The sequence below is a fragment of the Staurois parvus genome, unplaced genomic scaffold, assembly GCF_062004578.1.
Source record: "Staurois parvus isolate SC_StPar_1 unplaced genomic scaffold, SC_StPar_1.0 ptg000578l, whole genome shotgun sequence".
In the NCBI taxonomy this organism is placed as follows: domain Eukaryota; kingdom Metazoa; phylum Chordata; class Amphibia; order Anura; family Ranidae; genus Staurois; species Staurois parvus.
The window spans coordinates 3,130,001-3,236,659 of record NW_028318374.1 but is presented as its reverse complement, the minus strand read 5'-3'; the positions used below and the strand labels follow the sequence as shown (position 1 = coordinate 3,236,659).

Here is a 106,659-nt window from a genome sequence, read left to right as displayed (position 1 = left end):
TGGTTATATATCCCATTGTTATCTAAGCATTTGCCTTGCTATCAAAACAGATGGTGACATTGTTAAAAAAAAAAAAAGATTTTACAATTTGATAATCTGTGGAGTGTGAACATTCTCATTAACCATTTGCATACTGGTAGAGCAGGGTGAGCCGGGGTGGGGTGTGCGCCGCCGACAGCCTGGTTGTGTCACTTTAAGGATGGCGGTTTCCATAGCAGCGGAGTGTAACACACATCATGGATCTGCACAGCCCAGGGAGAGACTAGCAGGCTGTACAGGAGCCGGGAGCCACAGGTAATTGTAGCCAGCACTCCCCGGGAGAGAAGATATATCCGCTCAGCTTTCCTGTGAAATAATGGGGGCTCAGCGCAGGGAGATCTCTACTTCTTACTGGGAAATTCTAAAATAATTTCTGCAAAGCAACTCCCTGATCTCCCCCCTCCTGTCTGCTTCCCCTGCCTCTCCCTGTTTGTTGTCCCTCACCCTCCCCTCTGCACCCCCTCCTATTTATCCCTCTCTCCTTGTCAATTTATTCTCTATTCTCTTCCTCTTTTCTCCCATGATTAATTTTTTCTCTTTCTTTCTTTCTTTCTTTCTTTCTTTCTTTCTCTTTCTTTCTTTCTTTCTTTCTTTCTTTCTTTCTTTCTTTCTCTCTCTCTCTCTCTCTCTCTTTCTTTCTTCCTTTCCTTTCCTTCTTTTTCTTTCTTTCTTTTCTTTCTCAACCATTCTCTTCCCTGATTTCATCCTTCCTTCTTCCCCTCATAATCCATTCCTCTTTCCTTGTCTATCTTTATTATCTTATCTTTCATCTCTTTCAATGTACAGTCATGGCCGAAATTGTTGGCACCCTTGATATTTTTCCTGAAAATCAAGTATTTCACACAAAAAAGGTATTGCATTAACACATGTTTTGCTATACACATGTTTATTCCCTTTGTATGTATTGGAACAAATATAAAACAGAGGCAGAAAAGCAAATATGACATAATGTCACACAAAACCCCAAAAATGGGCTGGACAAAAGTATTGGCACCCTTAACTTAATATTTGGTTGCACACCCTTTGGAAAACATAACTGAAATCAGTCGCTTCCTATAACCATCAATAAGCTTCTGACACCTCTCACCCGGAATTTTGGACCACTCTTCCTTTGCAAACAGCTCCAGGTCTCTCTTATTGGAAGGACACCTTTTCCCAACAGCAATTTTAAGATCTCTCCACAGGTGTTCAATGGGATTTAGATCTGGGCTCATTGCTGGCCACTTCAGAACTCTCCAGCGCTTCTTTGCCATCCATTTCTGAGTGCTTTTTGACGTATGTTTGGGGTCATTGTCCTGCTGGAAGACCCAGGATCTTGGACGCAAACCCAGCTTTCTGACACTGGGCCCTACAGTGCGACCCAAAATCCTTTGGTAATCCTCAGATTTCATGATGCCTTGCACACAGTCAAGGCACCCAGTGCCAGAGGCAGCAAAACAACCCCAAAACATCATTGAACCTCCACCATATTTTACCGTAGGTACTGTGTTTTGTTCTTTGTAGGCCTCATTCCGTTTTCGGTAAACAGTAGAATGATGTGCTTTACCGAAAAGCTCTATCTTGGTCTCATCTGTCCACAAGACGTTTTCCCAGAAGGCTTTTGGCTTACTCAAGTACATTTTGGCAAACTGTAGTCTTGCTTTTTTATGTCTCTGTGTCAGCAGTGGGGTCCTCCTGGGTCTCCTGCCATAGCGTTTCATTTCATTTAAATGTCGACGGATAGTTCGCGCTGACACTGATGCTCCCTGAGCCTGCAGGACAGCTTGAATGTCTTTGGAACATGTTTGGGGCTGCTTATCCACCATCCAGACTATTCTGCGTTGCAATCTTTCATCAATTTTCCTCATCCGTCCACGACCAGGGAGATTAGCTACAGTGCCATGGGTTGCAAACTTCTTGATAATGTTGCGCACTGTGGACAAAGGCAAATCTAGTTCTCTGGAGATGGACTTGTAACCTTGAGATTGTTGATATTTTGCCACAATTTTGGTTCTCAGGTCCTCAGACAGTTCTCGTCTCCTCTTTCTGTTGTCCATGCTTAGTGTGGCACAGACAGACACACAATGCAAAGGTTAAGTGAACGTCTCTCCTTTTTATCTGCTTTCAGGTGTGATTTCTATATTGCCCACACCTGTTACTTGCCCCAGGTGAGTTTACAGGAGCATCACATGCTTGTAACATTCTTATTTATCCGCAGTTGTGAAAGGGTGCCAATACTTTTGTCCAGCCCATTTTTGGAGGTTTGTGTGACATTATGTCGAATTTGCTTTCTTTCCTCCCTTTTTTTGTTTTGTCCCAATACACACAAAGGGAATAAACATGTGTATAGCAAAACATGTGTTAATGCAATACGTTTCGTGAGAAATACATGATTTCCTGGAGAAATATCAAGGGTGCCAACAATTTCGGCCATGACTGTATTCTTTTCATCCTCCTTATCTATGTTTATTGTCTTTCCTGGTCTTCTATTCTTTATCTCCCTTATTTTTTCCATCCTTCTTTTTCTCCCTGTCTAGTTCCCAATTTTGGGATATTTATGATCAACATCAGAATTACCCCTGTAGACGAGGCCAATCGCACTATCTTTTCTGATTTTATCTTGAAATTTCTCTTTCCCTTCCTTCTTCCTCCTAATCTATCTTTATTTCCTGGTCTTCTATTCTTTCACTCCCTTCTTTTTTCCTTCCTTCGTTTATTCCTTCCTCACTTTCTTTTCATTCTGTCTATCTCTGATTTTTGCCTTTTTTTCTCTTTCCTTCCCTATCTCTCTCCTTTTCCCTAATTTCTTTATTCTGTTTTCCTCCTCTTGCAGTATATTCCTCTCTTCCTCTTTCATTGGCCATCTTTACTACCTTCCTCATCTTATCTTGTTCTTTCTCTTCCTTCCTTCCTTCCTTATCTCTTTCCTGTCTTTTACAATGTATTCCATTGTGTTCTATCTCTCACCTATGTCTTTGTTTCTCTTTCCTTCCCCATCTCTGTTCTTCTTCCTGATGGCTTCCTTCCTCCTTCTTCTTCTTCCTCTCTCCCTTCCTTCCTTCCTTCCTTCCTTCCTTCCTTCCTTCCTTCCTTCCTTCCTTCCTTCCTTCCCTCTTTCCTATTTATTTGCAATGTATTCCATCCTTATTGTTTTTCCTGATCTTCTCCTTTTCTTTTTCTCCCTTCATTTTTTCCTTCCTTCTGTTCTTCCTCCCTTCTTTTCTCCCTATCTCTCTTTACCTCTCATTTAAACCTTTCTTTCTCTTTCCTTCCCCATTTATATTCTTACCTCGCAAAATGCATTCATTCATTTTTCTTTCCTCATCCATCTTTATTGTCTTTCCTGATCTTCTTCCATTGCTCCTTTCACCCATCCTTTTTCCTTCCTTTCCTGCTTCCATCTGTCTTTTCTCCTAGTCTATCTCTCACCTATCTCTCTCTTTCCTTCCCCTGCTCTGTTCTCCTTCCTGATGGCTTCCTTCTTTTTTCTTCCTCCCTTCCTTCCTTCCTTCCTTCCTTCCTTCCTTCCTTCCTTTCTTCCCTCTCTTTTGCAATGTATTCCATCTTTATTGTTTTTCCTGATCTTCTATTCTTTTTCTCCCTTTATGTTTTCCTTCCTTCTTTTCTTCCTTCCTTGCTTCCTCCCTTCTTTTCTCCCTATCTCTCTTTATCTCTCATTTAAACCTGTCTATCTGTTTCCTTCCCCATCTATATTCTTATCTCTCCAAATGCATTAATTGATTCCTCTTTCCTCATCTATCTTTATTGTCTTTCCTAATCATCTCCAATTCTTCCTCTCTCCCTTCCTTTTTCCTTCCTTCCCTGCTTCCTTCTGTCTTTTCTCCCAGTCTATCTCTCACCCATGTCTCACTTTCTCTTTCCTTCCCCATCTCTGTTCTTCTTCCTGATAGCTTCCTTCCTTCTTCTTCCTTCCTTCCTTCCTTCTCTTACAATGTATTCCTTACTTTCTCTTTCTTTTCCAATGTTATTATCTTTCATTATTTTCTCTCATTCGACTCTCCTTTCCTTTTTTCATGTCTTCTTGTCTCTTTTTTTTTATCTATTTCTTGCTCTTTTCTTCTCCATTCCTATTCTTTTTGCTGGTTTCCTCTTTCCTCTCTTTTTTTTTTTGATATTTACAACCAGTGACAGAATTACCTTTTTAGAGGAGTCCGGTCTTTAACAAAAAACATGCGTACAATGCAGAAGTGGTCAGGGTCAGGATTTACATCGTCACATTTCTACTTTAGAGCGGCAGAGGGAGGAATTGATGAACCAAGCTGCAATCCTGGAGTCATTCTGTCTCTCGGCTTCTGTACAGCTTTGACTTGTCATGTGACCACATTGATAAATGCCTCCCATTGTTATTTATAGGACATGACATAGAAATATACAGCACAGGATTTTTTTCCAAAGCAGGTGGCATTAAAGTGGATGAAAAGCCAAAGCGTTTGTGTTTGTTTTAGAGAGAGAAGAGAAGGCCTAGGACACATATTGTGCGGTCCTACTAACGGTTAGCTGACAGCTAGCTAACAAAACTGACAGAATCAGCGTTGTGTTTCATTCCAAAACTGAATTTACTTCTGTGAAGTGTTCTGTAATCCTTTTTTATTCAGTTAAAAAAAGTGGAAGAAAAATGCATCCCTTTAAACTACACCAAAACGCATCAAAAACACAATGAACCTCTGGGAAGTGCTTTTTCCGGGGGGGGGGGGGGGGGGGGGGGTTGAATGCAGCGCAAACACATAAAAAAAGCATAAAAAATACAATTCACTACAGCAAAAGCACACATGCATTTTTCATAAAGAGCATTGTAAAAGTAGCCTAAAACGGCAATACAATCACATAAACTGAAGTTACCATATGCTTGTAGACATGTCTCTCACAATGCATGCAAGGAAAACATTTCTTGCAAAACGCTACCCACAAATCACATTAAATACATTTAAATGCAATCTGGATATATACTTGACGTTAACAAACACAACAAATGAGTTTACATGCATATGTGTATTAAAGGGAGAATGGAGGACACCTTCACTGGTGTTCTTCAGGAAGCTAAAATGGCTGCAGTGGTAGATGGGAATCTTTATTAACAAGACACTCCCTATTCTTGTTGAAAGTAATAATAAAAACAGGTGCAGTTGCAGTGAACATGGGCGGACTGACCATTTGGAAACCCAAGCACTGCCAGAGGGCCCGGGGTCCGTAGGGGGCCCCATGAGATGTCCCTGATACCTTTTTCATTTTTTGAGTTTGGGCAAGTTTTGAGTTTGGGCAAGGACACAGGGAGTTGTCAGTCTGCCCCTGGCAGTGAACATCCAATAGATGGCTTCCTACTCAACACAATGATGACATACAAAACATCTATCAAGTATTTTTTGCTGTCTTTGCCCCACTGGGGAGATTTCCCTTCACTTCCTGTCCTGGGGATCAGGGGCGGACTGACCATTTGGAAACTCGGGCACTGCCCGAGGGCCTGGGGTTAGTAGGGGGCCCCATGGGATGCCCCTGGTACCTTTTTCATAGGCTTGAGTTTGGGTAAGGACACAGGGGCCTCATGATCCCCTATTGCCCGGGGGCCCCATGAGTTGTCAGTCCGCCCCTGCTGGGGACACAACATAAAATGAAAGGAAATCTCTGCAGTGATCACAGTTCCAATCTTAGTGAGTTGTCAATGTCATAGGAACAGCTGTTGCCATTGGAGGATTCTCCTTCACCTCTTTCTTGAAGAAAACTTAATATTTTTGAATTGCCCCTCACCTCATCTCTGTGATGAATCTCTCCAGCACAGATGGGGGGGAACTTTAAAGACGGCAATAAGAACTTGACAAAAGGTCTAACTCTTCCTCACTTTATTCAAAACTTTAAAAAACATTTAGCTACATTTTTAGGGGAAACCTCAGAAATGATATTTTTTTCCAAACTTGCTTTGGTCCAGCTTGGCTCCATGTAAATATCCATTGTTCTGCTCCACTTTCATGTAATTTTTCTTTTTTATTGAACTGCATCCGGTTATGACTGTTCTGTAGTACTCTGACATCTACTGGATGTTTTGAGTCACTACAGTTTGTTTGCTATTGGTTTCTTCCTCTGTTCTCTCCTCTTGTTTAATGCTTGTTAGTTTAGCTCTAGCTAGATTCTCCTTGTTTTTTTCATTAAGTCATTGCTAGTTATTCGCAGAGACAGTTTTAGGAAAGTTTTTGGGGTTGATTTAATAAAACTGGTGCAATATCTAGTGCATCTCTGCATAGAAATCAACCAGCTTCCAGTTTTTTTTAATCAAAACTTAATTGAACAAGCAGTTAGAAGATGATTGGCTACCATGCAGAGCTACACCAGATTTTGCGCTCTCTAGTTTTAATAAATCAACCCAATTTACCTATATTTCTAAAGACTGAAGAAACATCCCTTGTATTGCAATTAGCTGAAGTAAAATTGCATTGGATTTAGCTGCTTTGTCTTATTGAAGAGTTAAGCTGCCTGTGGATGGTGCCAAATCAGCAGGTGACCATACTGTCCAAACAGACATGGTCTAAGGAGGTATGCCAATGCATAAAGTGGCATTTGAAAGAGAACATCCATATCTGATACCTGGAGGGCCATTGGGGATACTGTAAATCATTCTTAGATTGTAAGCTCCAAGGAGCAGGGCCCTCCTAACCCTCTTGTATTGAACTGTATTGCCTCCCGTTATATTGTAAAGTGCTGAGCAAACTGTTGGCGCAGTATAAATCCTGTATAATAATAATAATTGTAGTAGTCGTCACTGCATACAGTGATAATTGTGATCTTCAAGGTGCAGTTCCAGTGGCTTCCCTTCTGCACACTGACCACTGGAAGGCACCTGCGCAGCACTGCCACCATTTGGAGAACACCTTGTATTTTTTTCCCCCCAGTGAATACAAGACAGTTCCTGATTGGATGAGGTGGAGATTGTGACATCATTCATCCCTGCTCTCCACCTCATCCAATCAGAGAATGCCTTGTATTCGTTGAAAAAAATACAATGCGTTGTATGACTGAAGGAGGTGCTGAGTGAGTGACCCCCCCCCCCCCCCCGAGAAGATGCCCCCTTGAATGTTCTTTCTATGTTGTTCTGACTTCTACAATGTTTTTCAGTATCCCCAGCAGCTCTCTGAATATTAGATATGGATACTTACATCACGCCAAGCTGAATCAATGTGAATATGCAAAAAAAATAAAAATGCTAAATAAATAATTCTTGGAGTTCCGCTTTAAGCTGTGGAATAGTTCTTTTCTAAATCCCTTTTTAAGCTGGTATTAATCATATACTGTATAAAGGATAAATTAACATTTACATTTTCATACATTATCTGAAATTCATTTTAATTTAGAGTTCTGTTAATCTGTAACGCTAGGATCGCATATTGCAATACCGCTGAGTTCATTTACAATACAAATTTCCTTAACTCCTGTTATTGTAATTCATAAAAGTATTCCAAGTAAAATGCATAAAAACGTTGAAGAGTGACGTCTGCATTCTATAGCCCTGATTCACATCTATGCGTGCGGGGGTGGGGAAGCCCATTCATTTCAATGGGCTGCATTACCTGCGAGAAATGTGGGGTAAGAAGTCCCCCTTTTGTAAAATCCTACTGCACCAAATTAAAGTGTTATAAAATCCAAACCAAAAATATAATATATTGCAGCTTACCAGGCATTAGATGTGGCGGATGCATTAGTTTTCTTTTTTTAAACTTGTTTTCCCCTCTGTGTTTACCTGGTGATGTTTCCAGTAACACACTTTCTGTAATAGAGTGCCCCCACTCTGGATGAAAGAGCACAGGGGGCAACTTTGGACAGCAGCATTGTCAGTGTGGCGGGACAAGCAGATTTCAATACACTAACAAATTGAAGCTAAACTCCATCTAACACTTTCTAAGCAGATACAGCAACAGTTTTTTTCATTTTGGGATAAAGGTTTTACATGAATAAATAAAAGCTGATCATTGTAAGCATCCCTGTCAGTGGTAAATGGTTTGTCTCATCCCTGTAACTGATACATCATCAAGAGAGCTTGTTCTTTTGAAAAATAACAGGCTTCCTGGCTGGATCCCCAGGTGAAAATAAAGGAAAGAAAGCCTAAAAAAGAAAACTAATGCAGCCATCACATCTGAGAATTGGTAAGCTGCAATGTAATAAATGTTTGCTTTTGGGTTTAATACCACTTTAATACCACTGGTGATCTGGTCAGTAAGGCACCTCCTGTATTAGAGTGCCCCCAGTCAGGATGAAGGAGCACAGGGGGCACCTTTTGGACAGCAGCATTGTCAGTGTGGCGGGAAGGGAGTGTTAGATGGACTAGCAGATTTCAATACACTAACAAATTGAAGCTGAACTCCATCTAACACTCTCTAAGCAGATACAGCAACAGTTTTTGTCATTTTGGGATAAAGGTTTTACATGAATAAATAAAAGCTGATCATTGTAAGCATCCTTGTCAGTGGTAAATGGTTTGTCTCATCCCTGTAACTGATACATCTTCAAGAGAGCTTGTTCTTTTGAAAAATAACAGGCTTCCTGGCTGGATCCCCAGGTGAAAATAAAGGAAAGAAAGCTGAAAAAAGAAAACTAATGCAGCCATCACATCTGAGAATTGGTAAGCTGCAATGTAATAAATGTTTGCTTTTGGGTTTAATACCGCTTTAGAGCAATAGTAAAGCCAAAACTAAAATGTAATATACTGTAGCTTATCAATCATTAGCTATGGTGGCTACATTTCTTTTTTAAACTTTTTCCCCCTGGTGATCTGGTCAGTAAGGCATCTCCTGTATTAGAGTGCCCCCACTCTGGATGAAGGCGCACAGGCGGCACCTTTGGACAGCAGCATTGTCAGTTTGGCGGGAGGGGAGTGTTAGATGGACTAGCAGATTTAAATACACTAACAAATTGAACCCACACTCCATCTAACATTTTCTAAGCAGTTACGGAAACAGTTTTTTTCAGTTTGGGATAAAGGTTTTACACAAATAAATAAAAGCTGATCATTGTAAGCACCCCTGTCAGTGGTAATGGTTTGCCTCATCCCTGTAACTGATACATTTGTAAGAGAGCTTGTTCTTTTGAAAAACAACATACTTCTTGGCTGGATCACCAAATAAAGGAAAGAAAGCCTAAAAAAGAAAACGAATGCAGCCCTCACATTTAAGAATTGGTGAGCCACAATATAATAAATGTTTGCTTTTGGGTTTAGCACTGCTTTAAGGATTAATGGCACAAAGTGGTTCTGTACGAGTCGGGAATGCACAAGATTTTGCATGTGTAGCACTGCACCCTTAGAAGTTGCTGAAGTTTTGGGTCGTCCTATAGTTCTGCACAGCCAGGAAACATACATTTTTCACAGACTTGCATTCTGGAGACAATAAGCAGCCATTGAGCTGGTTTTTAAGTTGTATTAGGGGTATTGAACTTGGATGGGGATAGGGGTGTATGGGATGCCCAAGGGACTGTAATTGAGAACAACTCCTTAGGCAGGTATTTACCACAAGGCAAACAAGGCATTTGCCTAGGGCGGCATTTTTTAGGGGGGGCAGCACAGCCCCTTGGAAGAAGAGATGGAAGAAGGGACACACGCGGCATGGGGACCTGGTGGGTTCCGAGAGATGCTGTGGGTTTCATGACGGTGTATACACAGCCCGACTCTTGTTCTTGGGGATGTCCGGAGCTGTGAAGGTGAGTGTCTTTCTCTCTCTCGCCATGGGGGATGGTGGCTGGTGTACAGGGGGCAGTGGTAGTGGAAGGTTCAGGTGGTGGACAGGAGTGTTCTTGGTCAATGTCAGGCTCTTTCTGCGGGGGGGGTGGGGGGGCAATTTTTGTGTTGCCTAGGGCAGCACAAAACCTAAATACACCACTGTCCTTAGGAACTATGGACAAGTAGTATACAGCAAAAAGGCTTTTTTCTTGGCGCTCTCTCCTGCCTCTCCTGATGTACCACCCCAGACCCAAGATGAATCCTCTCATCATCTAACTGTACTAGGTGAATCCCTGGGCAAGGGGACCCAGAATCTGTCTTTATATACCAAATAGTCCCAGGTGGGGGCTAGTCAGGTTTCCCAACCGAATGTCCTTTCCCACAATCTGGCCTGGGGGAGAAGGGCACTCACTCTTCCTCTTCTGTTGGGTTGGTTGGGTTGGTGGCTTCCTTCAAGCCTTCTGTAGGGCTGGCTCATTCCCTGCTGCACAGGTGGTCCTTTTTCAGGGGACTGCTGAGGTTGAAGGATCCTCCTTTCCTAGTCCAGCCTGGAGGTATCCCGCTTCCCACTGGGCCCCCTCCAAGGCTCTTACACTCCAGCCTCTCGCTCCATCTTTCACCCGAACTCTCCTGCTGCTGAGCAGGCTCAGTCATACTTAAGGGCTGTCCTGACCCCATGCCAAGCCTCCTGCTTGGGAATTGGTCAGGATCCCTTAAGCATGCAGATCAGCCCCTCCTAACCCCTGCCCACTGCCTTCTAAAAACTTCAAGTCTCTAGAGCAAGGAGAGGTCTCAGGAAACCGATCTGCAGAGTCCTCAGCCCTAACCTAAATTGACCTGGCTGACTTACACACAGGCTGAATTATGCCCAGGTCTTCCTCTCTAAAAAAAAAAATAGCTTCCCCTGGCTATCTAGACGGGTGCTATAAGTGCATTCCCAAACACCCATAGATATGAAACAAGCCTTATACCCAACTGAAAATTTGGGTGACAATAAAAGCTTGTTAATAAAAGCCTGCTTTTGGCATGCGTTTTATATGTCTGCTTTTTAAATTAATAATATATTGGATATATTTGTTTTTAGGGCACCAATCAAAGATGGAAAAGGATTATCTAATACCTGCCTCTGAAAGCATTCTACTGGAACATGGACTGTCTGTCGACAACCATCAGGGTGAAAAGCTGGAGGAACTTGTGGTTGTTCACTTAGTGAAGCTGCTCTTGAAGGAGGTGAACCTTCTGCAGTATTGTACATCTCTGAAGTTCTGCACCTTGGCTGATAACTACATCACAGACATCAGAGCTCTTCAGCCATGTGTACACCTTGTTAAGTTGGACTTACATGGAAATCAGGTACTTAAATATACATATCCAAAGCTGAATTCTGGCCATTCACAAAATGATTTAAATGTTCCCCTACCCCAGCTGATAAACAACAACTTTATCTATAACAGTTTGATAATAATTAATGTTCTTTAACGAAAGAATGTACATTCCACATTCCGCAGTCACTTCCATGAGGGAAACTCTCCCCCTCTCCTTGGTCTAAAAAATTATCGGGTTGATTTACTAAAACTGGAGAGTGCAAAATCTGGTGCAGTTCTGCACGGAAACCAATCAGCTTCCAGTTTTTTTTTTAATGAAAGCTTAATTGAACAGCCTGAAGTTAGAAGCTGATTGGCTACCATGCACAGCTGCACCAGATTTTGCAAACTCCAGTTTTAGTAAATCAACCCCTATAGGTCACTTTCTGTAATTAAAATGTGTGCATTTCCAGCCTTGATTGTATTACTTGGCTCAGCTATACAGGATGGCTGACAGAAGCTTTATAGAGCCGAAGTTCACAAGCCACTGCCAAGCAGGAAAGGAGAAAATATCATGGAGAAAAGATAAGACTCTATCCTTGTAGATGTAACTATTCCTTGTTTCCCTGGCAGCAGAGTTTGTCTTGTCACCTCTCCTGCTTTTCTTGAAATTTCTCTCTAATCTGTCATTCGTCAGCACAGTCTGTATCATTGCTGTTGTTTCCTCCCCCCTCAGTAGCAGTAAATCTTTAGGCTGGCAGCAGATCGGGCTCACTGGTTATTGACACAGTGCTGAGAATATAGGTCAACTGAGGCTGTGCAGAGCAAGGTGAGACAGTGGGGGAGATTTCAACAGTAACCAGAAACTGGCGCTGAAATCTCTTGCTGCAATCAAAATGGAATAGTGCACTGGCTGAGGTGCCACCCTTGATAGATTGGGGAATCTTGATACTAGCAGAATAAAACAAAACAAGGCGCACTCTCCTCGTGCATTAACACAAAAACCGTAAATGTATTAAAAAGATGCAAAAACATACTCACAAGCCATAAAGGTCATAAAAACAGAGACAAAAAGTGAAAGATGCCAATCGTGGACAACATGCGTCCTCGGATAAAGTGCTAACGCGTTTCGGGAGTCGAACTTCCTTCCTCAGAGCAATGGATGAAGGTTAATGCACGAGGAGAGTGCACCCTGTTTTGTTTGTTTCTGCTAGTGGGGGAGATTTACTAAAACTGGAGGGTGCAAAATCTGGTGCAGCTCTGCATAGAAACCAGAAATCAGCATCCAGGTTTTATTGTCAATGCTTAACTGAACAAGCTGAAGTTAGAAGCTGATTGGCTCCCATGCACAGCTGCACCGGATTGTGAGTGCTCCAGTTTTAGTAAATCCCCCCAGTGTATTACTGGATTTTAAAAAGTATAGGCACTTTTAATTTTTTACAAGGCCGAAGGGAAGAGCAAGCTCAGCTGTAGGGCCCCCTGTGGGTCCCAGAAAATATGACACAGAAGATGGTGGCGCCAACAGAGGGAGCAGCAAAGGGCAGCTTTCTGATGAGTGGAAGATGTGGCAGAAAGGACGTCAGTACCAATGGATGATGCAATTAGGAACAGTTTTATACTGTGCGTGGTAGTTACATTGCATTCCCGGCATCTGTGAGCCAGGGTGTCGTGCGGTGTACTCACCATTAAAAATTGCTAAGAGAAGGGAAAATGGGTTTCTTAGCAGAAGAGACATGCAAAGTCCCTCTAGAGAACTTTATCTTCTACCAATTTTTTTTTTTTTAAAATGAGGTAAAGATCCACTTTAATTTCTAACGGATTAGATAACAGAGTAATATTTACCTTAATCCAGGGTCCCACAACAGCCAGCCATCCCCTACCAGGGGCGGACTGACAACTCATGGGGCCCCCGGGCAGTAGGGGATCATGGGGCCCCTGTGTCCTTGCCCAAACTCAAAAAAGCCTATGAAAAAGGTACTAGGGGCATCTCATGGGGCCCCCTACTGACCCTGGGCCCTCGGGCAGTGCCAGAGTTTCCAAATGGTCAGTCTTCCCCTGTCCTCTACTCTTCAGTATGAAAATGTGGGTGAGCACTTCTATGTCATAAAGTACAATGCAGGACCAGGGGTGCTTTTGCATTCCAAAATTATATTTTTGGTGAGAGGAGTGTCGGCAAGCCCATTCAGAGATTTAGAGTAATTAGAGAAAATAGTAAATAATGCTGTTTTATATCATCCCTGTGTTATCTGCACAGGGGGGAATGCATTTTAATAATCTTGTGAATACCTAGACTTTAAAGTGATACTAAACACACACTGTTTATTGACATTACCCCCCTTCTCTTTCTGTATGTGGACAATGGCTCTGAAATTATATTAATAAAAAAAAATCTAAGTACCTTTTTTCCTAATCAATATACAACTGTCACATGACCAAGCTCTTTCCCAGCCTGTCTGCAGGGAAACAGTGGGAGGAGGAGCTTCTAGTCCTCTGTTGTTAGTCACATGTTCAACATACAAAAAAACAGCCTTTGGGATACAGAGTAAAAATAAATAATTAATATCAATAAACTGTTTTAAATCGTCATACAAATATATATTTGAAATCAAATCATTATTATTTTTTGGCAACAATGGGTTGCCCCTCCAGCCTGTGTCTTAGAATAGGGGTCTCCAACTTTTTAACAAGTGGCCAATTTACTGTCCTTCAGAGTTTAGGGGTCTGGACTGTGGCCATTGGGAGTAGAAAAGGTCACGATGTCAGTGGGAGGAATAGTGCCCCATCGTTCATGTCATTGGAAGAAATTGTGCCCCTTCATTGGTGTCTATGGGGAGAATTATGCCCCAATGGTTGATATCACTGGGTGAAATAGTGTCCCTGGGCTACAGTTTGGAAACCACTGTCTTAGAAAAACAGGAATGTGACGCCTCCATCAATCAAGATATAATATTCAGCCCCTATTGTATCTAGCTGGTTAGTAGGCATGAAGGAGGAAGGAGGGAGCGTGCTGTCACTTACCACTGTGTATACACCTACATGTGTAACTCTATAGTCCCATGGGCTGCTCAGATGTGCTAGGGAGGAAATCCTCAGCATAGAAACTCACTGAAAACTGAGCATGTGCACTAACTGCCAACACAGCTTTGAAAAATCCCATTGGAATGGGGACATGGACAGGAGGGGGAGATAGAGAATAGCAGGATCAACCAGATTTTTTGCAGAAGACAGAAAACAAATCCCATAGTGAGGTGGGCACTGTGAGGTGGGGGAGCTCTAAGGAGATTGGGGGGGGGGGATTTGTGTTGGGGGGGGTGGAAGGGAGTAAGAATTGTTCTAGGAGGCATCATTTGGGGGGTGTGATTTAAAGGGATTTCTGTTGGAAGGAAGGATTGGGGAAGAGGATTTGTTCTAGGAAGGGGGATTTGGGGCGGGGGGTCGTGCTAGAAGAGGTGAATGGGTAGGAAGGGGAATGTGGGGCAACAATTTGTGCTGGGAGGGGGATTTCAATGGGGGGGGGGGGGCATTTGTAGTGGGAGGCAGGATATTTTTTCTTAGGGGGATAAGAATGCAGATTAGCGCTTAATTTTTTGGGGCGGAGGGGGGATTTTTGCTGACACATAATGCTCATACTTCTTGGGGGGGGGAGTTTGGCATGTTCTTCCTGGGCTCTAGATGACCTTTTCCCGTCACTGTTGAACAACATGTAATACAGCATTTATTGATAGATTTTTATCATGTAGGTTTAATGACACTTCTTGCCCAAGAGGAAGAATATAATCCATATTTGCGAACTGTTTTAGACGCCAAAATGATTGTTTTTGTTGAGCCACTTTTGTGATTTATAGACCTCTGTAACACTGTATAGCCAGGGCGTTGCTAGACCCTGACACCCAGGCCATGTGCCCCGTGTCTTCTACTGAGTGTCCCAGGCTTTCTTTCGAGATTTGGAGATGATATATTCTATGCTTTATACAGTTTTGGAACATTGTATATTTATCTACCTTTTGATCCAACTAATATTTATTTTGTCATCATAATCTAACATTACAGTTTTGTCATCAATTCATTTTTTTCAGTTAAAAATTGATATTAGTCTTGGAGTTGATCCAAAGTGGTCATTATGGTACCATACAAGCCCAGAGGTGCTCCTGGTTTTTAGGACCTTAAAAATGCCCCTTGGCTGGTAGGATACCATTACCAATGGTACCCCACCAGCCCCCTCACCCCACCTCGTTTTCCTACCATTTGGCTGTGTTAAGGGAATACAGTAGTGTCACCTCCCTGTCCTCAGTATGCTAATGTGACAGTGAAGGAAAAGCAGAACCATGATGAGGTCATCTCTCTGCTCTCCATCTCTGCAAGCATGTTAGCAACTGACAGCACTGTGCAACGCAATTGCCCCTGATTGGCTGATCGTTTTTCTTTTTTTTTTTGCCAGAGTTACTTTTTTTATTCCAAATAATGATGTGGTTTGGTTGGACTGACATGAGGAGCATAAGGAGTAGCTGTCATCCTAACACAAGATTTGTATTAGGACTACAGAACACTTGTTTTCAAACCATACAGAGGAGGGGTTCTGTAGTCCAGAGATAGCTGGGAACAATGCTAAATGACAGCAGTCTGCACAGGAAGTTATCTGCCCACTGGATTTCTGGCAGAATCATTTTTATTGCACTCATCAAACAGATGTAACTAAACCATCCCAATTGTTAAGCAAAGGATGGATCCCATAAAGCTGCACATCTATGCAGACCCACTGGTATACAGTTAGGTCCATATATATTTGGACACAGGCACAATTTTAGTTTTTTTTTCTCATGTATTTACCAAAACATATTCAAGCAATAGTTATATAATGGATGTGGGCTGAAAGTGCACACTCTCAGGTTTAATTTAAGGGTATGTACATCCAAATTGAAGGAAGGGTTTAGGAATTACAGCTCTTAACAATAGTCATCCCCCTTTTTCAAGGGACCAAAAGTAATTGGACAATTGAATCAAAAGCTGTTTCATGGCCAGGTGTGGGCTACTATGTCCACGGAAGACAACAGTGGTGGATGATCGCAGGATCCTCTCTATGGTAAAGCAAAACCCATTCACAACATCCAGACAAGTGAAGGACACTCTCCAGGAGGTGGGTGTATCATTGTCAAAGTCTTCAATCAAGAGAAGACTTCATGAGAGCAAATACAGAGGGTTCACCTCAAGGTACAAACCATTCATAAGCCTGAAGAATGGAAAAGCCAGATTAGACTTTGCCAAAAAACATCTAAAAAAGCCAGACAAGTTCTGGAAAAGCATTCTTTGTATGGAGGAAACTAAGATTAATCTGTGCCAGAATGACGGGAAGAAAAATGTTTGGAGAAGGCTTGGAACAGCTCATGATCCAAAGCACACAACGTCATCTGTAAAACATGGTGGAGGCAGTGTGATGGCATGGGCATGCATGGCTTCCAGTGGCACTTGGTCATTGGTGTTTATTGATGATGTGACAGAAGACAGAAGCAGCCGGATGAATTCTGCAGTGTTTAGAGGTATACTGTCAGTCCAGATTAAGGCAAATGCAGCAAAGTTGATTGGACGACGCTTCACAGTACAGATGGACAATGATCCAAAACACACTGCAAAACCAACCCAGGAGCTTTTGAAAGAAAAGAAGTGGAATATTCTGCAATGGCCAAGTCAATTACCTGATCTCAGCCCAACTGAGCATGCATTTCACTTGCTGAAGGCAAAACTAAAGGCAGAAAGACCCACAAACAAAGAACAACTGAAGATAGCTGCAGTTAGAGCCTGGCAAAGCATCAGAAGGGAGGAAACACAGTCTTGGTAATGTCCATGGGTTCCAGACTGCAGGCAGTCATTGTCAGTAAAGGATTCTCAACAGAATATTAAAAATGAACATTGTATTTATGATTATATTCATTTGTCCAATTACATTTGCGCCCCTGAAATTGAAGGGACTGTGTATAAAAATGGTTGCAGTTCCTAAAATTTGTACTTGATATTTATGTTCAACCCCTTGAATTAAAGCTGAAAGTCTGCACTTCCAATTCATTTGGATTGTTTCATTTTAATTTATTCTGGTGGCATACAGAGCCAAAAGTATGAAAATTGTGCCTGTGTCCAAATATTTATGGACCTAACTGTATTTTATGAACCAAAAGAAAGCAAGGAAAGGGAAAATCCCCATATGGAACAGCAAAAAAAGAAAACCTAATTGAGGTTATAGCAATCCTTTACTCTATCAAAAATGAAAAAAAAAAAAAAAGTTTTGCCTTCAATTGTACTTTAACTTCTTCCTGCCCAGCCCTGGCGTCCCTTTCACTGGTCTTATATGCCTGGGAGGCAAGAAGGACTGCCTGATGACGTAACCACTGTGATTGGCTGTCACAGTGGTCTCATGATCAGGAGCTGGTCCCGCCGGCTCCCAATTATTACTAGAGACCAGGAGCTCTCCTTGACAGCTTGGTCACTGTGCTGGGAGTGCTCCGTCAGCACACACAGAAATCTTGGCCACCCAAGGAGGCGGTAAAGTCCACCCTCTTTGCCGCCACACATATGCGTTACGTGGGCGGCAAAAGGTTATTTGTTAAGATTACATATACTTCAATGAATGTTCTATCCTACACTGTTTTATTATAAAAGTATGTCTCATATGGCTTTACACAGCCAAAGAGCAAAGCACTGTAGAGATAATGCACAGTGCACAAGCACTGTGTAGGCGTTACAGAAAAAAAGAAAATCTCTGCAGTCAGACAGCGGGGTGTGAGGTTGTGTAGTCTCAAAAGAAGATGAAATTTAGTGCTTTTCCAATAAAATGGAATTTTCTTTCATGGGGTCAAGCAACTGGCTTATGTATAAACTTTTATTATTTTAATATTGGCGTCCTTTAATTAGAACCTTTTTCGCAGGAAGCGGGAGAACTCATAAGGCGACTCTCTAACTTTTTTGGGCATTAGACACACTAAAAGGGAGGATGATGAAAAGAGTTCCCAGCGTCTCATTTATTTTTAGTGAGCCAAGCAGAGAAGCTTCCCGTGGAAGTACAATAGGAACAATTTAATTGCAACGGCATAATTTATCTCCTCTCAACTTTCTCCCAGCTGACAGTACTTTTAATCAGGTCCATGAGCGCGAACAGGTGACCGCGTTGTCCATTGTTGCATGAATGAAGAATGCTTAACATAAAGTCATTTAAATGTACTTTTCTTTCTCTGGAGAAAGACCGGATTTTTTTTTCTGCTTCCTTTTCCAGTGAACCTGTCAGGTCCTAAGTACGACTGAGATAGCAGTACCTGTGAAGCGTAGCGCATTGCAACATCTGTGATTACCGGCGGAAAACTTCAGCACAAAGTTGTGCCAACTTAGAGCCCCAGGATTCCAGGGGCAGCCTGAACACAGGGATGATGCCTCTAAGTTGGCAGTAGGACCCCCTCCACCACTCAACGCCATGCTCTGCCCTTGCCAATGAACAGTCCAGTGCTTAAGCTGCAGTTGGCAAATGAGGTGCAAAAATTGGAATGGTGGCTTTGTGCCAACTTGGGCAGAGATCAATATCTAGCACATGAGCCGAACTTGTAACTGGGGTTCACCCGCAAGCATTTCCAGAGAACCTGTCAGGTCCTAAATATGGTGAAGCTGGCAATACCAGTGATGCATATTGCATTACAAAGTCTGAAAGTATCCATGGTAATCTTCAGAACAAAGTCATGCTAACTTAGAGCCCCAGGATTCCAGAAGCAGCCTGAATACAGGGCTGCAGCCTCTGAGTTGGCAGTTAGACCCCCTTCACCTGCCGGCACTAAGTTTTGCCCTTGCCAATCAACAGTCTAATGCATAAGCTGCAGTTGGCAAATGAGGTGCCAGTTTTGGAATGATGGCTTGGTGCCAACCAAGGCAGAGATCAAACTCTAGCGCATTTGCTGAACCTGTAACCAGGGTTCACCTGCAAGCATTTCCAGAGAACCTGTCAGGTCCTAAATATGGTGGAGTTGGAAATACCAGTGATACATATTGCATTACAAGGTCCGCAAGTATCCATAGTAATCTTCAGAACAAAGTCGTGCCAACTTAGAGTCCCAGGATTCCAGAGGCAGCCTGAACACAGGGTGGCAGCCTCTGAGTTGACAGCTAGACCCCCTTCCCCTGCCGGCACTAAGCTCTGCCCTTGCCAATCAACAGTCCAATGTATAAGCTGTAGTTGGCAAATGAGATGCCAGTATTGGAATGGTGGCTTGGTGCCATCTTGGGCAGAGATCAAAATCTAGCATTTGAGCTGGAGCTGGAACCAGGGTTCAACCGCAAGCATTACCAATGAACCTATCTGGTCCTAAATACAGTTGGGCTGGTAATACTAGTGATGCATAGTGCATTATGAAGTCCACAAGTATCCATGGTAAAATTAACAGGTGACATTTAGGGAGTTGGAGTGTGGAGCAGAACAGTGGGGAGTAGTTGATTAGAATTGCTGTGGGGATTGTATCCCCTGTGGGAGCCCTGGGGCCCAGTTCTTCTAGAAATTTACATCACCTGCAATGGGCTTGCCTTCCGGGTAATGCATGTTCTGCATAGTGGAGAGCCCCTAGAGTGGGCATAGCACTGCACAGAAACAACCATGTTTGATGGAACCACAAAGTACTGAACTGTTAGATTGCATTAAACTATGAAATGCCACAACATTGGGACTGTTATATTGCCAGTTACACAAGTAAAAGTAAAGTTCCAGCAAGAGGCAGACCGAACCTTGTCATTCTGGTAACATTTACCTGGGGAACAAAAAGTAAGTGGACAGTGGCTTAAGCAGGAGTGGCCAGGAGACGGAGATCCAGCCAGTGGTGGCAGTTAACCTGTCTGGACCTTGCACCAGAAAACCTTGTGACCCTCTTGCATTTAGGCCTGGTGGATGGCTAGGCCTCTGATGGAACTGGTCTAGAACCAAAGGATTGCGACTCCAATAACTCTGTTTTAAAGTATTTGTTTTGTCCACTTGCCAAAGGCTTTCTGACCATGGAAAGAGAGCCAGAGCTCAGGGAAAAGGTTTCTAACCCCTCTGGCTGCAAGATACTCCTGTAGACCCCTAGCACAGGAACTGGGTTATCACCCACCACTAAGGAGCGCTATATGGTAGTGAAGGAAATACATTATATATTTTAGGGAGTATGTGATTCATTTCTCTATCTCCCATGATGGAGACAGGTCTTGTGCTTGGCTATCATGCTCAATGCTGATTGCTCAGGTCTAGCTTTCACTCCTTGGGGGGTGGTGGTCAGACCACTGCCAAGAAATAGCTGCTTTCATACACAGAGCAGTGGTCCTCTGAAGCCTACAGCCTCAGGGAGGAATGTTTCAACTGGTTGTTTTTATGAAGCCTCCATTGAAATCCTTTTTTTTGCTGATAATTAAAATGGGCTTTAGAAGCAATGAAACATGAAAATGTTCATGTAAAAGTCTTAGCAGAGGGGTGTTGTTTGGGTGCCAAAGATTGAATGCCTACATGCCCCAGGGGATAGGAGTCCAGCCATGCATGCAGGTCATACTTCCATTGGAAATACAGCTATATAGGCATCTCCAAGACAGAATACACTGCAATATATTATCTAATCTATCTATCTATCTATCTATCTATCTATCTATCTATCTATGACATTTTTGCACATTTTAGATACAGAATCTTCCTGGGATGGAATTCTGGAGACATCTGAAGGACCTGAAACTGCTTTACCTGCACAACAATCGCATTGGAAATGTGAGAAATGTAGAATTCTTATCCACTTGTCCTGCACTCTTAGGTCTCACCCTCTATGACACACCACTGAGCTTGCAGAAAAACTACCGCCATATCGTGGTCAACAGTATATGGTCACTAAAAGCCTTAGATCACTTTGTAATCTCCGATGAAGAAATTATCGAGGACTGGACTCTGCATGGCGGATTCAAAGCACTAAGCCCGGATCTGCAACTGAATATGTTACTTGCTCCCAGCAAGGTAATGCCATGCCTCTTCCATTTCACCTTATAAATTAATTTGTGTATGAGTAACTTTTCTTACATATCACAACTTTGCTACAATCAGTAGATCTTTCTTACCTTGTATAACCTTTATCATGCAATAATGGTAATAAAAATGAATATTGGGTTAAACTATTAGCGGAAACATAGGTGTCTGGATTCAAATGAATGCAAATCTGTCAGCAATTGAGTGTTGACACAGTCCTGTTGATAGAAGAATTCCATCTAATGTTCATTCAAGTGTTTCTAGAAGAAAGCAGAACAAATATATGGCTAACATCCATGGCCTTGCAGCTTTCTGCAGACTGGGAAATCCTTGTAGAAGAAAAAAAGCACCAGCAAATTTTCAATAAAACCCCAATAAAACTTTATTTAAAAAATGAGATCTTATACTCAGAAAAGTCATTGGTTAAAATAAAAATGATGATAATAATAATGTCGATATCTCAAAAGTGCATCAGGGCTTACGCTCCCATTGACGGACCTGGGACTGGCATGGTAGATGCTGCTGGCTGGAGTGGAAGGAGACCAGAGAATGACCATCTGCTGACCCCCTCTACCTATTAAGAACCTGGAAGTGCAAAATGTCTCTGGGTCTGACTCTTTGTCACTTATGTGATTAAAAAATAAAAATTTGTGAAAAAAAGTATAAAAAAAATAAAGTTTCATTTAAGCTCTTAAAGTCCCCATCAAAAATTTTGAGCCCACCCTCACCCCCACATACACCCACATACACCCACATACGAATGTTAACTCACACGTTGGGGGCGCCTACGTATGAAAACTTTGATTCTGCTACCAATTTTACATATTGCCACAAATGTCGCAGTGAGAGCAATAATTCTAGGCTGATTATTCATAGTTAACTCTGAACTGACGGCCTATAGGGGCTTTTAAATTGTCACCAATGGAAAATGTAGGGTACTCAAATTTGTTGCCCTTTCACAGGTGCACACAATTTTAGAGTGGTTGTAATCCCTTATGTATACCCAGTGATGTGACTGGCCTGATACACAGAGATGAAACAAATCCCCCTACATAAATTGTACCTGTTAATCTGCAGTTGTCAAATCCAGAATTTATAAAGCATGTCTGAGCTGTCAGAAAAAAATGGTGCAGAGAGCGGTCCCGGTTTCAGGCACGATTAATCGATGATAGCAGTAGTTCTATCATCGATTGATCGTGCCTGAAACTGGGACATGCGCAGTTGCTTCAGGGGGGACATCTACATGGGAGACACATCTTGCCACTACACCGGTGTCACTCCGTATAGGTTGCATGCTGACGATCCCCGCAGGATCATAAGCATGCAACCTATACAGGGTGACACTGGACCCGCTCCAAGAAAAGGTAAGCTGTAAAGAAAGCTGACGATCCCCGCAGGATGGATCGGATCCATTGCTGGCTTTCTTTACAACTTACCTTTTTGTGGAGCGGGTTCGGGGTCACCCCGTGTGGTCGGTGTCACCCGGTGCGTACCACACCCCCCCGCACCTGCTTTGGGACGCCACTGTTTAGTGTCACTGGGGATGTCAGTGACTGTTATTTAGTTTCCCCCACCCCCAGTGTCAGAATGCCTGCCGCAGTCCCGCTATAAGTCGCTGATTGCCGCCATTACTAGTATAAAGAAAAAAAATCCAGTATCTATACCGCCTTTTGTAGATGCTAAATCTTTCACATAAACCAATTAATTTACACGTATTGGGATTTTTTTTTAGCAAAGACATGGAGCAGAATACATTTTGGCCTAAATTTATGACGATCCTTAACCCCCTAACCCCTAAAAAAGAAACAAAATATTAATATTATTATTATTATTAACCATATTCCTGCTATACTGCTACAGGGCGGCAGGGGTGCACAAAATCACACACACACATATATATATATATATATATATATATGTGATTTTGCATTTTCAGGTAGGGGGCGCTGTTGTCAATCACCGGGTTCCAGGCGGTGATTACCCACTGGCGCCCGGTGATTACCGTGCATCTCCAACGGGAAGGAGGACTGTTTTGTTTACTAACAGTCCTCCTCCCTGTCAGCTTGGGCACGCTGCTTTGGATGGCTGTGCACAGCACAGCCATCCAAAGCAGTGTACTTACAGTGAAGCACAAAGACACAGCCCCTAGTAAAACACTCTCTGCACACAGTTAACCCTTTGATCGCCCCTCATGTTAACCCCTTCCTGCCCAGTGCCATTAGTACAGTGTCAGTGCTTTTTTTTTTAGCACTGATCACTGTATTGGTGTCACTGGGGATGTCAGTCACACCAAGTCAGTTCCCCGCCCCCAGTGCCAGAATGTCCTCCGCAGTCCCGCTATAAGTCGCTGATTGCCGCCATTACTAGAATAAAAAAAAAAATTCCAGTATATATACCGCCATTTGTAGACACTAAAACTTTCATATAAACCAATTAATTTACATGTATTGGGATTTTTTTTTAGCAAGACATGGAGCAGAATACATTTTGGCCTAATTATAGCAAAACGTCAAAAATATTTTTTTTTTTTCAAAATTGTCAGTCTTTTTTTTTTATAACACAAAAAATTAAAAACGCACAGGCGATCAAATACCACCAAAACAAACTCTATTTGTGGAAAAAAAATTTCATTTGGGTGCAGCATTGCATGACCGCGCAATTGTTAGTTAAAATAACGCAGCGCCGTATCGCAAAAAAAATGACCTGGTCAGGAAGGGGGGTAAATCCTCTGGAGGGCAAGTGGTTATATAAGGTCACAGTTCTAAACAATATTGGATCACAGCTGGCTTTAAGTGTGGTAAAAAAAAAAAAATCTGTCAGGTTATTTTCCCGTGCTGTCTGGCTCCCAGGCGGCCCTCTTAAGAATCAGACGTTAAGTGATACATTAGTAAGATGGTTATATACCAGTAAAGGTTAGGGTATCCCTTGGGGACCCAGACAGTCAAATAGATTGTCCTTTCAATGATCCTGGCTGGCCTTCATTTAATGCATGCATTCTATAGGCTGTCAGCTCTGTGGATTACTTTGTTTCTTAGAAATGAAAAAAAAAAATTTTCGGGGCTGAGAGAATTTTTGTACAATTTTCAGCACGTCATGCACAATATAACTCCGTCTGTACGTTTTCAGTGATAAATGCAGTAAACGTACACTAGAGTTTTATCACAATGGTTGTTTATCTTACATTGGCCTTGTGCAATCTGTGAGAACATTCTGCCTTCCCTTCTTGTTCTTCTCTAGTACAGATAAACTTGTATTTAAACCATTGGGTGATTGCAGTACAATAGAACTCCAGGCTAGCAGCTAGATACGCTGCTGTCATGCATATTCATGGGCTGTTTCACCTGGCAAGTATTTGTATTTCTGTCCATCCAGTCCTGAGATTTACACAGCTCTGTCACACAGTGCAGCCCTGTCTGGCAGAGCAGGAGACCTGATTTTCTCTGCCGAAGTTAAAGCCAAACTCCAGAACAAGTGAATATTGTCCAAATACATTTGACGTGTGTATTTTTGAATTGTGGTGTGCTTTGTGTATTTCTTCCAGTGCGGGAGCTTCCTGTAATAAAGGCCGTTCACTGCTGCTCTCTCTCCTTTTGTAGAATGAATGGTCTTGTCTCCGCCCACTCCTGTAGATATCTACAAGTAGCTTGCAGTGGGTTGTTTTGCTTTGCATCTTGTAAGGACCTTGTGATGGAGTCTTTTTCCTTTTATCCAGGATTTCTGAATGCTCCTTGCTTCTCAGAGTCCTGCAAGACAACTCCTATTTCTTTTGTGTCCTCGACACATGGCTGTGTTCAAGTCCTTTTCCCTTCCACTACTCCTTTAGCATAGCTTCTGTCCTAATATCATAAACCAGTCCAACACATTAATTAGCATATGAATAAGGAAGGCCTAGCTTCTAAAAACAACACACTTAAGTAAAATGTTATTCCAGATATACTGAATATCTGTGCTGTAAAAATCACTAAAATAGCCACAGTAACACTCGGGTAGAACCTGATGAGTGATCACAGCTCTGGTCTCTGCACAGGTTATATACAGCACAGTGATGATATCACTGCTACTTTTACTAGGTAATATCCCAAATGGAAAAACATGTATTTGAAACATATTGTTAAAAATAGTCTTCCCAAATATATTGACATATATTTGAAATGCTACTATTTTGGCCATATTCAATATATTTCAAAATATATTTAAATAGAAAATAATTATATACATACATATATATATATATATATATATATATATATATATATATATATATATATATATATATATACACTGCATGTTGAAATGCATTTTTATTACAAAATATCTGAAAAAATATTTTTAAAAATACATTTCCAATATACTGTGTCTTTAAAAATACAAATCTACATTTTTGGAATGCATTTACAAATATATGTAAAATATATATTAAAATGACTTTTTTATTTGTTAAAAAAAATCTGAAGAATATATTTAAAAAAAATATATTTCTAAAAATATTTTTCATATATTTTGTAATATATAAAAAACACATCAACATGCAGTATATATATATATATATATATATATATATACTATATATATATATATATATATATTCATTGAAATATATTTTGAAATATATTGAATATGGCCAAAATTGTAGCATTTCAAATATTATTATTATTAATATACGGGATTTATATAGCGCCAACAGTTTGCGCAGTGCTTTACAATATAAGGGAGACAATACAATTACAATGTATAGTATGCCTCCTGCGCTATTAAATCCCCTATCACTAAGCAGCTAGCACTTAAAATGCCACAACCCAGGCACACAATACAATGTAATATAAATATCTATTAATAGTGCAGCGCTATAACTTGTAAAATACTTATACACATATATGTAAAACATGCAATATTTGTGATGCCCCTATCATGGGGTTTTTCTGTGTCCACTCTCGGTGCTGTGAGAAATGCTATACAGTGAAGTCCACACACTATATCGGACACATGAATGACTCTTTGTGCATGTGCTCCACACTAAGTGCAAACAAACGGGGTGTCAATCCACAGTGACAGGGGTGCCCCCTCACCTTCCTGCCCAGGCCCCTCAGGACCAATGAGCCAAATGATGCCTTATTATTCCTCCACAGACCGTCAGATCCTCCTCAGCAGTAGTGTTGAGACCCTCTCATTAGTAATGAAATTGGAACCTCTCCAAATACGTTCCCAGCAAGGCAAAGAAATCCAGCATAGTGTAAAACCATTTATTTGCATAAAAACGCTATAAACACTTAAAAATTCCTACTCACACTTTTGTAAGTGTAAAACAGCTTTTTCACCACGCTATGGGTGTACTGCATGTATGGATTCTGATAAGGTGTACAAAAATGGCGCCTACGTCGGATATGACGTCACCGCGTCAGCCGCATCACCGCTACGACTCCTCCCACGAACGTATCTACGCGTTACGTCACGATTGGACCATGTGACTTCGTCAGGATAGAGGCCCATCATAGGCCGGCTTTCTATTTATCTCTCTCCCTGGCCAATTATATGTCTAGGGGTGGTGGTCACCGCGTCAGCCGCATCACCGCTACGACTCCTCCCACGAACGTATCTACGCGTTACGTCACGATTGGACCATGTGACTTCGTCAGGATATACGCCCATCATAGGCCGGCTTTCTATTTATCTCTCTCCCTGGCCAATTATATGTCTAGGGGTGGTGGTCTAGCGGCCATTTTCTTGGAGTTCATACCTCAATTTAAAGACAGTTATCCTACAGCCCAAAGATATTGTATAATCTCTTGCTCCATATTACTCTCAACACTCTCTATAATACTCTACTGCGGGGTGCCATCATAAGATTCCCTCCCTTTTACATAAAAAAGATTGATTTGTTAAAAAACATCAATTTTATTAATTTGATAAAAAATTATTTGTGTATATCAGTTAATAGATAGGTGAACAAAGAGTCATTCATGAATATAATTACAATACTTTCAGTACAGAAGGAAAGTGAGGGCAAATATATGACAATATATTTGGGAAGAATATTTTAAAATATATTTCAAATATATTTTTCTTCCATATGGGATCTGTGAATTTGGTACACACAAAGTTGAGTGATATTCTGTGTGGCTACTGAGGAATATATCTAAATGAGAGTTTTTGCGCCTGCAGTTCAGCTTTAACAAAATTGCTAATATTATGGCAGACAAATCAATTCACACATTTGCATTTCAGCTTTGCATTTGCCTGCTTGCTTTCAGTTCTGCTTCTCAGCCATTCCTATTGATGTGTTTTACTGTATTAACAATGTTATTTGTGTGTATAGATTATAATAATGCCGAGTATACAGTACATACAAGGAAGGCCATTGACCCTCTTGTTTTGCTGCTTATTAAAAGCAAGTGAAATGATTGGTAGGCAGAACCCATGTGACCTGCGCTGCCTAGGCTGGGAACTGCAGAACAATGATTTTTATTTATGTCAAAAATGAGATACCTATTTACTCCAAATAATAATATGATTTGGTAATGCTGACATATACTTTATTGATCCACGTGAAATGCGAGCCTTAATGACGGGTCCAGGTTAAATAAGCGTGAATTTCCATTGCCTATGACCTTCTTGTGTTGTGTTGCAGGAGATCTCCGTGCAAAGCGAGACAAAAGACACGAGCAAAATCATTACAAAAATCAATTGCGTTCTGGCCGCCTCCTCTCCGGTGCTAATTGTCCAGAAATGGATACGAGGGTATTTAGTGCGGCGGAGGATGGGGTACGTAGAACGCTCTCCGATCGGTTTTATGTTTGTTTGGAGCGGGCTGAGAAAATAAGAAACACATTTCAGAAAGTGGTTTATGTTCCCATAAAGCATATGAGCCCTAGCGTCCCATGAACACACCGCCGTATAACAATAATGGCCTCCTATAAAGAGCCCGCAGCTCCCTGAGCCCCGATCTTTTGGGGGAAATAAACTGTTAAGTAGTCAAATCTGGAGGGCATGAGTGCTGTGGAAGGAATCACTCTCAGTTGTATCTGATCTGCAGGATGATAGCTAGATGGAAAATTAGAGAACGAACTGGAAGTAGATACAGTATCTCACGGAAGTGAGTCCACCCCACACATTTTTGTAAATATTTTATTCTATCTTTTCATGTGACAACTTTGAAGAAATGACACTTTGCTACAATGTGACGTAGTCAGTGCACAACTTGTATAACATGTAAATTTGCTGTCCCCTCAAAATAACAACAATAAAAGTGAGTCCACCCCTAAGTGAAAATGTCCAAATTGGGCCCAAAGTGTCAATATTTTGTGTGGCCACCATTATTTTTCAGCACTGCCTTAACCCTCTTGGGCATGGAGGTCACCAGAGCTTCACAGGTTGCCACTGGAGTCCTCTTCCACTCCTCCATGACGACATCACGGAGGTGGTGGATGTTAGAGACCTTGCGCTCCTCCACCTTCCATTTGAGGATGCCCCACAGATGCTCAATAGGGTTTAGGTCTGGAGACATACTTGGCCAGTCCATCACCTTTACTCTCAGCTTCTTTAGCAGGGCAGTGGTGGTCTTGGAGGTGTGTTTGGAGTCGTTATCATGTTGGAATACTGCCCTGTGGCCCAGTCTCCGAAGGGAGGGGATCATGCTCTGCTTCAGTATGTCACAGTACATGTTGGCATTCATGGTTCCCTCAATGAACTATAGCTCCCCAGTGCTGGCAGCACTCTTGCAGCCCCAGACCATGACACTCCCACCACCATGCTTGACTGTAGGAAAGACACACTTGTCTTTGTACTCCTCACCTGGTTTCCGCCACACACGCTTGACACCATCTGAACCAAATAAGTTTATCTTGGTCTCATTAGACCACAGGACATGGTTCCAGTAATCCAAGTCCTTAGTCTGTTTGTCTTCAGCAAACTGTTTGTGGGCTTTCTTGTGCATCATCTTTAGAAGAGGCTTCCTTCTGGGACGACAGCTATGCAGACCAATTTGAAGCAGTGTGCGGCGTATGGTCTAAGCACTGACAGGCTGACCCCCCACCCCTTCAGCCTCTGCAGCAATGCTGGCAGCACTCATACGTCTATTTCCCAAAGACAACCTCTGGATATGACGCTGAGCACGTGCACTCAACTTCTTTAGTCGACCATGGCAAGGCCTGTTCTGAGTGGAACCTGTCCTGTTAAACTCCTGCATGGTCTTGGCCACCGTGCTGCAGCTCAGTTTTAGGGTCTTGGCAATCTTCTTATAGCCTAGGCCATCTTTATGTAGAGCAACAATTCTTTTTTTCAGATCCTCAGAGAGTTCTTTGCCATGAGGTGCCATGTTGAACTTCCAGTGACCAGTATGAGAGAGTGAGAGCGATAACACCAAATTTAACACAGCTGCTCCCCATTCACACCTGAGACCTTGTAACACTAACAAGTCACATGACACCAGGGAAGGAAAATGGCTAATTGGGCCCAATTTGGATATTATCACTTAGGGGTGGACTCACTTTTGCTGCCAGCAGTTTAGACATTAATGGCTGTGTGTTGAGTTATTTTGAGGGGACAGCAAATTTACATGTTATACAAGCTGTACACTGACTACGTCACATTGTAGCAAAGTGTCATTTCTTTAGTGTTGTCACATGAAAAGATACATTCAAATATTTACAAAAATGTGAGGGGTGGACTCACTTCTGGGAGATACTGTATATATATATATATATATATATATGGCTTTTTGTTCAGCGGGAACGTGGGGGAATGTAGTTCCAGCACTGAATGTATGTAATGGCAAGGGGTGCTGGGATGTGCTGGAGGTTCTATTGTTGCTGGCTGCTGGGGGATTTATTGTCACTGAAGGGGATCTATTTTTGCATAGTGGTCTATTTTTGTTGGAGAGGTCTGTTGTTACTGGAGGGGTCAATTGTTGCTGGAATTAATATGCTATTGAGTGAGGGATCTATTGTTGCTGGTTATTGGAGAGTATATTAATGCTGGCTGCTGGGGTAGTATTTTGTTGCAGAGGATCCATTGTTGTTGGGGGGAGGGTCTATTGTTGCTGGGGTTTTTTTAGTCCATATTCTCTAAAAGAAGCGGTAGTCGGAGGTGGGAAGGGGTGGAACCAAGGGACGGTGCTCAGAGGTGGGAAGGGGGGCATAGACAAGGGGTGACATAGAAGAGTGGAGTTACTGCACCTATTCTATGAGAAGAAAAGCCCTATATGTGTATATATATATATATATATATACATACACAGTATGTTGTTCACAAACACACATATCAAAACTACAGTTTTTCCCCAGTTTAGTGTTATTTTAAATTTGTACTTATTGCACATGTTCATATAGCACCAACAGTTGACAGCACTTTACATACCATACATTCATATCAGTCCCTGCCCCCAAGGAGCTTACAATCGAAGTTCCCAATATCATATGCATATATAGACATGTACATATACTAGGGCCAATGAACCTACCAGCATGTCTTTGGTGTGTGAGAGGAACATACAAACTCCATGCAGATAGTATCCTGACCAGAATTCTCACCAGGGACCCTAGTGCTGCAAGGCAGAAGTGCTAACCTCTAGGACAGTGATGGCGAACCTTTTTGAGCCAGAGTGCCCAAAACTGCAACACAAACCAACTTTTTTATTTCAAAGTGCCAACACTGCAATTAACCACTTGCTTACCTGGAGGCACTGACAGATGGCACTGATCGGCGGCACTGCTGGGCATCATTGATGGGTGGCACTGATGGGCGACACTGCTGGGCAGCACTGACAGGTGGCACTGCTGGGCAGCACTGACAGGTGGCACTGCTGGGCAGCACTGACAGGTGACACTGCTGGACAGCACTGACAGGCGACACTGCTGGGCACTGATGGGTGACACTGCTGGGCACTGATGGGCATCATTGATGGGTGGCACTGATGGGCAGCACTGATGGGCAACACTGCTGGGCAGCACTGATGGGCGACACTGCTGGGCAGCACTGACAGGTGGCACTGCTGGGCAGCACTGACAGGTGGCACTGCAGGGCGACACTGCTGGGCACTGGATGGCACTGCTGGGCATCATTGATGGGTGGCACTGCTGGGCAGCACTGACGGGTGGCACTGCTGGGCAGCACTGACAGGTGGCACAGCTGGGCAGCACTGACAGGCGGCACTGCGGGGCAGCACTGACGGATGGCACTGCAGGGCATCATTGATGGGTGGCACTGATGGGCAACACTGCTGGGCACTGACAGGCGACACTGCTGGGCACTGATGGATGACACTGCAAGCAGTTAATCTCACCTCTGGCAGCGTCGGTGTGGCTTCCAACCCAGCAGCTCATTCCCATCCACGCTGAACACGTTGCCCCTGGCCCCGGAGCAGTGTGGGAGCCTCTTCCTCTCTTCCACGCCCATCCCCGGCTACATCACCCCTGGTGCCAGAGCCGCATTGGAGCCGTTTCCTCTCGTCCACACCCACCCTGGCCCCAGAGACATGTGGGAAATGTAGCTTGATGGGGGTCCAGTGTGGACGAGATCTGGATGGCCGGTCCGTGTGCGCTCATCTTCCTCTTCTTCCTGGCGTGCCCACTGAGATGGCTCTGCGTGCCATAGGTTCGCCATCACTGCTCTAGGCTATTGTGTCTCACTGTGAATAGTTTTTTGAGTTTAAAGGGACAGTGTCACCTGCCCATCCAGGAATAGACATTGGAGGTTGACTTACCAAGAGAATTTTCCCCAGAGCTTAGTAAATATGGTTAAGTTTCAGTTTGCAAAGAATACCCAACAGGGGCGGACTGACAACTCATGGGGCCCCCGGGCAATAGGGGATCATGGGGCCCCTGTCCTTGCCCAAACTCAAAAAAGCCTATGAAAAAGGTACCAGGGGCATCTCATGGGGCCCCCTACTGACCCCAGGCCCTCAGGCAGTGCCCGAGTTTCCAAATGGTCAGTCCACCCCTGATACCCAATCATGTGCAAGGAAAAAAAACAGCATTTTTGCTTGCACATGATTGGATGATGGAACCCAGCAGAGCTTCACCTCACTCACTTAGCTCTGGGGAAAATTCCTTTGCAAAGGGCAACTTCCCTTTCAAAGTGAACTTTTTTCTTGCCTTGGGTAAATCAACCCCCCATTGTCTCCTGATAGCCCCCTGCCTCCAGGAAGGTACACTCACAAATCCAAGCCCCCTTGCCGTGGATTCTTTGAAGGGTGTGAAAGAAAGGCTCAATGACCAATAGGGGTGCTGACATTCACGCATTTCGGTCAAATCTGTAAAGCTGAGATCTTCCTTGACTGCTTCTTGACTGCACTATAACCAAAAGACAGCTACAGTGCGGTCATTCAGTTCTGGGAGTGTGTCCATGTATGTCCTCCCAGTACCATGCTCATAACGCACCCGGTGTGGTGTGCACCCATTGTGCTCTGTGATCTCTGTGTCCTTCGGACACAGCTGATAACATATCATGTTAAAGGGCCAATCACAGCGGCCCTTTACCATGTGATCAGCTGTATCCAATCACAGCTGATCACAGTGTAAACACACTTGCTGGTTATAGTGTGAAGAGCCGGTGACCAGCAAGTGTAACAGGGGACATCTACACTGATAATCAGAGCACTGAACATCAGTTCCCTGATTATCAGAGCAGCCCCGACAGAGCCATTCATTGCCTATAAGTGCTGCTGATCACTGCCCAACAGTGCTGCCAATCAGTGCCCATCAGTGATGCCTATCAGTGCCATCTATCAGTGCCCATCAGTGCAACCTATCAGTGCTCAAAAGAGGCATCCATCAGTGCCTATCAGTGCCGCATATCAGTGCCCATCAGTGTCTCCCATTAGTACCCATCAGTGCCACCCAGGGGCAGACTGACAACTCATGGGGCCCCCGGGCAATAGCGGATCATGGGACCCCTGTGTCCTTGCCCAAACTCAAAAAAGCCTATGAAAAAGGTGCATCTCATGGGGCCCCCTACTGACTCCGGGCCCTCGAGCAGTGCCCGAGTTTTCAAATAGTCAGTCCGCCCCTGGTGCCACTCATCAATGCCACCTATCAGTGCCCATCAACGCCACCTATCAGTGCCCATCTGTGCTGCATATCAGTGCAGCAACATCAGTGCCTCCTCATCAGTACCCATTAGTGCAGCTTCATCAACAAACAACAATGCAAGAGAAAAATTACTCATTGCAGAATATTATAACAGAAATTTAGGGTCTGTTGGGTCTTTTTTAAAAAAAATTCTGTCTTTTTTAATTTGCTTAGCAAAAAATACCTCCTCCCAAGTGGTGATGAAAAACCACCAAAAGAAAGCTCTGTCTAAAAAAAATTATAAAAAATTTCATATGAGTACAGTGTTGCATGACTGCGCAATTGTCATTCAAACTGTGATAGCACTGAAAATTGGCCTGGACAGGAAGGGGGTATAAGTGCCCGGTATTGAAGTGGTTAAAATACTACAACTCCATATACTGTATAATTCAAGAGACACTCCAGGATGGGAAGTGTTAGGGCCACATGATGAATAAAGTCTGAATCAGCTGGTGGCTTTGCACCGATCGGGGACATATTGGCGGAGGATGACGGTTAGCAGGATCTGACACGTCCATAAGTCTAATATTCCTATTAAAGTATATATACTGTAAATCCATCACTTTTTTTTTTAATAGCATAGAATTAGTTAGAACTCTTGTCAATTGTTTTTTTTGTCTGTATCCCAATGGGGGGATTTCATCTTTCTTTAAACAGGAAGTTAGAGGAGATCTCTCCAAAACAAGATAAATCCTCCCTTAGGTGTCACCAGGATAAGTATCCCCATTAGATGATTTATTCTCTATTCCTGTGCTGGTGACTCAAAATGACTGTATAAATCTTTTATCACTTTCAGGGCAGATTTCCATTCTTGCATTGACACACATTCTCTCATGTGTTAACATGCGTTGCTTTAAGGTAACCTATTGAAATGAATGGGCTGCCAACGCACTCAAACCTCCATAAAATTTGGAATACAAATCAGCTGCTGAAATCAAAATTCCTGATCTTTTAGGCCCCTTTGGGCTCTTTCACACGTTCGTTCTGATCGGGTCCGCTTGCCTGTTTTTCAGGTGGACCCGATCTGAACCTCCATACTTCTCTATGGAGCGGCGGGTGTAAACGGACATGTGACAACCGACATCTGATCCGCCAAAAAGGGACGGGCGGGGATCAAATTCCCATTCCATCCGTCGGATTGTGTCTGATGAAATGGACAGGGGGTTTTGTCCGTTTGCATCAGTTTTTTGTCCGTTTACATCCATTTTTGTCTGTTTTTCATCTGTTTACATCCGTTTTTGTTCGTTTACATCCGTTCTTTTTCTTGGGAGAGTGAATGTGATCAGCGCAGGGCCAATCAGCATTGTCCAGCAAGAGGTCAGGGGTCCTGCATCCTCCTATATCTGGTCTCCCACTGTACACATCACATGGAAATGCAGATATTATAGTAAATATAAACTGCTAAATACCTTTTCTCATCTGCAGTATATAGCAGTCTTGTGACTTCTATCAGTGTCCAGAAGAGCACTGGTTAAAGCTTGTAGAAGGAGTTTTCATTTTGCTCTAGGAGGATGCAGAACCCCTGACCTCTGCCTGGACAATGCTGATTAGCCCTGTGCTGATCACAGGCACTCTCCCAAGAAAAAAAAAAACCTCTCTAGCAATACACACTAAACTGAGCATGTGCAGAAGGGCACGGGTTCAGTCTGACTTATCAGGTGGACATTTAAACAAGAGGAGGGGCAGAGAAGTTAGTCCTCATGCACACGGGACTTTTTACAGTGGCTGTTTTTGTATTTTTATGTTTTTTTCTACAGCTAGTAAACCCCCCCAGCATGTATCCTATGTGTCCATGCACATATAGACTGGAATCAGTGTTTTTTGGCTGGAAAAACCCCAGAACTATTGGGTTTCTAGAGGAGTTTTTCAGCTGTAAAAACGCTGTAACGCTGAAAATCAAGGTAAAAATGTGGTAAAACGCTGCAAACCAGCAATTTGAACTTTTTTTGACCCCCCCCCAATTTTTTGGGGGGTCAAAAAACACAAACACAAAACGCTAAAAAAAGCTGAACAGGTTTTTAACGTGACTTTACACAGCCTATGTTACCAGCATTATAAAAACGTCCAGAGTGCATGAGGACTTAGGCCGGCCATACATGGGTCAAAATCCGATCGATTCTTTGTGTAAAAAGTGGACCTAAGAATAATCAGCTGATTTTCGCTCTGTTAGTGGGTCAAAAGCACCGGCCGTTTTTCCTGGTTCCTCCCCTTTTCAGTGATCGGGCATGTTGGAAAATTCGTGAAAAACGACCGATTGTCGACTCGTACTAATGGTCAAATCGTACGATCGTTTTTTCGCAAAGAATATGCGCATGAGCCATGACCTGGAAGGAACAGAAGTTTTGCTTGTTATATGGGGTGAACTTTATGACTTGGTCGGCCAATTTTCAAAATCATTGATTGCGCAGTCGGATTACCGAGCGAACAACGTTTTCGATTTTCGGACGAAAAACCATTCGAAATTAGTAAATATAAACTGCTAAATATTTTTTCTCATCAGCCGTTAGAGCAGTCTTGTGACTTCTGTCAGTGTCCAGCAGAGCACATGTTAAAGTTTGTAGGAGGAGTTTTCATTTTGCTCTAGTACAGTGGTTCCCAACCTGTGGGTCGTGACCCCTTTGGGGGTCGAACGACCCTTTCACAGGGGTCCCCTAAGACCATCAGAAAACACATATTTCCGATGTGTAAAGAGCAGCTACTGTGTAGAAAGCAGCTGCTGTGTTGAAAGCAGCTACTCTGTTAAAGCAGCTACTGTGCTGAAAGCAGCAGTATTGGAGGTAAAACGACACTCATGAATTATAATTACTGGGTAAATAATTTTATGGTTGGGGGTCACCACAACATGAGGAACTGTATTAAAGGGTCACTGCATTCACTAGATCTGGTCTCTCCGGACCCTGCATTCACTATATCTGGTCTCCCCGGACCCTGCATTCACTATATCTGGTCTCCCCGGACCCTGCAATCACTATATCTGGTCTCCCGGACCCTGCATTCACTATATCTGGTCTCCCAGGACCCTGCATTCACTATATCTGGTCTCCCCAGACCCTGCATTCACTATATCCGGTCTCCCCCCAGACCCTGTATTCATTATATATAGTCTCCCCGAACCCTGCATTCACTATATCTGGTCTCCCCGGACCCTGCATTCACTATATCTGGTCTCCCCGGACCCTGCAATCACTATATCTGGCCTCCCAGGACCCTGCATTCACTATATCTGGTCTCCCCGAACCCTGAATTCACTATATCTGGTCTCCCAGGACCCTGCATTCACTATATCTGGTCTCCCCGGACCCTGCATTCACTATATCTGCTCTCCCCGGACCCTGCATTCACTATATCTGGTCTCCCCGGACCCTGCATTCACTATATCTAGTCTCCCAGGACCCTGCATTCACTATATCTGGTCTCCCCGGACCCCGCATTCACTATATCTGGTCTCCCACAGTACACAGAACATGGAAGTGCAATTATTTTAGTAAATATAAATTGCTAAATACCTTTTCTCATCAGCAGTTAAAGCAGTCTTGTGACTTCTATCAGTGTTCAGCAGAGCACTGGTAAAAGCTTGTAGAAGGAGTTTTCTTTCTGCTCTAGGAGGATGCAGAAATCCTGACCTCTGTCTGGACAGTTGATTGACCCTGTGCCGATCACATGCACTCTCCCAAGAAAAAAACCTCTCTAGCAATACACACCAAACTGAGCATAGGCAGAGTGACTCCACAAGCTATGTCTTATCAGGAGACAAGAGGGGGGACAATGGAAGAAGGGGAGGATCAGAGAAGACAGGATCAAACAGCCTTTTTACACAATGCAGAGAATTAACCCCTTAGCTTCCACAGTGAGTATAACAAGCATGCTTTACTGCAAATACAGACTGATTTTACTGTTGGGGGTTTAGTAACACTTTAATTTTGCAAGGGTTAAACAAAGTGGCTAATTGAACCAAAATTGACACAAATAGGAATCATATTTTCTTTTTTTTAAAAAAAAAAGAAAAGAAAAGTCAGAACTGGTGACAGGGTCTTTTTAAATGCAGAATGAAAAAAAAAAAGTTGTCAAGTCTTCGGCGAGCACTTTTCACCTCTGCGGTGTTTTGCCGCTTTGCCGCTGTTGTTTAGCTGACAGCCTGGGCCTGCCTTGTAGTGTCAGCTGAGCCCATGATCTGGATAATACTCCAGCGTCTTCCTCTGGGAGCCGCCTGTCTGAGTGAAGAGTAAGTAGCAGAAGGCGCGGTGGAGGAGCTGGGAGAGAGAGAGCGAGGAAGGCAGCAGAGACATAGCTCAAAGCTAAATAGAGCGCTGGGAGCTCGGGAGGAGTGATAGAGGTATAAAAAAGAAAAATGAAGTATCCATATACAAAATAAAATAAGGCAGAGAAAATCCAATCTGCGCTACGGCTGCAATCGGAACTTTTCTTTATGGATGTGGAGGGTCACAGTGTGACTCTTCATCCCCCATCTATTACCCGGGGCTCACAATATTTGCACAGTACACTAAAAATAATATGTCGCCTGTATATTTGTAGAATTATTTTTCAGCCTGGGAAGCCGAGGACCAAATTGCATTCCCAGAGGAGGAGAAGTCATGAGGAGGACGGGAAGAGACCTCTCGTACAATCCAGATTGATGCATAACTTTTCCGACTTCCCCAACAGCAGAAGAATGACCGTGATTAAGCAGGTATGGCGTCCCAAAGATGGGGCTCCCATGTCCCCGGTACTTTAGTCATTTCAGCATTATGACATGGGAACAGAGTAACCCGTACATTGCTGACTTTCTTTTGAGATGCTAGCAGGGGCGGACTGACAACTCATGGGACCCCCAGGCAATAGGGGATCATGGAGCCCCTGTGTCCTTGCCCAAACTCAAAAAAGCCTATGATAAAGGTACCAGGGGCATCTCATGGGGCCCCCTACTGACCCTGGGCCCTCGGGCAGTGCCCACGTTTCCAAATGGTCAGTCCGCCCCTGGATGCTAGCTGTCTGTCTTGGATCTGGGTTTAGTGCTGCCCTAGCAGTCAATTAGGAACAAGCATGCAGCCAGTGAAGTCACAATTCCTGATCTTATACCAGGGGCGGACCGACCATTTGGAAACTTGGGCACTGCCCGAGGGCAGTAGGGTCAGTAGGGGGCCCCAAGAGATGCCCCTGGTACCTTTTTCATAGGCTTTTTTGAGTTTGGGCAAGGACACAGGGGCCCCATGATCCCCTATTGCCCGGGGGCCCCATGAGTTGTCAGTCCACCCCTGTCTTATACTTGTTTGTGATCAGTGACTCAAAGGGGTTGATTTACTAAAGGCAAATTTAGTTGATCCAGGGAATATCCGATTGTCTCTCGTGGGAACAGGAATGATATTTTTCCCCTGTAGGAGCAAATTGATCATGCTTTGCTGGGCTTTTTTGCCTTCCTCTGGATCAACTGTGGGTATAGGATTATCACTTTTTTTTTTCAGTTGAACTGAATGGACTTTTGTCTTTTTTCAGCCAGACTAACTATGTAACTATGTAAAACAGACTGTGCATTTTGCAAAGTGCATTTGCACTCTGCAAGAACAGTTGTTCCGGAGCTCATGTGCAATTTTTTTTAATTTTCCTTGCACATGATTGGGTATTCTTTGCAAAAGAGAGCTTTACCTCATTTACTAAGCTCTGGAGCAACTGCCCTTGTGAAGTGCACAGTCTATTTGCCTTTAGTAAATCAACTCCAACCAACCCCTTAATCTGTGCACTTTGCAAGTGCAGTTACACTCCGCAAGGGCGTTTGCACCAGAGCTTAGTTGCTCAACACATCCCCCTGAGGAAGCCACGTGACCTGTGGCGTAACGCGTAGGGTAGGGGCAAGCTGACGTCACAACGCTCGCAGGATCAATGAACGGGTAACGAGAGGAGAGTCTGAGATTACTAGTTTATGCTGTACATATCTTGTGCACCACGAAAATGTGAGTGGTATTTTAAATGTTTTTAAAGTAATATAGCATTTTAAAGGATAAAACAGTATCTCTGCCTATTCCACGTTTTTATGGAGCAATTAAAATGGGAGGAGGAGGAGGTACAATAGAAGCACTAGAGATCACTGTGAGAAGGAGATCCACCGGGGAGTCATCATCCTTTCTGTCCCGTTAGGAGGACACAAGCTCTTTATAAGCAAACATTATAAAATATGAGGTCAAAAAAATCCAGATGAGAGCACATCTTGGGTGATTTTGGAGGACCACAAAAAGTGAACATGAAGAGTTTAGTTGAATAGAATCGTGAATCGGTGTAAATTTAGAAGGTCATCAAGAAATACACATATTATAAGGGACTTTTTTTGCACATATGTTCTGATTTAGTGATTTAAAGTGTTCCAGGACCCTGCATTCACTATATCTGGTCTCCCAGGACCCTGCATTCACTATATCTGGTCTCCCCGGACCCTGCATTCACTATATCTGGTCTCCCCGGACCCTGCATTCACTATATCTGGTCTCCCCGGACCCTGCACTCACTATATCTGGTCCCCCCGGACCCTGCATTCACTATATCCGATCTCCCCGGACCCTGCATTCACTATATCCGGTCTCCCCGGACCCTGCATTCACTATATCTGGTCTCCCTGGACCCTGCATTCACTATATCTAGTCTCCCAGAACACCGCATTCACTATATCCGCTCTCCCCGGACCCTGCATCCACTATATCTGGTCTCCCCGGACCCTGCATTCACTATATCTGGTCTCCCCGGACCCTGCATTTACTATATGTGGTCTCCCCGAACCCTGCATTCACTATATTTGGTCTCCCCGGACCCTGCATCCACTATATCTGGTCTCCCCGGACCCTGCATTCACTATATCTGATCTCCCCGGACCCTGCATTCACTATATCTGGTCTCCCCGGACCCTGCATTCACTATATCTGGTCTCCCCGGACACCGCATTCACTATATCTGGTCTCCCTGCACCCTGCATTCACTATATCTGGTCTCCCCAGACCCTGCAATCACTATATCTGGTCTCCTTGGACCCTGCATTCACTATATCTGGTCTCCCACAGTACACACAACATGGAAATGCAATTATTTTAGTAAATATAAACTGTTAAATACCTTTTCTCATCAGCAGTTAGAGCAGTCTTGTGACTTCTATCAGTGTTCAGCAGAGCACTGGTTAAAGCTTGTAGGAGGAGTTTTCTTTCTGCTCTAGGAGAATGTAGAACCCCTGACCTCTGTCTGGACAGTGCTGATTGGCCCTGTGCTGATTACATTAACTCTCCCAAGAAAACAAAAAAAACTTCTCTAGCAATACACACTAATCTGAGCATGTGCAGAAGGGCACGGGTTCAGTCTGTCTTATCAGGTGGACATTTGAACAAGAGGAGGGGTAGAGAGGTCCAGCAGAGAACATGCTTGTTGGAGGAGTTTTCATTTTGCTCTAGGAGGGTGCAGAACCCCTGACCTCTGTCTCGACAGTGCTGATTGGCCCTGTGCTGATTACATGCACCCCCCCCAAAAAAAAAATCTCCCTAGCAATACACACCAAACTGAGCATGTGCAGAGTGTCTCCACACTATATGTCTTATCAGGAGATAAGAGGGGGACACTGGAAGACGGGGGGGATCAGAGAAATCAGGATCAAACTGTTTTTTTTACACAATGCAGAGGATTAACCTCTTAGGTTCCACAGTGAGTATAAAAAGCATGCTTTACTGCATAAATAGACTGGTTTTGTGTATTTTGGATTTGGTAACACTTTAATTATTGCCACTAGGGGTATTGTAGTAATAGGGAGGTGCTGCACTATTATTTGTTTATTGTTTTATTTTCCTTGAATGCAATTGGGAATTCTCTGCAAAGCGAATCTTCACCTCATTTACTAAGCTCTGAAGCAAATCCCCTTGCAAGGTGCAACTGCACTTGCACAGTGCGCAGACTATTTGCCTTTTGTAAATCAACCCCCATGTGTTGAACCATTAAGAAGGAGTTTGGCAATGGCAGTCTAAATGTATCTCTAAGTCTATCTATAGTAATCCTAACCTTTTTGGGGGGGTAGAGTGGTGAACGGTTTAGAACACCTGCCAGGTTTTTAATTGCTGTGTGCCCCTCTTAGGGACATTCACCCTCTCCATTTATCCTAGTGACCACTGTCAGATGTATTGTATGAGGAAAATCTAAAAATCTGAGTTGTCACCAATTAGGAATAGTAGGCAACAGGGGCGGACTGACAGCTCATGGGGCCCCCGGGCATTAAGGGATCATGTGGCCCTTGTGTCCTTGCCCACACTCAAAGCACACCCAAAAAAGCCTATAAAAAGATACCAGGGGCATTTCATGGGGCCCCCTACTGACCCCGGGCCCTCGGGCAGTGCCCGAGTGCTCGAATGGTCAGTCCGCCCCTGGTAGGCAAATCTTCCATTGGGGACACCTGTAACTTTTTCTTACTCTATGCAAAAAAAAAAAAAAAGTTGGGCTTTAGGTATACTTTAAGGTGCAGGGGCGGACTGATCATTTGGAAACTCGAGCACTGCCCGAGGACCCGGGGTCAGTAGGGGGCCCCATGAGATGCCCCTGGTACCTTTTTCATAGGCTTTTTTGAGTTTGGGTAAGGACACAGGGGCCCCATGATCCCCTATTGCCCGGGGGCCCCATGAGGTGTCACTCCGCCCCTGTTAAGGTGCACACAGATATATGATAATTGTTGTTGTCAGGTGCATACAGTTATGTACACGGGACTGCCCAGCCCCTCCAATCAGGGGCGTCCCAAGGCAGGTGCGGGGGGAGCGGCCCGCACCGGGTGACACCGACCACACGGGGTGACACCGGACCCGCTCCACAAAAAGGTAAGTTTTAAAGCAAGCCGGCGATTCCCACAGGATGGATCCGATCCATCCTGAGGGGATCGTCAGCTTGCTTTACAACTTACCTTTTTGTGGAGCGGGTCCGGTGTCACCCCGTATAGGTTGCATGCTGATGATCTCCGCAGGATGGATAGGATCTGTGGATTGGCGAGCATAATGGATGGGACTCCGATCCATTATGCTCAATCCGCAGATCCGAACCATCCTGCGGGGATCGCCTACCTATACGGGTTGACACCGGACCCGCTCCACAAAAAGGTAAGTTATAAAGAAATACCAAATTAAAAAAATTCTAAGGAAAGCTGACTATCCCAGCAGAATGGATCGGATCTGCGGATTGAGCATAATGGATCGGAGTCAGATCCATTATGCTCAATCTGCAGATCCGATCCATTCTGCGGGGATCGTCAGAGGGATGTCACCAAGTGTTACCGCACCGGGTGACACCAACCCTAGGGACACCCCTGCCTCCAATTGTCCCCTGAATAATCTTTCTTAGCAAGAGAAGAGGTCGTTTAGACTACAACTGTTTTGAAATTGTCTTCTAGCAGCAAGTTAAAATGAAAACGTAGCACAGGCTGCAATACTTGTGGTCAATCTATTGCTGTCCCCTGCAGTACTTCCTTTTCACCACAAGATGTCTTCATTCTTCTGCAATAAATGTCCCCCAAATGATTGTCATAAAGCACAGGTGTCAAACCAGTGGCCCTCAAGCTGTTGCAAAACTACAAGTCCCATGAGGCATTGCAAGATTGACAGTTACAAGCATGACTCCCAAAGGCAGAGGCATGATGGGACTTGTAGTTTCGCAACAGCTGGAGGACCGCCAGTTTGACACCCTTGTCATAAAGAGATAATTGGAAAAAGGAGAGACCCCCTGACACTGGGACTTAAGGGCTTAGAAGGTACTAGAAGTCATAAAGAGATATTGCCATTTTTTCAATTCAGGGTAAAGTGATAGTGCCTCTGGATACTTTGCAACCCCACCCCAGCAAGCTATACTCACCCGTCTGCGTTCTCCCATGCCCTCTCTGCAGGAGTTTCAGAGTATGGCAGTGCTTGGGCCTGAGCAGCCAATCTTCAGTCCAAACACAGTCACGTTAGGAGGAAGGGCAGTGTCCTCATTTAACTAGGTAAGCCCCAACACTGGAGCACAGTCAGGGGGGACTCCTGCTGTGGGGAGACAGCACAGGAAGGTCAGTAGCTGAGGATACCTTGTAAAAACACACAGGTTGGCACTCCAGTAAAGATCCTTGGAATCCTTTATTCTATCAAATGGCTAAAAAACCAGTTTGACAGTTAACTGACGCATTTCAGCCACTCCAATGTGTCAATGTACTTGTCAAGCTTTTTTTTAAGCCATTTGATATAATAAAGGATTAATAAAGGATATAATAAAGGATATCAAGGATCATTACTGGAGTACTGGCATGTGTTTGTCATAATGATTATTAGAGTGGCTTGTAAAGGCTGAGGCTGAGCACCGGTGTTCCCTGATGAATTATTATTATTATACAGGATTTATATGGCGCCAACAGTTTGCTCAGCGCTTTACAATATAACGGGAGACAATACAGCAACAGTACAGTTCAATACAAGAGGGATAGGAGGGCCCTGATCCTTGGAGCTTACAATCTAGTAGGGAAGGGCTAGTGGTACAAAAGGTAGTAACTGTGGGGGATGGACTGGTAGGAAGAGTAGAAGATTCCATTATTAGCTGACGGCAGGATAGGCTTCCCCGAAGAGAGAGGTTTTCAGAGATCGCCTAAAAGTGAGCAGAGTAGGCGATAGTCTGATAAATTGGGGTAGAGAATTCCAGAGGATGGGGGAAGCTCTGGAAAAGCCTGAAGACAAGCATGGGAGGAGGAGACAAGGGAGCTAGAGAGCAGGAGGTCTTGCGAGGAGCGGAGAGTACGGTTTGGGTGATATTTGGAGACAAGATTGGTGATGCAATTTGGGGCAGAGTTATAAATGGCTTTATATGTTATTGTTAATGTTTTGAATTGTATCCGTTGGGCAATTGGAAGCCAGTGAATGAATGGAATTGGGTGGGGTGATTGAGTGCAGCTTTCTTTCCTTGAGGATGCCTTGCTAAGGGGTCTATCAGAAGGCAGAATTAATGGGAAGTTGACAATATTTGTTAAGGTTCCATTCAGATCTTGTCATTGTGGTGCTTCACAATAACGCACGTGCATTAACACATTTACCAAATTCTGGGCTCCCTATGCACCAAGCCAACCAAAAAAAAAATATGGACCATTTTTTGCAACACATTGCACCAAAACCCATGGTAGTGCGATACAGTGCATTGTGGTGCATTGCAACACATTGGCATTGAAGCTGCATTGCCATAGTAAACAGGTGTTGTGGTGCTGCTACTTTCTTTCCAGCCTCAGCTACACCCGGTGCTCAGATTGAAAGACTGCTGATGCTTCTGTGTACTGTGAACCGCTGGAGGGACAGCCGACACTCAGGTAAACCTCAAATGGCAATATCCTTTATTGACATGACAAGAAACAGCTGTATTATTGTTATTATACAGGATTTACCGTATTTTTCGCTCCATAAGACGCACCTGACCATAAGACGCACCTAGGTTTTAGAGGCGAAAAACAGGAAAAAAAAAATTCTGAACCAATGGACTGCAGACATAGTAAAGAACATGACCAGAGACTGCGTACAGTACAGGAGATGACCAGAGACTGAGGACACAGTACAGGAGATGGCCAGAGACTGCGGGCATAGTACAGGAGATGACCAGAGACTGCAGACATAGTACAGGAGATGGCCAGAGACTGCGGACATAGTACAGGAGATGGCCAGAGACTGCGGACATAGTACAAGAGATGGCCAGAGACTGCGGACAGTAAAGGAGATGGCCAGAGACTGCGGACACAGTACAGGATATGACCAGAGACTGTGGACATAGTACAGGAGATGGCCAGAGACTGCAGACATAGTACAGGAGATGGCCAGAGACTGCGGACACAGTACAGGAGATGACCAGAGACTGAGGACACAGTACAGGAGATGACCAGAGACTGAGGACACAGTACAGGAGATGACCAGAGACTGCGGACATACTACAGGAGATGACCAGAGACTGCGGACACAGTACAGGAGATGACCAGAGACTGCGGACACAGTACAGGAGATGACCAGAGACTGCGGACACAGTACAGATGACCAGAGACTGCGATGACCATTCACAAAGCGAAGCGCATGCGCAGTGGGCTCCCGGCTGTCACAGAAGCCAGCGCGGGAAGACTCTGCAGCGCTGGAGCGAGGAACAGGTAAGGCCCTGCAGGAGACAACAGCTGAGCAGCCGGCCCGGTATTCTGACATGGTGGCGGCAGAAATACCGAACCGGCCGCTTTATATTCGCTCCATAAGACGCACTGACATTTCCCTCCCTTTTTTGGGGGGAAAAAAGTGCGTCTTATGGAGCGAAAAAATACGGTATATAGCGCCAACAGTTTGCGCAGCGCTTTAAAACATCCAACGCGTTTCGGCCATCAGGCCTTAGTCATGGCTCAAGTCCTGTTGGCCAAAACGTGTTGGCTGTTTTACAGCTGTTTCATGTCATTTCAATAAAGGATATTGCCATTTGAGGCTTACCTGAGTGTCAACTGTCCCTCCAGTGCATTGCTTTAGTGCTTTGGGGTGCCATTCAAAATGAATGGCATCACAACGCTCTAACACGTAAAATGCATTAATGTGCGGTAACATATGTATTAGTCAGCAATGGAAGTGTGCATTTGGTCCTTAAAGAAAGCCAACAATGGAGGCTCCCTTCTATTTAGACAGATTTCCTTTAACTCGAGCCATATGTACTAAATCTATTTTTTCTCCCAGGAGTTATTCATTATTTTGCAATATATCTATTCCCAAAAATGTAGTTTAGATTAAAAAAGAATCTCTAAATACAGATTGCTTGGTTTGGCTGATGTGCTGCTTTCAGCATCCATCTGAGCCCTATGGAAGTTTGTAAGCTGTTATGACCTTGGTAGAGCTGTGGACATTAGACTCTGTGACATTGCTGGGTGTAAGGACGTTGCTTCATGAGGCCTTTTTCTATCATAAACATTTAACAGCCCATGAGACAAGTAAACAGCACTCCAGATACAACGCCAGTGAAGCGTATTACGGTTGATTTGTGGAAGATACAGCAGGACGTACGACAGGTGAGCTGCAAACCTTGCTTGTGTGTTTTATCTTTCTCCTAAAAAAGTCTACGACTTTCCATATAGCTTCATCTAGCCCTGCCTTGATCTTCAAAAATTAAAGTGTATATAAACCCAATCACTAAAATATCATGTAAACTTTAACATGTCAATGTCTTTTCCAAAGCTATTATCAATGTTTTAAAGGGTAAGTGCATTTTATAACAAAGTGCATTTATCCTTTTTGCCTCCTTTGCCCTGACCTAACTTAAATCAACCTAACCTAATCTAGCCTAACCTAACCTAATCCAATCTAAACCTCTCCTAATCTAACCCACCCTCCCCTACACAGATACATAATTATCTTGTTATGAAGGTCCCGGTTCTGGTGTTTGTTTATATCCAGCGGTGAAAGGCAGGGTTTCCCAACCAGAGTTCCATGGAACCCTGGGATTCCTCCAGAGGTTTTCTAGGGGTTCCTTGAGCAATGAGCAATTTTTGCCTCCCAGATAAGTGCCCACTGACACCATTGCTCTTTTTAACCATTCTTCCCAAAGACCACAAGCGTAAGGAATATTCTTCACACTGACCATCAGACTAATGTATCATGAGTTGGAGATATAGTAATTTTTAAAGGGGTTCCCTGAGACTGGAAAGTTATCATAAGGGTTCCTCTGTGTTGAAAAGGTCAAGAAATCTGGTGTCTTCACTGTCCTGGCTGCACCTTCGCTTTACAGCCCCAGAGACTTCTAAGGGACAATCTCCGGTCATCTCCACCATCAGAACACAACCAATAGAAGTCTGTTGGTCACTGACATGCAGACATGGCTAGAACAATGAGGACTTGCTGTGCTGGATCTAAACAAACCATGGCCATTGAATTGAAGTAAAGGGCAGGTGGGTTAGGTTAATTCATGGGAAAGGGCAAAAAGGATAAATACACTTTGATTTAAAGTGCACTTACCCTTTAAAACCTGCAGCTGACATTAAGCAGACCTTCACCCTCTGAAGTGAACTGCCATAATTTTCCTCCTAATCCCTCCCATTACCCAATAGGATAATTAAACATCCAGGTGTTCTTGCAAAGGTGAGGATGATTAACCTCCCCCTCCGCTTGATATTTCCTGAGATATTGACATCACACATCTCAGGAGGCTTCAGGACAATCACCAGCACACGGAGTGTGCAATCATTACCACATTGCTCATGCACCATGACACATCATCAGGGACTGGCTTTCTCTTCCAGTGTTTTGCAACTAGCCTGTCTGGGCCGGGATCTGAACCTGCAACATCTGTTGTGACTGGAGATGTCTCTTCTTGCTCTTCTTTCAGCTACCTGGAATGCTGGACAGCAAACTGGACAATTCCTTGAATAATCCTGCCTTGAACCTTGTTTTGTTGTGAACCTTGAAGCCTTTGCTCCTCCCATGAACTTCCTGATTTAAACCACATCCCTACATTTCTTGGTTGCCAGATTATTGTGTTCCCTCCAACCAATATCTTGCTCTTGTCTCTCCTGCTACTACTTGTATCTTCGCTTCCACTCATACCAACCTTTGGCTTGTTCCTCAACCATGCTTCTGCTTGATCCCAACCTGCAACCACTTGTTGCCGACCATTGGCTTGTTTACTGACCAGGGTCAGACTGACCATTTGGAAACTTGGGCACTGCCTGAGGGCCCGGGGTCAGTAGGGGGCCCCATGAGATGCCCCTGGTACCTTTTTCATAGGCTTTTTTGAGTTTGAGCAAGGACACAGGGGCCCCATGATCCCCTATTGCCCGGTGGCCCCATGAGTTGTCAGTCCGCCCCTGTTACTGACTACGCGTCAGTTTATCCCTACATGCTATATCTGCTACCAGTCCCCGGCTTTTTCATCTCCTGATAGGGCGATCCTGAGGACTGTGCGCTGGTACTACCATGCAGCAAAACCCATTTCCACCATCAGGAGCTCTGGTGGTTAGTACTTTAAACTTGTGCCATATGCCAGGTTGACCTGCTTGCATACCTAACCTGCTGGTTGGTTTGAGCATCTCTTGTGCTATAACTACTGGCCTTTTAGCCTGACTCAAGATTTCTGACAAGGCCCCTGATGACGTGCAGTGGTGCATGTGCAGTGTGATGTCAAAAGGGAAGATGGCACAAAGTAAAGGGAGATGGGAAGTTCCTCTGAAAACTACAGTAATACTTGGTAATTCTAACAAGCAAGGTCCTTCAAGTACTTCCTTCTACAGGGTGACAACACTCTAACTCTGCCTTCACATTGTGCTTCTGCATTGTCACCTGGAAACACAGGCTTACAATATCTATATTGTGTTAGAACTGTTCCTTTTCCTTCAATGGTGGTCATGTTGCACATTCATCTACATAACCTTGTGTGTATTCCATTACCATATACTGATTTCCTACTAATATATATTTGCTTGAAGCCTTTTTTTCCCCTTCCTCTCATATCCATAGACGTTTTATAAGGCAATGACTGGCTTAAAAGCATACAGAATTCATTTGAAGAAAGCTATTTAAGCTGCTTGGATTTATCAGCTTAAGTTTAAATACTCATTCCGCCTCCTCAAGCGGAACCTGGTTCCAATCTATAAACAATAAAACTATGATGAGCGCAAGACTCATAAATTCTCCATTGTACACTAAAACGAAAAAATTAATGTGTGCCTTTGCATATGTGTAAACGATCTGCTGTGATCGCTTCCTCCGACTCTTGGCGGTATGTGGTAATGGTGGATATTGACACAGGCTTATGTACATACAGTATATCCTGTGCGTTTACCTAAAGGGTATCTGTAAGACAAACCCCCATGTCACGCTGTATTTTATCTTTCTTATATCGTCATGCATTCTTCATTTTTTTTTCTTTTGATTTATTTATTACTTAATTGTAGCTTATATATTCATTTAGCATTGCATGGCAACAAAGTATCCAGTGCTTTATAAACTTATAGAAATATTTACTACCTATTCATATGGTGGCCCAGGTCAGGAAGTTAGATGGGGAACATTTCAGGCTACCAGCTAACAAGCAGTAGACAGTGGATTGGGACACTTGTATATTGGCATCCTTCATTTATGTCTCATACACTCCCCCTCCCAGACACTGCAGCTCACCGTGGGAGGGTTTTAGCAACAGAGACAATGCTGCCAATCCAGAAAGCAGTGGGTGGGACTTGGTGTGGCCAGGTGCTGATTGACAAGCTTTAGGTTGATGAATCAGCAGGGACAAGGCTGATAACCGCGCCTCCTGCACAGGGGCGTACTGACAACTCATGGGGCTCCCAGGCAATAGGGGATCATGGGGCCCCTGTGTCCTCGCCCACACTCAAATCACACCCAAAAAAGCCTATTAAAGGTACCAAGGGGAATCTCATGGGGCCCCCTACTGACCCCGGACCCTCGGGCAATGCCCGAGTTCCCAAATGGTCAGTCCGCACCTGCTCCTGCAACATCTCCTCCTCCTGTAGTGCAACAGGTACAGCCTACATGAGAGTGGCAACTGAATTCAGGAGCAGCTGCATTAGATGGACTTCATTGGCAGGATCAACTGCTATTTGTGGGACTTTGCAGGGGGACTAAAAGAAAACTGTAAGTGTAAGGCCTTGTGAACACATAAGATGTTTAGCTCTCCTGGCAGCAGCAAAAACACGTGTAAAGGTACTGCATTTAGCCACGGTTAGTGCTTGGACTTTTATCCATTTAATTCGCCACAGTATTTCCAACTGACATGAATAAACACCCAAGTACTAAATGCGGCTAGCGCAGGGGTGGACTGACAACTCATGGGGCCCCCGGGCAATATGGGATCATGGGGCCCCTGTGTCCTTGGCCAAACTCAAAAAAGCCTATGAAAAAGGTACCAGGGGCATCTCATGGGGCCCCCTACTGACCCCGGGCCCTCGGGCAGTGCCCAAGTTTCCAAATGGTCAGTCCGCCTCTGGGCTAGCGTTTAGATGTGTACATGGACATGGCTTTTACTAGGGTTGAGTTCAGAGGCTTTGGCAAAAAAACGCCAAAAGCTCCTAAACTCACATTTAGGAGCAGCAGTGTACATAATGCCTAAATGCTCTTATAATTTAAAGTGTTAAGCCCCATGCACACTGGCTGTTTTTACAGCTGCTCCTAGGGGCGTCTGGCATTTTTTATTTCCTGCCTCTAAACTCCCCTGCATGTTATTCTATGTGTTCATGCACACATACACTTTTAGAGGCATTTAGTGGTAGGAGAGTTTAGAGGCAAGAAAAAAATCCCACTGCCAGTGCGTCCAGAAGCAGTAGAGTTTTGACAGAAAAGACGCTTGACGCAGCTAATTGCGTGTTAACTCTAGGCCTGTTTAACGCTTGAGCTTTAATTTATTTTAATGGTCAGAATAAATTATTTATAATAAATTTTAGCCAAAATGCTGCCACCAGGAGGAGGCTTCTAAGAGAGTTAAAGAAAACGTCCAGTGTGTCCGAGGCCTCAGTATGTGCCAGTTAACTTGGCAATAATCTCTAATAATGACTAATGTGCCTACCTTAATCACTTTTACACAGTTTTTTTTTTTTATATTGCAAATTTTTATTAAGGGCCAAAGCCCATTTTTTCAAGACAAAATTAGAACAACACTTTATGTGTAAACGTTGCGTTAGAAAAAAATCACAATCAATATAAAAGAGAACATAAACAAAAGAAATGTGAACATAATTAGACAGCATAGTAAACTGTACAATGCAAAGGCGAAAAAAAAAAAAAACATCGACTGATTTCCAGAGTCGTGGTATCACCCGTCTAGTAGTGTAATGTGTCTAGGGGAAGGGTAACACTGAGAACTTGCTCCAAGACCATCTTATCCATAGCCCAATAACCCGTAATCTGTGGACAAAACCAAAAGATATGTAGCAAGGTGCCTATTCCTCCCATGCACCTCTAGCACTTGTCAGACAGATTTGGACTGATCACATGAAGCACTACAGGGGTCATGTACCAATGCATCAATATTTTATATAAATTTCCTTTGTACACAACATGAGAGATCTTAGTAGCAGAGTCCCAAATCATCTGCCAACATTTCAAAGAGATTGGGTCTTGAAGTTCAGCTTCCTATCTCTTCATATAACGGTGAGATTTATCAACAAGAGAACATGTATACACTGTTTTTTTTAAACATATAAAGCTATGTAAAAAAAAAAAAAACCTTTGTACATTGTTTAATAATGACCCTGCTCATAGGTTCTTTATTATAGGTTTACAAAGGCTCAAAAAATGTGAAATTTTTTAAAATAATTTTTTCTACATACATTTTTTTTTTAATATCATAATTGTATCTGACAATTATAGTATTAAGAATAAATGCACTGCCATCTTAAGGCCTGCAGTGGCACCTAAAGAATGAAGAGGTTAATATTATGAATGTTTCCCAAGTTTTATGTGATCACTAGAGATGAGCGAATCGAAGTAGGCGAAGTGGAATTCGAGTCGAATATTGTAAAATTTTCCGAAAAATAGCCTACTTCGGACGCGCGAATCAAAATTTTTCCTAAAATGGCGGCGGACATGTGCGGCGACGGAGCGGGGATGTCTGGGAAGGCGCGCAGACAAGGCGCGCTGACCCATAATGCATTCCTTAATGACATGTGATCGCATTAGCCAATCAGCAGCCAGGCAGCCAGCACTGTGTAATGGTCGAGCTATAAATAGCGGCCATTTTAGAATTCTTCATTTGCCTCCAGTCATTCAAGAGAGGCAGACCGCTCTGTATTAGGGACAGAGTTAGGGCCACAGAAACGTTACTTGGGGACAGAGAAACGTTACTTAGGGACAGAGAAGCATTACTGAGGGACACAGAATTGTTAATGAGGGTCACAGAATTGTTACTTAGGGCCAAAGAAACGCTAGTTAGGGCCACAGAATTGTTACTGAGGGACAGACAGAATTGTTACTTAGGGCCACAGAAACGTTATTAGGGCCACAGAATTGTTACTCAGGGACAGACAGAATTGTTACTGAGTGCCAGAGAATTGTTACTTAGGGCCACAGAAACGTTATTAGGGCCACAGAATTGTTACTCAGGGACAGACAGAATTGTTACTGAGTGCCAGAGAATTGTTACTTAGGGCCACAGAAACGTTAGTTAGGGCCACAGAATTGTTACTCAGGTACAGACACAGAATTGTTACTGAGGGCCACAGAACTGTTACTTAGGGCCAGAGAAACGTTATTAGGGCCACAGAATTGTTACTCAGGGACAGACAGAATTGTTACTGAGTGCCAGAGAATTGTTACTTAGGGCCACAGAAACGTTAGTTAGGGCCACAGAATTGTTACTCAGGGACAGACACAGAATTGTTACTGAGGGCCACAGAACTGTTACTGAGGGCCACAGAAACGTTAGTTAGGGCCACAGAATTGTTACTCAGGGACAGACACAGAATTGTTACTGAGGGCCACAGAACTGTTACTTAGGGCCACAGAAACGTTAGTTAGGGCCACAGAATTGTTACTCAGGGACAGACACAGAATTGTTACTGAGGGCCACAGAATTGTTACTTAGGGCCACAGAATTGTTACTTAGGGACAGACAGAATTGTTACTGAGTGCCAGAGAATTGTTACTTAGGGCCACAGAAACGTTACTCAGGGACACAGAATTGTTACTGAGGGCCACAGAACTGTTACTGAGGGCCACAGAAACGTTAGTTAGGGCCACAGAATTGTTACTCAGGGACAGACACAGAATTGATACTGAGGGCCACAGAATTGTTACTTAGGGCCACAGAAACGTTACTCAGGGACACAGAATTGTTACTGAGGGCCACAGAACCGTTACTTAGGGCCACAGAATTGTTACTCAGGGACAGACACAGAATTGTTACTCAGGGACACAGAATTGTTACTGAGGGCCACAGAACCGTTACTTAGGGCCACAGAAACGTTACTCAGGGACACAGAATTGTTACTGAGGGCCACATAACCGTTACTTAGGGCCACATAATTGTTACTCAGGGACAGACACAGAATTGTTACTGAGGGACACAGAATTGTTACTGAGGGCCACAACCGTTACTTAGGGCCACAGAATTGTTACTCAGGGACACAGAATTGTTACTGAGGGCCACAGAACCGTTACTTAGGGCCACAGAAACGTTAATCAGGGACACAGAATTGTTACTGAGGGCCACAGAACCGATACTTAGGGCCACGTAAACGTTAATCAGGGACAGACACAGAATTGTTACTGAGGGCCACAGAACCGTTACTTAGGGCCACATAAAAGTTAATCAGGGACACAGAATTGTTACTGAGGGCCACAGAACCGTTACTTAGGGCCACAGAATTGTTACTCAGGGACAGACACAGAATTGTTACTGAGGGACACAGAATTGTTACTGAGGGCCACAGAACCGTTACTTAGGGCCACAGAAACGTTAATCAGGGACACAGAATTGTTACTGAGGGCCACAGAACCGTTACTTAGGGCCACATAAACGTTAATCAGGGACACAGAATTGTTACTGAGGGCCACAGAACCGTTACTTAGGGCCACAGAATTGTTACTCACGGACAGACACAGAATTGTTTCTTGAGGGACACAGAATTGTTACTGAGGGCCACAGAACCGTTACTTAGGGCCACAGAAACGTTAATCAGGGACACAGAATTGTTACTGAGGGCCACAGAACCGATACTTAGGGCCACGTAAACGTTAATCAGGGACAGACACAGAATTGTTACTGAGGGACACAGAATTGTTACTGAGGGCCACAGAATTGTTACTGAGGGCCACAGAACCGTTACTTAGGGCCACAGAATTGTTACTTAGGGACACAGAATTGTTACTGAGGGCCACAGAACCGTTACTTAGGGCCACAGAATTGTTACTCGGACAGACACAGAATTGTTACTCAGGGACACAGAATTGTTACTGAGGGCCACAGAACCGTTACTTAGGGCCACAGAATTGTTACTCAGGGACACAGAATTGTTACTGAGGGCCACAGAACTGTTACTTAGGGCCACAGAATTGTTACTCAGGGACACAGAATTGTTACTGAGGGCCACAGAACTGTTACTTAGGGCCACAGAAAGGTTACTCAGGGACACAGAATTGTTACTGAGGGCCACATAACTGTTACTTAGGGCCACAGAATTGTTACTCGGACAGACACAGAATTGTTACTCAGGGACACAGAATTGTTACTGAGGGCCACAGAACCGTTACTTAGGGCCACATAAACGTTAATCAGGGACACAGAATTGTTACTGAGGGCCACAGAACCGTTACTTAGGGCCACATAATTGTTACTCAGGGACAGACACAGAATTGTTACTGAGGGACACAGAATTGTTACTGAGGGCCACAGAACCGTTACTTAGGGCCACAGAATTGTTACTCAGGGACAGACACAGAATTGTTACTCAGGGACACAGAATTGTTACTCAGGGACACAGAATCGTTGAATTAAAGAGTATGTCAGACAACATGCAGAGGAGTGGCAGAGGAGGCAATGTTTTAGGAGCGAGCAGACGTGGCAGCAGAGGAAGGGGTCGAGGCAGCACTATTCGCAGCCAGAGGCCAGTGCTCCCGGTGTCATCCAGCGGTCGTGTCTCCACCGACAACCCTGCCGTCGTCGATTGGTTGGCTCGGTCGTCTTCCTCTTCCCAGGTCACCTCTGACACCTACAGCCAACGGTCGGTGGGTACGTCAGACACAACCGTTAGTTGGCATGGCCCGGGACCAAGCCCACTGAAATCACGTGTCCTCTACCTGCCCCTGTCCTTTGGTGTTCCCTCACCAAGCGAAGTATCGCATGCTGTGGGCTCAGCCCCACTGTACAGTGAGGAAGAGCTAACAGAGGGCGGTCAGGAACGGGGGGAGACATCCGCCTTTTCAGCAGCCAGGCGAAGAAGTAGTGGCGAGGAGAGTGGCTCGGTAGCCGGTCTAGAGACAGGTCTGTCTCCTGACCCAGACGCAGCCGAGGGGGCTAGTAGTGAGGCGGAGACCCTACTTGATGATGAGGAGGTTGATCGCACTTGGCAGCCTCGTCGTCATCAGGCAATTTCTTCCGCATCATCAGGAGAAGAGGGTGGCAGCTTGGCAGCGAGCAAAACAGTCGGTGGGTTGCCCAGGAGACAGCAGCAGGGTCGCAGCAGTGTCAGTGGAGCCAAACGGCCACGGAGTAGAGCACCAGCTCCACTGCAGCCTACCACCACGGCCAGTAGTGGTGCCGGTGTGCACGGAGGAAGCAGCAGTCAGCCAGTGAGGAGTATCGGGGGCAAAGTTTCCTACTCGGCGGTGTGGCAATTTTTTGTCAAGCCGCCCGAGGAAGTAAACGTAGCCGTATGTCGACTATGTGGCCAGAAAGTCAAGCGTGGCCAGGGGGCCCATGTTGGGACTACAGCGTTGCGGCAGCATATGCAGCGTCGCCATTTGGTGGCCTGGGAAAACCGTGATAAAGATACGGCGGTTCTGCCCGCCCCAGCCCCCGCTCCATCACCCGCTCCGTTACTTGCTCCGTCACCTGACGTCAATCGCCCTCCATCAGCCAGTCAAGGCTCCAACACCTCTGCTGAGGGGAGTTGTCGCTCGTTGGCATCTTCCGCTCGTTCAGATGCTCCTTCTCCTGCTACTCCTCTTCACGGATTCCGTCAGCAGTCTTTCTTGGAATCCGTTTCCAAGAGACAACAGTTTGCGAGCACGCACCCGACGGTGCAAAAGCTGAACGTCCTCCTGTCCAAGTTGCTGGTGCTGCAGTCCCTCCCTTTCCAAGTGGTGGACTCAGCACCTTTCCGAGAAATGATGGCTTGTGCCGCGCCGCGGTGGAGAGTGCCAAGCCATCATTTCTTCGCCAAAAAGGCAGTGCCAGCCCTGCATTCACATGTAGAAGAGATGGTGGGCCAGTCTTTGAGCATGTCGGTCTCTGCCAAAGTGCACGGCAGCGCCAACGTGTGGAGCTGTAACTACGGTCAGGGACAGTACATGTCATTTACGGCCCACTGGGTGAACGTGGTGCCGTCACAGCCGCACCAGCAACTTGGACAGGTCACGCCGCTTTTGCCTCCACGTTTGCACGTCCTTGGTCCGGCAAAGATGTCCGCCTCTACCACCTCTTCTTCCGCCGTGTCCTCAGCCGCCACCCCCGTGCCAAGTCCCATTACCCGACCGGCATATCACATGTGCAGGGCGCAACGGTGTCACGCTGTGCTGCACCTGGTATGCCTTGGCGAACGTAGTCACACAGGGGAGGAACTTCTCAGTGTAATGAACAGAGAAATCGACAGATGGCTGTCTCCGCGCAAACTCAAAATCGGAACCATGTTGACCGACAACGGAAAGAACATGTTGTCTGCTCTGCGTCAAGGAAGGTTGTGCCATGCGCCATGCATGGCTCACGTGTTCAATCTGGTTGTCAAGCGGTTCCTAAAATCCACCATCCCACTGCAAGACATCCTTAAAATGTCACGTAAACTTTGCATGCATTTCAGCCATTCCTACACCGCAAGCACACCCTCCTTGAGCTGCAGCGGCAGAACGGAATTGCACAGCATCGCCTGATCTGCGACGTTGCAACAAGGTGGAATTCAACCCTACACATGTTAGACCGCCTTTACGAACAGCGAAAGGCCATCACCGATTTCCTGATGTTACAAGCGGATTAAGGTACTCCCCTGTGTAACTTCGATGTGAGCCATTGGCAGCTCATGCGTGACACCTGCCGCTTGCTCAGGCCCTTTGAGGAGGCCACGCTATTCGTGAGTCGGCAGGACTATGGGATGAACGACGTCATTCCTCTGTTGCACGTCCTGGAACAAATGCTGTTAACAATGGCTGGTCAGGGTGCGGTAGACGTGGCGCACAGATCTCAACGCCACATGACCCCTGTGGGGGCAGGACAGGAAGAAGAGGAGGAGGTAGAGGAGGAAATTTGTGCTCAGGAATTATTGAGTGAAATGGGTGGTTTTTCCACTCAGCGGACAGGAGTGGAGGAGCAGGAGCATCTGGTAGAGGAGGAGGAGGAGGAGACAGAGGACCCAGACGCACCGTGGCAGTATGCTGTGGAGATGGAGGCAGGGAGTCCCTCGCATTCCTTGGCACAAATGGCCCATAGCATGCTCGGTTGCTTGCGTAGCGACAGCCGAATAATAACCATCAGACAGAGGGATGACTTTTGGCTGTCCACCTTGTTGGACCCTCGCTACCGTTCAAAAATGGTGGCCTTTTTCACACCTGCTGAGAGGGAGGCCAAAATAACGTACTATAAAAACCACCTATGTAGTCAGTTGGTCTCTGCCTTTGTGCGCCAACGTCCATCCTCAGACACTGTGGGCCCTGTGCGCTCGCGTTCCGCTGCCATGGCAGCAGGGGAGGGGTGGGGTGGTAGGAGCAGTGGCAGCTCCACCAGCAGCGGCTGCCTCAGTCTGCAGTCGATGATGAGTAGCTTTCTTCACCAGCGCAGTGAGGAAACTACTAACCAGCCGCAGCAGCAGCAGCAGCATCAGGTGGACCTGGAGCAGGACCTCAAACAACAGGCTTGGGCCTACTTGGACAGCACCCTGCCAACCGAGGTAGACAATCCCCTTGACTACTGGGCAACGAAACTTGACCTTTGGCCCCAACTAGCTGAATTTGCCCTTGAAAGGCTGTCATGCCCGGCCAGTAGCATGGCATCGGAGCGCGTGTTTAGTGCGGCAGGAGGTATTGTAACTCCGCGGAGGACACGACTGTCCACCCAAAGTGTGGAGAGACTCACGTTTGTGAAAATGAATCAGGCGTGGATTAGTCTGGATTTCAAACCACCAGTTCCTGACACAACTGACTAAATCCGCCATGAATCATGCCTCAAACATGTGCCACTTTCAGGTCTCCTCACACACTGCTGGTGTGTTCCATTTTTTGTCATAGGGTGCTGGCAGATTACGGGCCTCCCATAGCTGCTGCCAGGCCCCTAATCTGCCATGGGCCCCTATATACCGCCTCCTCATGCTGCTGCCAAGTCCAGAGTCTGTCATGGGTCCCTGTACGGCCTCCCATTGCTGCTGTCTCCATCGCCACACTCTGCCATGTGCCACTTTCAGGTCTCCTCACACACTGCTGGTGTGTTCAATTTTTTGACATAGGGTGCTGGCAGATTACGGGCCTCCTATAGCTGCTGCCAGGCCCCTAATCTGCCATAGGCCTCTATATACCGCCTCCTCATGCTGCTGCCAAGTCCAGAGTCTGTCATGGGTCCCTGTACGGCCTCCCATTGCTGCTGTCTCCATCGCCACACTCTGCCATGTGCCACTTTCAGGTCTCCTCACACACTGCTGGTGTGTTGAATTTTTTGACATAGGGTGCTGGCAGATTACGGGCCTCCTATAGCTGCTGCCAGGCCCCTAATCTGCCATAGGCCCCTATATACCGCCTCCTCATGCTGCTGCCAAGTCCAGAGTCTGTCATGGGTCCCTGTACGGCCTCCCATTGCTGCTGTCTCCATCGCCACACTCTGCCATGTGCCACTTTCAGGTCTCCTCACACTGCTGGTGTGTTGAATTTTTTGACATAGGGTGCTGGCAGATTACGGGCCTCCTATAGCTGCTGCCAGGCCCCTAATCTGCCATAGGCCCCTATATACCGCCTCCTCATGCTGCTGCCAAGTCCAGAGTCTGTCATGGGTCCCTGTACGGCCTCCCATTGCTGCTGTCTCCATCGCCACACTCTGCCATGTGCCACTTTCAGGTCTCCTCACACTGCTGGTGTGTTGAATTTTTTGACATAGGGTGCTGGCAGATTACGGGCCTCCTATAGCTGCTGCCAGGCCCCTAATCTGCCATAGGCCCCTATATACCGCCTCCTCATGCTGCTGCCAAGTCCAGAGTCTGTCATGGGTCCCTGTACGGCCTCCCATTGCTGCTGTCTCCATCGCCACACTCTGTCATGTGCCACTTTCAGGTCTCCTCACACACTGCTGGTGTGTTCAATTTTTTGACATAGGGTGCTGGCAGATTACGGGCCTCCTATAGCTGCTGCCAGGCCCCTAATCTGCCATAGGCCTCTATATACCGCCTCCTCATGCTGCTGCCAAGTCCAGAGTCTGTCATGGGTCCCTGTACGGCCTCCCATTGCTGCTGTCTCCATCGCCACACTCTGCCATGTGCCACTTTCAGGTCTCCTCACACTGCTGGTGTGTTGAATTTTTTGACATAGGGTGCTGGCAGATTACCGGCCTCCCATAGCTGCTGCCAGGCCCCTAATCTGCCATAGGCCCCTATATACCGCCTCCTCATGCTGCTGCTAAGTCCAGAGTCTGTCATGGGTCCCTGTACGGCCTCCCATTGCTGCTGTCTCCATCGCCACACTCTGCCATGTGCCACTTTCAGGTCTCCTCACACACTGCTGGTGTGTTCAATTTTTTGACATAGGGTGCTGGCAGATTACGGTCCTCCTATAGCTGCTGCCAGGCCCCTAATCTGCCATAGGCCTCTATATACCGCCTCCTCATGCTGCTGCCAAGTCCAGAGTCTGTCATGGGTCCCTGTACGGCCTCCCATTGCTGCTGTCTCCATCGCCACACTCTGCCATGTGCCACTTTCAGGTCTCCTCACACTGCTGGTGTGTTGAATTTTTTGACATAGGGTGCTGGCAGATTACGGGCCTCCTATAGCTGCTGCCAGGCCCCTAATCTGCCATAGGCCTCTATATACCACCTCCTCATGCTGCTGCCAAGTCCAGAGTCTCTCATGGGTCCCTGTACGGCCTCCCATTGCTGCTGTCTCCATCGCCACACTCTGCCATGTGCCACTTTCAGGTCTCCTCACACATTGCTGGTGTGTTGAATTTTTTGACATAGGGTGCTGGCAGATTACGGGCCTCCCATAGCTGCTGCCAGGCCCCTAATCTGCCATGGGCCCCTATACCGACTCCTCATGCTGTGACGTTGCAACAAGGTGGAATTCAACCCTACATATGTTAGACCGCCTTTACGAACAGCAAAAGGCCATCACAGATTTCCTGATGTTAAAAGCGGATAAAGGTACTCCCTGTGTAACTTAGATGTCAGCCATTGGCAGCTCATGCGTGACACCTGCGCTTGCTCAGGCCCTTTGAGGAGGCCACGCTATTCGTGAGTCGGCAGGACTATGGGATGAACGACGTCATTCCTCTGTTGCACGTCCTGGAACAAATGCTGTTAACAATGGCTTGTCAGGGTGCGGTAGACGTGGCGCACAGATCTCAACGCCACATGACCCCTGTGGGGGCAGGACAGGAAGAAGAGGAGGAGGTAGAGGAGGACATTGGTGCTCAGGAATTATTGAGTGAAATGGGTGGTTTTTCCACTCAGCGGACAGGAGTGGAGGAGCAGGAGCATCTGGTAAAGGAGGAGGAAGAGGAGACAGAGGACCCAGACGCACCGTGGCAGTATGCTGTGGAGATGGAGGCAGGGAGTCCCTCGCATTCCTTGGCACAAATGGCCCATAGCATGCTCGCTTGCTTGCGTAGCGACAGCCGAATAATAACCATCAGACAGAGGGATGACTTTTGGCTGTCCACCTTGTTGGACCCTCGCTACCGTTCAAAAATGGTGGCCTTTTTCACACCTGCTGAGAGGGAGGCCAAAATAACGTACTATAAAAACCACCTATGTAGTCAGCTGGTCTCTGCCTGTCTGCGCCAACGTCCATCCTCAGACACTGTGGGCCCTGTGCGCTCGCGTTCCGCTGCCATGGCAGCAGGGGAGGGGTGGGGTGGTAGGAGCAGTGGCAGCTCCACCAGCAGCGGCTGCCTCAGTCTGCAGTCGATGATGAGTAGCTTTCTTCACCAGCGCAGTGAGGAAACTACTAACCAGCCGCAGCAGCAGCAGCAGCAGCATCAGGTGGACCTGGAGCAGGACCTCAAACAACAGGCTTGGGCCTACTTGGACAGCACCCTGCCAACCGAGGTAGACAATCCCCTTGACTACTGGGCAACGAAACTTGACCTTTGGCCCCAACTAGCTGAATTTGCCCTTGAAAGGCTGTCATGCCCGGCCAGTAGCGTGGCATCGGAGCGCGTGTTTAGTGCGGCAGGAGGTATTGCAACTCCGCGGAGGACACGACTGTCCACCCAAAGTGTGGAGAGACTCACGTTTGTGAAAATGAATCAGGCGTGGATTAGTCTGGATTTCAAACCACCAGTTCCTGACACAACTGACTAAATCCGCCATGAATCATGCCCCAAACATGTGCCACTTTCAGGTCTCCTCACACTGCTGGTGTTTTCCATTTTTTGTCATAGGGTGCTGGCAGATTACGGGCCTCCCATAGCTGCTGCCAGGCCCCTAATCTGCCATGGGCCCCTATACCGCCTCCTCATGCTGCTGCTAAGTCCAGAGTCTCTCATGGGTCCCTGTACGGCCTCCCATTGCTGCTGTCTCCATCGCCACACTCTGCCATGTGCCACTTTCAGGTCTCCTCACACTGCTGGTGTGTTCCATTTTTTGTCATAGGGTGCTGGCAGATTACGGGCCTCCCATAGCTGCTGCCAGGCCCCTAATCTGCCATGGGCCCCTATACCGCCTCCTCATGCTGCTGCCAGGTCCAGAGTCTCTCATGGGTCCCTGTACGGCCTCCCATTGCTGCTGTCTCCATCGCCACACTCTGCCATGTGCCACTTTCAGGTCTCCTCACACTGCTGGTGTGTTCCATTTTTTGTCATAGGGTGCTGGCAGATTACGGGCCTCCCATAGCTGCTGCCAGGCCCCTAATCTGCCATGGGCCCCTATACCGCCTCCTCATGCTGCTGCCAGGTCCAGAGTCTCTCATGGGTCCCTGTACGGCCTCCCATTGCTGCTGTCTCCATCGCCACACTCTGCCATGTGCCACTTTCAGGTCTCCTCACACTGCTGGTGGGTTCCATTTTTTGTCATAGGGTGCTGGCAGATTACGGGCCTCCCATAGCTGCTGCCAGGCCCCTAATCTGCCATGGGCCCCCGTACCGACTCCTCATGCTGCTGCCAGGCCCGTAATCTGTCATGGGCCCCTGTTGTCGCTTGTTGGCATATTCCGCTCGTTCAGATGCTCCTTCTCCTGCTACTCCTCTTCACGGATTCCGTCAGCAGTCTTTCTTGGAATCCGTTTCCAAGAGACAACAGTTTGCGAGCACGCACCCGACGGTGCAGAAGCTGAACGTCCTCCTGTCCAAGTTGCTGCTGCCAGGCTCGTAATCTGTCATGCGCCCCTGTACCGCCTCCTCATGCTGCTGCCAGGTCCAGAGTGTGTCATGGGCCCCCGTACCGACTCCTCATGCTGCTGCCAGGCCCGTAATCTGTCATGGGCCCCTGTACCGCCTCCCCATGCTGCTGCCAGGTCCAGAGTGTGTCATGGGTCCCTGTACGGCCTCCCATTGCTGCTGCCAGGCCCGTAATCTGCCATGGGCCCCCGTACCGACTCCTCATGCTGCTGCCAGGCCCGTAATCTGTCATGGGCCCCTGTACCGCCTCCTCATGCTGCTGCCAGGTCCAGAGTGTGTCATGGGTCCCTGTACGGCCTCCCATTGCTGCTGTCTCTATCGCCACACTCTGCCATGTGCCACTTTCAGGTCTCCTCACACTGCTGGTGGTTTCCATTTTTGTCATAGGGTGCTGTATGGCCTCCCATTGCTGCTGCCTCCACCGCCACACTGTGGCTCCACACTATGGTTTTGGCCCCGTGACTGCCCAAATGAGTGAAGTGTGCGGTGATTCTAAGATCGACGGCACTCATCTGCATGTCATACTGACTGTCAGTATTATTTCTCTTCCCCAGCAGACTCCAAGGGCATTTAAATTAAAGGTACAGTGTTCTGCACTAATATTAAGTCTCTCTGAAGCCTAGAAACACCCTTTTTTAAGTTAAATTCACAGCGAATATATTCGACTCGAATCGAAATTTTTCCACGAATTCGCCGAATCAGTCGAATCGAATTTTTGAATACTTCGCTCATCTCTAGTGATCACCATGATTGGCTGTCATGTTGATCAGGAACCATGCTTACATGGAGGTTGGTGGGAGGAAATACTGAGCCCTGTGGAGGACACATGGAATCTAGACACTTCTGAAAGTGACTGCTTGTCAGTAGACCTTGGGGGACAGTTCCTCTTCATGAAAACAGTTCAGTGGCATGGGCAGCGGGAGATGTAGCTATTTACAGTCATACCTTCTTCTTTAAAGGTATCAAAAATTTACTTTAAAGGGATTATCTAGTGGTTTTGAATGTGTTTTCTGTATTTACTATGATTGTGCCAACATTTTTTTTTCATATATATATAGTTGAACCCAAACCATTAAAATCTCCCCTTTAAACTAGAATGTCTTCCTAAAGCAGCAGATAGCTATGAGCCCCACATTCTATTAAAGCAAAACTCCAGTTCCCCTAATAAATTTTTGTTAAAAGCAGATCCACGTGACCTTTCAAATAGCATTAACAATTGGAATAATTCAATATTAAAAGCATTGTAATTACTTATTAATTCTTAAACATTTACCAGGATCTTGGAATCAGGCAGGCGCCATGATGGCTATGGGCATCTGAAGCCAGCAGGTATTTATTTCCTGGAATCGTGCTGCTGGCTATCCCAGCATGCACCACTCGTTCTCGCGCATGCGTGTACAGACACTGCTCGGCGCAACGTGTGCAGTACTGGTTGCCATAACAATGGTGGGGGCAGATGAAGTTCCCGCCCCCTGCCCCCCATCAGGCAACCTGTACAGCACTGTACTGCAAGGAAGGGAAGGAAAGTCTCTAAAGGGAACAATGCTTTTCAAGCATAGAGTACAGCAGGATACTGCATACACGTCTTCCTGTAAAATGACGCAAAACACCTCCAATTCGCGTCATTTCCGGTTTCCAAGTCCCACGATTACAGGAAACCAAAGGATGTCGTTTCTTGCATCCCAGGAGACCTAGCAAATCACCTCATGACGTCATCGCCTAGGCTGTCGGGACCGGAACTGCAGGCTTGCAGTGGATTAAAAGGTATGTATAATAAAAAAAAATATCCAACTTGTTCTTTATTTCACAGGGACTACATAATAAGGTAAAGTATTAAAAATGGGTGGAACTCCGCTTTAGTTGTATGTCTCTAGCTTGCTCCTCTATCCACAGGAGGGGGCCCATATTATTCTTTATTTAAATATCTCTATTAATACACAGGTCTTATCAGAAGCAGAAACTGTCCATGGTCTCAGAAAGCAAAATCAACAGCAGCTTGCTCAAAGTGTCACTGAATATGGACAAGAGAAGTACAAAAGTGACGATGAATTAAAAACACAGAAAGATCAAGGTTTGATTTTATCCTGTTTTCCAAGAAAATCCTTTTCTTTAGTTTTCTCTTTCTGTTCCCTTCCTCCATTCTTCCTTTCTACTTTCCTATCTTTTTCCTTCATTCACTTTTTCTGTTATTCTATCCTCTCTTAATTCCTTCATTTCCTTCTTACTTTCTTCTTTTCTATCCCTTTACCTTCTTTTCCTTCTTCCTTTCCTCCCTTTTTTTACTTCCTTCCCTTCTTCCTTTCTATCATTTTTCCTTCCTCTAGCTCGTTCTTTCTTTCTTTCTTTCTTTCTTTCTTTCTTTCTTTCTTTCTTTCTTTCTTTCTTATCTTTTATCCTTCTTTTTTTTCTCCCTTTAGTCTTTCCTCCCTTTAATCCTTCATTCCCCTCTTCCTTTCTTCTTTTCCTATCTTTTTTCCTTCCTTCCCTTCTTCCTTTCTTCTTTCCTTCCTTTTTTACTTTCTTCTCTTCTGAAATTCCTCCTTCCTCCCTTTTTTTTCTTCCTTCTCTTTTTCCTTTCCTCCCTTTTCTACTTCATTTTTTCTTCCCTCCCTCTTTTATTTCCTTCCCTTTTCCCCTTTTCGTTCCATCTTTTTTCTTCCTTTCCTTCCTCCTTTCTTATTTCCTTACTTTTGTTACTTCATTCCTTTCTTCATTTTTCCTTCCCTCCCTTTTTACCTCCTTTTCTTTTTTTTCCTCCCTTTTCTACTTCCTCCTCCTCTTCATTTCTTCTTCCCTCTTTGTTTTACTTCCTTCCTTTCTTCATTTCCTCTTTTCTCCTTTTTTTCTCCCTTCCGTTGTTCCTTTCTTCTTTCCTCCTCTTTTTTTTTTTTACTTCCTTCCCGCCTTCATTTCTTCTTCCCTCCTTTTTTTACTTCCTTCCCGCCTTAATTTCTCCTTCCCTCCCTTTTTTCCTTCCTTCCTGCCTTCATTTCTTCTTCCCTCCATTTTTTACTTCTTTCTCTTCTTCATTTCTCCTTCCCTCCTTTTTTTTGCTTCTTTCCCTTCTTCCTTTCCTCCTTTTTTTTTACTTCCTTCCTGTCTTAATTTCTTCTTTCCTCTCTTTGTTACTTCCTTCCCTTCTTCTTTTCTTTTTTCCTCCTTTTTTACTTCCTTCCCTTATTCCTTTCTTCTTTCCTTTGGCCTTTGCAACAGAGTGAAACAACTGCATTTGTAGCCATGTAGCTTTGTCTCTTCATTGATCTGAACACAGGTGCATTGTTGCCTATAGGACAATACATACAGCTGTATAAAGATCCGTAATGTTACAATCATTTGAAGCTCTCATTTTGTACTGAGGATCTTTTTGCCAGCCTTTGTCAGCAAAATCCTGCGTATCACCATCAGCAAATGTTTATGTCCATGTGCAAGAGGCCCCTTTCCTTCCCTCACTTCTTCCTTTCTTCATCCCTTCCTTTTTTTTCTTTCCTTCCCCCTTACAGTTTCTTTTCCCTGCCCTTCTTCGCACTTTTCTCCTTCCTTTCTTCCTTCCTCTCCAAATGCAAAAGGTTATATGTTAATAATATTTTGATCATATAATGTAGATTCAATACAGGCAGAACAAGTAAATGAGAAAGAATTCAGCCTTTCCGGGCTAAAAGCCATTTTCCACCAATCAGACCCCACCAAAGACCTTCTGATATCCAATGGAAAGTCAGCAAGGGACATCCGCTCCTCCATTCAACAAATTCATTCAATTATAGAAGCCAAACGGGATCCAGCAACTCTGGTGAAACTTCCCGCGTCTAAGAGGCATTCCATGCAAAGCCAACTAGTTACCCTATTACCTCTACATGCTATAGACAAGGCTTATGAGAAGCAGAAGAAAAATATTAAACTAATACAAAAAAGACATTTGGTTGTTCAGATGCAGGCTGATAAAAAACAAGCAAAATATCGAAGTGATGAGTTTTTGGAGGCAAGAAAAAAACAAACCATAGCGCAAAGCCAGAGAGACGGTATGAAGCTAGAGCACAGCGCACAGTACAACCTCCTGGATAAAGCCAACTTTATCGATAATGTCAAATATAGACATAAACAGTTTCTTTATGAAAAGGAGGCCAGAAGATTAGAAAATGCATCAGCCAGAGAATTCAACTTCCAGCACACTTCTGTTACAAAAACATTAATGAGACACGATCGATTAATCAGATCCCACGAAGAAGTGCAAAGGAAAATTAAATTTGTACAAGGTTTAAAAGAAGAACAGGAAAAGCAGAAACAGTTAATAAAATGTCTCCAAGAACACAGGTATGATGCAACGGACCAGCCATTCTCAATAAAGGTTCCATGGAACCCTAAGGTTCCTCCATAGGGAGTTCCTTGAGCTGTAACTGATTGATCTCTTATTTGATGGTGCCTCCATAGTTCCACTTTCACTTCCACTTGGCAGAGCCAGGTGCATGAGCCTAGCAAACTTTTTAGCTATCTAAGGGGGGGGGTGCATTCTGACCACCACTATAAGGAGGTCATTGTTTCCACTGGCCACCAATATAAGGGGCTTTTTCTACTACCCTCCAATAAGTTAGTTTTAGTAGGGATTCTTTGAGAGCTGAACATTTTTTAAAGGGTTCCTCTAGAACCAAAAGGTTGAGAAAGGCTGCAATGGACACTATGGGGTTTATTTACTAAAGCTGGAGAGTCCAAAATCAGACTCCCTTCTGCATAGAAACCAATCAGCTTCCAGGTTTCATTGCCAAAGCTTCATTGAACAAGCTGAGGTTAGAAGCTGATTGGTTTCTATGCAGAAGGGAGTCTGATTTTGGACTCTCCAGCTTTAGTAAATAAACCCCTATGGGACATGCTAAACACTACAGATGTGTGCCCCCTAGTGGATGCTCCAGGCTGTTTAACTTGCGCCTGTGCCCAGTGCGCTCTCTGAGAGGCTGAGCTCAGCTAGAGGATGGAGCACACTGCACACGCACAGATTTTAAATGGCCTGGAGCAGCCACTACTGAGCTCAGCACAGGTCTCCCCACAACACAGCTCTGTCTGACAGGATGGAGACCCCATTTGCCTCTGCTGCACTTCCATAGCACTTAAAGTGGTTCTAAAGGCTGGACAATTCTTACCTTAACACGATCTAGCGCTGCACTTGTCTGTAACGGCTCTCTCCATGCATTCACAGGACAGAGAGCCAGCAGTGGGATCTATTGGCTCCTGCTGCTGTCAATCAAATCCTGTGAGTAGAGGGGATGGGCAGGGCTCAGCTGTGTTGGTGTGTCAATGGACACACACATCCCGGCTCAGGAGTGAGCCCACAGGTGCGCCCCTAAAAAAGCCGCAGGAGCCACAGGAGCCGCAGGGTTTGATTGGGTCTCCCCAAGCTCTGCACAGCCAGACAACATGCATTTTCCACCTCTTTTCACACAAAGTCAGTAAGACAGTTCTTGAGCTGGTTTTTAGGGGTTAACAACCTGTATGGGGTCTAGGGCTATATGGGATGCCAAAGGAACTACAAAACTTTATGACAAACTTCTTAGCACACTGTACAAAAATGTAGATCAGAAAAATCTGTCTCTTCAGGGAACTCTGAAGTCCCCTTGATGTACCTCCTCAAACCCCAGAGGAATCCTTCCTCTTCACCCAGCTGCACTGAGGGTATCCCTGAGCAAGAGTTTCCAAGAACTAATAATGAAGTAGTTGCTTATTGCCTCTGACCGCCCTCTCCTTTTATCTGGTCCAGAGGGGTGTAGGAGTCCTCACACTGTCCTGTCCTGTTAGCTTGATGGGTTGGTAGCTGCTTTCAGGCCTTACGCTGGGCTGGCTCTTTCCCTGCTGCTCAGGAGATTTTGGCCAGTGGAGATCCTTCTTTTCAGCATCCAGACTGTAGGTAAGCTCCCCTCCCTGGGGCCCCCTCCCAGGCTCCACACTCTAGCCTCCTCTCAGTCCATCTTCCACCCGACTCCAACAACAACTCCCCTGCTGCTCAGGCTCTGCCACATTTAAGGTTTGTCCTTAGCCACCATGCCTGGCCTCCTGCCTGGGGATTGGCCAAGTTCTCCTAGACATGCAAATCTGGGCTTCCTCCTCTCCTCCACCCCTCTTCCAGAAAGTTCTTGCAGCCTCTCAGCCTGACCTGAAGTGAATTCACTCTACCTCACTCCCAGGCTGACTCGTCCCAAGCTGCTACCCAGTCTCTATCTAACAAATAACAAAGCCTATCACTAGAGGGCGTTACATTCATTAAAAAAAAATAAGCTTTACAATCACTTTAACTGCCTCCCACCTGCTATATAAGGAAATGACGGGTGGGCGGCAGTTCTCTCATTATGGGAGGACATCATATAACGACCTCCTACTCCAGCTGCGCATGCACACCCGAACGCAGTAAAGAGCCGATGACGTAGGCTCTGTCATGTGATTAGCTGTGTCCAATCACAGCTGATCACATGTAAATAGGAAATGCCGGGTATCGGCCCTTTTCTCCTCACTCTGACAGCGCATGAGGAGAGGAGAGCCGGTAAGTGGCTTTCCTCGGAGACATGTACACTGATCATCAGGGCACTGATGATCAGTGCCCTGATGATCAGTGTAGTCCCATCAGTGCCACCTGTCTGTGCCCATAATTGCCACCTGTCAGTGCCCATCAATGTCACATACCCGTACCCATCAGTGCACATCAATGCCACTTATCAGTGCCCATCAGAGATGCCTTTCAGTGCCAACCATCAGTGCTAGTCAGTGCTTCCAGTCAGTGCTGCCTATCAGTGCCACCTATCAGTGCCAGTTATTGCCGCCTATCAGTGCCGATCAGTGCCAGTCAGTGCCACCTATCAGTACTACCTATCGGTGCCCATCAGTGACACCTATCAGTGTCATATATGAGTGCTGCCTTTCAGTGCCCATCAGTGATGCCTGTCAATGCCCACCAGTGATGCCTGTCAATGCCCATCAGTGCCTCCTCATCAGTGCAGCCTATCAGTGCCCATCACTGCATCCTCATTAGCGCACATCAGTGAAGGAAAAAAAATATTTATGGACAAAATTTTATAACAGAAACTAAGAAAAAAACTTTTTTTTTCAAAATTTTCAGTCTTTTTTGGTTTGTTTAGCAAAAAATAAAAACCCCCAGTGGTGATTAACCACTTCCTGTCCAACCCATGTACATAAACAGCCGGAAGGATGCAGTGCAGGAGCGGGTGGTCGTTTACAAATGTCCTCCCGCTTCCCTGCTTGTGAGCTTTCTTTTGGTGGTATTTGATCACCACCGGGTTTTTCATTTTTTTGCTATATAAATAAAAAATACAGAACATTTTGCAAATAAATAATTTTTCTTCATATATTTAGGCCTCTACAAACTATGGGATATATATTTGAAAAGTGATCAGTTAAGACCCTAAAATGCCAGACGCTTGTATGGGGTATGGCAGTGATCAGGATGTTAGCATGATGTATGGCGGTGATCAGGACACTGGTATGGCAGTAGCCAGGAGGCTGGTATAGAGGTAATCAGGAGGCTGGTATGGGGTATGGCGGTGATCAGGAGGCTGGTATGGGGTATGGCGGTGATCAGGAGGCTGGTATGGGGTATGGCGGTGATCAGGAGGCTGGTATGGGGTATGGCGGTGATCAGGAGGCTGGTATGGGGTATGGCATTGATCAGTGCGCTGGTATGGCAGTAGCCAGGAAGATGGTATGGGGTATGGTGGTGATCAGGATGCTGGTATGCGGTATGGCGGTGATCAGGGCGCTGGTATGGGGTATGGCGGTGATCAGGAGGCTGGTATGGGGTATGATGTTGATCAGGGTGCTGGTATGGCAGTAGCCAGCAGGCTGGTATGGTGTATGGTGGTGATCAGGATGCTGGTGTGGGGCATGGCAGCAATCAGGATGCTGGTATGAGGTATGGCGGTGATCAGGGCGCTGTTATGGTATATGGAAGTGATCAGAGTGCTGATATGGTATATGGCGGAGATCAGGGTGTTGGTACGGTGTATGGCGGTGATCAGGGTGCTGGTATGGTATATGGAAGTGATTAGAGAGCTGATATGGTATATGGCGGAGATCAGAGTGTTGGTTTGGGGTATGGCGGTGATCGGGACATTGGTTTGGTGTTTTTGTGCACACTGGGACAGGTAACAGGGGTTGGCTGCATGGTTTATTATATATATATACTGGGGCAGTGTTCAGGGACACATGGTCACTGATAAGGGACACTGGGGTGGCTGGAACAGCAGTCTGTGAGTGTACAAGCAGCCTGACAGGACAGTCTTTACTTTCACTTTCCACTGTTTATTATGTGAGTGCTGTGATTGGTCACAGCAGTCACATGGTAAAACACCATGGATTCGCCCGGACACATGGGCTGTAAACTTCTTGACAATGTTTTGCACAGTGGACACAGGAACATTGAGATCTGTTAATCGATACAGGTGAGTTCAATTACAAATTACAGGAGTATCACAAACTTGGAATGCAATTTTTTGTTACAATTTTGAAAAGATGCCAATAATCTTGTTCAATCCATTGTTGGGGTTTTGCGTGAAATGTGTCAGATTTGGCTTTTTGTTTCCCCACTTTTATGTGTCATAATAACAATACAAACAAAAGAAAAACAAACATGAGGATGCTAAACATTTGTAATTGCAACAATTTTCTGGACGAAGTGGTACAGTATCTGACAGAAATGCAGGGGTGCCAATATTTTTGGGGAATTTACTGGCTGTAGAAAAAAAAAAAGCCTGACACCAAAAACAGCAGCTGTAAAAATGCCTAGTATGCATGAGGCCTTATAATTCAGTCTCCATTCAAATAGCTGAGTACATCTGAAGTAGAGCAAAATACGGGAATCACGATCTGCTCAGCTAAGACTGAGATTGCGGAATAGTCGAACATAGGTCGTAATTTTGTTAAATTCTCCCACATGTGCCTCAGGCTGGGGGACCAATTACAAAAGCGTTTTTTTCTAATTATTTACCCATAGGGTTGTTCTTTTCCTGAAATTGACCAGCGTTCCTGTTACATGGCCAGAATAGATGCAGATCATGCATAATGCGGTTATTTCATTGATTGTTTCCCTAAGTATGTTTGCCAATTCCACACTCCTTAGGCCGGGAATCTTGAGATGTGACCATGTGCATTAGTCTGTTTAGAAACATCGACAAGGCAATTATAATCCTGTTTAGACCTAACGATTTCTTGTTAGGCCATAGGACATCACACACTTCTTCCATTCACCAATAATGGCATTACGCATTATTTTTGAACCCGGGGTCAGTGCATTTGTCTCTGCCTCTCTCTCTTTGTTTATTGTTGTCTGAAGGTAAATTGGCAGCAAATGAAAGGACTTTTTTGTAGAATAATAATTATTTTTATTCTTAAGAAAATCATTTTTAAAGGTTAGGGCCCATTCCCACTTCAGCATTGTGGAAATGCTTACTACTGCAACACTCTGTACTGCACATAACATGTGGTTTTGCATTGCAGTTTCATTGATTTTGAATGGCACCTCAATGCAGTAAAGCAATAAACCTGTGTCGTAGCATGGAGCAACTTACAGCCATTTTAAGAACGTTAGGGCCCATTCATTTTGAAACAACTGCCTTAAAGCGGTTCTAAAGGCAGAAGTCTTTTTACCTTCATGTATTCTACGCATGAAGATAACAAAAAAAACCTTCTGTATGTAGCTCCCCCAGCCCCCCAATACATACCTGAGCCCAATGTCGATCCAGAAATGTGCAAGAGAGCAACAGCTCTCCTAGCTCTCTCCCTCCTCATTGGCTCAGGCACAGCAGCTATAGCCATTGGCTCCCGCTTCTGTCAATCACAGCCAGTGAGGAGGGAGCAGAAATGGGCCTGAGTCTTACGAATACACTGAGCGAGGCTTGGGAGCGAGCACACACCCGTGCCTCCAACAGCAAATGGCTTGCTATGGGGGCACTCAGTAGAGTTGGAGGATCCAGGAGCACTGGCGGGGAACCCAAGAAGAGGAACGGGGCAGGTAAGTATGACATGTTTGTTATTTATTTATGTTTTCTACCTTTAGTTTACCACAATGATATGGTAATGCAATGCAAACATGGGCCCTGAACCTTACATAGAAAATGATAACATGGCAAACAGGCGGGCTTTTTATTACAGAAGATCCATACTTCCCATCTCTTCTGCAAAAAAGGATACTTACCTGTCTGTTCGGCATAAAAATCAAGCAAGTAGCATATTGAGGAGGAGGTCAGAAATGGTAGTCCTCATATTTCTCTTTGAAAAGATTTACTTTGAGGGCTTGAGATGCTAACCTTAACACCAATGATGTAACATACTGTTGAAGCAATGAGCTTCTGAAACTGATTTCCATTATTTACAGGCAGTTGGTGATCCAGGTTGAAAACGCTTCTGAAAAGTTTGCTCTGGAATCTGCCATTCTTCAGAAAGCCAACGACCGGTTGCAAGAGGCCCAGGCTCATGTCACAGCCATGAAGGGTCAGCATATTATAGCAGAACCCATGGATAAAGTTCTCGTCAACCAGCTTGTTTCCAAATAGACACTTGATGACCTAAAACAAGTCCCCCCAAAAAGTGGACTTCTGGATTTGAGTTTTCCATGTACCTCCCCTCCACCATTCATTTTTCCTGCTAAAGGATCTACAGTTCCAGATCTTGCCTGTGGTGCTGCTTGCTGGTGAAAGGTGATATTACATTTTCTCCAGGAAAAGTGTCTGTAAAGCCAAAACTCCTTATTGGTTTCCGATAATGTATGGAATGGTGTAAACCCCCAGCAGGTTTTTATTGCTGTCTGCATCCTTGCTGGGGAGAATCGCTCTCTCGTTTGTTTGGCCTGTTGATCATGGTTGTCACCAGAACAGGAATAGAGGGGGAGTCTTCCAATGGGGATGTAATTGTGCAGATTTCTCTAATTTAGGAGAGCTACACTTTTAATTCCACTTGTGTGGCCATGAAGGGACGGACGATCTCCCCAACCCGTTGACAGGGGTTTTAACCAAACCCTACACCATCCAAAAGATAAAAAAGGTTTTGGCTTCAGATATACACTCACCACTTTATTAGGTAGACCTTGCTAGTGCCAATAAAATATCCCCCACACCATGACACCACCACCACCAGCCTGAACCATTGATACAAGGCAGGATGGATCCATGCTTTCATGTTGTGTACGTCAAATTCTGACTCTATCACCTGAATGTTGCAGCAACCTGTCTGCCCATTCTTCTCTGACCTCTGACATCAACAAGGCATTTTTGTCCACACAACTGCCGCTCACTGGATATATTATCTTTTTTGGAAAATTCTCTGTAAACCCTAGAGATGGTTGTATGTGAAAATTCCAGCAGATCAGCAGTGTTTGAAAAAAAAAATACTGAAAGCACCCTAAACTTTGTAATCCAGTAGTCTGTTATACATGCTTGTATCCAAATCAATTTTATTTCTATCAATGCGTTGGTTGTACTGTGTAATTATTTTTGTTGTTGTTTTTTCCAGCTCCTGTTTGCCTGTACATTCATCCAAAATGCAATTAGGTGCTGGCAGTTTTCAATTTCATGGATTTTTCTTTATTTTAACATGGCTACTCTTGGTGGGAGATAAGGTGTTTATAAAGCAGAAATGGATTAAGTATTAGGGGCTACTTTAGGGCAAGGGTGCTCAACCTTTTGAAGAGCATGGGCTACTTAAGTGATTTGGTAACCAGTTGTGGGCCACAATGAAATGAAATGGTTCAGAATTTCAAAAACAAAGACTGTGGACAATCTAAACCAGTGGTCTCCAAACTGCAGCCCTTTGCTTGCCTTTATCCAGCCCTTGGGGCACTATTCATCCCAGAGACACCAACAAAGAGACACCATTCCTTCCACTGGCACCAACAGTGGACAACCATTCCTCTGACACCAATTATGTGTTTTTTGTTCTTCCACTGACACCATTAATGGGGCACTTACTTTCCCACTGGCACCAGCAATGGAGCATAACTCCCCCCACTGATATAAACAATTAGGCACTATTCCTCGAACTAATACCAATGACAGGACACTGTTCCTCTCACTAATACCAATGGTGGGGCACTAGTCTTACTTCTACTGACTATAGGCACTATGTCATTTTTTACTCCCACTGATGCTGGGGCATTTTATATTCCCACTGGCCACTCCAACCCCCCTAAAGTCTTAAGGACAGTAAACTGCCTCTTTGTTTAGGAAGTTTGGAGACCCCTGATCTAAACAAAAAATAACAAATCAGAAACGCTCATGTCCTTGTAGTGCAATACACTTCTTTATTAAGCAAAAATAAATAGGGAGAGGTACCTTAGACAAGTGGATTACATCTAGTGGCATCCATACAGGGGATCTGTATGAGGTGGATTCTCACAGTTGTGTGATGAGCTTGGTGTAATTCCAGGAACATGTGAGTGCATTATGTGTCATTTTATCTTTGCTTGATAAAGAAGTTTATTGTACTAGTGAAATGCATTTCCCTGGTCTGTTGTTTTTAATATTTTTTATGAATTAATAATCATTTTAGGTTTGAGGTTGCAGGCCACCTCAAACGGCTCTGCAGGCCACATTTGTCCCATGGGCTGAACATGTCTGCTTTAGGAGTTAAAGTAATATTAAAGGTTGACGGTTTTGTACCTTCATGCATTCTATGCATTAATGTAATAATCCTTCTGTGTGTACAGCCCCCCCAATCCTTACCTGAGACTCCTCCGATCCAACAATGTTCACAAGAGCCTCTGATACAGCAGCGAGAGGCCACCAGATCCCTCTGCTGTCAGTCACAGCCAGTGAGCCAATGAGGAGAAAGTGTGGGGCAGGGCCAAGCCATGGCTTTATATGTGTAATGGACACATAGAGCCGTGGCTTGGGAGTGAGCACGCATCAGTGCCCCCAGAGCAAGTGGCTTGCTCTGGGGAGCCAGGAGCTCCCAGCAGGGGACCTGAGAAGAGGAGGCAAAACCACTGCACAGAACAGATAAGAATAACATGTTTGTTATTTAAAAAAAACAAAAACCTCTGCTTTACTCATGCAGGTCAAGCAAGCCAAGCACCAGTACTGTCCTGTAGTAGGAAAGGCGGCAAACTGTCACACGTTCCCCTTAAACATTGAAATATTGGGAATGTTTCATCACATCCTTGGAGGGTCAGAGTGGGGGTTAGAAAATGAATTTTTGTAAGTATAAACAGTTCCTCAGCTTGGCCCTACATTGGGAAAGCCAAGGTTCATTTCAACCCCTAATGTAACCTTCAAAATAAAGTGTATCTAAAGCCAATTTTTTTTCGTTTTGAATACAGTAGGGAAGAGTTAGAACCTCTCTCAGATTTTCAATGCTGTCTCTAGAACTAAGTAGATCCTACTTTTACTCCCTGCATTCTTCCACCTTCCGTGATGTGAAAATGGAGGTGATTTTTGCTATATTTGTTGCGTACATTTTTTTTAGAATTTTTTTTGGTATGGCCTCACCCCCTTGCTACCATTTACATTTAGGTAAGAAAGACATGTGCCTGCTCCCACAGCCTCCTGGGATTTCCCTGTAAGCTGGGCCTTGATTCACTGCCAGGAACAGCCATTCTGGCCAAGGGCACCTTTCACTGTCCTCTTGCAACAGGAACAGAATAGGGGACCATACACCTTAAACATGGAGGAACTCCACCACCTTGATTACTCACATTCTCCTGGCCTGAGGCTCACCTCTAGAAATAAAGGAATGTCCACACGTTCCGCCGTTTTAATTTCACTGCAGCAGGAATAGTTGTGCCAAACCACAACTTTGCCCCTTTTTCTCAACCCCCCAACATCAGTAACACAGTTCAAGTTCAACTTTAACATAAGATTGCTTCCTTCCAGTTACCTCACTGTAGGTCCCCTTACGTGAGTTCTCCAATGAAGCCTTTACAGGGCCTATCCCAAAGGGTTCACTTCCTGGAACTACAAGCTTACATAGCAGTATACTGAGGGTAGCCTCTTCCCATCAACCTTTTCCCAATCTCTTCCGGCTCTAGATTATAAGGGACTAAGCTAACTCCACCCAAAGTCTCCACCCAGGGGGTCTCCCTAAAAGGGTAGTTGGAGGAAGGTTGTTTTTGATTAACAGTAAATGTGTACAGCCCCATCACAAACATTGTCATTATAACCCAGGAGGCTTCCTGAGCCGGGAATCATAGAGGCTAGTGGATTGGCCTTGCACATGTCAACTGAGGCCAGCTGTAACAACACATAAGAGGCAACCGAGTTAAGTCAGAGGGAAAGATAGTGGCATGGGACCCAGACTGCAACAGTGGATCACAGCAGGAAAGAGATGGATTTCTTGCACAGATGATTATTTGAATCAAGGACAACTCAACATGACAAGCAAAAGGAAAAAAAATGGAGGTCGAAGTAGAAGTCCCTCTTTCATGCTTTTGTATTGCTACCCCAGAAGGAAAATGGTTAAAATAGCTCCTCAGTTCCTGGCCTTGTCCTTTTCAAAGACCTGAGCGCCACTGACAAACCAGGTTGAGTACACCAATACAAGAGATCACAAGAAATCACTGATAGTAACACTAAGTACCCAACAACAAAGCTATTTTATGAAACACAAGCAAAAAATCAATTAGTAAAACAAACTTAATATATTGATTTCAATGTTAGTAACAAGCATGCAAAGATAATGGGTAAAATATTTATATTAATGGCAATTTTACACTTTAGTATGCAGGATGATTAGCAATAAGGACGTAGGTATACAATGACACACGGGGTTATTTACTAAAACTGCATGGTGCAAAATCTGGTGCTGCTCTGCAGACAAACCAATCAACTTCCAGGTTTAATTGCCAAAGCTTAACTGAACAAACTGAACTTAAAAGCTGATTGGCTGCCGTGCACAGCTGCACCAGATTCTAAGTGTTCCAGTTTTTGTAAAGCTTCCCCTTGATGTCCAGATCATTATAAACAGTAATAATGCCACCTGAAGTGCAGTTGTCAGGGGTCCCGGTATGACCAGAGATGTGTGGACTGACACAGGGAAGTAACAGGCTTCAGGAATTATATAATAATATAATTTATTATTAGCTACCCAAATATACAACGCTCAGTAAACAAACCAACCTTCCACTAATCGTAGTATGTGCAGGAACACAGGCGCAGTCAGGGCTGGAGAGGTGGAAGGGTCACGCCGGCCATATGGTTCTGTTAACGACCGTCTGGTGATACCCCTAGCAGTCCTCAGGACAGGATTCCCCAGGGCGAGGAGTCTAAGTCCCAGTCTGCTTATTCACCAGGGCCCCTGATGGTGGGGATGGACTTGGAGCAGACAGGAACCAGGTCGCGGCCCCTGAGTACACCTGCTCTTGGCAGAGGGATCCGCCAGAGGTATATGCAGGTAGGAAGCCTGATGTGAAGAGGCAGAAGGTGTGAGCAGGGATGGCTGGATCCGTGCAGGATGGATGGATCGTCTGGGTAGCGTAAGGCGTAGTCAGGCAGGCCAGGTCAGTAACGTGTGGGCAGCGAGGTACCGAAGGAGCAGGCAGAGAATAGTCAGGGTCACAGGCCGGGTTCAGGAACTCACGGGCAGCGCGGTACAGAGGATCAGGCAGAGAATGGTCAGGGTCACAAGCCGGGTTCAGTAACTCATGGGCAGCACGGTACAGAGGATCAGGCAGAAGGATGGTCAGGCAAGCCAGGGGTTAAACAGGAGACAGTCAGCAGGGTCAGGAACAATGCAGAGTCGGCAACAAATCAGATAGGCAGAGGAACAGGAACACAGGCTACAAGGTACAGGGGCTCATGGGAAACATACACCAAGGCCCTGATCACAGGCCTGGTCATTCCTTAAATACACCTCCTGCAATCAGCCCCAGGTGTTGGCTGACTGCAAGAGTGAGCTTCTGGCTGCTGAGAGCACCCGCTGGTCAGCCCTGGTACTGCAGCCCACACGGCAGGTGAGTCCCACCACCAGTGCTGAGTCCATTCCTGACAGCAGTAGTGAGTGGTAATAAGACTTGAACTACCAAACACAGGAGCTACACTGCCAAAGTACACAAACGGTGGCAATGCTAGGCCCCAAACCATCTGGTAAGCACTGTCTGAGGTCAAGAATGTGTGAAAGGAGATGGGACTCGATTTGCAGGCAGGTTGTATGACTAGGGGACATCATAAGATGTTCCCTCTTCCGGCTATTGTTGGGGCTCTTTAAGGAGCGTTGGTGCACTTAATGACAGTCCTGATGGATCTGCATGCAGATGAAGTATGTAGGAGTGGTATAGTCTTTGCAGAGATGCAATGTCGATGAGGGACAGGTACCAGGTTGAGGTGCGTCAGATGCAGTGACAGTTCAATATAGCGGTGGTATAGTGATGGTTTGGGTGCAGTTTTTATCAGCATCCACATGCATCAGTGTTCAAAACGGCGGCTGTGTTCCCCCCACCGCCTATTGCTTGAGCAGTGGCTGCCTGATGGGTGGGGGGAGGAATCAGGAGCAAGAGAGAGTGGACTGGCCCACAGACACACATAGTCTGCAACTCTCATCCAATGAGCCACTTTGACATTGTGAGTTGGGATGGAGGTGCAAGCACGGGTCACAGCTAATGACACCTATCTACACTTGGAACAGACTTCCAGAAGAGGTAGGGTGGCAATCAATGGTAAGTGAAGTTAAACCAGGGGTGTCCAAACTATGGCCCTCCAGCTGTTGAAGTACTACCAGTCCCATCATGCCTCTGCCTCTGGGTGTCTTGCCTTTGGATGTCAAAGTCTTGCAAGGCCTCATGGGACACCTGGAGGGCCATAGTTTGGACACCCCTGATTTAAACACTTTCACAAAAACAACCCTTCCTCCAAGTTGACAGAGCACTTCTAGCATCACTCTTCTACATTGTATGTTGCTATATAAATACACCTGGGGGAGATTTACTAAAACTGGTGCACTCAAAATGCACATGGTAGCCAAACACCTTCTAAACTCAGCTTGCTCAATTACGCTTCGACAATGAAAACCTGGAAGCTGATTGGTTTCTATTCACAGTTGCACCAGATTTTGCACTCAACAGTTTTAGAAAGTAACCCCCTAGATTCCTAAGTCTTGGGAGTTATAATCTTGTTCTCCCTACACATTCAGAAAGTAGTGAAGCCACTGGTTGAGCTCAATAGCCAGACAGCTAACATTTCCAGAAAAAGCCCAACAATGGCAACGCATGCATTTTCTTGAGAATTTTAAAGCTTTCCATTCTTTTACTAAATATTAATATATTAATAGATATTGTCTACCACATGGAGCCCAATGCACAGATATGCTCAGCTTCTAATATTCCTCACTGTTTTCCTCCAGCGTAGGGAAGTGTATCTTGTGATTGTCGGAGAATGAACCGTCCTCTCCTGGGATTCCCACATCTTGTCTTTCTTGTGATGTTCAGCTCTAATTTTTTCCGCGCCGCTCTCAGTTGTCAGACCCCCCCACTGTCTGTGAAAATCACACAGAGGCACCTTCAGGAGGCTTGCTTTCATTCCACATGCAAAATTAATTCATTGACAATGTGAGACAACAGCTTACTCATCAAGTCATACAGGTATGTGTCCTCACAATCACAGTGTTGGAGACACTCTACCAGGCAAATTAAGGGTAGGAGGAATTCCAAGCCCCTAAAAGAGCTGCCTTCTGCATCCATTCTGCTTACCTACATATTGAAATGGAGGAAATAACTATCAAAAATTGTCCATTCTGTTGCAGAAGGAATATATACTCACCGGCCACTTTATTAGGTACACCTTACTAGTGCCAAGAAAATCTCCCCCACACCATGACACCACCACCAGACTGAACCATTGATACAAGTCAGGATGGATCCATGCTTTCATGTTGTTTACACCAAATTCTGACCCTACTGTTGCCTTTCTATCATCTTGAACCAGTCTGCTAATTCTCCTCTGACCTCTGACATCAGCAAGGCATTTTCATCCACACAACTGCCACTCACTGGATATTTTCTCTTTTTCGGACCATTCTCTGTAAACCCTAGAGATGGTTGTGCATGGAAATCCCATTAGATCAGCAGTTTTTTGAATACTCAGACCAGCCCATCTGGCACCAACAACCACGCCACGTTCAGAGTCACTTAAAGTGATTCTAAAGGCTTATTTTCTTTTTAAATAACAAACATGTCTACATTTACCTGCTGTGTGCAGTGCTTTTGCACAGAGCAGCCCAGATCCTCCTCATCTCGGGTCCCCAACAGGCACTCCTGGACCCTCCCTCCTGTCAGGTGCCCCCCACAGCAAGCACCTTGCTTTCGGGGCACCTGAGCATGCGCACTCACCAGCTGCTACTCCGTATGTCCATTCACACACGGAGCCGGATTTGGCCCCACCCCTTCTGTCTTCTGAATGGTTCCTGCTGCTGTCTCAGCCAATGAGGATAGGTAGTCCCGGGACAGCCTCCAGTGCACATCACTGGATTGAGAGGGGGCTTAAGTGAGTATTGGGGGTGCGGGGGGAGATGCTGCACAGAGTAAGTTTTTTACCTTCATGCATAGAATGCATGAAGGTAAAAAACCTTGAGCCTTTACAAACACTTCAAATCCCCTTTCTTCCCTATTCTGATGCTCAGTTTGAACTTCAGCAAGTCGCTTTCACCACGTCTACATGCCTAAATGCATTGGGTTGCTGCCACATGATTGGCTGATTAGAAATTTGTTTTGCCAAGCAATTGAACAGGTGTGGTGCCTAATACAGTGGCAGGTGAGTGTAAGTGGACATTTTGCTAAAATGCATTGAAGTCAATGGAAAATGTGAAATTAAAGCATATGAAAACCTAAAATCAAAAATGTAATATTTAGAGGCTTACCAGTTCAGTTCTTGACCTAAAAGTGATCTTAAGGGTTCCTCTATATTTAGAAAGGCTGCCCTAAACCACTCCATTACATAGCGGGAGGTATTCTGCAATTAACCCAGGTTTGCTGGGAAGGCTGAGAACATTTCTAAAGATTAAAGTTTAGTACACAGGAAGTTACAATGATACTGGGTTTCTGGCAGGATCGACTGGAAATTTCCTGTACTTGCAAAAAATTCACTTAGTCTGAAAAAAGAAAGCTAATGCAGCCACAACTTCAAACACTGGTAATAACACATTTGTATTCTTGGGTTTAGAAATTCTTCTAGGTGATTTTAGGTGGATATTAAACACTTCAGCTCTGGAAGGTTTTACCCCATTCATAACCAGGTCATTTTTTTGCTATTTAGCACTGCGTTACTTTAAATGGTAATTGTGCGGTCATGCAGCACTGTACCCATAGAAAATGTATGTCATTTTTTTCACACAAATAGAGCTTTCCTTTGGTGGTATTTGATAACCACTGGCTTTTTATTTTTTACTATATAAACAAAAAAAGACCGAACATTTTGAAAAAAAAATATTTATTTACTTTCTGCCATAAAACATATCCAATAAAAAAATTTATTCTGCTACATTTCTATTTTAAAAAAAAGCCAATAAGTGGATATTTGCATTAAAGTTATAGTGTCTACAAACTATGGTATATATACTGTAATTTTTTTTTTATACTACTAATGGCGGTGATCAGTGAATTATAGTGGGCCTGTGGTAGTGTGACGGGCAATCTGACACGAACTGACACTGGTTGAAATCTGACTATCTGACACTGACATCACCAGTGACACTAATACAGTGATCAGTGATTATACTATACACTGACACTGTACTAACCCACATGGAAAAAAATACAAATCTACATTTTGGAATGCATTTACAAATATATGTAGAAATATATGTTAAAATTACTTTTTTCTATGTTAAAAAAATATGAAGAATATAGTTTAAAAATATATATTTTTTAAAATATATTTTTTAAAAATATATCCTTCAGATTTTTTTTAACATAGAAAAAAGTAATGCTAACATAAATTGTAAATGTAGATCTGTATTTTTACAGTATATTTGAAATGTATTTTTAAAAATATTTTTCATATATTTTGTAATAAAAACACATTTCAATCAACATGCAGTATATATATTATATATATATATATATATATATATATATATATATATTGAAATATATTGAATATGGCCAAAATTGCAGTATTTCAGATATATGGCAATATGTTTGAGAATAATATTTTAAAAATATATTTCAAATATATTCTTCTTCCATATGGGAATGACACTGGGAAGGGGTTAACATCTCAGGTAAACAAACGTTTAAGTGTGTGTCTAACATGTGTTACTTTGTGTAATGTGTGCAGCTTTTAACTACAAATTTTGCTTTCCAGGGGGAAGAAACAGAGAGATTTTTCCATCTGTACAGAGCCCTGTGTTGATTGTCAACACTGAACTCTGGACTGTGATTGGACACAGCTGATCAGCAGGTCCCGGGCATTAATCATTGGCTGGGACCTGCTGACAATCTCCCGTTGTGTACAGTCGCAGCAGGAGTAGGCAGGCAGGGGTGCACAAGCACGCCCTAGAAGAGGCCAGCGATGTACAGGTCCTTCAGTGGTTAAGGGTACAATGGACTTTAAATGGCTCCTGAGGATTATTGAAGGTTTAGTCCAACTAATCCAGATTTCTTTTTGTGCCATAAACAGATGAGTCAACAGCCTTATAATTTTACCTTTTTAGTAAAAAAAAAGACAAAAATGAGCAGACAGTAAAAAAAAAAATCAAGCAACAGTACACAAATACACAGAAGACTAAATAAAATAAAACTTTGTCGAATACAGAAGAAAAAAAGAAAAAAGAAAACACCTTCTGAAGAGTTTTGTTGATCTCACATTTTCCAGATAAACTTTGCTCATCCCTTATTATAATTATGGCCAAGCGGAACATTTTCAGGGAGACTTCAGCAGTGGCAGCCCTCATATTTTTATCATGACAGGTTTCCTTTAAAAAAGGAAGCCCTATTAAACGAAGCCCTACTAGAGCGACTGTGGGTAGCAGTTGGCTTTCTGAACACGCAATGAATAAATTATTCAGCTGAAGTTTAATTTACTTTTTTTTTTCTGCGGTTGTGAAATCCCAATCATTTGCGCTTGCTGTGAGAGACATTTATTATGCAAAAATCTCATGCGGACATGTAAATGTAAATCATATATGTTGTACATACATATGACTGGCGATTTCACGCTCGTTACGGATGAAAACGTACACAGCTGAGTATGTCTTTTCTAATGCTGACACTATATCATTCTGATGAGGTTCCGCTCTGTAGTATAAAACGTATATACATATTTTTCAGTCCTGAACCAGAAAGGGAACTAAATATTCCTATCGGTATCCTAAAATAGAAATGTATTTATGTCAAATAAACACTTTGACGATTTGCATGATTTTGGTTTGGAATTCATTATCGTTTTAGTAGTCTTAAACATAAAACAATCTGTGTTACTGTTCCAAAATCTCATTTCTTGTTTTGTGATTCAATTTAACACTTTATGGCCGTATTTATAAAGCAGCCAATGTGGCTTACTCCACATTTTCACTGGCGGTGGATCAATCACTGTCATGGGTTTACATGCACTAGGAAGATTCACCTACATCGAATGCTTAGTCAATGTCAGATTTACTGCTTATTAGGAGTACTGTAGTCTAGTCTAGAATCCAGTTTTACTTGGCACTTGTGTACTTGGTGATGGCCTTGGTGCCCTTGGAGACTGCATGCTTGGCCAGCTTTCCAGGCAGCAGCAGGCAGATGGACCCAGGAGGTGATGGTGGAGTGCTTGTTGTAATGAGCCAGGTGAAAAGCTACACTGGTGATTCACTTGAAGATGTCATTGATGAAGGACTTCATGATGGTCATGGCCTTGGATGAGATGCCAGTGTGAGGGTGGACTTTCTTGAGTACCTTGTACAGGTAAATGGCATAACTGTCCTTCCTGCCCTTCTTCCGCTTCTTACCATCCTTCTGGTTCTTAATCATGGCTTTATTGAAGCCCTTCTTGGGCGTCGAGGCAGACTTGGCTGGTTCAGGCATGATAGAAACAATGTCTCCCCTCTGTGCAGTGAAGGTCAGATTCACTGCTTTATAAATACACCCTTAGTCACCATTTTATTGGGTGTATCTGCTACTGTCTACCCAGGGCTGTGCCACCAATGGGGACAATTAAGGCAGGTGGCTAAGGATACACTCATGGAGATACAATGGGGGTAGTTTAGACTCTAAAGTGAAAGGGTCACATTAAGGTTCGATGTTTTGTTTATTATGAGACCACTAAGCCTTACTCCAAAAACTCTTTCCAAAGTCAAAATTGCTTAGGTGGGGATTTGGTTTTTCAATACCCACACTCAATTCTACGATGGTGCTGCCATACAATACAAACCTATTACAACAACTGTATTGAAATGTTAGCATTGTGTGCAGCTCTGAGACCAACAAGATTGCGTTTTCCAGCACCCTTTGATGTTCTAAAGCTATTAAAGTTACTCCTAGTTACACTGCCCAGAATACAGAGACACTGTGATTGGCTGCAGTGCAGTCTGGGAAAGGAAAAGCCTGTTGGAACTATGAGGGGGGTATAGTCTCCAGGAGACAGCCTCTATTAAGAAAAATACTGTATGGGACTACAAGTCCTAGGAGGAATGGTGTGCTATGAGAGGATGAAAAAGGAAGCAGAAGTCTGGGCTGGAGGAGTCTCCCGTTGCTGAGACCCTGCTTGTTATCAGAGTTCACTACTGTGTGATTGAGTCCCTGATATGTGACTGAATCACCCACTTGTACTCCTCAAGGGGCCACCTGTATTAGGATTCACTCAGGCCTAGCACTGGCCATACTTTCAGTCAACAAACCTCTTGTACTTCATTCCTCTCACACCTACGCATGCATGTGTAGCGTGTCTAAGGGTATGCCCAAAGCCCACATTCACCATTCTCCTGGTCTCTCCTGGAAAATGCGCCACTCTGACTGTGGATACCTCTTGGGCCGGGCCCGACATCTTCATGAGATCCCAGGACAGGCTTCCAGATCCCCCTGTCAAGGTCCTACCTTTTCCCAGAGATTGTGCTGCTTCATGTGCTGGTGTCCATCTTGGGTTTCTGCAGAGCATGGTGGGAGTCTTTTATGCCTTCAGACCTCTGAGGTCCATCCCCCAGAGGGGTGTGGCTAATTACATATAAGCCTGTGATCCACACATGCCCTTTGCACTTGTGTCGCTACTGCTCTGTTTATACTCTTGTGACTCTCCTGGAATCTGACTCGGCTTTTGACTGACCATTCTCTGTGTTTTCCTTTGATCTGACCTTCCGTTGCTGAACCCGGCCCGTGACCTGTGATTCTTGTCCACTGTTCTGTATCGTTTTGTCCCGTTGTTGTCGACCCGGCCTGCCTGACTACGCTATTGTCATTCCTACCAGCTACACTCCATTGGCGGTGGCCATTACCGCAGCTGGGGTGTATCGGGGGCCGCGACCTGGTTCCTGGCTGCGTCAAGTCCATCCCCACCATCGGGCCCTGGTGAAGGGCAGCCTGGGACTTAGACTCCGCGCCCTGAGGGACTTCGGTCTGTGGGTGGTGGTTGTCGTCAGTCAGTGCGTTACCCTGCCACTAGGTCTGCCTGTCCGTTCCACAGCCCCTGCCCTGACACCCCCATCCACCACCATTCCATAGCACTCCAAGTTGCAAACAGGTGGGTACACCAGGATCCTTTTTTACTATGTGGATAATTTATGAAATGCACTGTCTAGCATAGCTCAGCTGTGTGCTATTCCACTTCACAGCAGTAAGGTTGCTAAGATTCCACTTCAGACACAAGAAGCAGCCATAGGCTCAGTTCAACTCAATTTGTTTTAACATTTATCTCAAAAGTTAATTACATAAATATCTCTTCTAATAACAATCAACAGTTTCAATTTGTGCAGCAGCGTACCTTCATGTGCCCATTGGCAGGGATGCCCATCCCAGGGGTAGAAAGGCATAAAGATTTTCTCTCCTACCTCTCCTCCCTAGCTGTTCTCTTTCCATTGGCCAGCAAAAGACACTAATCTAAGTTCTTCCAGATATTCATATGATTCTGCCAGAAGGAAATTAACTCATTCTCAGTCCTGGAAGGGGAAACTAGTTTAAGGATGCAACATAGTGACCCCTGCCTATAAGTGTGTGGGAGTGGGATTGTGTTGCTGCGCTTGTCTAGAGGCTGCTGCCATTGGAATGACCCGGGAAGCTGCAGTAGAGGGGCATCACTGGTTTAATGAGAGATCCTTACTACAACACTGAGAGTTTGCTGCCAACACCACAGGTATCGGGCACCAGAGAATGGAAGGAGGCTTCACAACAGACTGTATAGTGGTGAGAGGCCGCAGGCTGCAACATAATTACCCTCCTCTTATTGAGACAGTGCCACCCTTACTTAGGACTTATTTTGGGAAAGTATACCCCTTACCGTGGGATTGCAAATTTATTTGAGCACTCTGGGCCCCAACAGTTAGTACTGCCCTGTCCAGTGGGAAGCGTTTTTGAGAGGCTCCAGGACTTTTAAGCCTTCTAGGCAAGTATTGACTCAAGGATCTTCCCCCCTAGATTTAGGATTCTGGTACCCGGAGGGGATTGGGTGCAGAAAAACGTGGTCATTGCATGTACCTTGTTGTATTGTACAAATGTGTTTTATTTTGCAAATGTTTATTGATGTTGCTGTTTTTTTGTTGTTGTTGCCTTGATGGGTCTATAGCTTGAATAAATCCTCCTTTTTCATCCTTGACATGCTAGAGGGCGTGGCATTGCCAGAAAGATTATTGTCATCCAGACTTAGTGAACCTAAATATAAGTCTAAATATAAGAGTTATGTGTAGTTTTCATTGAATCTTGGTGTGCTTTGTGTATTTCTTCCAGATCTGTGCAGTAATCCAGTGAGAGACTTTACCTCTGTGCAGAGCTTCCTGTAATAAAGACCGGACACTGTTGCTCTCTCTCTTTGTGCAGGGTGACTGGTCTTCTCTCCGCCCCCTCCTGTAGTTTTCTGCAGGCAGCCTTTAGTGGGTGGAGCCTGCTGGATCCCTCCAATGGCTCTGCTTTCTGCACAAACTATGTACAACACATTGATGATGTCATCTGGGTTTGCAAAGGGATTTGTTGCACACAAAGTTGATTTAATGCATATCCTTTGCGGCTTTTGAGGAATATATTTAAATAAAGTTTTGTGTCCGGAGTTCAGCTTTAAGGACAATCAGAATATTTATTGAATAAATGAAAAGTAACACGATTTCATTTTCCTTTACAGCTTGCTGTTGTGTTTTTACACTTCTCACGTTGCATTATCAAAACAAGCCATATTTCTTTACATAATAAATGATCCACAAATACATCTAGATATAGTAGGTTGTTGTGCTGAATGAAGATATATCTTTAAATATGATGTGAAGAGGTTTTAATGGGCATTCTAATGAGAATCTGAGAAATTGCAAAAATAATTTATATCGCAATTATACGCTAATCATCTGGGTTGCTAATTAAATTTATATCCTCTTTGCTCTCCAGTAATGTCTACTTCCTTGTCACCCCTAAATCTCACCATTGAGTGCAATCTATACGTGACTGTCTGAACCTAATTAGTGTTTATTTACATTGTTGTGAACTTTTTTCTGTTGAAGGAAAGTTTTGCCAGCAGTTAAAGGCCTTGTGTCAGAACAAATAAATTAGAAATATATAGCTTCACCATAGGACAACACCTACCAGACTAAAAAAAAAAACATTTTTCTGTGATTGGAGAAAAAAGTACAATAAAAAAATATGCACAACACATAAAGTAAAAAAATATTCTAACTGGTACAAAAAAAAATTGTTAGTTTTTGGATTCATGCCATCTGTCCTGGATCTGTTGGGACAATCACGTATCTTGGGTCTTTGTCACGGGTCTATGTCCCAGGATCACAGCATTGAGTTTACTTGCACATGTTGCAACAACTGTGAAAGGCATTAGTTGCAGGGATTAAGGCTGCAAGAGGGTGTCCCAACATATTTAGAAGTGGGGTTTAGACAGGACCAACAAATAAAGTGGTTGTGATGGGCAGTCCCACATATTTAGAGGCTGGGTTTGGATGGGACCAACCTGTAAAGTGGGCATGATCTGGGAGCGCCTATCAGGAAAGCGGACAGATTAAATGCAGACCGTGGGTGGGGGTTATCAGTGTCACAGAAACTGGGACCATATTATTGGTAAGCAGGGTGCGGACTGACCATTTGGAAACTCGGGCACTGCCTGAGGGCCCGGCGTCAGTAGGGGGCCCCATGAGATGCCCCTGGTACCTTTTTCATAGGTTTTTTTGAGTGTGGGCAAGGACACAGGGGTCTCATGATCCCCTATTGCCCGGGGGCCCCATGACTTGTCAGTCCGCCCCTGTTGATAAGTATGCTATTGGTGCCAACAACACAGTATATCCGGGCAGGGGGCTTTGACACTTGTCTGACACTTAAAAAGCCCAGTGCAAGCTCCAAGCCACCACACCAGGCTGAGGATTCATGCCTCGCCACTTTGTGACAGTGCTGGGTAACTCTGTGGCCAATCACCAAGCACCAGCACTGTCATATAAAAGGAAGATAAATAAGTCATATGGTCACTATACCCAGAGTTCACTTTACTTGGTATGGCTGATGTCATATGGGAACCCAGATTCACCAGCCAGCCATAAAAAAAAAAACATAGGAAAACAGAAAACAGCTTGTCCTCAGCAGGGACAAACAATAGAAACTTGGCTCACCATCTGTAAACTTGTCCCTTGACAGGGTTTTTTGATAGATCCTTCTAAAATCTCTTCAAGTCTCTGAATTTTAGTTCCAAAATGAGGACCTACCAAACCAGAGAGCACTGAAAGTCAGTACTTTCCTCTCTGACTTGACTACCCCACAGTCGCTCACTCTGCATGAGTCAGAACCCCTAAATACTCAAAAAATGCATACAAGTCATCCTCCTCAAAGGAGCCACAACCCAAATACCATGGAAATATACAATTTATTGTCAAAAGCATTGGGACGCTGCCTTTATATGCACATGAACTTGCAGCTATAACAGCTTCAACTCTTCTGGGAAGGCCGTCCACAAGATTTAGGAGGGTGTCTATGGGAAGGTTTGACCATTCTTCCAGAAGCACATTTGTGAGGTCAGGCAGTGATGTCGGGGGAGGAGGCCTGGCTCACAGTCTCCGCTCTAATTCATCCCAAAGGTGTTCTATCGGGTTGAGGTCAGGTGCAGGCAGTGGAGGGGGGAGGAGGCAAACAAGCGGCGCTTCCGCTTTTGGGTGGAACTCTGCTCCGCTTTAAGTGGGAGCAGTTGGGAGGTGTTAAAAATGCAGCTCAACTGCATGTTTTACTACCCCTCTAGTGTAAACTAGGCCTTACAGCATCTTTGTCCCCACACTATCCCTCATTAACATACAATGCAGGAGGGAGGTTTTCGAAATTTGTAACCCTTTGTTAGGACAGACAGTGCTCAAGTTTACTTTATAGTTGATAACAGGCCCAGACTGGGACAAATAATAGGGCCGTGCATTTTAGACTGAACAGCCAATTTCTGGGGGGGGGGGGGGGGGCGGTGCAGGGGCATTCGTGGGGGCAGTTGGCGACGGAATATGCATGTCAGCTCAACCAGCAAAGAGACAGCTCATCCAGCAAAGAGACACTCTGTCCAACAAAGAGACAGCTTATCCAGCAAAGAGACAGCTCAACCAGCAAAGAGACAGCCCATCCAGCAAAGAGACAGCTCAACCAGCAAAGAGACAGCCCGTCCAGCAAAGAGACAGCCCGTCCAGCAAAGAGGCAGCTCATCCAGCAAAGAGACAGCTCATCCAGCAAAGAAACAGCCTGTCCAGCAAAGAGACAGCCCAATACACCGCCACTACAGACCTGTCACAGTGTGCCCACCAGTAAAGGAGAGAGGCCGCTGTTGTCCCTTCAGTGTGGCTGTGTACAGCGGCTGGCCAAGGAGGTGTCTGTGTGTCCTTGGCGGCTACTTCCTGCTCTTCATTGGAGCCACTGCCACTCTTCCTGTCGGACCTGCTTTTGGGCTTTAGGCATAGCCACACAGCTGGAGGTGAGGTGCGCCCTGGCCTTTGTTCACCCTGTCCAGGCCGTGGTCGCCTCTTACCTCCTGCTGTGCAGCCAGTCATCAACAGGCCACTCTTCTAAAGCCCCGATGCCCCGGCCCATCGGGCAAATGCCTTGTGTGTCCTATGGCCAGTCTGGGCCTGGTTGATAATGAAGAAGTACAAACACAGTACAAACAGGGTTAATCATTTTAAACGTTACTTCACCACCCCCTCCTAAACATTACAAAGCAGGGGGAGCATGTAAGGATTTTTAGGCAAATAAAAAACACCTAAAAAGGTAACCAGCAATGTTTAAATATTGTTAAAGTTATGCTATGTGAATGGGAACATGTAACAAATATAAAGCAGGTTTTATCCCAGTTTGAACTTCAAGATAGAAATACACTTTGACTGCTGACGCATTACCCTATAGCAGAAATACTGCTACAGGGCAGTACGGGTGCACAAAATCACATATATAAATACGTGATTTTGCAGAGCCATACAAAGCAGAGTGCTTACACTGTAAATCACACACACAGCACACAGTAAAACAGCACACAGTTAACTCTTTGATCGCCCCACATGTTATCCCCTTCCTACCCAGTGCCATTAGTACAGTGTCAGTGCTTTTTATTAGCACTGATCACTGTATTGGTGTTACTGGGGATGTCAGTGACACCATGTCAGTTCCCCCCCAGTGTCAGCCCACCGCAGTCCCTCAGTCCCGCTATAAGTCGCTGATCGCCGCCATTACTAGTAGAAAAAAAAATCCTGTAAGACTGCTTAGTGCCAGGGGCAGACTGACCATTTCAGCACTCGGGCACTGCCCGAGGGCCCAGGGTCAGTAGGGGGCCCCATGAAATGCTCCTGGTACCTTTTATAGGCTTTTTTTGAGTGTAGGCAAGGAAACAGGGGCCCCATGATCCCCTGTTGCCCAGGGGCCCCATGGGTTGTCAGTCCACCCCTGCTTAGTGCTCACCATTTCTGGTACAATGTGTGATGTCATCACCATCCTCTTCTCCTGGCAGCCATATGCTCATCCAAATTCTCATGGTATTTTAGAGGTAGTGAGACAATCTAAAAAAAACAAGAAGCAAGGTTCCCTGTATGTTTTCTATGTAATGTAAATTAAACAGCTCCAGAATATAATTTGCACAGGAAACAAAGACTATGTATGGACTCAACCGTATATAAATTTTATGTTTAAACTGGATATCATTTCTAAATATTATTTGTTACATGATGATAATCAAGGTCCTCTTTAAGGAGGTTAAGTACTTGTTCCTCCTTGTGATAAATGATATATATCCCCCATGTTTGTGTAACCAGAGGTAAATAATGAGATCCCGAAATGCATTTCCCTGTATTAATGCCTGCTGTCTTCTAAGAGGCTGAGAAATCTTCACTCATATAGATATCTGCAACCTACTTCCACTCCCCCGTCTATATCGCGGTGTTACACCGACCATTAATATCCCGGTAATTAGCATAGATCACACATTGTATACACGCCATTTATTTTCTGACCCACTTTCATTAGTTTATTATTTTACTGCAGCTATTTGTATCCCGATCATTAACATACCTACATTTCCTGGACGGCGGATGTTACAAATGCTGTGCTAAAACACATTTTATGCTGCAAGGATAAAAAAGAAGTCAAAATTGTCCCAAGCTCTTTGCTCAGTCCCAGCACAGTTACTTCTGGATCACCAGGGCCAGTTCACACCATGAAAACGCACTCTGGATGCATTCTGGATTTTTTTGCTCACAGTTTACACTACCTGCCTGGAGTTTGCATGTTCTCCCTGTGCCTGCATGGGTTTCCTCCGGGTACTCCGGTTTCCTCCCACACTCCAAAGACATGCTGGTAGGGGAATTGGTTCCTGTCCAAATTGTCCCTAGTATATGTATGTATGAATGTAAGTTAGGGACCTTAGATTGTACTCCCCTTGAGGGTTAGGGACTGATGTGAATGTACAATATATATCAAGGGCGGAATAACCATTTGGAAACTCGGCACTGCCCGAGGGCCCGGGGTCAGTAGGGAGCCCCATGAGATGCCCCTGGTACCTTTCATAGGCTTTTTTGGGTGTTGTTTGAGTGCAGGCGAGGACACAGGGGCCCCATGATCTCCTATTGCCCAGGGGCCCCATGAGTTGTCAGTCCCGCCCCTGCATGATACAACACTACATTACATTTACTCCCAAAAATATATATATAAAGTGCTGCGTAAATTGACAGCGCTATATAAGTACCTGTAATAAATAAAAATAATAAATTGCTGGGTTTTTTTCCCTTCCTCTGGATCAACTGTGGGTATAGGATTATAACTTTTTTTTTTTAATGGTTGAACTGGATGGACTTTTGTCTTTTTTCAGCCAGAATAACTATGTAACAAGGTAAATAAATAAATAGTTCTGTCCAGAACAAATGCAGCACATTCTACTTTTTTTTCTGCCCCGGAAATTGACTGGAAACTGACTGCACAGGTGTGAACTAAGGGTCATTGGAATACATGGAAAACGCTGTGCATACATTTTTGATGCAGAAAAAAAACCTCACTGGACTGAATTTGGTGTGAACTAGCCCTTTTAAGGGCCAGTTTATATTACATACATTTCAGTTGCTTTTTTTCTGCATCCAAAACACACAGAAAGTAGGTTATATGGTTGTCAATGTCTTAGTTCACATCAGTGCTTGTAGTTCTTGTTGCAGAAAAAAAAAGCAGAACAGGCTGCATTTTCCTCTACAGAACTATACTGGAATGCGGTAAAACGCATAAAAAATGCACTGAAACGCACATGTCCCTATTTAAATGGAAGAAAAAGACGGAATGCATCAAAAGCGCACCAGAATGCACCACAAACGTGCATGCAGTGACGCATCTGGAATGCATCTGGACCAGGGGCGGACTGACAACTCATGGGGCCCCCAGGCAATAGGGGATCATGGGGCCCCTGTATCCTTGCCCACACTCAAAAAAAGCCTATGAAAGGTACCAGGGGCATTTCATGGGGCCCCCTACTGACCCTGGGCCCTTGGGCTGTGCCCGAGTTCTCGAATGGTCAGTCCGCCCCTGATCTGGACTGTATTTCTATGTGTGAACCGGCCCTTCTGGGTTGCCAGCACGGTTACTTCTGGATTTCCAGCACATTTATATTTGGGTCGCCAGTGCAGTTACTTCTGGGTTGCCAGCGCAGTTACATCTGGATCGCCAGCACAGCTATTTTTGGATCATCAGCGCAGTTACTTCTGGTTTGCTAGTGCAGTTATTTTTGGATCGCTAGCACAGTTTCTTCTGGAGCGCCAGTGCAGTTACATCTGGCTTGCTAGCGCTGTTATGTTTGGGTTGCCAGCACAGTTACTTCTGGGTCACCAGCACAGTAATTTTTGGGTCATCAGCACAGTTACTTCTGGAGGGACATCACTTCTGGGTTACCAGCACAGTCACTTCTGGAGGGACATCACATCTGGGTTACCAGCACAGTAACTTCTGGAGGGACATTACTTCTGGGTTACCAGCACAGTTACTTCTGGAGGGACATCACTTCTGGGTTACCAGCACAGTAACTTCTGGAGGGACGTCACTTCTGGGTTGCTAGCACAGTCACTTCTCGGTCACCAGCACAGTCACTTCTGGAGGGACATCACTTCTGGATTACCAGCACAGTCACTTCTGGGTTGCTAGCGCTGTTATGTTTGGGTTGCCAGCACAGGTACTTCTGGGTCACCAGCACAGTAATTTTTGGGTCACCAGCACAGTTACTTCTGGAGGGACATCACTTCTGGGTTACCAGCACAGTCACTTCTGGAGGGACATCACTTCTGGGTCACCAGCACAGTTACTTCTGGAGGGACATCACTTCTGGGTTACCAGCACAGTCACTTCTGGAGGGACATCACTTCTGGGTTACCAGCACAGTCACTTCTGGAGGGACATCACTTCTGGGTCACCAGCACAGTTACTTCTGGAGGGACATCACTTCTGGGTTACCAGCACAGGTACTTCTGGAGGGACATCACTTCTGGGTCACCAGCACAGGTACTTCTGGATGGATATCACTTCTGGGTCACCAGCACAGGTACTTCTGGAGAGACATCACTTCTGGGTCACCAGCACAGTAATGTTTGGGTCACCAGCACAGTTACTTCTGGAGGGACATCACTTCTGGGTTACCAGCACAGTCACTTCTGGAGGGACATCACTTCTGGGTCACCAGCACAGTTACTTCTGGAGGGACATCACTTCTGGGTTACCAGCACAGTCACTTCTGGAGGGACATCACTTCTGGGTTACCAGCACAGTCACTTCTGGAGGGACATCACTTCTGGGTCACCAGCACAGTTACTTCTGGAGGGACATCACTTCTGGGTTACCAGCACAGGTACTTCTGGAGGGACATCACTTCTGGGTCACCAGCACAGGTACTTCTGGATGGATATCACTTCTGGGTCACCAGCACAGGTACTTCTGGAGAGACATCACTTCTGGGTCACCAGCATAGTTACATCTGGAGGGACATCACTTCTGGGTCACCAGCACAGTCACTTCTGGAGGGACATTACTTCTGGGTTGCCAGCACAGGTACTTCTGGATGGACATCACTTCTGGGTCACCAGCACAGGTACTTCTGGAGGGACATCACTTCTGGGTCACCAGCATAGTTACATCTGGAGGGACATCACTTCTGGGTCACCAGCACAGTCACTCCTGGAGGGACATCACTTCTGGGTCACCAGCACAGGTACTTCTGGATGGACATCACTTCTGGGTCACCAGCACAGTCACTCCTGGAGGGACATCACTTCTGGGTCACCAGCACAGTCACTCCTGGAGGGACATCACTTCTGGGTTACCAGCACAGGTACTTCTGGAGGGACATCACTTCTGGGTCACCAGCACAGGTACTTCTGGAGGGACATCACTTCTGGGTTACCAGCACAGGTACTTCTAGGTTGCATGATGCTCAATGTTATGCAAACTCTTCCTGTGAGCCCAGGCTGTCAGTGACACGCCCCCTTGGATCAGCATCAACAGTCAACCTGGGCTCCCAGTGGAATGCTGTATGGAAGTATTACAGTAGAGCACCCACCACACAAATCTGGAGAACAGCAAGGGGGTAGAACTCATCACATGACCACCTAGATAGGTAACGAATGGAACAAATCAGGATCTGCATCACGTGTACTGACAGTAGTATAGAGCAGCATGAACAGAGGGACCACCTAGTCACTGTCCATGCTGCTCCCTCATTGTCCAATCTGCAGGTTGGTGGGTGTGTCCTTGACCAACCTGAGCTGCTGCTATGCAGCAGGGGCTCCTGGGTCCAAAAACTGCACAGAATTACAAATCTTTTAGCAATCAAGACAGTTCTTTTATATGTTTTCGGAGTAAGTATTCAGCCATGTGACTGGAGTTCAGCCCTTAAATCAAACTCCCTGATGAATTGCCTACATCGATTTACAATACTGCTTTTCAAACAAGACCTTATACAGAGATCACATGTACTGGAATCAAGAACACGGGAACGTTTTATTTTCCCCGAATAGTAAAGGATGATTGGAACAGATTTCCAGCAGCGGAAGGAAGTCAATCAAGTAAAGTGGATGTTTGCGTGGAAAAATTACATTGCACCGTTGTAACCCTCCTCCTCCTCCTCCTCCGTTAGTGAAAAAACTGACCTTTTATGGTTTAGTTACCTATTTTTTGGATTCATGCTCCACCCTGCCCCCTGCTTTCATTTTTCCCAAGGCGAGAATGATTTGTAGTTTGCTCCTGGTGCACATCACGTACTCCAGAAGGCACTGGCTTCCATAAAGTGGCTGGAGGGGGAAGGACCTAATGGAGCTTCATCAGGGGGCCAGCTGCAACGTCAGAGTGGAAGATGGCGGCATGGGAGCCAGCATGCGGCAGATTAGAGGTGGGGGAGTATGTTAATTCAGGATAAAAGAGGCATGGGCAGCACAGCGGCTAAATGGTTAGCACTGCCGCCTGGCAGTACTAGGGTCGTTGGTTCAAACCCCAACCACAGCACCACCTGCCTGGAGTTTGCATGTTCTGCCTGTGCCTGCGTGGGTTTTCTCTGGTTTCCTCCCACACTGCAAAGACATGCTGGTACGTGAATTGGCTCCTGTCTAAATTGGCCCTCGTATGTGTATGTATGAATGTAAGTTAGGGACCTTAGATTGTACGCCCCTTGAGGGTTAGGGACTGATGTGAATGTGTAATATGTATGTAAAGCGCTGTGTAAATTGATGGCGCTATATAAGTACCTGAAATAAATAAAATAAATTAACAAGCGGACACAACGCAAGGAGTAAGCATTCTCTGGATAAACATGGGTCTTTGTTCAGAAATATATATATAAACCCTGTATAATAATAATAATATATAAACCCTGTATAATAATAATAATAATACCGTATATACTCGAGTATAAGCCGACCCGAATATAAGCCGAGGTACCTAATTTTACCACAAAAAACTGGGAAAAACTATTGACTCGAGTATAAGCCGAGGGGGGAGGAATAGTGCCCCATCATTGGTGTCAGTGGGGGGAGGAATAGTGCCCCATCGTTGGTGTCAGTGGGGGGAGGAATAGTGCCCCATCGTTGGTGTCAGTGGGGGGAGGAATAGTGCCCCATCATTGGTGTCAGTGTGGGAGGAATAGTGCCCCATCGTTGGTGTCAGTGGGGGGAGGAATAGTGCCCCATCATTGGTGTCAGTGGGGGGAGGAATAGTGCCCCATCATTGGTGTCAGTGTGGGAGGAATAGTGCCCCATCGTTGGTGTCAGTGGGGGGAGGAATAGTGCCCCATCGTTGGTGTCAGTGGGGGGAGGAATAGTGCCCCATCATTGGTGTCAGTGTGGGAGGAATAGTGCCCCATCGTTGGTGTCAGTGGGGGGAGGAATAGTGCCCCATCATTGGTGTCAGTGTGGGAGGAATAGTGCCCCATCGTTGGTGTTAGTGGGGGGGAGGAATAGTGCCCCATCGTTGGTGTCAGTGGGGGGAGGAATAGTGCCCCATCATTGGTGTCAGTGTGGGAGGAATAGTGCCCCATCGTTGATGTCAGTGGGGGGAGGAATAGTGCCCCATCGTTGGTGTCAGTGGGGGGAGGAATAGTGCCCCATTGTTGGTGTCAGTGGGGGGAGGAATAGTGCCCCATCGTTGGTGTCAGTGGGGGCAGGAATAGTGCCCCATCGTTGGTGACCCCTGCTCCAGCCTGGGCTCGCTCGCTCCCTCCCTCTCCCATGGTACACACTTACCGGTCAGATGTCTTCCTTCTCCGGCCGCTCTCCTCCTCTTCACTCGCTCGATCTTTGCGGTGCCGCTCGGCTCCTCCGCTCCAAGCTCCACCTCCTCGCCGGTGATTGGGCGCCTGTGTGCCTCTCCTGAGCTACAGTTCCGGCGGCCAATCACCGGCGAGGATTGATCCCGGGGGTGTGTCCAGATGACAGGGACGGCATGTCATCTGCAGACGTTGACTCGAGTATAAGCCGAGGGGGCCGTTTTTCAGCACAAAAAATGTGCTGAAAAACTCGGCTTATACTCGAGTATATACGGTAATAATATATAAACCCTGTATAATAATAATAATAATAATAATAATATTATATAAATCCTGTATAATAATAATAATAATAATAATATATAAACCCTGTATAATAATAATAATAGTAATAATATATAAACCCTGTATAATAATAATAATAATAATAATAATAATAATACTATATAAACCCTGTATAATAATAATAATAATATATAAATCCTGTATAATAATATTAATATATAAATCCTGTATAATAATAATAATAATAATAATATATAAACCCTGTATAATAATAATATTAATAATAATAATAATAATAATATATAAACCCTGTATAATATTAATAATAATAATAATAATAATAATAATAATAATACTATATAAACCCTGTATAATAATAATAATAATAATAATATATAAATCCTGTATAATAATAATAAATACATCCTATATTATAATAATAATAAAAAAAATATATAAATCCTGTATAATAATAATAATAATAATATATAAATCCTGTATAATAATAATAATATATAAATCCTGTATAATAATAATAATATTTTTTTGGCAGTCACCCTTCCATGCCCTTTAGTTGTTTCAGCAATTACACATGTCTATATGTGATTTCAAAAATGACTCTTTTCCCCTAAAAATGGAAACTGCGAGTATGTATGTAAGTAATAGTAGTATAGGTGGTACCTGTCAATATATACACACCACTGACTGAGAACCTAAATGATGGCCCTGGATGGCGGTCTCATGGCTGAGATCCACTTTTCGGGGATGGATTGGAATATGAATTCTTCCACTAGGTGTCAGTGTAGAATCAGTCTCCGGCGTGGTGTAGTTCCATCTCTGGTGATGAATCGAATTATTGCTTCTTCATAAACATTTGTCTCCAGCCAGTATATTACAACCACACCCAGCTGCTCAAACTGATACATATAATTGAATATGTCATGCGTGGAGTCCCTGATTGATTGCCATGCAGATTTTGTCTCCAGACCCCAGGCGCGTATTAATACGCATGCTATTCTCATGGCGGTAAGTAGCGTCCAAAAAGCTAAAGGGTTATCTGCAACCTTACTAGGTGTCATCTCTAAAAATAGCCCGCCACTGGATCAGAGGAAGCTGGAAAATAATCAAAATCAATATTTAAAAAAAAACAAAAAAAAAAACTAAACATCTCAAGGATTGAAAATCACACATTCTATCAGATATGGAGGGATTCACATTGGAGCATTTCATCTGTTACGCCTCTTGTCGGTAAATAGCAGGACATCGATCGCCAACAGCAAAAATCGGACAATTCTTTCTTTCTGTTACAGTATTTTTAACACAGCAGTGGAAAGAATTTAAAAAATAAAATAAAAATTAAGCAGAATATACAATGTATCCTTTGAGACAAGAAAATTTCAAACAGTAAAAAAAAAAAATGTTGAAAATTTTTAGGGAGCACATCTTTCTAGATTCTGTCCAGTTAGTAAGCCCCAGTCATGGTGTCTTCTCAGCCCCTGACAGTGCAAAAAAAACATTTTTTCTTATTTCTGCACGAAAAAAAAAAAAAAAAAAAAAAAAGGTTAAAAAGGTTAAAAAATAGCAAATACAATTAACACTTTTCTGTGTAAAAAAAAAAAAAAAGAATCTACAAAGTAAAATCTGAGCGGCTCCCACTGAGGCCAGGATGAGGACAAGGGAGATGTAGGTGCTTGGGTGCAGTGAGGATGCCGACACCCCCACTGGATGATCTCCCCGCAAGTGAGAGCGGTGGAGCCACCTACAGTGTGCGCGGAGGTACTAGAGCCGGCTGGGGGCTTCAGCTTAAAGTTATTCTAAAAGCTTTTTTTTTTTTTAAATAACTTGCCTGCTGTGTGTGGTGGTTTTGTACAGAACAGCCTCCTCTTCTCGGGTCCCATCCAGGCTCTCCTGGCCCCTCCCTCTTGTCAGGTGTCCCCATAGCAAGCAGCTTGCTATTGGGGCACCTGCTGCTCCGTGTGTCCATTCACACACGGAGCTGCGGCTCGGCTTCTCCCCCTTACATTGGCTGTGATTGACAGCAGTGAGAGCCAATGGCTCCTTCTTCTGTCTCAGCCAATGAGGAGAGGGAGTCCCAGGATAGTCAAGACTCCAGTACGCATTGCTGGATTGAGAGGGGGCTTAGGTGAGTATTGGGGAGGCTGGGGGGGATGCTGCACAGAGAAGGGTTTTTACCTTCACGCATAGAATACATGAAGGTAAAAAATCTTGAGCCTTTACAATCACTTTAATACATGTGGAAGATAGTTGAGCTTTTAAGGAGGGGGGAGAAGATGAGGGGGAAGTGGAGGGGGTTGCGTGCAGAGGTCAGAGAGGTGAAAGTGAGATGTGGATGGGGGATGCAGAAGTAAGCAGCTGTGGAAGAAGGCTGAACTCTGCACTCTGTGTGTAGCACACCCCTGAACTCTGTGCTCTGTGTGTAGCGCACCCCTGAACTCTGTACTCTGTGTGTAACACACCCCTGAACTCTGTACTCTGTGTGTAACACACCCCTGAACTCTGTACTCTGTGTGTAACACACCCCTGAGCACTGCACTCTGTGTGTAACACACCCCTGAACTCTGCACTCTGTGTGTAACACACCCTTGAACTCTGTACTCTGTGTGTAACACACCCCTAAACTTTGCACTCTGTGTGTAGTGCACCCCTGAACTTTGCACTCTGTGTGTAACACACCCCTGAACTCTGCACTCTGTGTGTAACGCACCCCTGAACTTTGCACTCTGTGTGTAGCGCACCCCTGAACTCTGCACTCTGTGTGTAACACACCCCTGAACTCTGCAGTCTGTGTGTAACACACCCCTGAACTCTGTGTGTAGAGCACCCCTAAACTCTGCACTCTGTGTGTAGCGCACCCCTGAACTCTGCACTCTGTGTGTAACACACCCCTGAAGTCTGCACCCTGTGTGTAACACACCCCTGAACTCTGCACTCTGTGTATAGTGTACCCCTGAACTTTGCAGTCTGTGTGTAGCACACCCCTGAACTCTGCACCCTGTGTGTAACACACCCCTGAACTCTGCACTCTGTGTGTATCACACCCCTGAACTCTGCACTCTGTGTGTAACACACCCCTGAACTCTGCACTCTGCGTGTAACACACCCCTGAACTCTGCACCCTCTGTGTAACACACCCCTAAACTCTGCACCCTGTGTGTAACACACCCCTGAACTCTGCACTCTGTGTGTAACACACCCATGATCTCTGCACTCTGTGTGTACCCCATTCCCAAACTCTGCACCACATGACTCTGTATTTCAGTTCAACCATGGGGCTCAGCATCACATGTGGGTGGTCTGGTGTTTTTAGTAAACTCTGTGCAGGCCCCTCCCACCAGCTGTGATGTGCCTGCATTGCATAGAGAAGCACAGAGACCTAGTGATGTCCTCACTGTGCCTGAAATATGGTATGTAATGAAAATGAAAGGGATTTATTTAAAAATCATATTAGTATATCAGAGGGCAAAATCTAAGCAGATTAAACCTCAACTTTAAGCCTTTGTTGGAAATAACAAGCAACGTTTTACCTTCAGAAGTCCCTGGAGATTTCCCACATTCTCTCTTGTCCAGAGGTTTCTATAGGAATATCGTGACATCGACTTGGCGCATTTCTTATTTAAGATTATTATATCCATTCAATATAGAAAATGATACTCGCTACTGTGAAAAGAGTAATATGAAGATATTTTTTTCCTGCCTGCTTCCACCATACAAAATTATTTTGAAAGCTCCGTCCCGTTGTCATAGCAATCGTGTTGAATGGCGACGTTATCCGCTGTGTTTTTACAACTGTAATATTTTGCTTTTTCAAATATTTCCAGCAATAGGAAACCGGTTACAGGGCTGCGGAACATGAAACAGACATTGTTTGGTATAAAAGGTAGACTCCAGTCCAAGAAAAAATGTAGCATTTAAATTGATTTTTGGAACTTGGCCCATCCTAGTCTTCCCCTGGCATTGATCAACAACACCTGGCTGCCCTCCCTGCTACCCCCCCGTAATTACCGGTATTGTTATGAATGGACCAGACCTTGTGTTCTGGGCTCCGCCCCCTTTCTGAGCTCACTGCAGCCCCGCCCAGTTGAAAACGCAAGCTTCCTTGGCTCAGAGCTGTATGACAAGAGGCTGCAGTCCTGCCTGGAATCACATCAAAGGAGCTTTCTGAATCTGGATGCAAATGAATACTATTTATAGGAATTATTACCTGCTTTATGATGACTTACCCTTTTACAACATTGCCACCGTATCCAAGTATTTTGAAAATTTTGCCAACGTGGACTTATGAAGCACACTAGCTGACTTTAGCTTCTTTCAGAGTTTGCTGGACAGCATTAACAATGGATAGTAAAATAACCGATTGACTTTGCTTGTTGCCTGGTGTAAGGGAGAGTGGATATAGTGAATGCAGGGTCCGAGGAGAGTGGATAGTGGATATAGTGAATGCAGGGTCCGAGGAGAGTGGATAGTGGATATAGTGAATGCAGGGTTCGGGGAGATCAGATATAGTGAATGCAGGGTCCGGGGAGATCAGATATAGTGAATGCAGGGTCCGGGGAGATCAGATATAGTGAATGCAGGGTCCTGGGAGATCAGATATAGTGGATGCAGGGAGATGAGATATAGTGAATGCCGGGTCCTGGGAGACCAGATATAGTGAATGCAGGGTCCGGGAGACCAGATATAGTGAATGCAGGGTCCGGGGAGAGTGGATATAGTGAATGCAGGGTCCAGGGAGATCAGATACAGTGAATGCAGGGTCCTGGGAGACCAGATATAGAGAATGCAGGGTCCGGGGAGACCAGATATAGTGAATGCAGGGTCCGGGGAGACCAGATATAGTGAATGCAGGGTCCGGGGATACCAGATATAGTGAATGCAGGGTCCTGGGAGACCGGATATAGTGAATACAGGGTCTGGGGAGACCGGATATAGTGAATGCAGGGTCCGGGGAGACCAGATATAGTGAATGCAGGGTCCGGGGAGACCAGATATAGTGAATGCGGGATCCGGGGAGACCAGATATAGTAAATGCAGGGTCCAGGGAGACCAGATATAGTGAATGCAGGGTCCGGGGAGACCAGATATAGCGAATGCAGGGTCAGAGTTTTACTAACATATTAGGTGTAGAAAATTGAACAAATGTTCTTAAAACAAAAAATTTGGAACAAAACTCTCTGAGTGTAAGGTCAGACTGTCAGGTGTGTTGTATTTTTATTTTCTTTTATTTCAGCTTCTAACGATTTTAAAGCGAAACTTTATTTTCTTGTGACCCCTAAATCTTCCCGGCCGGATCTGTAATTGTAACAATTTTCCTAACAAAAAGTAACAGCTATCTAACGAGACAACACACAGTCCAATGGAAATGACAAAACCTGTTCCACACCATCCAAAAAAAGTAGTTTTTGGCAACAAGCGCAGTGAAATTGTGACAAGGCCGGGTCTTGAAGCAGGCGCCTGTAAAACCAACCTAATCTTGTTCTTGCACACTACAGAAACCATGACGGTATTGTCAGCGCTGACCACTAGCCGCAGAAGAATGTCATTCAGACCTTGACATTCCTGGCGGGGCTCCAACCTTCCCTTCATGAAAAATGGATTACAAAAGAGAAGACAGGTTTTTTTCCCCTAAAACTTTTTTTTTTTTTTTTTTTTATAGCTTTTCATGAAGCAGCTGGGAAAGCAACAGAGTATCGGTCTCCTAAGGGTAGTGCATGAGCCATGGAGGGCGATAAATGTTTTTGCCTGTAGCTGTGTTCTACTTAAAGCTGAACTCCAGCCGTACACAGTTGTACCGGCTCCTTTTCTGTATTAAAATGCCTTATTCTGATTTCACTGCATACTGTGAGCTTCCAACAGTGTGCACTTGAAACTGCTGCAAACAGAGCTTGTCCTCTTTCCTGGCTGGGGGACACCCAACATCATCTAGCTATTTCTTCTCCCCTGTCCCTCCACTTTCATTCATTGGATTTCAGTCTTTTAATTATGGAGGCTTAGCGTGACATGTGGGTGTTTATCCAGGGCAGGGGCGGACTGACCATTTGGGAACTCGGGCACTGCCCCAGGGACCGGGGTCAGTAGGAGGCCCCATGAGATGCCCCTGGCACCTTTCATAGGCTTTTTTGGGTGTGGTTTGAGTGCGGGCGAGGACACAGGGGCCCCATGATCCCCTATTGCCTGGGAGCCCCATGAGTTGTCAGTCCGCCCTTGATCCAGGGCGGACTGAATGCAGATGTAGTTTCCTTTGGAATGGCCACTCTTCCAGACTGACATCCATCCATCAAATTGGGTGAATAAAAAGGAGCGCCCAATAACAAAATACCATCTCACTTGATGGTTTATTTCAGCAGTGTATTGAAGATACACAAGTAACAAGCTGAGCCAACGCGTTTCAGGGGAATTGCCTTCCTCTTCTTCAGGGATAGTATGATGTTCCCTTTCATACTAGCCCTGAAGAACGGGGAAGCAGTTCCCATGAAACGTGTTGGCTCTACTTGTATCTTCAATAAACTGCTGGAATAAGCCACGAAGTGAGATGATATTTTGTTATTAATGTGTAAATAAGTAAGCGCCTTCTAGATAGCAGCAGCTGTACACCAAAGGCACCATATAAGACCTTCTAATAGACAATAATATACAAAAAAGGTGCAGCGCTAAAACACAAATGAATAAACGTATATACACGTACATAAGATCATACAAAGATATAAAGTGACACTGTGCACTCATATATATGCCACTAGATTTGTGGCTGATATAACGTGAGGAAAAATGCTATATCCAAGAATAAGTCCAACGTGAAGGTGTGAGCAAGATCTCAACCGATCTGTTGATTTCCAAACGACACAGACTGTGCACACGGTGAAACAATTAGGATACAGACTACGCACTCACCAGATGCGCAACCTTCGTGCGCTTTTATATAATATAGAGACTTCAAATATCTCATCAGAGGTCTGGTCAGATCTGGTCAGGTCTCCTTCGCTATCCCACGCTTTGCACTCAGCCTTCTCATTAGGTGATGACCACTCTGTGAATGTAACTGGCTCCCACAGGAGCTCCCTAGAGCGACTTTTTCTTTCTTTTTTTCTGGTTTCTGGTCAAATTTGATCGACTCAAAACGAACAGCACAGAAGCGACTTTAGAAGATACACGTCTTGCAATATCCAGCTCACCGTTTAATCTCTCCAACCCACTGTCAGTGGGTCAGTGGGTTGGAGAGATTAAACGGTGAGCTGGATATTGCAAGACGTGTATCTTCTAAAGTCGCTTCTGTGCTGTTCGTTTTGAGTCGATCAAATTTGACCAGAAACCAAAAAAAAAGAAAGAAAAAGTCGCTCTAGGGAGCTCCTGTGGGAGCCAGTTACATTCACAGAGTGGTCATCACCTAATGAGAAGGCTGAGTGCAAAGCGTGGGATAGCGAAGGAGACCTGACCAGATCTGACCAGACCTCTGATGAGATATTTGAAGTCTCTATATTATATAAAAGCGCACGAAGGTTGCGCCTCTGGTGAGTGCGTAGTCTGTATCCTAATTGTTTCACCGTGTGCACAGTCTGTGTCGTTTGGAAATCAACAGATCGGTTGAGATCTTGCTCACACCTTCACGTTGGACTTATTCTTGGATATAGCATTTTTCCTCACGTTATATCAGCCACAAATCTAGTGGCATATATATCAGTGCACAGTGTCACTTTATATCTTTGTATGATATTTTGTTATTGGGCGCTCCTTTATAGTCACCCAAGTGTCTCTTGCTGAAATGCTTTCACCGTTGCATCCGCAAGGTAGCAGCCTTAAAGTGTTGATTGGCCCCGTGCTGATCACATGCACCCTTCCAAGAGGAAAAAAAACTCTCTAGCAATACACACCAAACTGAGCATGTGCAGCTTGCCTCCAAGGCTCTGTGCTATCAGCAGATGGATTGGGGACTGTGGAAGAAGGGGAGGATCAGAGAAGACAGGATCAAGCAGTCTTTTTACATAATGTAGATGATTAACCCCTTAGGTCCCACAGTGAGTATAACAAGCATGCTTTACTGCATATACAGACTGATTTTACTGTTGGGGGTTTAGTAACACATTAAAGTGTTACTAAACCCTGGACTCTGCATTCTTCACTATATCTGGTCTCCCTGGACCCTGCATTCACTGTATCTGGTCTCCCCGGACTCTGCATTCACTATATCTCGTCTCCCTGGACCCCGCATTCACTGTATCTGGTCTCCCTGGACACTGCATTCACTATATTTGGTCTCCCCGGACCCTGCATTCACTATATCCGGTCTCCTGGACCCTGTATTCACTATATCCGCTCTCCCCGGACCCTGCATTCACTGTATCTGGTCTCCCTGGACCCTGCATTCACTATATCTGGTCTCCCCGAACCCTGCATTCACTATATCTGGTCTCCCCGGACCCTGCATTCACTATATCTGGTCTCCCCGGACCCTGCATTCACTATATCTGGTCTCCCCGGACCCTGCATTCACTATATCTGGTCTCCCCGGACCCTGCATTCACTATATCTGGTCTCCCCGGACCCTGCATTCACTATATCTGGTCTCCCCGGACCCTGCATTCACTATATCTGGTCTCCCACGGTACACACAGAACATGGAAATGCAATTATATTAGTAAATATAAACTGCTAAATACCTTTTCTCATCAGCAGTTAGAGCAGTCTTCTGACTTCTATCAGTGTCCAGCTGAGCACTGGTTAAAGTTTGTAGGAGGAGTTTTCATTCTCCCTTGATTGTCCTAAGAGGC

At 44.9% G+C, this 106,659-nt stretch overlaps 1 protein-coding gene across 2 annotated transcripts; it reads left to right on the top strand.

Annotated features, from left to right (window-relative positions):
- Positions 1-228: 228 nt before the first annotated feature.
- LRRIQ3 (leucine rich repeats and IQ motif containing 3) lies at positions 229-73,741 on the top strand. 2 transcript variants are annotated; one of them, XM_089692162.1, is made up of 9 exons: positions 229-294; positions 10,818-11,086; positions 20,702-21,025; positions 27,660-27,793; positions 37,630-37,783; positions 46,031-46,120; positions 64,233-64,362; positions 65,894-66,599; positions 72,655-73,741. In XM_089692162.1, the coding sequence occupies exons 2-9, from the start codon at positions 10,832-10,834 to the stop codon at positions 72,830-72,832; spliced, it is 1,971 nt and encodes a 656-aa protein (XP_089548288.1). In that variant the 5' UTR covers positions 229-294; positions 10,818-10,831; the 3' UTR covers positions 72,833-73,741. The 2 variants fall into 2 exon arrangements, with proteins under 2 accessions (XP_089548288.1, XP_089548287.1); XM_089692161.1 differs by lacking the exon at positions 229-294 and adding an exon at positions 8,560-8,641.
- Positions 73,742-106,659: the final 32,918 nt, after the last annotated feature.

Excerpts from the sequence above, each read along its gene's own strand:
- LRRIQ3 (XM_089692161.1), top strand. The coding sequence starts at position 8,617 with ATGCAGCCATCACATCTGAGAATTG. Across the intron at positions 11,087-20,701 it reads TGGACTTACATGGAAATCAG|ATACAGAATCTTCCTGGGAT; the intron begins GTACTTAAATAT and ends TGCACATTTTAG. Across the intron at positions 66,600-72,654 it reads AAATGTCTCCAAGAACACAG|GCAGTTGGTGATCCAGGTTG; the intron begins GTATGATGCAAC and ends CATTATTTACAG.